Raw genomic sequence first — 144,179 nt, forward strand, 5'->3', positions numbered from 1 at the left:
GAACAGAGCTCTGTTCTCTGGAGGGAAGCCAAATAGGTGGAAGCCCCTGTTCCAACATCTGAAGCTCTTATCTCTCTACATCATCTATTATAGATGAAAAAAAATGTCATCGGGGACATCTAGCTTCTCTTTCTGTATCCTGCTTACCCTTTTTGGACTGGAAGTCCAGCATGGATGGTTTGGAAGAAGAAGGCCTAGCAACAGATGGGGATGGTCAGTATCAAGACCTGGTCCCCCCAGTGGGTGTAGTCTGGGAGGTTATGTTGTCTGTGCTTACTATTCCGTATTTCAGTTTGCGATTCAGGTAGGAATAAAGTCGGCTACAGAACACAGTGACAGAATCACTGGATGTCTTAGTGCATTCAGGCCAAATACGATCCATGAATTCCCAGACAGATTCCAGACAGATTTGCTTGTAATAATCTTTGGCAATTTCTGGCAAAGGTGGGTGTTATAGCCAGACACTTTGAAGGCTGTAACTTTGAACTGCTTTATAGAAAACATGTGAATGAAACCTTTCCACACTGCTGGAGAAATCCCTTGAAGTTCAGCACCTAGAGCATATTTTTTCATGTTCTCAGAGGCCTCTCCTGACTATGAAGAAAGATTCTCCACACTGTAGTCTTCCATTGTGACTTTTTAATGGTGATTTCAATGTTCTCCACTGGCTGAGATCCATCTCATCTGAGGGTTGGGTTTTCCCCATGCAAATAAGACAATTCACATCCAGAAGGTGACTCATATGTTTAGCTGTTGTGTCAGTCTCTCTTTTGGCAGAATTTGCACAATCTTGGTCTTGGGTGTCACCATGATGAATCAGACAGATCCTCCAGGGTAAACATCTGATCTGGTGTTGTATCTATTTCTATTAAACCTTTGTGTGTGAGTTTAGTCATCTGCTGCTTGTGGTGGAGCTCTTTTTCTGCTTTGTAAATGATCTCCAGACACAACGTAAAACTTAAACCTTAAAATGAAATGTTGCTCTGTTCTGCTTGTTCTAATAACACACTAGATTTAGAATTTTTGCTTTTGTTTACATTTTTGAATAGAACAGTTTTAGAATTTAGGATGTCTACTCTATATAGGTTTGTAAATAAATATAGGCTTTAGTTTTTTTAGAGTATATAACTTTATAAGCTGTTAGGATAACATTTCTGCTATGTTTAAGATTTAAAAAAAAAAACTTTTTGTAACCCAATAACTTAAAAAAAAAAGTTTTCATTGCGATATTCATGCATCCCCTTGACAGACAGCAGCACAGCACCCCTGTGCAGCTACGCTGATGACAGGTGTGGCTATCAAGCACACAGTAAAAATTGTTTATTTATTATTTTGGGCAGCAGCCTCTTGACAGACAGGAGCACAGCACCCCTGCGCACCTACAGCGATGACAGTGACAGCCAGGTGTGGCTGACACGCACACAAAAAAATTGACAAAAAAAAGACAATATTTTTTTTTTTTTTTCAGCTCCAGAACTTGGGCCCAGAGCACAGATTGATCATGAATGGAGTGGGGGCAGCACTAGGCTGCAACTTGCGTTGCTGGCTGGATCTTGTGCAGTTAAGCCTAACACGTACACACACAGACAGGTAAAAGATAAAAAAAGACAATTGATTTTATTTTTTTTTATGCTCAAGAACTTGGGCCCAGAGCAGTGATTGATCACGAATGGAGTGGGGCAGCACTAGGCTGCAACTTGCGTTGTTGGCTGGATACACGCACATGCACAGACAGTTTAAGTTACAGATAAAAAAAAAGACAATTATTTTTATTTCTTTTATGCTCCAGAACTTGGGCCCAGAGCAGTGATTGATCACGAATGGAGTGGGGCAGCACTAGGTTGCAAGTTGCATTGCTGGCTGGATACACGCACACACACAGATAGTTAAAGATAAAAAAAAAGACCATTTATTTTTATTTTTATGCTCCAGAACTTGGGCCCAGAGCAGTGATTGATCACAACTGGAGTGGGGCAGCACTAGGTTGCAAGTTGCGTTGCTGGCTGGATACACGCACACACACAGACAGTTAAAGATAAAAAAAAGACCATTTATTTTTATTTTTATGCTCCAGAACTTGGGCCCAGAGCAGTGATTGATCACGAATGGAGTGGGGAAGCACTAGGCTGCAACTTGCGTTGTTGGCTGGATACACGCACACGCACAGACAGTTAAAGTTAAAGATTTAAAAAAAGACACTATATTTTTATTTATTCATGCTCCAGAACTTGGGCCCAGAGCAGCGATTGATTATGACTGGAGTCGGGCAGCACTAGGTTGCAAGTTGCATTGCTGGCTGGATACACGCACACACACAGACAGTTAAAGATAAAAAAAAGACCATTTATTTTTATTTTTATGCTCCAGAACTTGGGCCCAGAGCAGTGATTGATCACGACTGGAGTGGGGCAGCACTAGGTGGCAAATTGCGTTGCTGGCTGGATACACGCACATGCACAGACAGTTAAAGTTAAAGATTTAAAAAAAGACACTTTATTTTTATTTTTTCATGCTCCAGAACTTGGACCCAGAGCAGCGATTGATTATGACTGGAGTCGGGCAGCACTAGGTTGCAAGTTGCATTGCTGGCTGGATACACGCACACACACAGACAGTTAAAGATAAAAAAAGACCATTTATTTTTATTTTTATGCTCCAGAACTTATGCCCAGAGCAGTGATTGATCACGACTGGAGTGGGGCAGCACTAGGTTGCAAGTTGCGTTGCTGGCTGGATACATGCACACACACAGACAGTTAAAGTTAAAGCTAAAAAAAATAGACAATTTATTTTTATTTTTTTTATGCTGCAGAACTTGGACCCAGAGCAGCGATTGATCACGACTGGAGTCGGGCAGCACTAGGTTGCAATTTGCATTGCTGGCTTGATCTTGTGCGGTTAAGCCTAACACGCACACACACACAGAAAAATATTACACTACAATTTTTACAATATATATATTTTTTGGGGAGTCCAGAACTTGGGCCCAGATGGACGCAGCACCAGCCCAGGTGTATTCTGCACCAGCCCAGATGGGCACAGCAGACAGCAGAGCACCAGCCCAGAATGGATCAGCAGTGCACCAGCCCAGGACACTGGACACAGCACAGCACCACTCTCCCAGCCCTACACTACCCACCCTCCCTGTTCAGTCTCCACAGCCGGAGTGAAATGACGTCCACCGCATGGTCCCTATATACTACATTGATCATAGAGACGTAAGCTCGCGAATTGCGATATTTCCGACTCTATGGTTTTGCCTCGGTTTCGAGATCCGAGTCAGGCGGGAAACTCCGAGCCTGCTTGGATCTGACTCGGATCTGCAAAATTCGGGTGGGCTTGGTTCTCTGAGAACCAAACCTGCTCAACCTTAGTCGGCGCACTACTCTAGAAATAATATTGCATTATATAAATTATATATAAACAAAATGTATGTAGTGGGTGTATGTGGGAATTTAAACAGTTGGGTTTCATTATTAAAGAGTCAAAACCAAATTTCTGAAAATAATCAAAATATGTTATTTTGAAACATTTCAGCTCAAACAATATTTTTTTGAAGACTTTAGTGTCTCACAATTCAAATCACAGTGACATATTCCTTCTGATTACTCTGTAGAAAGTATTTTCTAGACCAGAATCAATACAAATTGGTCTTCAGAGATGCGTCTATTGATTGTCTGTCTTAACCAATAAGCATTAAAACCCAACTAGACTTAGAGGTGCACTCCGCTACTACAAAACACCAGCTTAAAATATGCCATGAATTGACTTCTCCACTTGATGTCACAGTATGAATAAAATATGTCCCAGCCCTGTACAGAGGACTAATTGAAAAAAATGTAGTAACCAAACCCAAAGAGATAAACCTGATATTGCCATTCTCTCTAACTCTCCTTAGAATAAGACTTAAAAGCTTTAAACGGAGAGTCTCTAGCTTATCTGTTCATTAATATTCCAGCCTGCGGACTAACCTATTCACCGAGTCTTCTTATCAAGTGTTTCTGAAGATGTGTTCAATATATAAACAAGGTGTGATTTAAAATGCGGTCTCAGTGAGGTTAATGTATGCATATATTTCCTGGCTGAGATTTAACCCCCTCCATTGACATCACGTTTTATATCACGCTTTATATATAAACTTGCTATTTTATGTAAAGATCCGAAAACACTTTCCTCATTTAGCTATATACCTGGAAACAATTAAGAGTTTTATCCTTGCAGATCTGGACTTTGTCAGTCCCACAAGGAATTGCACTTCTCCTGGGTTAACCTAAGAACTGTTTAATAATTGAACCAAGAATTATCTTTCAAATACAAAGCAGTAGAAATTGTAATGCAAGAGTCTATTCAGGATTCAATAACCTTGCAGCGGACATTTATTCACGACAGATAGCCTTATTCTACATTCTATGACAATTCTTTTGCAATGTATGATATTACACTATGAAGACAAAAGTGATTGGACTCTAACAGCAAATAGATCAATGCGATTTTAGACTAGACGAAGGCTATATAAGCATGAGACTATATAAGAGTCCTCAATTTTTGTGATTGGTAGCTTAGGGAATCTGTTGCTTCTATTTTGTGAGGTCTTTTTTCATTAGTTCACGGTTAGCCAATTAGTTTTGATAGGGCGGGTACATTTAGGTTGCCCCTTTGAAGGATGGCGAGTGTGTCCTACCTATGCGGGTTGGACAATTGGGCAATTTCTTTGCGGAAGCGTCCTGACTGTGCCAAAGTAAGGGGCGGTGATACTGGCAGAGCACAGGTTATGCACATTGAAAGGGGGGGTGTTTTAGTCATCCCCCATTTTGTGGTAAGAGTTATTTTGGCTGGTGCTGGGTTTTCGTAGCACCTTCTTTTGCCACCCTCTTTTATTAAAATAAATGTGCAATTTAATAAATACATTCATTCTAATTCGAACCAAGCAGTTGTTGTCAGTGTGGTTATTGTTAAGCTTAGCATAAGAGGTTATAATGTTTTTCACAATAAATGAATGGACACCTTATTGACGTCAGCACTTTGTAGGTCCACCACGTGCAGTGATTACTGCAGACGCCCTTTTTGGCAAACTGTCCACAAGTTCCTGAACAACAGCAGGCGGAATGTTTTGCCATTCTGCCTTAAGTACAGTGACCGACTGTCACACTGAAGAAGGTTGAGTCGACCTAGAAGCACCCGTCACTCCAATTCGTCCCAGAGGTTCTCAGTGGGGTTAAGACTTGGACTCTGAGCTGGCCAGTCCATCTGGGAAACATGGCAGGTGGCATTGTCATCCTGATAAAAACATTTGTTGTTTCCGTAGAACTGCAAGTGCATGGGCCTCCTTACAAAGTTTTTTTGTCGAAACCGCCACATTAGTGGCCATTTGGAACTCATGTGCAATGGTATGCATGGTACGCATTTCGCTTGCGTGGGGGTGTCCAATCACTGTTGTCTACATAGTGTACTTTGAATTTATATCAGTGGATTATGCAACACATACTATATGTGTATTGTTTAACTCTTGTGACCTAGCCACCTTACTGGTCTACCCATAGGCCAAACTAGCACTATTGCGAGGATATGGGGTTCGCAGATTAGATTCAGATGCACACAAATGTACTAATGTCGCACATCAAAATGTTTTATTTCTACGAACAAGACGCACATTCTGAGCCAGAAAGATGCACGACACAGTCCACTGCGCATGCTCAGACCGCTGGGGACATGGAGCCTCGCTATGTTGCCGGAGACTTTTTCTCCTGCGCATGCACAAATCACAGAGAAAATATCCGCCATGCCATTTTACGGGTGATTTCTGTCTGCAGCACCGGTTGACGTGGGACTACGGAGAGGTAAATATAATTATATATGGGAGCAGGGTGCACGGTTGGGCCCCCACACCCTGCACCCTTTATAGATACACCACTGGACACATCTGTACATACAATATATTACAATATATACACATTAGCATGACAGCAATAATTGTACACACATTGGAATTGGAGGTGGACGGAAATCTCGCCACAACTGCAATTACGTGAGCAGCGGTTCTGCCAAAATATGCTCGGGATTTGTACAGAGATGCCCACGGGCAGTGTTTCTAATCCACCATATGCTTACAAGGACTTACCATCGGTCGCACAGGGCTGTACTATCGATCCTCTGGGCAACCCTATGGTTGCTCAGGATGTCCGTCTGTAGTCAGCCGCCAGAGCCTCTGCAACTGCGTCCACGGGCGACACACCCTGAAAAGGTGGCAACATACCTACAGTACGTTTGACTCACCCCCCCCCATTGTTATTACACTGTATGACAGAAAGGGGAGTGATATGAACTAGAATAATTTAAATGTTTAAAGTAATTTGTTACTTTTATATACAGGTTTTTTTTTGTTTGTGTTTGTTTTCAGCTGGATGCTAAACTGTCCATTTGACGGTAGCTAACATTCAGTTTTAAAAACAAACTAAGTGGTCTATGTACTAAGCCTTGGAGAGAGATAAAGTAGATGGAGATAATGGGCGGGATGCATGACGCATTGCATTTTGAATACGATGTCTCCCGCCACTCATTGCATGTATAGCGGCAAAATTAACGGCGTATGCGTGAAAAAAAAAAGAACATCTCTCCCGGTAAGAGCTGTCCTTTGCAATAGAAGGATCTCTGAGTTTATGAGAATCCTTCTGCGCATGCGTTGAGTGATGCACGCGCTGCGGGGGTGCTGGGATGGATCCAATTGGATCCTTCTGAGGGGGGGAGTAGCCAGTAGAATTAAGCTTCTATAGGTCAATGCCATCAAAAGATAGCATTGTCCACTGCATCCAAGCCCCAGAACATATCACATTCTGTAGCTTGGTGCATATGCGGTGAGCGGCCACTTCCAAAAACATAATTTTCGGTGGTTTGACTGCAAACTCATTGCTGCATCCCATCCAAAGTACCAACCAATCAGCTCCTAGCTGTCATTTTTCAAACACAGCCTGTAAAGTGACAGATAGGAGTTGATTCGTTGTTTCTTTGGGGTCTATTTACTAAGTCGCCTTGGATGGAGATAAAGTAGACTGAGATAAAGTACCAGCCAACCAGCTCCTAACTCATTTTTCAAACAGTCTGTGACATGGCAAATAGGAGCTGATTGGCTGGTACTTTAACTTCATTCACTTTTTCTCTCCGATGCTTAATACTCGTACATAGGACCTGATTCAGACTCGCTCGCTGGGGTGCGTTTGCTCGTAGCTGGCCAATTTTCGCTTTCTGCGCATATGTATGCATCGGAGTGCGCATGCGCAAACCAGTGCGAGAGATCGGGAAGTGTTCACTCACTGCACATAGACTGCCCAGTAGAGTGAGTGACTGGAGAAGACGATTGTGGGTGGTGACAGGGGCTGGACATTAAAAACGGGGGAGTAGATGTGCGAACGCAGGCGTGCCTGAGCGTCTTAACGCCGTTTCAGAGGCGTGCATAATTAAGAGGAAGCGTCATTGTACACGCCACCTGGCTGGTTTTTACACTGAAGTGATCGCAGTGCTTGTGGTAGGGTATGGTCTGCCTCAAGTGCTGCATTCGCTTACGATGGTACCCGATGTACCGATGGTTGCATATACTTCCTGGACATGATGTACATTAGTGGGCATCTTAAGACAGGCTGGTGGGTGTCTGCATACACAAAGCGATCGCACGCTAAGACATAGTGGGCGTGTTTATGCCTTGCCATGCGATCAAAACAGAAAAGGAATATGCCCGCGCTCGGTTTTACCCATATCATACATTTCATGATTTGATCAAAGCATTTAATCCAGCATCAAGGGAACCCATTTTTCTGCAGGTCCCTAACACTACCATATATGCCCAGCACATCATTACATTGCAGTTCAATTTACTCACCTCCTAGATACAGAGGGATACAATACTTACATTCAACTGCAATGTAATGATGTGTTGGGCATATATGCTAGTGTTAGGGACCTGCAGAAAAATGGGGTCCCTTGAGGCTGGGCTGCAGGCTTAAATGCTTTGATCAAATCATGACAAAATCCCCTTTGTTTTATTTGCTGCACACACATAGATTTGCAGTATATTATTGTTAGTGCCGATAACAAAAGTTTTTCTGTTTTGTATACATTAAACCTCCCATCGTCTGAGGATTGACCCGTGTGTGAATCAGTGACAATAACACATACTCAATTGAAATAAAGACACGGAGACTTGTATTTGGCAGAATTTGTTAGCTATTTATTTAAAAACATATAATGAATTAGTTACTATATTAATTAAATTAATTTAAATATGGAGGCAAAGAAAGAACGGCTAACAACAGCCCAAGCCTAACACTATAAACTAGGGATGTGCAGGCTCGGATAGGTTCGAGTTTGCACGTGGAGTTCGGATTTTTCCCTCCAAAAAAACGGAACTCAGAACGAGGCAAAACGTCATCTTACATGGACGAACATCATCATTCCTGGACAAAAGACCAGGAATGATGATGTTCGTCCATGTAAGATGACGTTTTGCCTCGTTCTGAGTTCCGTTTTTTTGGAGGGAAAAATCCGAACTCCACGTGCAAACTCGAACCTATCCGAGCCTGCACATCCCTACTATAAACACTCTAACCAAAACACAATACGCTCAAGCCTTCTATCTTAACTACCCACCCGGTAAGGTGATGATGCTGCCACCGGCAGGGTGGTCCAGCAGACTTTAAGAGTCAACGAAGGTGAGCAAAACAATGAGTAAACAAATATTCACAGTGCTAATAGGTAACCTGCCGTTCTTTCCCGCCAAAAGTAAGGTTCTGCCAAAGGAACCTTGCACCGCCACCATAGAACTAACTGAACCACAACCTCAAACAGATCCTCAAGAAAAAGAACCAAACCTTCCTCCGCTAAGTGAACCCCGTCAGACCGAAAAAGGTAAGTATACCTAAATTTTATCCTAGGATGTCTGACCACCGCCCCGCCATTCTTCAACACAAATTTTGAAACCGCAAAGTTCACTTTTTTCTGGGATTCATCAATGGCTCTGATGTCAACCACACCACGCCAACACAATCTAGGGACAATGAAAGACCAGAATATTTTGCAAGCTGGCCATGCCATCATAATCTGACCCAAATCCTCCACCACCGCATGCCTTAACTCCAGAGATGTCCTCTTGCCCAAATCATTCCCGCCTAGATGAATAACCACGACTCTCGGTAAGCCACGCCGCTGAACCTGCTGCAAGAGTTTAGGCTTAAGGCTCTCCCACAACATACCTCTGACCCCTATCCATCTAACTCCACTAGCTCCCGGAAACAACGGCGCCTCCTGCGCCTGCATGAACCTAGCCGCCCAGAAAACAAATGAATGGCCAATTATCCATACAGCACAATCATCAAAAGCCATTCCTATAATGAGGGAAAAACAAAGAAAAGATTAAAGTTATTGTCAAATTTTAGCATATTTAATAATGTAGATCTAACGGGGAACATATTAGTGAGGATCTGCCAAAAACAAAAATTTTGATTTGAATCTTTAAAGATCAACGAGCTTCTGTGCCAATTTGAAGCGACATAAAGACACAAGAGGATAAGTTAAAATAAAAAAGAAGGGGGGGGGGGAGATATCGGATAACACAAATGAACTCGACCAGAGAGAAAACGTAAAACCTGCTGAGGGACATATAATTGTAATTATTAACCAAATAGCCGAATTAAATCCGTCAGATCAGGTAAAAAAAATCGTCAAAACTCTCCAGACTCCCACTGAAATCCATGGCGAGTAGCTAATCCCCTAGTAGGAAAGACAGGGGAAAACAAACAAGACCAGGACCAATGACACTTCGTAAACACATAACAAACCATATGTAACGTGCATGCACAACATTAACCTCAATGATTCGGTTGAATGTAACGCTTATAGCTGGCTGATTTCCATCGGCCCAGAGCCTGAATCTGTTACTCTGGAAATCCCGCAGCGGCGGCAGAAGTGGCAGCACCAATTCGAAACGAATGCGTGCCGAACTCCCCCGTTGAGAGGCCCACGCTGCAAAGACATCGCCGCAGCATCCAGCTAAACTGAAATTTTGTCAGTGGAAGCCCATCGCCAAGCATCAGCCATGAGCCCTCCGCTGAGGGTCTAACAGATGCATAACGAGTGGCCAAGCCGACCGCACAAATTCGACAATCCGCCGAGGGGACCAATGTTATCCAGCGACCCCTGCCTAACTGATTGGTCTTAGAACGACGCAATCTGCACAGCAAGGACCTCTCACCCACCTTCACATCCGAACGAAGCATAGTTGAATCCCTCCACTTGGAGGGAGCAACCAATTCCGACACCCGGAAAGCATCATGAAAATCCATGGAAAAAGCTAACTTAAACAAAAGCATTTCGAAACCAGAGGCTTCCACATCCGCAACCGCTCCTAGGATGGACGGTAACAGATAAATGTCTATAGGCCGTCTTTTATCGGGGTTAACCGGATCAGCGCACGCCCGACCTTTCAAGGCCTTTGTGATGACAAAACTCCTTGTAAGGTCAGGGATTCCCTTCAATTTGGAGAAAAACTAAATACCTGCCAGGTACCGTGAAACTACCGCTCTCGATTTGCCAGATACATACAGCTGCCAAATAAAAGCAAGCATCAATTGATGCTGACCCTTACCTCCAAGGCCTTGTCTACGGGAAAAAACTTCCCATTCTTCCCAAGACCGACGTTAAGCCTTGAGGGTGCTTGGTGCAATGGACAGTTCCGCTAACCCCTCCAGTCCGGCTTGATAACCTGCCAAACATAAGAGTGGCACAGCACACCATCAATCTCTGCATCAGGAGCCAATGTACGGAACCAACCCCATTGACATCTGGACAGCGCATCGGCAATCCCGTTGTCAACTCCAGGTACGTGTTGAGCTCGAAACAGCACATTATGACGCAAACAAGCAAGCACCAGCTGCGCTAGCACACGCAAAAACAGCAACGACTTTGCTCTCTGCCCGTTTATCGCATGCACCACACCCAGATTGTCACATCTGAACAAATGCTGCGATTGCAGATTGCAGATGCGCTCGCCCCAGACCTCCAAGGCCACCATTATTGGGAACAGTTCTAAGAGCAGCATATCTCTTGTCAAACCTGCACGAATCCACTCCTCCGGCCAAGTTGCGACGCACCAGGATCCCCTCAGGTAGCAACCGAACCCCGAAGATCCTGCTGCGCCGGTAAAAAGCTGCAAATCCACACTGTCCACAAGAGGGGATAACCATATCCTGATCCCATTAAAATCCTCCTAAAAGGAAACCCAAACTTCCAGGTCTCTCTTTATTTCTGACGGTAAACGGATCAAATGGTGAGGTTTGAAAACCCCCGCTGTGGCCCTCTCTAGCTTTCTGCAAAATACCCTCCCCATCGGTATAACTCTACAGGCAAAGTTCATACAACCCAACAGTGATTGGGCCTGCCTGAGAGAAATTTTGCGCGCACCCAAACACTCTGAAATGGATTTTCGCAATTTGTCAATTTTATCGCGCGGCAGACGACAGGAGCCAGCCAAAGTATCAATCTCGATACCTAAAAATGACAAACACCAGAGGGGTCCCTCTGTCTTTTCGTCTGCCACTGGTACTCCAAAATGAAAAAACAGCGCTCTCATGGAACCAAGTAACTCGTTACAATGCTCTGACCCACGCAGACCCACGCAGAGGAAGTCATCGAGATAGTGCGCTATCCCATGACCCCCACAAGAAAACTCCACGCACCAATGAAGGAAAGTGCTACATTTTTCGAAATATGCGCAGGAAATCGAACACCCCATAGGCAAGCACTTGTCTATGAAGTATTCCCCCCCAATGCGAAAACCCATGAACCTAAACGATTCAGGGTGCAAAGGGAGCAAACGAAAGGCTAACTCCACATCCATCTTAGCCATGAGGGCCCCGCATCCATATGCCCTAACGATATTGAGAGCATCATCAAAAGACTGATACCTCACTGAACAGTATTCAGGAGGTATAGCGTCATTAACCGAGGACCCCGATGGATAAGACAGATGCTGGATCAGCCGAAATTTTCCTGGAATTTTCTTAGGCACCACCCCCATCAGGGAAAGAATTAGATTCCCCACTGGAGGATGCGCAAAGGGACCCGCCATACATCCTAATTGAACCTCTTTCTCAACTTTTAACTGAAGAACTTCAGGAAAAAGCCGAGCAGATTGTACATTTCTAGGGGAACCGACTCGAACTTCCCCTATAACGGGTAAACGAAAACCCAACTTGAACCCGAAAAACAAAAACTCAGCGTCCTGTCTATTAGGGTACCACCCTAGCCACCTGGACATAGTATCCAAACGGATAGGGGTTGGTACCCTATTTAGCGCCTGCGCTACCTCCCGCTTTGGGAATAGCTCCTCCTCCCGACTTGGATCCCTGTTGGGCCGACAACCTGAAGTAATTAGAGGCAGGGTGCGATCCGTTACAAGGCAAGCAAACTTGTCGAAAACCACACCGTTGGCCCTGGGGACAGGAGGCATTATTAAAGGCAAAACATTTACCTTTAAAAGGCGTCTGCGCAGAAAGCCATCCGGGGCCCGTCTGGCGACGCCCCGGGGAGGGATCAGAACTTGGGCGCCACGCAACAGACCCCCCCTTATGAGTTTTCCCGCCTACCCGAGAATCCTCCGCTCTACCTTTTGGTGGTTGTGTGACGTCAAGCCACACTTCCACGTCCTTGCACCCAAAATCTAAGCGTTTGGATCCGTCCTGCTTGCGCCTAAACTCCTCATCATAGGTTCTCCAGGCGCTGCCCCTGGATTTACGCTGCATTCCATGAATCAGGTGGATATACCTTATTATGTTCAGGTGCTCCCCTGGGCGATCTTTCAAGTAGCATGCTGCGAATACGCAAAACCCAGCAAGCCCGTTATCATAAGAATGAAAAGCTTCCAACCCCACCCTGCCTTTAAGCTTAGCTGCTTTGAAATCTTTTTTGGCTTGCTCAGTTAAAATAAACATGTCCACATAATCGCCCTTCCTGATTTTTTTTTTGCAACAATCACGCAGACCCCACAATACTGCTGTATTGTCGCAATGCACCACACCTGGTTGATGCTGACGCTTCTTGGACTTCCGCGTGCTACTACTCTGACGCCACCGCTTAGCCCGCTTATCGCGCCTATCAGCCTCCTTGCGCGCATATTTAGCAGCCCTCTTCCAGCCTTTTTCGCGTTGCTGACAGAAGAAGCCAGAGAAGAAGAGGTCGACGACAAGTCCGAGACAGAGGAAGAAGAGGAGGCAGAGTCAGCAACATCATCATCTTCTGAGATCTCACCTGATGATCCGGACTGCTCCCTCCCGGACACGACCGATGATGAAGCCTCCTCGACGCTGAAATCCTGTTCCATAGCCTCGCCCTCAGCAGCATCTGAAAAAGACGATGAAGCCGCCCCCTGGGCCGAAACCCTGGGCACGGCCGACACAGCAGGAGAAGACACAGCAGCACTAGCCCCAGACGCCTCTGGTCTTGCCAACTGAGCTGCAGCGGAGCCCATAGCCCTGCAAGCCTGCATGAACTGATCTACCGCTGGCCCCAGAGTAGCAGAAATTGAACGCTGCCTCTGATCCACCCTTTCACTATCTGCTTGGCTAGGAGCCAATGCCGCATCCATGGGAGCAAAAGCAGATGTCAGTGACGACATCATGGCCGCAAAAGCTGCAGGGTCAAAGCACTGACTAGGAAGCCCACTATTAGACTGCATATCCACAGAGCCGGAAACTGCAACCGCAGGAATTCTTCTCCCACCCCTATGCGCTGAGCGCTGACCAGCAGCAGTGGATTCGGGCTGTACAACAGGACCTGACAGGTTGCTGCTATCAGAGTGTATAGCCTGCCAATCATCCTCCATATTGTCTCCTAGCCCCTCCCCTCCTATGCCTGTTCCTACTGCCCTGTAATGGCCGCCAGCCTCCCTGCCTGACCTGGCCCTTACACTACTGACAGGGCCAGGTCTCTCTCCTCCCTCACTACCTGAACTGCGGGGATGATCCCCGCTGCCCATCCGGGCACTAGCCCTACTCTCTACTGCCCCTCTAGCAGTGCGTGCGCGCCCCTGTTGGCCCTGCACCCGTGGGGGGCGAACGTCCGCTGACCTCCCAGCGGCAGCTCCGCTCACTCATTAAATGCTGCTCGCAGCGGCTCTGAGCCGCCGCACCTGACCTCTGTGGGCGAGCAATCGCTGGCCTCATCGCGGCGGCTCTACCCGCCCGCAGGGTCCCTTAAGCCTGCTCGAGGCGGCTAATAGCCGTCGTCCCTGACCCTTGCTTGCGGCTGTGCAGCGCAGCCGCGCCTATACTTTGTTGCCGCTGTGGTGCCGGGGACTCCCCGCTGGCCACCTCCTGATCACAATGTGAGGCAGGAGCCTCCACAAGAGTACCGGGGCTACCCTCCTGAACCCGGTAACGGGCGGGAATTTGTGCTGTGCGCCTGGGACGGGGCATGGCAACCAATGGGGGGGTAATACAGCAATAAATGGGGGTCTTACAAATGGGGGAGCACAGGAGATTCCACAGAAAAGAAAAAAAGGGGGGGGGGTAGGAAAGAAAATGGAAGAAAATAAAGAAAACAGGCAAATAGAAATTTAACTGCACACAGGGCTCAGCCAAAATTAACTTACCCACTCTAAAGACAGGAACAAAAGAGGCTGACTCTGCCTCCAACAAACTGTAATATCCCTGCTAAAACCTACAACCCTAAAAACCCATTGGCCCTACATGACACATGATTCCCCACTCCGGTCCGCCCCCAGCCTAGGAGGTTTAACCCTCTCCACTCCTATACAGTCATTTTGTTTATCTTATGGCATTAATATTGCCATTCTGTTGGTACTAGAGATGAGCGGTTCGGATTCTGTGGAATCCGAACCGCTCCGAACATTGGGGATCCGAGTCCACCCGAACCCTGTTCGGGTGTTCACCGCCTGACTCGGATCCCCGTTCGGGGCCGAACGGCGGCCGCCTGATGTCGGATTCTCACTAGAGAATCCGACATCAGGTCTCCTCGCGTGTAGGGCAGAGCGCAGTGATAGCGCTCTGCCCTACACAGACACAGACACACAGCCGCCAGCGGCAGCTGTGTGTTTGTTACAGCAGCCAATGAGAGTCACACAGACTCTCATTGGCTGCTGCACGGAGGGAGCCGGCTGGAGCTCACACATGAGCTCCGTCTTCTGGCTCCCTCCTCAGCGTGTGACAGAGCGGACGGCGCGGGAGCGGGGATACAGGTAAGTTTTTTTTTGTTTTTTTTTTACTTGTCAAAGGTCCGAGGGCGCTACTGGGGGGGGGGGGTCTGCACTACTGGGGGGGTCTGCTACTGGGGGGGGGCTATACTACTGGGGGGGCCATACTACAGAGGGGCCTGCTACTGGGGGGGCTATACTACTGGGGGGGGTCTGCACTACTGGGGGGGGGTCTGCTACTGGGGGAGGCAATACTACTGGGGGGGCCATACTACAGAGGGGCCTGCTACTGGGGGGGGCTATACTACTGGGGGGGGGTCTGCTACTGGGGGGGCCATACTACTGGGGGGGATCTGCACTATTGGGGGGCCATACTACAGAGGGGCCTGCTACTGGGGGGGGGCTATACTACTGGGGGGGTCTGCACTACTGGGGGGGGTCTGCTACTGGGCAGGGCTATACTACTGGGGGGGCCATACTACAGAGGGGCCTGCTACTGGGGGGGGCTATACTACTGGGGGGGGTCTGCTACTGGGAGGGCCATACTACTGAGGGGCCTGCTACTGGGGGGGGCCATACTACTGGGGGGGCCTACTACAGGGGGGGCCATACTACAGGGGGGGCCCATACTACAGGGGGGGCTACTACTGGAGCAGCCTACTACTGGGGGGGCCTGCTACTGGGGCAGCCTACTACTGGGGGAGCCATACTACTGGGGGGCATACTACTGGGTGGCATGCTAATGGGGGGCATACTACTGGGGGGCCTGCTAATGGGGGACATACTACTGGGGGGCCTGCTAATGGGGGGCATACTACTGGGGAGCATTCAACTGGGGGCACTGCATAGTGGACCGTACTACTAAGGGGACTGCATAGGGGGCACCACTGCTGGGGGACATTGTGTAAGGGACACCGCTACTGTGGGCATTGTGTAAAAGGGTCACTACTGTGGGCATTGTGTAAAAGGGGCACTACTGTGTGTCGTAACATAAATAAGAGACACTACTTTATGGTGTAATGTGAATCAGGCCCTATGTGCGGTGTAATGCTAATAAGATTGTGCACTGTGACTCCTAGGGCCGTAGCCCACTTTGTAAACAAGTACTGTGACTCTGCTGGCCGTACCCCACTGGGTGGGTGCACTACTTTTCATTTCTGCCACTGCTGTGTGGCAATGTGTCATAATGTGCTTTATACTGTGGTGTCTGTGTCGTTGTGCCGCTGCTTTGTCGCTTAGTAACCAGTCAGCTCACTGCAACCTTTGGCCAATAATGTTGAAAACAATATTATAAGCTGTGATATGGTCTAAATTGACTGGAAATTAATGTTATTGAGGTTAATAATACTCTAGGATGAAAAAAAAGACCAATTTATGTGATTTTAGCTTTTTTTGTCAATTTTTGTAAAAAAATCCAAATCCAAATCCAAATCCAAATCCAAAGCCAGTCACCGCAGTTTGGCAAATCCAAATCCAAATCCAAAGCCGGACGACGAATTAGAACCAAATCCAAATCCAAATGCGGCAAAAATGGTCCGGCGCACATCCCTAGTTGGTACCATGTATGATATGGGTAAAACCGAGCGCGGGCTTTTTCCTTTTCTGTTTTGTTTCAAAATTTAGCCTTGTGCTATCATGGCAGCTTTCAATTAAGGCTATAAAAGGCCTAGAGGGGTGTGGCTCACAGCCAGCCCCTGTATAGATGTGTCCCTCTGTATCTAGGAGGTGAGTACATTGAACTGCAATGTAATGATGTGCTGGGCATATATGCTAGTGTTAGGGACCTGCAGAAAAATGGGATCCCTTGATGCTGGATTAAATGCTTTGATCAAATCATGACAAAATCCCCTTTGTTTTATTTGCTGCACACACATAAATTTGCAGTGTATTATTGTTAGCGCCGATAGGAAAAGTTTTTCTGTCTTGCCTTGAATCGCCTGCCTTGCTGGGTATGTGCCAGATTTGTATACGCTGGGTGCAAGCTAAGGAATCTAGCTAGCAGGTCTGAATGGAGCCCATAGACCCCTAAGGGAGTTCTAGCATATAAAGTGTGTGCTAGTTAATACATTACATTAAAAATAAATTATATATATATTTATTTTAAAATAACATAACTCGTAAGAAACAAGTAAACATAACTGAGGGAAAAAAAATCTGAACCCCGGTAACAATAGATACTGTACTTTCAGATATTCTGCAAATAATACAATTATTGTGAAGTCTCAGCACACGGTGGCCTTCATCTTCTCTTAAAAATATATTGCGACTGAGGCTCATCTGTCTTCACAATGCTTTTCTAACCTTTAAAGAATGTAGAAAAATCACTCAAGGCTACGAAAGCACAAGACTACATAAAGCAAGGTGAAAAGGATTCTTGTGCAACACTGACAAAAGTAGGAGGGTGAGCGTGCGTGTCAAGCGCAGGGCAATGGAACAGCTCGACCTCCAATAACTGGCCACAAGAGATTTGCTATAGAACATGGAGCCAGGAAGGGACCACACGCACAGTAAATAGCTCACGCTGTACCACTTCCATTCAATTCATCTTATTTTTGCTTATGTTGACGACATGGATGAAAATAAGAGTTGCCTTCAGAATTTGTGTTTCCATTTATACAAATGCATTGTGCATGCCGGTGTCAGGTGTGCATCGTGTAGGCAGTACACTAAAAGGACGTAGCCGCGGGACTTTTTGTTCTGTAATGATGTTTTTAAGGCTAAATATATTATTGGTAAAATATCCGTGGTATGCACTGAGCTAATCATTAATTATCTCAGCCTAAACTTCAACATGGAGTTAATGCTGCCATGTATTTTCAGAGCCTCCGGTGTATGGGCTCACGCAGCAAGGGGAACTTAGGAGATCAAAAGCTGGTTTCCAGCACACTTGCCGACTTCTAGCTCCCTCCTTCCGGGAGGGAGCTGTCGGGCGTCCTCAGCAGGGGGGCATGCCACATCAAGAGGGGGCGTGGCCCAGAAAATGACTTGGCAATGGGGGCGGGGTATGGGCGTGACAGCATGATCTCGTCATCGCGGCCCAGCCCCCTCTTTGTGAATTGTGAAGCCCCCGCCCCGGGGCCACGATGACGCGTTTCACAGCAAATCGCGTCACCGCCCCCCCCGCTGCCGGGGATTGTACTGTATTCGCGGGGGGGGCAGATAGATCGCCGGGGACCGGGAGGCTTGCCTACCTTTCCGCGAGGCCGGGAGCGGCACCCGCTTTTCGGGAGGCTCCCAACCAAATCGGGAGGGTAGGCAAGTATGGTTTACAGGGTATAAAACTCTGAAATGTCTTCTATTAGCCTTATATTTCACTGTAAAGGTTCAGGGGTTGCGCTTTGTGTATCTTGGGCACTGTACTGTTTAACTGAGGTTAATTTGAAAAGAATACAGGAATGAGGGAGAGGGTATGTGAGTATTGACAGTGTATAAACTAGGGGTGTGCACCGGCCACTTTTCGTGTTTTGTGTTTTGGTTTTGGATCTGGATCTTTCTTCGTGTTTTGGATCTGGATTGGTTTTGCCAAAACCACCCTTCCGTGTTTTGGGTTCTGGGTTTTGTGTTTTGGATCTGTATTTTTTTTTTAAAAAGCATAAAAACAGCTAAAATCACAGAATTTGTTGGTTTCTCTGCTCCTATGCTATTATTAACCTCAATAACCTTAATTTCCACTCATTTCCAGTCTATTCTGAACACCTCACACCTCACAATAGTGTTTTCATGTCCAAAAGGTTGCACCGAGGTAGCTGGATGACTATGCTAAGCGACACGAGTGGGCGGCACAAACACGTGACCCATCTAGGAGTGACACTGCAGTGGCAGACAGGATGGCAGTTAGAAAAACTAGGCCCCAAACTGTACATAATGCAAAGAAAAAAAAGAAGTGCAAGATGGAATTGTCCTTGGGCCCTCCCACCCACCCTTATGTTGTATAAACAGGACATGCACACTTTAACAAATCAATCATTTCAGCGCCAGGGTCTGCCACACAACTGTGGCTGAAATGATTGGTTCGTTTGGGCCCCCACAAAACAAGCTGGAAATTAATGTGTCCCTGCACAAACTGGCTCTACGGAGGCAAGATGTCATCCTCATCCTCCTCATCCACCGATTCCTCACCCTCTTCAGTGTGTACATCCTCATCCTCACAAAGTATTAACTCGTCCCCACTTGAATCCACCACCACAGGTCCCTCTGTACCTTCTGGAGGCTGGTCTCCCTGGAAGAGCTGATAATTCATTTTGATGAACATCATCTTCTCCACATTCTGTGGAAGCAACCTCCTACGCCTTTCGCTGACAAGGTTCCCGGCTGCACTAAACACTCTTTCGGAGTACACACTGGAGGGGGGGCAACTCGGGTAAAATAGAGCCAGCTTGTACAGGGGCCTCCAAATTGCCTCTTTTTCCTGCCAGTACAGGTATGGACTGTCTGACATGCCTACTTGGATGCTGTCACCGATGTAATCCTCCACCATTCTGTCAATGGTGACAGTATCATATGCAGTGACAGTAGACATGTCAGAAATTGTTGCCAGGTCCTTCAGTCCAGACCAGATGTCCAAACTTGGTCCTGCCTGCCCTGCATCACCGCCAGCGGGTTGCTTAGGATACCTAAGTTTTTTCCTGGCAGCCCAGTTGCGGGAGAAAATGAAGAAGGAGCCGTTGACGTGTCACGTTCCGCTTCAGCTGACAGTGTGTTCACCAGCAGGTCTTTGCACCTCTGCAGGCTTGTGTCGGCCGGAAAGAGAGACACCACATAGGCTTTAAACCTAGGATCAAGCACGGTGGCCAAAATGTAGTGGTCTGATTTCAACAGATTGACCACCCTGGAATCCTGGCAAAGCGAATGAAGGGCTTCATCCACAAGTCCCACATGCCGAGCGGAATCGCTCCGTCTTAGCTCCTCCTTCACTTTCTCCAGCTGCTTCTGCAAAAGCCTGATGAGGGGAATGACCTGACTCAAGCTGGCTGTGTCTGAACTGACTTCACGTGTGGCAAGTTCGAAGGGCTGGAGAACCTTGCACAACACGGAAATCATTCTCCACTGCGCTTGAGTCAGGTGCATACCCCCTCCTTTGCCTATGTCATAGGTGGATGTATAGGCTTGTATGGCCTTTTGCTGCTCCTCCATCCTCTGAAGCATATAGAGGGTTGAGTTCCACCGCGTCACAACCTCTTGCTTCAGGTGATGGCGGGGCAGGTTCAAGAGTGTTTGCTGGCGCTCCAGTCTTCGGCACGCAGTCGCTGAATGGCGAAAGTGGCCAGAAATTTTTCGGGCCACCCAAAGCGTCTCCTGCACGCCCCTGTCGCTTTTCAGAAAATTCTGCACCACCAAGTTTATTGTGTGAGCAAAACATGGGACGTGCTGGAATTTGCCCAGATGTAATGCCCGCACAATATTGGTGGCGTTGTCAGATATCACAAATCCCCAGGAGAGTCTAAGTGGGGTAAGCCACTGGGCGATGATTTCCCTCAGTTTCTCTAAGAGGTTGTCGGCGGTGTGCCTCTTACTGAAACCGGTGATACACAGCGTAGCCTGCCTTGTAACGAGCTGGTGTTTCTGAGATGCTGCTACTGGTGACGCTGCTGCTGTTGCTGCGTAAGGTGATACATCTACCCAGTGGGCTGTCACAGTCATATAGTCCTTAGTCTGCCCTGTTCCACTTGTCCACATGTCCGTGGTTAAGTGGACATTGTGTACAACGGCATTTTTCAGGACACTGAGGACACTTTTTCTGACGTTTCTGTACAGTCTCGGTATCGCCTGCCTAGTGAAGTGGAATCTAGACGGGATTTGGAACCGGGGACACACTACCTCCATCAATTGTCTAAATCCCACTGCACTAATGGCGGATACCGGACGCACGTCTAACACCAACATAGCAGTCAAGGCCTCAGTTATACGTTTTGCTTCAGGATGACTGCTGTCGTACTTCATCCTCCTCGCTAAGGACTGTTGGAGGGTCAATTGTTTAGTAAAAGTAGTGGTGTTCCTACTTCCTCTCTGGGATGATGAACGACTCCCAGCAGCAGCAACAGCAGCAGTGGCAGCAGTAGGCGTAGCAATGCAGGATCCTCCAGAGGAATCCCGGATAGGAGAGTCAGTCATGCCAGTGACATGGCCTGCAGGACTACTTCCGATCCTGACTAAGGAGGAAATTGACGAGGAGGGAGTTGATGGTGTGGTTTGCAGGCGCTTGGATACAACAGGACAACGGGATTTAGGTGTCCCTGGACTGCTTACGGTCTTAGCCAAAGTTTCTGAACTTGACAGTAACTTTTTATGAACGCGCTGCAGGTGCCGTATAAGGGAGGATGTTCCTAGGTGGTTGACGTCCCTACCCCTACTTATTTCACCTTTACATATGGTACATATGGCAAGACAGTTGTTGTCCGGATTTGGATAGAAATATTGCCAGACCAAAGAGGTGGAATGTTTGGTCTTCTGCCCAGGCATGACCGTGATGGGCTTTTTCATCCCACGGACAACAACTGTCTCCCCCGGAGCCTGATTTAAACAAACCACATCACCATCAGAATCCTCCTCGCCAACTTCCTCCTCAGCGCCAGCTACACCAGTATCCTCATCCTGTTGTACTTCAACAGTGACATCTTCAATTTGCATATCAGCAAGTGGACTGTGGGTGCTCCTTTCAGCACTTGCAGGGGGCGTGCAAATGGTGGAAAGAGCCACCTCTTCCCGTCCAGTGCTGGGAAGGTCAGGCATCGCAACCACCACCACACTTGGACTCTCCTTGGGGATTTGTGATATCTTCTTAGAAAGCACAGTTCTTCGCTGTGCTTTTGCCAGCTTAACTCTTTTGATTTTTTTAGTGGGAGGAGGGCTTCCATCGTCATGTGAAGCTGAACCACTAGTCATGAACATACTAGGGATCGACCTTAGCCGTTCCTTGCCACTCCGTGTCGTAAATGGCATATTGGCAAGTTTACGTTTCTCTTCAGCTGATTTAAATGTCTTTTTCAAGGTCATTTTCCTGAACTTTGCCATTTGGGATTGTATGTGCCCTCTACTATGACATTGGGCATCGGCCTTGGCAGACGACGTTGATGGCATGTTATCGTCTATGTCATGACTAGTGGCAGCAGCTTCAGCACTAGGAGGAAGTGGTTCTTGATCTTTCTCTATTTTATTTTTATCGGAGAAAGTTTGGTCCTCCATTTATGTTATATCGATTTGATATATACGTGCGGCTAAACACAGAAAATAATTTTTTTTTTGGTTTGGACTGGAGTGTACTTTGTGGGTTACAGCACCCTTTAACGGTCAAGCCAGCCGGCCCTTTACTTATGACACAGGCGCACTCTTGGCACTACTTTGTTGATGCACGTGCGGCTACTGCGCACACAATTCACAAACACAGAAAATAATTTTTTTTTGGTTTGGACTGGAGTGTACTTTCGGGGGTTACAGCACCCTTTAACGGTCAAGCCAGCCGGCCCTTTACTTATGACACGGGCGCACGCTTGGCACTACTTTGTTGATGCACGTGCGGCTACTGCGCACACAATTCACAAACACAGAAAATAATTTTTTTTTGGTTTGGACTGGAGTGTACTTTCGGGGGTTACAGCACCCTTTAACGGTCAAGCCAGCCGGCCCTTTACTTATGACACAGGCGCACGCTTGGCACTACTTTGTTGATGCACGTGCGGCTACTGCGCACACAATTCACAAACACAGAAAATAATTTTTTTTTGGTTTGGACTGGAGTGTACTTTCGGGGGTTACAGCACCCTTTAACGGTCAAGCCAGCCGGCCCTTTACTTATGACACAGGCGCACGCTTGGCACTACTTTGTTGATGCACGTGCGGCTACTGCGCACACAATTCACAAACACAGAAAATAATTTTTTTTTTGGTTTGGACTGGAGTGTACTTAGGGGGTTACAGCACCCTTTAACGGTCAAGCCAGCCGGCCCTTTACTTATGACACAGGCGCACGCTTGGCACTACTTTGTTGATGCACGTGCGGCTACTGCGCACACAATTCACAAACACAGAAAATAATTTTTTTTGGGTTTGGACTGGAGTGTACTTTCGGGGGTTACAGCACCCTTTAACGGTCAAGCCAGCCGGCCCTTTACTTATGACACAGGCGCACGCTTGGCACTACTTTGTTGATGCACGTGCGGCTACTGCGCACACAATTCACAAACACAGAAAATAATTTTTTTTTGGTTTGGACTGGAGTGTACTTTCGGGGGTTACAGCACCCTTTAACGGTCAAGCCAGCCGGCCCTTTACTTATGACACAGGCGCACGCTTGGCACTACTTTGTTGATGCACGTGCGGCTACTGCGCACACAATTCACAAACACAGAAAATAATTTTTTTTTTGGTTTGGACTGGAGTGTACTTTGGGGGTTACAGCACCCTTTAATGGTCAAGCCAGCCGGCCCTTTACTTATGACACAGGCGCACGCTTGGCACTACTTTGTTGATGCACGTGCGGCTACTGCGCACACAATTCACAAACACAGAAAATAATTTTTTTTGGGTTTGGACTGGAGTGTACTTTCGGGGGTTACAGCACCCTTTAACGGTCAAGCCAGCCGGCCCTTTACTTATGACACAGGCGCACGCTTGGCACTACTTTGTTGATGCACGTGCGGCTACTGCGCACACAATTCACAAACACAGAAAATAATTTTTTTTTGGTTTGGACTGGAGTGTACTTTCGGGGGTTACAGCACCCTTTAACGGTCAAGCCAGCCGGCCCTTTACTTATGACACAGGCGCACGCTTGGCACTACTTTGTTGATGCACGTGCGGCTACTGCGCACACAATTCACAAACACAGAAAATAATTTTTTTTTTGGTTTGGACTGGAGTGTACTTTGGGGGTTACAGCACCCTTTAATGGTCAAGCCAGCCGGCCCTTTACTTATGACACAGGCGCACGCTTGGCACTACTTTGTTGATGCACGTGCGGCTACTGCGCACACAATTCACAAACACAGAAAATAATTTTTTTTGGGTTTGGACTGGAGTGTACTTTCGGGGGTTACAGCACCCTTTAACGGTCAAGCCAGCCGGCCCTTTACTTATGACACAGGCGCACGCTTGGCACTACTTTGTTGATGCACGTGCGGCTACTGCGCACACAATTCACAAACACAGAAAATAATTTTTTTTTTGGTTTGGACTGGAGTGTACTTTCGGGGGTTACAGCACCCTTAACGGTCAAGCCAGCCGGCCCTTTACTTATGACACAGGTGCACGCTTGGCACTACTTTGTTGATGCACGTGCGGCTACTGCGCACACAATTCACAAACACAGAAAATATTTTTTTTTTTGGTTTGGACTGGAGTGTACTTTCGGGGGTTACAGCACCCTTAACGGTCAAGCCAGCCGGCCCTTTACTTATGACACAGGCGCACGCTTGGCACTACTTTGTTGATGCACGTGCGGCTACTGCGCACACAATTCACAAACACAGAAAATAATTTTTTTTTTGGTTTGGACTGGAGTGTACTTTCGGGGGTTACAGCACCCTTAACAGTCAAGCCAGCCGGCCCTTTACTTATGACACAGGCGCACGCTTGGCACTACTTTGTTGATGCACGTGCGGCTACTGCGCACACAATTCACAAACACAGAAAATATATTATTTTTTTAGCACTTGGGGGGAGCACCCCTGATGGACAGAGCACCCCCTGGACAACACTACAGCACTCCTTTAGGACTGGGACACTGCACAGGACTTTGGAGTGGACACAGCCCCTATGGAGAACTGACTGCACAACACAGTCCAGCCAGCCCCTATGGACTTTGAAGTAGTGGACACAGCCCCTATTAACAACAGCAGCACAACACAGCCAGCCCCTATGGACTTTGAAGTAGTGGACAACAGCAGCACTACACTACACTACACTACACAGCCCTAACTCCCACCCTCCCTCTTCACTGTCCACAGCCGAGTGAGAAAATGGCGCCGACGCGGGTACCTTATATAGGATCCAAAACCCGCGAGACTCGGAAGGCGGGATGATGACGTTTTGCCTCGATTTCAGATCCGAGTCAGGCGGGAAAAGTCGAGCCTGACTCGGATCGGACTCGGATCGGGGGGGCTCGGGGGGGTTCGGATTTCAGAAATCCGAACCCGCTCACCCCTAGTATAAACAAATTAGAAGTATAGTATCATGACTTCTCTTTGCCATGAATGAGGACTGTCATAACTCAGGCAGGGCCGGATTAACGCTTGTGGGGGCCCCGAGGCAACTAAGTTGTGGGGGCCTCATAAAAAAATTGGCAACTGCCAGGGAAAACGCAGGATTTATAGTGGGATATTTATATATATATAAGATATATAAACCATACTTGCCTACCCTCCTAATTCAGACGTCAGCCTCCCGAAAATCGTGTGCCACTCCTGGCTCCCCATAAAAGCAGACAAGCCCTCCTGAATCACGTCATTTTGGCCCCACCCTCTGCTTCACAATGCCAGCCAGCCCCCTGCTCTGCCCACAAATGCCGGATAAGATGACTGCGCCCCCTATACCGGCCACACATCCTGCTATGCCAATCTGGCCACTCCCTCCCGGAAGGGGCAGCCAGAAAGTCGGCAAGCATGATATAAATTACATAGGTGCAAGGGGTGCGGCTGCTATGGGGTCCTGGTCATCTCCGGGGCACGGCCGTCCCCCTGTACCTACACTGACAGCAGGGCCGTACCTAGGGATGAGCGGCCGGTGCAGCCGCACAGAGCGCAGGGCTCTGTGGGCGGTACCGTCAACATCCTATGGCCCCTGCTTCTGACTGCAGGGTGCCGGTAACGGCGCCCTGCAGCCAGCATCACTGCAGCAGTGCTGCCTGACACTCTGGGCATTGCTTGAGCTTCAGTTGCTGGCTGCACCGTCCCCTTGTGCGTGATGTCATGATGTCACATGCAAAAAAGGGGCGGGGCTGGCACAGGGCGCTCAGAGCGCTAGCTACGGCTCTGTCTGCCAGGCAAGCCGTGGTTTCATCTTCCTTCAGCAGTGTTCTGCCCAATGATGATGATGATGTTTGTCCATGCAAGATGACGTTTTGCCTCTTTCTGAGTTCCGTTTTTTTGGAGGGAAAAATCCGAACTCGGCGTGCAAACTCGAACCTATCCGAGCCTGCACATCCCTAATTCTAAGTGGTGTAACTGGTTCCTACTGAATTGATATGCTGCGCCTGAGTGCTACCACTGGTTCCTAGTGAATGGATAGACTGCATTCTCAGTGATGTCACTGGTTCCTAGTGAATGCATAGGCTGCATTCTCAGTGATGTCACTGGTCCTTACTGAATGAATAGACTGCATATTCTGGTCCTTATTCAGCTTGGATCGCAGTTGGTAATATGGATGCAATCGGACAATTGTTGCTTTCTGCGCATGCGTACGTATGCGCGTGCGTAAGCCGGTCACTGTGATCGGGGCTGCAATCGCTGAGGACATGCAGACCCATCGCAGAATGATTGAGAGAAAGTGCTGTTTGTGGGTGGTGATGGTGGCGTGGTCAGCCGAACGCAGGCATGCCATTTCAGGGGCATGCGTAAATTAGCCACTGCAAAGCCATACGCAGTGTGAGGTCTCATAGCATGCATGGCTATTAGCAATTTCTGATTAAGGTCAGAGCTTGTGCGAGTGTGCGTATGGGTCCGATGGTACTCGATTGTACCAATGGTTTTGCTTTTCTGCTGAGTATTACGTATGGCTTATGGTAAAGTGGGCGTCCTTATGTGGTGCTGAGTTTGCATTGCGATCGCAGTGGTTTGGCTTGCAATCGCAGTTGAACTGCGTGTGTATGCAATATTGCGATCCGTAGTGAATCAGGCCCTCAGTGATGTCATTGGTTCATAATGAATGTACAAGCTGGACACTGTGCTGTCACTAGTTACTAGTTGAATAAAAAAAGGTTGCATTTGCAGTGATGTCAATGGTTCACAGAGAATGGATAGGCTACATTCTCAGTGATGTCACTGATTCATAGGGAATAGATAGGCTGCATTGTCAGTGATGTCACTGGTTTCTAGTGAATGGAAAGGCTGCATACCTATTGTTGTCACTGCTTCAGAGTGAATGTATTGGCTACATTCTTAGTGATGTTCCTGAGGTCTAGTGATAGATAGGCGGCATTCTCAGTGATGTCACTGTTTCCTAGTAAATGAGAGCTGCATTCTCAGTGATGTCACTGTTTCCTAGTAAATGGAGAGCTGCATTCTCAGTGATGTCACTGTTTCCTAGTAAATGGAGAGCTGCATTCTCAGTGATGTCACTGGTTCCTAGTGACTGGACAGGTTGCATTCTCAGTGATGTCACTGGTTCCTAGTGACTGGACAGGTTGCATTCTCAGTGATGTCACTGGTTCCTAGTAAATGAGAGCTGCATTCTCAGTGATGTCACTGGTTCCTAGTGACTGGACAGGTTGCATTCTCAGTGATGTCACTGGTTCCTAGTAAATGAGAGCTGCATTCTCAGTGATGTCACTGGTTCCTAGTGACTGGATAGGCTGCATTCTCAGTGATGTCACTGGTTCCTAGTAAATGGAGAGCTGCATTCTCAGTGATGTCACTGGTTCCTAGTGAATGCATAAGCTGTATTCTCACTGATATCACTGGTCCCTAATGAATAGATAAGCAGCATTCTCACTGATGTCACTGGTCCCTAATGAATATATAGGCTGTATTCTCACTGATGTCACTGGTCCCTAATGAATATGAAAGGTTGCAATCTAATGAACAATATTTCAGTGCACAACATGTTTCCCTCAGAAGATGACAGCTGCACATTCTGGGAAATCAGTGCAAGAAATCAGTTGCAGAAACAATGCTTCTCTTATGTGCATCCTAATTTACAACTATTTATATACGTGGCTCTTTTAGCAGTCATTTTATAACAGGACATTAAAAAAAGCACAGAGAACAGTCCTTGTGACCTGGTGAATAACAATTTATTTCAAAATATGTTTAAGATGCAGCCGGCTGTTTCCAGATAGACGTGATGAATGTGACTCTATGAATATGTAGCGTATGGTAAAGGGCAGTGTAGGATGCATGACACAAGAATTTAAGCAGCCATTTGATGATTGCTGATTAATATTTCAGCCTTACGTTTTTTTTTATCACCTTTAGCTTCAGAACCATTTTCACTCATTTTACCAGAAACTATATTCCGTTTTAAATACCAATGGAAATATTAAGCTGCTAATATAATAGAGAAACTACTGCAATGGGTCTAGCCAGCGGCTCAGTCTTAACTAAGTAAAAGGTTATAGATTAGGAAATGTAATCAAGAGGTTAATTGAATACCGCTTGGGCAGAATGGTGAAAGCAATCATTCCTATGTGAAGATATTTTTGAAAGGACTGAGTCCAGGGGAGTATTAAGAGAGGAAGGGGTCCGTGTTCACTCCCCTTCCAGGGCCCTCTCCTCTCTCCCCGGCTGCCGTTAGCAAACTGAGGGCCTGATTCAGCAAGGAACACAGGCCCTCATTCAGAGGCGGTCGCAAAAAGCGATCGCTCTCTCTGAATGAGGGCGGCTGCTTCTTTTTTTTAGTGCGGCCTCCTGGCCGCTAGCTAAGCTGTTACCACCCACAGCTTAGCGAGCGACCAGGTTGATGGTCGCAATAGTCAAGACCATCGCGACCATCGGGGCTTGCGATGAGACCCTAAGATTGTGTCTCGGCAACCGCAAGCCCTGGGAGCTTCCTGCTCTGATCGAGCAGGAAGCTCCCCACTGACATCACTGCTGATGTCAATGCGGCCGCCCACAAAACGGAACGCCTCCGTTTATGAAACCACCCCCCCGCCACGCCTACAAAACGGGTCGAGCTGTCGATCACCATCGACAGCCGCCCCTTTTGTAGTGAGCTCCGGAGTGAGCAAAATTCTCTCTCGCTCCGGGGCTTGCTCAAGCACAGTGCGGACGCTGCGCATGCGCATGGCCTTAACATCGACCCAATTGCGAGTGCTCAGCGCTTGCGACCGGGTCTGAATGAGGTCCACTCAAATGGCAAATTGTTGCGTTCTGCGAATGCAAACTGGCCGCTGCCCTCAGAACTGCGATCGCAAAAGACACGCAGACCTACGGCAAAGTTATTGACAGGAAGTTCTGTTTGTGGGTGGTGACAGAGGGATGGTCGGGCGAACGCAGGCGTGCCAGTGCGTTGGAACGGCGTTGCAGGGGCGTGCATAAATTATAACTGTGATATCATACGCAGCCTGAGGCCTCATAGCGTGCGCTGAAGTAAGCAATTCCTGAGTGAGGTCTAACCTGCCTTATCTGTGTGTATGTGTCCGATGTTACTCGATGTTACCGTATGTTTTGCTATGCTGGCCAAGTATACGGATGTGAGTAAGGGGAAGTGGGTGTCCTTATGTCAGGCTGTGATCACAATGCGAATGCAGACTTTTACATATCACCGCTGATATTAGCAATTGCGTTGCGTGCGTATAAGTAGTATAGTGTTACGTAGTGTATCAGGAACAGACAGCAGCAGTAGACGTCGGGCACTAGAGTGTGCCCGGAGTCTACTGCACATGGGCAGTTCACCGGGAAAATGGCAGGGCATTCATTTTCCAGGCTTGTTTAGCAGCGCTAATCCATGGGACATCGGAGAGGTAAGCATGAACCAAATAAGTATGGGTGCAGGTAGAGATGAGCGGGTCCGGTTGTCAGAGAACCGGACTCACCCAAACTTCCAGATCCAAGGCGAGAACCGAGCTCGGCCTGGATCTCAGAGCGAGGCAAAACGTCATCCTCCCGCTGTTGGATTCTCGTGGGTTTTGGATTCTATAAAGGTCCCGGTGATCGGTGCCATTTTCACTCCGACCTGAACAGACGTATTGCTGTCAGTGTCTGTGTCAGTGTGTTGTCCATCTTGTCCAGTCAGGGTCTGGGGCTGAAAGCTGCTGCTGTGTTGTCCATAAAGGGGCTGAGGCTGCAGTACATAAAGTGGGGCTTCAGTGGGTGCAGCAGCTGCTGTGTCATTTGTCCTGTCAATCAAGGGGCTGCTGCTGTGCTATTCATAAGGGCTGCTGTTGTTGTCCTGCCCATCAAGGGGCTAGGGCTGCAGTCCATAAAGGGGTGCTGTGTTGTCCAGGGGGGGTCCTCTGTCAGTGGTGCTCTTCCCCAGTGTAAGAAAGAATAAAAGTGCTTTTTGTGTGTGTATTAGCAACTTAGCTGTGTTATTTTTGTTTAGTGACACTGCCGGCCAGACTGCAGTTTATCATCCACGTATTTGTGACTCTGCAGGTGGTCTGTGCTTTGTTGTCCATAAGGAAGTGGTGCTGTCTGTGTTGTTCATCAAGGGGTGCTGCCTCGTTCAGGGGTGCTCTTCCCCAGTGTAAAAAAAATAAAAGTGAAATTAAATTAATATTATCAATCCACCAAAAAATTAAAAAAAGATAATTTTTTTGCGTGTGTGCGTTAGCAACTTAGCTGCGCTATTATTGTTCGGTGACACTGCCGGCCAGACCGCAGTTTATTGTCCACGTATTGTAAGTCATAGCGCAGTGTGTTATTCTTAGTCATAAAAAATATTGTGACACTGTAAGTGGTAGCGCAGTGTTTTACTCATAACATTTTTTGTGACACTGTAAGTGGTAGCGTAGTGTAATATTCAACATTTCACTTCTTTCCTCGATCATGAATAAATGATTAGTCTACACGCCGACTACAAGACCACAACAAAGAGCTAAATAACATGCATTATATATAAAACATAATGACATCACTGTAAGTGGCAGCGCAGTGTGTTATTCTTTCTTATTCATAAAAAATATGGTGACACTGTAAGTGGTAGCGCAGTGTGTTATTCTTTTCTTATTCATAAAAAATCTTTTGACACTGTAAGTGGTAGCGCAGTGTATTATTCTTTTCTTATTCAGAAAAAATCTTGTGACACTGTAAGTGGTAGTGCAGTGTGTTATTCTTATTCAGAAAAAATCTTGTGACACTGTAAGTGGTAGTGCAGTGTGTTAGTCTTTTCTTAGTCATAAAAAATTTTGTGACACTGTAAGTAATTGATACCATTGTGTAATATTTAAAATTAGTACAAATTGCCATGTGTGCTGTATCCTACTTCATTTGTGCTTGCTGATATGGAGAACGATCAATTGAGAGGAGAGCAGGAACCACATACTAGTGCTGGAGCTGCTGCCAGTGCCACCAGTCATGATGATACTAGTCCATCTACATAATCTGCTAAAGCCAATGCCCATGGGAACACAGGGCTTAAATCAGGGCATCTAAAATCAAGAACCAATATTTTACAGTGGTAAAGAAAAAAACATCAAAGGGAAAGTTAGCTGCAGAAAGACATTAAATTGGCAATATTCCTTTCACCACGCGACGTGGCAAGGAAAGGCTATGACTGCTGGTTCTGCCTCTTATGATGATGTAAGCACAAGTGAACATGCGGACATAGAAATCGAGGATGCTTCGGTGGAAGTGCACCAGGATGAGCAGGATATTTGTTTAGCTGATGCTAATAAGTATGTTGTTGATGAGGAGGAAGTTTGTGTAAATCAGGCACCAATGGAAGAAACAGTTTTTGCCCATGATAAGGAAAAGCCCATTGTCATGTCTGGGCATAAGACAAAAAAATCCACTTCTATGTCATCTGCATTGTATCCATCTAATTTTTTTTTTAAAACTTCAGAAACTTTGGCTAAAGTACCAATAAGCAGTCCAGCATCAGCTAGCTCCCTTCTTTCTGCTAGATCCAAACACCTGCCATCTTCACCATCAACACCTTCATCAACAATATCAATCATGAAGTGATTGGTTTGTTTGGGCCCCCACAAAACAAGTTGCCAATTGGCAGCTGACATTGCTGGCAATGATCTCTACATGCACAACTGGCTTTACAGAGGCAAGAGGTTGTTGACATCATCATCCAATTCCTTACCCTCATCAGTGTGTACATCATCTTCACACAATATTAATTCGTCCCCGCTGGAATTCACCATTACAGGTGCCTCTGTAATTTTAGGATGTAGTTGGCATAGAATTTGTAGTTCATTTTGATGGACATCATCTTTTCCACATTTTGAGGAAATAGCCTCTTACGCTGATCACTGATAAGGTTCCTGGCTGTGCTGAAAACTCTTTCTGTGTACACACTGGAGGGTGGGCAGTTTAAGTAAAGCAAAGCCAGTTTGTGCAAGGGCCTCCAAATTGCCTTTTTTCCTGCCAGTAGTCAAACAGACTGTCTGAAATTCATTAAAATATATAAAATAGTCCTCAACTATTCTTTGAACGGTGACCGTATCAGATGGAGTCATAGCATAGGTCTCATTAATTGTAGGCAATTCTTTTCAGATGTCAAAACTTGGTTGTGTTGACTCATCTGCATCACCAGTGGGTCTTTTGGGAAAGTTTAGATTTTTCTTGGCAGATGCACTTGCTGGAGAAACTGAAGGAGGAGCCATCCCTGCATCACGTGCCACTTGAGCTGACATTTTGCTTACCTACAGCTCATTGCACCTCTTCCGATCTGTGTCCATTGGGAAGAAAAACACAACGTATGACTTAAACTTTACATCTTAAATCTTGCATTTGCTATGATCATCTTGTCCACATATCTGTGGTTAAGTGGACAGTTGTCAGAAGCCGCCGCTGCATCTTGTCTAAAAATAGTGCTCTGGATGGTTCTCTCAGGCCCTTTGCTAGGAGACAAGAACGCCAGGCTGCCGCTCCATGAGGTCTTCCTACCTGACTACTCAGTCACCTCCTCCTTGCACTGATTGGATCTTTTTCCTTTTTAACCTCTGCTGGTTCTCTGCTCTGATACCGGCTATACATTACATAGCATTCAGTATGTAGCTTTCAGTTCCTGTTAGTTCATGCTACAGTGTGTTCCAGCTCCTCATGTCCAGCATGTATCTATCATCTCTGCAATACTCCAGCGTCTGTGTGAATTTCCTGCAAGTAACACAATAGCAGTCTCTGACACACTTCAGCGTCTGTGTGCACTATCTGCAATTTACATCACAGCGGTCTCTGCTGCACTTCTGCGTCTGTGTGGACTTCCTGCAAATCAAACCATAGCAGTGTCTGCCGCAATTTAGCATCTGTGTGGACTAACTGTTTGTACTGTACATCGCAGCAGTCTCAGCTGCACTTCTGTGTCTTTGTGGCTATTCAGCAAATAACACCACAGCAGTTTCAGCTGCACTTCAGTGTCTGTGTGCACTATATGCAATTTACAACACAGCAGTCTTCACTGCACTTCTGCATCTGAGTGGACTTTCTATTTAGTACACATCAGCCTCCAAGGCTGCAACCTGCCAAGTACACATCAGCTCCCAAGGCTGCAACCTACCAAGTATTCATCAGCCATTAAGGCTGTAGCCTGACAATTATTCATCAGCCCTTAAGGCTGCAACCTGCCAAGTATTCATCAACCCTCAAAGCTGCAACCAACCAAGTATACATCAGCCCCCCAAGGCTGTGACTCTGTTTCCAGACCATAACCTTGCCAAGTATCAATTGGCTCCCAAGGCTACAATATGGCCACAGGGCCTCACCTCTGACAAGGACTACTTTGTTGTTGATCCCATCACTGCTTGTAGATCCTCAGCACTATTGCTTTTGGTCAAAGGTGAATCTCCTCAGGAATTCATAACACAAGTACACTCCAGTCCTCAAAGATTCTTTATCAATCGAATCCTCATCAATTGACTCTTCAAGCTTCTTTATTAATTGATTCCTCAAAGCTTTATCAATCAATTTACAACTTCAAATTATGAGCACTTTATTCCTGATAAACCATTCACTGTGACTTTTCCCAGTGATTCATAACAGCAGTGGGTACAACGGCATTTTGGAGGCCACTAATTAAGTTTTTTTTAATGTCCCTGTAGAGGTTGGGAATTACTTGGCTAGTGAAGTGGAATCTATATGGGATTTGGTAGTGGGGACACAGGACCTCAATTAACTGTCTAAAACCTACGGCATTATTGGTGGATACTGGATGCACATCCAATACCATCATAGAGTTATGGCATCAGTGATCTACTATGCAACTGGGTGACTGCTGTCATACTTGCTCCCCCTTGCAAATGATTGTTTAACAGTTAATTATTTTTTAAAGTACTACTAGTAGTCTTCCTGGTCCTCTTCTGAGATGAAAATCCACTCCCAGCAGCAGGCATAGCGCTCAAAGATTCTTCTGGGGCAATAACTGATGCGAATGATTTAAATATTGTTTGTAAATCCCTCATCTCCTCCCTCATAAATTTGCTTCTGAATCAAAAAATTGAATTAAATTTACTACTAATCAAATCTTCCTTTCCCTGGCTTTAACTACATACATACTCCTACTCCCACAGGCCTCTTGAATAATAAAAACATTTGTTTCCTGATGTGCAATATTGGAAGTTGAACTGCCACTGCTGCTGCAATCTTTGACATGCTGTTGCTGAATGCCAAAAAATGTCTAGAAATGTTTATGGCCACAGACAGCATCTACTGCATGTCCCTTTAATTTTAAAAAATATTATGAACCACCAAGTTGATTTTGTGGGCAAAACAAGGATATATTGTTAACCCATGCTCTCCCCTCCTCCCTCATTAGTTTGCTTCGGAATAAAAAAATGAAATTAAATATACTACCAATCAACCCTTCCTTTCCCTGCCTTTAACTATTATTATTATTTATTTATTTATCTATTAACAGTTTCTTATATAGCGCAGCATATTCTGTTGCGCTTTACAATTGTAAGCATTAATAGAACAAAACTGGGTAATAACAGACAGATTAACAGACAGATATATAGGTAGGAAGGCCTACCTACCCTGAATAATTAATTCTGTTTTAGAAATATTGTTTCAGGTGGCGAGATGACATCCAAGATGAAATGGCAGAAAGACATTCAGTGACACGGACCAATACAGATGGAGATAAATCTGGAGAGGATAGCTAGATTTGAGTATCATCCACATACAGATGGTACTGAAATCCAAAAGAGCTGATTAGTTTGCCAAGAGAGGTGGTATAGATTGAGAATAGCTGAGGACCCAAGACAGAGCCTTGCGGTACTCCAACTGATAGTGGTATCGAAGAGGAGGCAGAATCAGAAAAACAAACAGTAATGGTGCATACACACGATCAGATTTTTTCTTCAGATATGGACGATAACAATTTAAAAATCGTTCAGTCGTTCATATCTGAAGGAAAATCGTTCATATCTGACATGCCTGAACGATGGACGATCAACGATGCGCGTTCCCGTTTGTCAGATAACGATATCTGACATCTGATGGGTTTGCAGTCAGACTTGGACGATTCCATTCATTTTAATGCAGTCAAAAATCGTTCAATCGTTCAAATCGTTCAAATCGTTCAAAACTTTGGTCAAATCGTCCAAATCGTTCAAATCGTTTAATCGTTCAGTCGTTCATCTGACAAATCTGACAAGTCTGACAAATCTGACCGTGTCTACGCTCCATAAAAGAGCGATCAGATAGGTAGGAAGAAAACAAAGAAAGAGCTGGGTCCTTAAGACCTAGGGATTGCAGTGTTTGTATGAGAAGAGAGTGGTCAACAGTGTAAAAAGAAGCAGAGAGATCTAGAAGAATTAGGAGTGAGTAATGGCCTTTAGCCTTGGCAGTGACAAGATCATTTACTACCTTAGTCAGTGCTGTCTCTGTGGAGTGTTGGGAATGAAAGCCGGACTGAAGTGGGTCCAATAAGTTGTGTGAGTTAAGAAAGTGTGTGAGGCGGGTGTAGACAAGTCTCTCAAGTAGCTTGGAGGGGCATGGGAGCTGGGAAATAGGATGGTAATTTGAGAGAGTATTAGGGTCAGAATTTTGTTTTTTCAGAATGGGAGTAATCACTGCGTGCTTGAACAGTGATGGAAAGTTGCCAGTACAGAGAGAGAGATTACAGATTTTAGTTAGGGTTGGGATAAGCACAGGAGACAAAGCTTTACTGATTTATGAGGGTATAGGATCTAGAGGAGAGGTAATAGAGTAGGAGGATGAGAAGAGTGTAGATACTTCATCTTCATTTGTGAGAGGGTTCAAGTAGGGAATTGAGCAGGTCACTAGCTGAGGAAGAGCCTACCATTTCATTTCGGATCTTATCAATCTTGTCCCTAAAATAAGAAGCAAGATCTTGTGCACAGATAGTAGCAGGTGGTTTGGGTGATTGAGGGTTAAGAAGCAGTTTAAATGTATTAAAAAGTCAATGGGGTTATAAACTTGAGCAGAGATTAGATATTGGAAATATGTTTGTTTGGCAGTGTCCAGAGCAGTACGATAAGAGTTGTAGATAGTCTTATATGTGAGGAAGTCACTTGGAGTATGAGACTTTCGCTACTGACATTCAACTTTACATGAGAGCTATTGTAGATGCCTTGTTAAGCTAGAATGCCACGGTTGATGTCTAACTCTACTGGGTATGTGATGGGTAGCTGGAGCTACTTCATCGAGGGCTTTTTCTAGAATCTGGTTTAGGTGTGATGCAGCAGTCTCAGGAGAAGTGAATGTAGAAATTGGTGAAAGTTGTTGTTGTAGAGAGGTAGATAGTTGTTGAAGGTTAATGGCATTAATATTTCTACGTGTGCAGGTGATAAGGTTGTGATCTGAGAGAGGGAAAGGGGCATTAGTGAAATCAGAAACTGAGCATAGTCTGGTGAAAACAAGATCAAGACAGTGGCCCTTCTGATGAGTAGAGGAGTCAGTCCATTGGGAGAGGCCAAGAGAGAATGTTAAAGAGAGTAGTTTGGAGGCATGAGGAGATTGTGGACTGTCAATGGGGATATTGAAATCACCCATAATCATGGTAGAGATGTCTGAGGATAGAAAGTGAGGGAGCCAGGCAGAAAAGTGTTCCAGAAATTGTTGAGGTGGCCCAGGTGGGCGATAGATAAAAGCAACTCGCAGAGAAAAAGGCGTGAAAGTCCTGATAGAATGTACTTCAAATGATGTAAATGTGAGTGAAGGTACCTGTGGGAGAACTGTGTATGTGAAAGATTGGGAGAGTAATATTCCTACCCCACCTCCTTTACAATTACCAGGCCTGGAGGTATGTGAGAAGTGTAAGTTACCATGTGAAAGTGCAGCAGGGGAGACAGTGTCTGATTGTGTAAGCCATGTTTCTGTTATTGCCAGAAGGTTGAGGTTGGTTGAAATAAAGAGGTCATGGATGGATGTTAGCTTATTGCAGACAGAGCGTGCATTCCATAAGGCACATTTTAGTGACTTGGATGGTGAAGGGAGGCACGCAATGTTTATGAGGTTAGCTGGATTTATAGTTCGTTGTGGATGTGGAATGTGGGTTGGCCCTGGATTTGGTTATATGTCACCAGCTAATAGAAGCAGCAGGAGAGAGATATAAATATAATTGTTGGATTTGTCCGAAAGATTTTTATGGCGACAGGTTGTAAATGTCATTGTCAGTTTGTATAGATAAGTTAAAAGCTCAAGTGTGTTCATAAGTGCAGAGTAGATTAATGAGGTAGCAATATGTACAGAAGGGTGAGCTGCAGGAAGAGTAAAGGATGTAGTAGACTTAGAGATGATTCCATGGAGTGAGATTATATAAATAATTTTTTGATACATTGTCTTTTTTGTATTTGGAAAAAATAAAATTTTCTAAGTAATGGGTTTGTAATTACCTGGTCTTCGATGTTGTTCAATGTTTTTCAACTGTTATTTAACTGTTAACTACATACATACTCCAACTCCCACAGGCCTCTTGAATAATAAAAGCATTTGTTTCCTGATGTGCAATATTGGAAGTTGAACTGCCACTGCTGCTGCAATCTTTGACATGTTGTTGCTGAATGCCAAAAATGTCTAGACATGTTTATGGCCACAGACAGCATCTCCTGCATGCCCCTTTAATTTTAAAAAATATTCTGAACCACCAAGTTGATTTTGAGGGCAAAACAAGGATATATTGTTCACCCATGCTCTCCCCTCCTCCCTCATTAGTTTGCTTTGGAATCAAAAAACGAAATTAAATATACTACCAATCAACCCTTCCTTTCCCTGCTTTCAACTACATACATACTCCAACTCCCTCAGGCCTCTCGATTAATGAACACATACAGTATGTTTCCTTATGTGCCATGTTGGAAGTTGAACTGCCACATGTTTGTGCAGCCCACTGCTGCCGCTTAGGTTAGTCAGCCAGCTAGCTTGGTGCAAACTTTGGGCCTAAATGGAATGAAAACAATATTGTGAGCTGTGAGGTGGTCAAAATTGACTGGAAACTAGTGGAAATTAATGTTATTGAGGTTAATAATACTGTAGGAACAAAAATAGGCCCAAATAAGGTAATTTTAGCTGTTTTTATAAAAAAAATGTAAAAATATACAGATCCAAAAACAAAACATGCAAGGGGCGGTTTTGGCAAATCCAAATCCAGATCGAAAACACGTAGGAGATACAGATTCAAAACCAAAACACGGGGGTCGGCGAACATCCCTTGGTGCAGGGTGTGCGGTGCAGGCCCTCCCTGGACCCAGGGGCCCGTGTGCACTACACACCCTGCACCCATTATAAATATGCCTCTGACTGAGGACCTGATTCATTACCAATCACAACTACGATTGCGCACGCAGACGGCCGATTGTTACGTTCCGCGCATGCGCATGCAGTGCGCGAAGACTCCACTGCGATCGGGAATTGGGCTGTGAATTTTTTTTTTCTTTATTTGTCATGTGGAATTCGGCTTCAGAGGGTCTATGTACTAAGCCTTGGAGAGAGATAAAGTGGATGGGGATAAAGTACCAAACAATCTACTCCTAACTGTCACTTTACATTATGTTTAAAAATGACAGTTAGGAGCTGATTGGTTGGTACTTTATCTCCATCCATTTTATCTCTCTCCATGGCCTGGACTGTCAGAGTTTGGGGAACTATGTCATATAGGAATACCCAAACCTGCAGCTAAAGGAGAATAGGGGTTTCCCAACTTAGGGCCTGATTCAAAAGAGAAAACACCTGTGATTACACACCCAATCAGGCGATCGTTGTATTCTGCGCATGCGTATGCATTGCAGTGCATGTGCGCGAAGACTCCACTGCGATCGGGACTGTGGTCTCAGTGACTACGCAAACCCATCACAGAGTGATTGACAGGAAGCACCGTTTGTGGGTGGTGACTGGAGGGTGGTCGACGAAACGCAGGCGTGCCATTGCGTTTGAACACCACTACAGAGGAGTGCATAAATTAGCCACTGCGATGCTATACGCAGCTAGAGCTTTCACTGCGTGCGATGAAGTTAGCAATTCCTGCGTAAGGTCAGAGCTTGTGCAAGTGTGCGTGAGGCTGCGATTGTACTTAATGTTACCGATGGTTTCACAGTCTTGCTAAGTATTACAGATGTGTGTAACGTAAAGTGGGTGTCCTTATGTTAGGCTGCGTATGGCATTGTGATTGCAAACATTAGCATATCTTCGCAGTGAGACCACATTTATAATCGCTATTGTGATCGCCATAGCAATCTTTACTGAATCAGGTCCTTAACCCCTGAGGGAGGGTAATATAAGAACTAGAGTTGTGCGCCGACACCCATGTTTTGGTTTTGGATCTGTATCTCCTTCGTGTTTTGGATCTATATTTCTTTCTAAAAAATATAAAATCAGCTGAAATCACATAATTTGGGCCTGTTTTTGTTCCTACAGTATTATTAACCTCAATAACATTTATTTCTTGTAATTTCCAGTCAATTTTGGCCACCTCACAGCTCACAATATTGAATTAGAAGGGTCAGCTGTGGCTCTTGGGTCAGCTGCATGTGGAAAGATACAAAAGTGTGGCAAGTATTAAGTGTGATATGCATAACAGTTAATCAAACAGTTGAACAAACTTTAAGCAACATTTGAGACCAGATTATATCAACTAAATTTTCATTGTTTTATGTGTTTTCTGAACATGGGTTGGACTACAAGATGCCCTAACAAAACTCTTAGAGCTATGTATGCAAATGCTAGGAGCTGTGCTGATAACATTTTCAGAATTTACTGCAATAGTAACAAGGGATGATCTGGATATTGTGGCTATTACGGAGTCTTATCCTGGATACTCTCAGCGGAAGTTGGTGACCTGGCCGTGAGTATATCCTCCCCGTCTACCCCATCTGTGTCACACCTGTTTGTCTGCCCTACCCCTTTAGAATGTAAGCTCTTATGAGCAGGGCCCTCTACCCTCTTGTGCTTCTCCCTATTTTAGTTTCATCTACTTCTTACTCCCAACTAGGGTGCCTAACACTTGGTTGCTTAAGCTCTGCTGCTTATGTGGGTGTTATGGTCACTAATATGGCAATGTATATTATCCATCTCCTTGTCCTGTATTATATTGTATTGAACTGTAAGTTTTTGGTCACCTGTTTGTTTTACATACTGTACATTGTAAGGTGCTGCGGAACACTTGTGGCGCCATATAAATAAATGATAATAATAATAATAATAATAATAATAATAATAATTTCATCCAGTTTAGGCCAAAAGGTTGCATCGAGCTAGCTGGCTTACTAAGCTAAGTGACAGCAGTGGGTGGCACAATCATGTGGCAGTTCAGCTCCCAACATAGCACAAATTGGCACTGCAGTGGTAGACAGAATGGCAGTTTAATAAACTATACGACCCCTTAGGAAGTTTAAAAAAACAGAATGTTTTCATTAATCAAGAACTAGGTCAGAGGCCCGAAGGAGTTGGAGTATGTTTATGGACTGAAGACAGGGAAAGTACGGAAGGATTGCTTAGTTTGTAAATGTATTTATTTTAATGTTTTGATTCTGAAGAAAATTTATATGGGAGGATCAATGTAGGAGCAAGTTCTTAAGTTCCTGAAAGACATCGTTGATCTGGAGGAGGTTTTTTATACAGTACATCTAATAGAAATGTGGTGGCCTTGCTTGTGGAGGTGCTGCTAAATAGTACACACTGTAAACAGATGTTTACTTTGTGCTCAGGGAGGTTGTTAGGGATAATGTGGCCAAGATTTGCTGTTTACATCAGAGAAAAGCAGCCTATATCTCTCCGGCTGAACTACAACTCCAAGCAATAGTGCTGTTTGCCTGGCCTGCCTGGTTCGGGATTTGCATCCTCAGCATCCGCAACTGGGTTCGGGTTCCCTCCCCATTGGCCCCTTCAACAAGCTGGGTTACTAGAGCTTCATCTGTATTTCTGACTTCTTCTGCATCTAAGGCTTGTATCGCACGTAAAGCTTCTTGCAGGTTTAGAGCGTAATCGTGAAGAGTTTCTCCCGGTCGCTGTTTGCAAGCGCAGAATTTAAATTTTAGTGCAGATAATATCCGAGTCTCAAATGTGGTTGCTAATCTTTTCAGCACTTGACCCACGTTCTGCCTCTCATCCAATGGCCACGGTGTAACTTCTCGAAGGGCGGATCCTTTGGGTTGGCCTATTAAGATTTCAACTTGTTGTTGGTCGCTCAAGGGATACAGCCGAAACATCGAGTTCATCTTGTTTTTGAATTCACTGAAGGTATTTCCTTCTGTGCCATGAACATCTCCACTGTAAGTTGGGAGCCATGGGGCTCCAAAGTAGTATGGTAGTGTAATTGGGTTAATTTGTGCCATTGCCAGGTTTGCTGGTCCTGCTTCGCTGCTGGACAGCTCTGCTGGTGCAGGTTGTTCTGTCGACATCTTTCCATTAGATTCCCAATCTCCTTACTTTAGACTCTGAATCCTGTTTATAGTGACGCCAAATGTTGTACCCAGGTATAGTATGAATTGGTCACTGTAGCTAAACTGTTTTACCTGGTGAACTGGATTCTCATACAGATTCTTTCCACTTTTCAGAGAGGTAAGGAAGATCAGTCCAGACAAAGGGTCATTCAAACAGTCTGCTCTGCTCTGCAGAGAGCCGATTTATTAGAGATAACTGCAGTTTTGTGAATTTGAGAACTGGCTTCCAAACCCAAGCTGCTTACCAAAATATTCAGTTAACAATAATCTGGTTCATATCACAACACTCAGCAATATAATATTCAAATACAGTAACACATTCAATTCAAATATGGTAGGGCAATTAACTTCAGATATGTATTCACTTCTCTATCAATACTGTAAACATTCAATAATTAATTACTTTGCATACTGTATAGGAAACAGATACGATCATGAACAATATACTTCACAGTGTCATATAAAATCAAGTGCAAAATAACATTTCTCTATAAAAACTACGATCTCAAAAGATTGGCAATAAACTACCGTGTTTCTCATTAGTGCGCCCAGGTATAGTGTCCCTAATCTTCACTGATCAGCACGTTGGAGCTCATTATAAGAATACCTGGGTATTAAATTGTACTTGAAATGGTTACAGTCTTTGCAGAAAATCCACTTCCTATAAGATCAGTCCCAATACTTGTGCAGTCCTTCTCCTGGCATGTATTACAATGCAAAGGATACCTGTCCAGATGCCAGCACTTGACTTTCAGCATGTAGCATGTGACCTGCACAGCCTCTCTTCTGTTTGGTGCTGTAGTAAGATCAGTAAAACTGAGCACTTTCAAGCTCTCTTGTCTTCACATAGAGTGCAGTCTCCTCGTCACAGCCACTGTTACCCCAATCAGCTGCTGATCCCCACTGTCTGTGCCCTCAATCAAGGCTCAGTGCAGCACACACACACTCCTGGTAGTTGCTTCTCTCCAACAGCTCACACTACATGGCTCCTGTCATGCTCCACATGGCTGCTTCTGCTCTGCCTTCTCTAGTTTCACTTTCCATCCTGGGCTCAGCAGTGCTGCTGCTGCTCACAGTTGGCTGCTCCTGGGTCCTAGAGTCACTCCTCAGCAACACTCACTGTGGACAAGAAAGGACTGCCAGGCTAAGCAGTTTCTCTGGGGGTGCCACATCAGTGCACAGCCATTTTCAGATATCTTCAGAGATGTTCAATCGGATACAAGTCTGGGCTCTGGCTGGGCCACTCAAGGACTTTCACAGAGTTCTCCTGAACCACTCCTTTGATATCTTGGCTGTATGCTAATGGTCGTAGTCCTGCTGAAAGGTGAACCGTCACCCCAGTCTGAGGTCAAGTGCGCTCTGGAGCAGGTTTTCATCCGGATGTCTCTGTACATTTCTGCATTCATCTTTCCCTCTATCCTGACTAGTCTCCCAGTTCCTGCCGCTAAAAAACATCCTGACAGCATGATGCTGCCACCACCATGCTTCACTTTAGGGATGGTATTGGCCTGGTGATGAGCAGTGCTTGGTTTCCTCCAAACATAACGCCTGGCATTCATGCCAAAGAGTTCAATCTTTGTCTCATCAGACCAGAGAACTTTTTTCTCATGGTCTGAGAGTCCTTCAGTTGCATTTTGGCAAACTCCAGGCAGGCTGCCATTTGCTTTTTTACTAAGGAGTGGCTTCCATCAGGCCACTCTACCATACAGGCCTGATTGGTGGATTGCTGCAGAGATGATTGTCCTTCTGGAAGGTTCTCCTTTCTCCACAGAGAAATTCTGTAGCTCTGACAGAGTGACCATCGGGTTCTTGGTCACCTTCCTGACTAGGGCCCTTCTCCCCCAATCACTCAGATTAGATGGCCGGCCAACTCTAGAAAGAGTCCGGGTGGTTCCGAACTTCTTCCATTTACGGATGATGGAGGCCACTGTGCTCATTGGGACCTTCAAAGCAGCAGATATTTTTCTGTACCCTTCCCCAGATTTGTGCCTCGAGACAATCCTGTCTCGGAGGTCTACAGACAATTCCTTGTACTTCATGCTTGGTTTGTGCTCTGACATGCACTGTCAAGTGTGGGACCTTATATAGACAGGTGCATGCCTTTCAAAATCATGTCCAGTCAACTGAATTTACCACAGATGGAATATCTCAAGGATGATTAGTGGAAACAAGATGCACCCGAGCTCAATTTTGTGCTTCATGGCAAAGGCTGCAAATACTTATGTACATGTTATTTCTTAGGTTTTTTAATTTGAAAAAATCTCAAAAAAACTTTTTACACGTTGTCATTATTGGGTATTGTGTGTAGAATTTTCAGGACAAAAATTAATTTATTCCATTTTGGAGTAAGGCTGTAACATAACAAAATGTGGAAAAAGTGAAGCGCTGTGAATACTTTCTGGATGCACTGTTGTGACCAATATATACATCTAATTTTTGTATTAAACGTATTGCACTTTATTGCACACATACTAGCAGGAAGGTGCTCTGTGCTGCTGCTCATATATCTGGTCTCTCACATGACACCCACCATCAGCATTATCCAGTTATTCCACTTAGAGTCACCTACATACAAATGAGGTAGGTATTTATTGAGCTGAACTGTTAATTATAACAGCCTATCAATTCACCAGGTTCCTGGGGCAACCAGTTGGGGTTGGGGGGAGCAATGAAAATAACTGGGTGAATTTGAAAATGTACCATGTTTTGCCCACCAAATCAACTTGGTGATTCAGAATTTTTTTTAAAAATGAAAGGGGCAAACAGGGGATGCTGTCTGTGGCCATAAAAAATTCTGGACATTTTTGTCATTCAGCAAACGCATGTCCATGACATCAGCGGCTGTTGCAGTTCAACTTCCAACATGGCACATCAGGAAACAACAGTTTTTAATAATCAAGAGGCCTGAGGGAGTTGGAGTATGTATGTAGTTGAAAGCAGGGAAAGAAAGGGTTGATTCATAGTAGATTTAATTTAAGTTTTGGATTACAAAGTAAATTTATGAGAGAGAAGGGGAGGCATTTACAAAAAATATTTTAATTATTCCCATCAGTCCTTGACCCAGTTGGCCTCTTTGGTGGTTCCGCATTACTTTTAAAAAAAAGGGGCATGCAGGAGATGCTGTCTGTGGCCATAAAAGTTTCTGGGCATTTTTGGTGTTCAGCAACCGCATGTCAAAGACTTCAGCAGCTGTGGCATTTCAAATACCAACATGGCACATCTAGGAAAGAGAATGGCACTGCAGTGGCAGACAGGATGGCAGTTGAATAAATTATAACAATAATGTTTGTCATCTACACAATGCCCCAAACAGCGTATAAAGCAAAGAAAAGAGGTGCAAGATGGAATTGTTCTTGGGCCCTCCCACCATCGGGAGTAATGCCGGTGTCGCACCAACCCATTTCGATTCTTGAATGCGTGGATGAACTATTAATGTGGCAGCACACAAAACGGAAGCTCTGAACAGGAAGGGAACAGAGGGATTTAAAATTCTGGTACTAAACATCTCATTATTGTGCTTTTGAGATTATGTACAGGTATGGGAAGGCTGGGAGGGGAGGAGGGAGAACATCTCCAGATACCATCACAAAATAGCCTCTGCATCTGACCAAACATGGCTGTTATGATTAAGGAAAGCCAAGCCCACCAGGCCAGTATCTACAAATTAAGGTTGAAAAATGGCATAAAAGCATTTTGCAAGTACAGTACACCTATTTGTGATTTTAGTTGAAATAAATACAGTATGAAACAAAAGAAAGTAAGTGTCAGAGCAGCGGCACAAAAGCATAGTGCTTATATGGATACACTGGGGTACAGCCTGCAGCGTCACAGTGCTTATATGGATACACTGGGGTACAGCCTGCAGCGTCACAGTGCTTATATGGATACATTGGGGTACAGCCTGCAGCGTCACAGTGCTTATATGGATACATTGGGGTACAGCCTGCAGCGTCACAGTGCTTATATGGATACATTGGGGTACAGCCTGCAGCGTCACAGTGCTTATATGGATACACTGGGGTATAGCCTGCAGCGTCACAGTGCTTATATGGATACATTGGGGTACAGCCTGCAGCATCACAGTGCTTATATGGATACACTGGGGTACAGCCTGCAGCGTCACAGTGCTTATATGGATACATTGGGGTACAGCCTGCAGCGTCACAGTGCTTATATGGATACACTGGGGTGTGGAAACATACACTAAGGTACGGCTACAGCGTCACAGTGCTTATATGGATACACTGGGGAACGGCCTGCAGCATCACAGTGCTTATATGGATACACTGGGGTACGGCCTGCAGCGTCACAACGCTTATATGGATACACTGGGGTGTGGAAACATACACTAAGGTACGGCCTACAGCATCACAGTGCTTATATGGATACACTGCAGTTAGGATACATACACTGGGGTATGGCCTGCAGTGTTACAGTGCTTATACAGATACACTGGGATACGGAAGCATACACTGGGGCATAGTTACCGACTTTCTGGCTGCTCCTTCCGGGAGGGAGCAGCCAGATCGGCAGGGCAGCGGGAGGCGTGGCCTAAAAAGGGGGCGTGTCCAGACGGGTGCCTGACGCTTGTAGCGTCACGGGGGCGGGGTCACGCGATCGCGTCATTTTGGCCCCACCCCCGCTACACAATGCCGATAATACAGGCATTGTGGGGCAGGGGGCGGGGCCAAAATGACACGAATCGCGTCACTGGCTGCCCTCGCAGCGGGGGCTAGGACTAAATTGCGGTGGATGTTGGGGGGATCGGCGGCCGCCGGGAGGCTTGCCTGCCTTTCCGGGGGGGCGGGAGCTGCACCCAATTATCGGGAGGCTCCCTCCCAAATCGGGAGGGTAGGCAACCCTGCACTGGGGTGCGGCCAGTAGCATCACAGTGCTTATATGGATACAGTGAGGGGTGTACAGCCTGCTACGTCACAGTGCTTATATTGGGTACAGCACAAAAAAAATCTACTTTTTAACTATTTTTTTACTTATTATTTTTTAACTCGGATCCGACTCGGAATTGCCATGTTCGGGCGGGTCCGGTCCTCTGAGAACCGGACCTGCTTATATCTAATTTTGACATTCTCACTGCCAACTCAGAGCCTGTCGACATTCTGTTGTTGACAATGTGAATGTCGACTTGTCATACCACACCTGACCAGACAGCAACCTGAGTTACCAGGTCAGTATAGTACATAGCTGTGTCTGAACTTACTGTATGCTAAGCCTGTGTCTGTATATTTATTAGGAAATACACCAGCATTGTAAAGTGTATTTTTTGCAATGACTTGGAAGTAACAAGTGCATGCCGTCATTTTCTCGGTAATTATTGCATTTTGTGCAGAGTCCAGTATCATATACTTGTTTTGTGAGAATAAGATGAGATTTCCTGGGGTCACGATAACTGGCTGATGGGAGTCTCACATACCTGCACAGTAATGTACAGAATAATGGATGCCTATGTAATTACACACTTCACCTCCCACCTAGTGTATATCATCTGGGCTCTCCAGCTAGGCTGAAGGGAAAGATTGACAGGCGGCTTGGCATAATACTGCTTGTACACTCAGCATGCCAGGGCTGTAGGTCACGGTGTTTGTGCCCTAATGATTGATCAATCTCCATTCTAATCTCCATTCTAATGTATGTACATGTGCTGGTGAGATTTTCTCCTTAATAACTGAGTCAAAAACAATAACATCGTTATCACAGTGAAATATTCCAAACTAAAGTCTGATTATTGCAAGTGTGCATATTGACCTTCAGGTCTTGTGCAAACATTGTTTAAGTTTTGGCATTGACGGCCTCATTTAGGGTAAGAAAGGCAGAATGAGGTCACCAAGAGTATCTTGATGCGACCAGAATAATTGTACTAAATATATTGCTAGACATCACCAGAAACTTCATGATGTTTACTACTATTCTAAAAAAGAACAATTAAATGCATCTTAAAATAAGTAAGCAGTGTTAAAGCCTGAGCAAGTTATGGTTATTACAGGGGGACCAAAAGCGGTATCGACTGCCAACTGCCGGCCCATGCAAACAACTCAAGACTTAGAAGGGGCTAACTGCCAGCACATCGCCAACACCTCAAGACTTAGATGGGGGCTAACTGCCAGCACATGGGCAACAGCTCAAGGATTAGATGGGGGCCAACTGCCAGCATATCACCAACAACTCAAGGATTAGATAGGGAGAAATACCAGCCCATCGCCAACAACTCAAGGATTAGATGGGGGCCAACTGCCAACACATCGCCAACAACTCAAGGATTAGATGGGGGCCAACTGCCAACACATCGCCAACAACTCAAGGATTAGATGGGGGCCAACTGCCAACACATCGCCAACAACTCAAGGATTAGATTATTATTTATTTATTATTTATTTATTAACAGTTTCTTATATAGCGCAGAAAATTCCATTGCGCTTTACAATTTGAATCAACATTAACATTATACTGGGTTGTAAAAGACATACATACATGTCATACATAAGGGTAAGAGGACCCTGCTCACAAGCTTACAATCTATAGGGAAATAGGTATTGATACACAAGGAGAGGTGCTACATATTGCAAATTGGTCCAACCCGATTGCAGATGTTCTTGGTGGGCTGTATAATCCAATCACACTGGAAAGTTGGCCTAGGGTTAGGAGGATGTTAAATTGAAGAAAGAGAAGATGTGATAGGTGTTTACTGTAAGAAGAGAGTATTTATTTATTAACAGTTTCTTATATAAAAGATGGGGGCCAACTGCCATCACATCACCAACAACTCAAGGATTAGATAGGGAGAAATACCAGCTCATCGCCAACAACTCAAGGATTAGATAGGGAGAAATACCAGCTCATCGCCAACAACTCAAGGATTAGATAGGGAGAAATACCAGCTCATCGCCAACAACTCAAGGATTAGATGGGGGCCAACTGCCAACACATCGCCAACAACTCAAGGATTAGATTATTATTTATTTATTATTTATTTATTAACAGTTTCTTATATAGCGCAGAAAATTCCTCTGCGCTTTACAATTTTAATCAACATTAACATTATACTGGGTTGTAAAAGACATACATACATGTCATACATAAGGGTAAGAGGGCCCTGCTCACAAGCTTACAATCTATAGGGAAGTAGGTGTTGATACACAAGGATAGGTGCTACATATTGCAGATTGGTCCAGCCCGATTGCAGATGTTCTTGGTGGGCTGTATAATCCAATCACACTGGAAAGTTGGCCTAGGGTTAGGAGGATGTTAAATTGAAGAAAGAGAAGATGTGATAGGTGTTTACTGTAAGAAGAGAGTATTTATTTATTAACAGTTTCTTATATAAAAGATGGGGGCCAACTGCCATCACATCACCAACAACTCAAGGATTAGATAGGGAGAAATACCAGCTCATCGCCAACAGCTCAAGGATTAGATGGGGGCCAACTGCCAACACATCACCAACAATTCAAGGCTTAAGACAGGTATCCACTAGATGATATGCTCCATTAGCGATATTGTCTAGTGTTTGCCCTGCAGTGCCAGGCTCAATGTCGTTAACGACATTGAGCACTCACACTGAACGATATTGTTCACGATGTCATTCAGTAATGTCACCCTCCCTCATACCTGTACTTGCAAAACCTGACAGGTTGCCCTGCACATACAGGCGATGAAAGATGTTGTCAACAACCAGCGGGAGCGCACATCGCTGGTTGTTGAATGCATACCAACTGGACGATATTGCGGGTGATGAATGATAATGATATTGTTAATGTTCAAATCGTCCAATTTATCGTCTAGTGGATATTCGCCTTTAGAAGAGGACCAACTGCCAGCCCATCGCTAACAGCTCAAGGATTAGATGGGGGCCAACTGCCAGCCCATCGCCAACAACTAAAGACTTAGATGGGGGCCAACTGCCAGCCCATTGCCAACAACTTAAGGCTTAGATGGGGCTAACTGTCAATGCATCGCCAAAACTCAAGGATTAGATGGGGGCCAACTGCCAGTCCATCTTAAGGTTTATACACGCTAGACGATGTGCTGTATGAACGATATTGGTGGAAGATTTCCCTTGAACTTTCTCTGTAGTGCAGGACAAATGAAATTGGGTGTACACACTGAAAGATATCATTAAAGATAACTTTCAGTGAAGTCATCCTGTCACATCTCTGAACAGGCAATTCTTGATGATATCATCAGATTGGCCTGCATGTACGGTTGACAAAAGACATCGTTAACGACCCGTGCGTGCGCGCATCGTTGGTCGTTCACTGCATACACACTGAACGATATGGACGATATATATCGTTGAACGATATTGTTATCATTCATATCGTTCATAAAAATCGTCTAGTGTGTATGTTGCTTTAGAAGGGGTCCAACTGCCAGCCCATCACCAACAGCTCAAGGATTAGAAGGGGTCCAACTGCCAGCCTATTGCAATCATATCAGTCCCTTCCCCATTACAAATTACAGTCAAAATTCCCAAACATACAAGTGCACATAAACACTAGAATAATTTTTGCCAGAATCCAAATAACCTACCATTATGTTTTTGAACGTAGGAGGTGTTGGAGATTAGTGCGCTCTAGCACTGTCTCCTCTCTGTCATACAAACTGGGCACAAGGACTCTGAGTCTCTGGGAGGTACAACTTGCGACTCGGTGCATGCCAGGCCTGAAGCGCACCACCCTGTTGAGTGCCAGAGTGGTGAGCGGAGGCACAGCACTTATGTCCTCCAGGGTGAGACCCTACAACTCTAAAATAGCCACTGTAGTGATCATCCCTGTTTACCCCTGCATTACTACTGTACCACAATTATCTGCTGTTACCAATAAACCTGGAAGTCTGGTTAAGGAGATTCTGTGTGGCCTAAATACCACTTTCACAGTCCACTGGAACCAATGGAATCAGTATGAAATACCGACAGTCGTTATCCTGGTGGTCAGAATCCCGAAGCCGTCTGTATGCTAACCCTCCACCTGTCCCTACTCTAACCCTCCCTTTTTGGTGCCTAACCTTAACCTCCTCTCCTAGTGCCTGAAACTAACCTCCCCCTCCCCGCACCCTAAACCTAACCTTCCCACCTTAGTGCCTAACCTTAACTCTGCCCCTAGCGCCTAACTCCTAAACCTAACCCTGCCCCGCTACTTACCTTCGGCATCCCGTCGGTAATGTTAGCGTCGGCATCCCGACCGCCGTGATTCCAAACGCATACCCAATTGGAGGAAACAGAGAAAATGCACGCACATGCAGGGAGAACATACAAACACCACAATGATAAGCCATGACCAGGAATTGAACTCATGGACTTGGTGCTGTGAAGCAGTAGTGCTAACCACTATGCCACCCTCGCTGCCTATTCTTCATAATGTCCTTATAATTACAGTAACCATCAGGTGTCATTTTCAAAACTGCAGATTTTTCACCGCATTGGGCTGTGAAATGTATCACCTGTCTCCAGGGTAACTCAGCCTTTGGCGTTCCAGCTACAAATCCCAATTCATTATTCTTCTTCCAAGTAATCCCAGTCCCACCACAACCTCCCCAGAGCACAGAATGAATTATCGCATCCGTACACGGTGACAGCGCAAATGTTATCCCAGAGAACGGCAACAAAAAATGCAGATTACAGAACCTATGGAAAATTACACAGTAACTTTGTTACGCTCTAATTTCCTTTATTTATCCAGAAAGATCCAATGATCTTTGTCAGGTGGAAATCTGCTTGGCACATAAGGGTATACATGATTGATAACATTGGACTTTCAGTACTGAGGACTGTTACCTACTGGAGGCTGAATTTGCATTGTGAATATCAAACAAACAGATAACCTAAAGTTACTGCACTTTCTGATTACAGCAAATAAACAAAATATATTATCCTGGGTTTGATGGATTGAGAAACTGCCAGCCATGGATATACAATTGTTCTGTTCTCAAGGTTGCATACATATTTCCTGCATACCATTTCCACACCTGTCAGAAGCTGATTTTATTTATAGCAACTTATGAATTAAGAAGGTGAATTTCCTAGAAAAGGCAAAAGGCAAATAAGATCCCATTCGGCTGATTGGGAGGTGCAGGCAGTGTCGATGCTGCAAGCAAGCGGCTGATGTTTTCAGTCTGCTCATGTGACTGAGGGCCTGATTCAGAGCCGGACGCTATTTGCGCTCGCTCGTTCAGAAAAAGGGGCCGGCTATTTAAATTGAGCGCTCGCTCTTTGCGGTATGTTGACGCCTCTATGTCTGAGCGAGCGAACGAAACATGCGCTCGCTATTTTGTAAAGACGCCCCCTGGTCGCTCGCATCCTACGTCATCTCCGCTATTTATTAGATTAATCGAGAACATCGAAAGGCGTCTGAACTGCTCGCAGTGCTTGTGGTTGGATTTTCCTACCGCAATCATGCGAACAGTTCAGGCTAAGAAACAACCCAGTGACGTGGTCAATGACGCTGCTTTCTTAATTATGCACACCCTTAAAACGCCCGTTTTGACCGTTTGGCACGCCTGCGTTCGGATCTCCACTCCCCGTTTTCAAGCACCTTCCCCTTCGCTATTTTGCGAGCGCTCGATTTCCGACCGCAATGACTGGTTGGCGCATGCGCATTACGATCCATACGCATGCGCAGTTGTGCGAACATCGCTCGGAGCGAACGAGCGGCCGCTTACGAGCGGCTCTGAATCAGGCCCTGAGTCGCATGGCACAGGAGTCCCGATGATTACCGCACACGGATGTAGAACGAAATCGCACGCAGTTCCATCAATTTTGGTGGGCGTTTTGGGAGGTAACAGGGAGGTGGCTGGCCAGGCGCTGGCATGCGACCAATGGTCAGTCTTAATACGCACAGCACCAGATTAGCGCTGGAGCCGATGGGGTGCCTCAGTAGGAAGCCCATCCGCTGTGGAATTAGCATAAAGGTGCAGTCACGGCTGCGTAAAAAGTCGCAGCCACTGGTGCAGTAGCGCTCACCACTGAATCAGGTCCAATGTCTTCTAGAAACTCAATACTTAATAATAGTGTTGTGTTTACTACAGCTAGTGATGAACTGCTTAGTACATAGGGCGGGATGTACTAAGCAACACATCCCCGATGCTGTACATTCCTCCACTTATCATGTACATACCGGTGATAATATAGCTGGTATGTACCTAAGAAAAATTGCAAAGGACACCCCTCCCAATAAGAGCTGTCCTTTGCAATAGATGAACTGCACTTGTGCAGAAGGATTGGATCCCTCTCAGGGGGGATTGCAGTAAGAAGTCCATAGCTCTCTATTGGGTAATGCCATCAATAGATGGCTTTACCCACCGGGTCCAAGCTCCGGAAAGTATAGCACTCAGCAGCTTAATACATATGGAAAATGTGGCCAAAACTCAGAAAATAGTGGTTTTCAGAGTTTTTACCACATTTTCCCCTTTAGTACATCCTGCCCATAGACTAGGACCTGTCCTGGTACCTGTGGAAGTTAGAGAATTTATATGCTGGCACATGACACAAAAAACAGCAAGTACCCAACACAGCATAAAGTGACCCAGGTGATGACAAGTAGCAGACCATGAATGCTCCTGGCTCTTTGGCCTGACATGCATTTAAAAAGATGAATGTGTCTATGTATATTGCTGACTGTATGCACATAAGGATCACTGATCCCTCTTTTTTTTAATATCAGTTGAGGAGGCATCCATTATGCTGGGTGCCTTCGGGTCAGAAAAGATGAGTAGTATTGTATAAAGCACCAAGAATCCATTTAGCCAAGGTTCTGCTGAATCTAGCGCCTTGAAGTGACCTTTCTCTATATTCTGCTTGGAAATCACCATTCTCTCCTGCTCTGCCCTGCCCACTTCCTGCCACCTGTCTATACCACTCTTCGACATGGAGGAAACTAACTTATCAAGTACTGTGATTGTATAAGTTAAGTATCTGTACTGTAAATCCATCTCAGGATGCTGTTAGCAGAAGAGCATTGAAAGTAGGGGTGAGCGGGTTCGGATTTCTGAAATCCGAACCCCCCCGAGCCCCCCCGATCCGAGTCCGATCCGAATCAGGCTCGACTTTTCCCGCCTGACTCGGATCTGAAATCGAGGCAAAACATCATCATCCCGCCTTCCGAGTCTCGCGGGTTTTGGATCCTATATAAGGTACCCACGTCGGCGCCATTTTCTCACTCGGCTGTGGACAGTGAAGAGGGAGGGTGGGAGTTAGTGCTGTGTAGTGTAGTGTAGTGTAGTGCTGCTGTTGTCCACTACTTCAAAGTCCATAGGGGCTGGCTGTGTTGTGCTGTGCTGCTGTTGTTAATAGGGGCTGTGTCCACTACTTCAAAGTCCATAGGGGCTGGCTGGACTGTGTTGTGCAGTCAGTTCTCCATAGGGGCTGTGTCCACTCCAAAGTCCTGTGCAGTGTCCCAGTCCTAAAGAGGTGCTGTAGTGTTGTCCAGGGGGTGCTCTGTCCATCAGGGGTGCTCCCCCCAAGTGCTAAAAAAATAATATATTTTCTGTGTTTGTGAATTGTGTGTGCAGTAGCCGCACGGGCATCAACAAAGTAGTGCCAAGCGTGCGCCTGTGTCATAAGTAAAGGGCCGGCTGGCTTGACCATTAAGGGTGCTGTAACCCCCGAAAGTACACTCCAGTCCAAACCAAAAAAAAAATTATTTTCTGTGTTTGTGAATTGTGTGCGCAGTAGCCGCACGTGCATCAACAAAGTAGTGCCAAGCATGCGCCTGTGTCATAAGTAAAGGGCCGGCTGGCTTGACCGTTAAGGGTGCTGTAACCCCCGAAAGTACACTCCAGTCCAAACCAAAAAAAAAATTATTTTCTGTGTTTGTGAATTGTGTGCGCAGTAGCCGCACGTGCATCAACAAAGTAGTGCCAAGCGTGCGCCTGTGTCATAAGTAAAGGGCCGGCTGGCTTGACCGTTAAGGGTGCTGTAACCCCCGAAAGTACACTCCAGTCCAAACCAAAAAAAAAATTATTTTCTGTGTTTGTGAATTGTGTGCGCAGTAGCCGCACGTGCATCAACAAAGTAGTGCCAAGCGTGCGCCTGTGTCATAAGTAAAGGGCCGGCTGGCTTGACCCATAAAGGGTGCTGTAACCCCCAAAGTACACTCCAGTCCAAACCAAAAAAAAAATTATTTTCTGTGTTTGTGAATTGTGTGCGCAGTAGCCGCATGTGCATCAACAAAGTAGTGCCAAGCGTGCGCCTGTGTCATAAGTAAAGGGCCAGCTGGCTTGACCGTTAAATGGTGCTGTAACCCCCAAAGTACACTCCAGTCCAAACCAAAAAAAAAATTATTTTCTGTGTTTGTGAATTGTGTGCGCAGTAGCCGCACGTGCATCAACAAAGTAGTGCCAAGCGTGCGCCTGTGTCATAAGTAAAGGGCCGGCTGGCTTGACCGTTAAAGGGTGCTGTAACCCCCGAAAGTACACTCCAGTCCAAACCAAAAAAAAAATTATTTTCTGTGTTTGTGAATTGTGTGCGCAGTAGCCGCACGTGCATCAACAAAGTAGTGCCAAGCGTGCGCCTGTGTCATAAGTAAAGGGCCGGCTGGCTTGACCGTTAAAGGGTGCTGTAACCCCCAAAGTACACTCCAGTCCAAACCGAAAAAAAATTATTTTCTGTGTTTGTGAATTGTGTGCGCAGTAGCCGCACGTGCATCAACAAAGTAGTGCCAAGTGTGCGCCTGTGTCATAAGTAAAGGGCCGGCTGGCTTGACCGTTAAAGGGTGCTGTAACCCCCAAAAGTACACTCCAGTCCAAACCAAAAAAAAAAATATTTTCTGTGTTTGTGAATTGTGTGCGCAGTAGCCGCACGTGCATCAACAAAGTAGTGCCAAGCGTGCACCTGTGTCATAAGTAAAGGGCCGGCTGGCTTGACTGTTAAAGGGTGCTGTAACCCCCAAAGTACACTCCAGTCCAAACCGAAAAAAAATTATTTTCTGTGTTTGTGAATTGTGTGCGCAGTAGCCGCACGTGCATCAACAAAGTAGTGCCAAGTGTGCGCCTGTGTCATAAGTAAAGGGCCGGCTGGCTTGACCGTTAAAGGGTGCTGTAACCCCCGAAAGTACACTCCAGTCCAAACCAAAAAAAAAATTATTTTCTGTGTTTGTGAATTGTGTGCGCAGTAGCCGCACGTGCATCAACAAAGTAGTGCCAAGCGTGCGCCTGTGTCATAAGTAAAGGGCCGGCTGGCTTGACTGTTAAAGGGTTCTGTAACCCCCAAAGTACACTCCAAACCAAAAAAATATATATTTTCTGTGTTTGTGACTTGTGTGCACTGTGGCTGCACGTGCATCAACAAAGGAGCAGCGCCAAGCGTGCGCCTGTGTCCCATAAGTAAAGAGCCGGCTGGCTCATTTCTTAAAGGGTGGTGTAACCCACAAAGTGCACTACTCTCCAGCAAAAATAAAAAAATATTTTCTGTGTTTGTGTGCGCTTTAGCCGCACGTATATATATCAATATAACATAAATGGAGGACCAAACTTTCTCTGATAAAAATAAAATAGGGAAAGATCAAGAACCACTTCCTACTAGTGCTGTTGCTGCTGCTGGGAGTTGTTCATCATCCCAGAGAGGAAGTAGGAACATCACTACTTTTACTAAACAATTGACCCTCCAACAGTCCCTAGCGATGAGAATGAAGTACGACAGCAGTCATCCTGAAGCAAAACGTATAACTGAGGCCTTGACTGCTATGTTGGTGTTAGACGTGCGTCCGGTATCCGACATTAGTGCAGTGGGATTTAGACAATTGATGGAGGTAGTGTGTCCTCAGTTCCAAATCCTGTCTAGATTCCACCTGCATCCTCAAAGCAGCAGCGACAAGCGTGCGTCTGTCTGTTAAAGGGTGGTGACACCCTCAAAGTGTGCTACACAAACAATTAAAATATTGTTCTTTTTTTTTCTGTCTTTGTGAAATGTGTGGGCTGTAGCCGCACCTGCATCCTTAAAGCAGCAGCGACAAGCGTGCGTCTGTCTGTTAAAGGGTGGTGACACCCTCAAAGTGTGCTACACAAACAATAAAAATATTCTTCTTTTTTTTTCGGTCTTTGTGAAATGTGTGGGCTGTAGCCGCACCTGCATCCTTAAAGCAGCAGCGACAAGCGTGCGTCTATCTGTTAAAGGGTGGTGTAACTCTCAAAGTGCTCCAAAAAATAAAAAACTATTTTTTTAATGTGTTTGTGACTTGTGTGCGATGTAGCCACACTTGCATCCTCAAAGCAGCAGCGACAAGCGTGCGTCTGTCTGTTAAAGGGTGGTGACACCCTCAAAGTGTGCTCCACAAACAATAAAAATATTCTTCTTCTTTTTTCTGTCTTTGTGAATTGTGTGGGCTGTAGCCGCACCTGCATCCTTAAAGCAGCAGCGACAAGCGTGCGTCTGTCTGTTAAAGGGTGGTGTAACTCACGAAGTGCTCCAAAAAATAAAAAACTATTTTTTTAATGTGTTTGTGACTTCTGTGCGATGTAGCCGCACTTGCATCCTCAAAGCAGCAGCGACAAGCGTGCGTCTGTCTGTTAAAGGGTGGTGACACCCTCAAAGTGTGCTACACAAACAATAAAAATATTCTTCTTTTTTCTGTCTTTGTGAATTGTGTGGGCTGTAGCCGCACCTGCATCCCTAAAGCAGCAGCGACAAGCGTGCGTCTGTCTGTTAAAGGGTGGTGACACCCTCAAAGTGTGCTACACAAACAATTAAAATATTGTTCTTTTTTCTGTCTTTGTGAATTGTGTGGGCTGTAGCCGCACCTGCATCCTTAAAGCAGCTGCGACAAGCGTGCGTCTGTCTGTTAAAGGGTGGTGACACCCTCAAAGTGTGCTACACAAACAATAAAAATATTCTTCTTCTTTTATCTGTCTATGTGAATTGTGTGGGCTGTAGCCGCACCTGCATCCTTAAAGCAGCAGCGACAAGCGTGCGTCTGTCTGTTCAAGGGTGGTGACACCCTCAAAGTGTTCTACACAAACAATTAAAATATTGTTCTTTTTTTTCGGTCTTTGTGAAATGTGTGGGCTGTAGCCGCACCTGCATCCTTAAAGCAGCAGCGACAAGCGTGCGTCTGTCTGTTAAAGGGTGGTGTAACTCTCAAAGTGCTCCAAAAAATAAAAAACTATTTTTTTTATGTGTTTGTGACTTGTGTGCGATGTAGCCGCACTTGCATCCTCAAAGCAGCAGCGACAAGCGTGCGTCTGTCTGTTAAAGGGTGGTGACACCCTCAAAGTGTGCTACACAAACAATAAAAATATTCTTCTTTTTTCTGTCTTTGTGAATTGTGTGGGCTGTAGCTGCACCTGCATCCTTAAAGCAGCAGCGACAAGCGTGCGTCTGTCTGTTAAAGGGTGGTGACACCCTCAAAGTGTGCTACACAAACAATTAAAATATTGTTCTTTTTTTTTCGGTCTTTGTGAAATGTGTGGGCTGTAGCCGCACCTGCATCCTTAAAGCAGCAGCGACAAGCGTGCGTCTGTCTGTTAAAGGGTGGTGACACCCTCAAAGTGTGCTACACAAAGAATAAAAATATTCTTCTTCTTTTTTCTGTCTTTGTGAATTGTGTGGGCTGTAGCCGCACTTGCATCCTCAAAGCAGCAGCGACAAGCGTGCGTCTGTCTGTTAGAGGGTGGTGTAACCCTCAAAGTGTGCTCCACAAACAATAAAAATATTCTTTTTTTTTTTCTGTCTTTGTGAATTGTGTGGGCTGTAGCCGCACTTGAATCCTCAAAGCAGCAGCGACAAGCGTGCATCTGTCTGTTAAAGGATTACATCGGTGACAGCATCCAAGTAGGCATGTCAGACAGTCCGTACCTGTACTGGCAGGAAAAAGAAGCAATTTGGAGGTCCCTGTACAAACTGGCTCTATTTTACCTGAGTTGCCCCCCCTCCAGTGTGTACTCCGAAAGAGTGTTTAGTGCAGCCGGGAACCTTGTTAGCGAAAGGCGTAGGAGGTTGCTTCCACAAAATGTGGAGAAGATGATGTTCATAAAATGAATGATCAACTCTTCCAGGGAGACCAGCCTCCAGAACGTACAGAGGGACCTGTGGTTCCAGCAGGGACGAATTAATACTCGGTGAGGATTAGGATGTACATAACACTGAAGAGGGTGAGGAATCTGTGGATGAGGAGGATGAGGACGACTTCTTGCCTCCGTAGAGCCAGTTTGTGCAGGGACAGATTAATTGCCAGCTTGTTTTGTGGGGGCCCAAACGAACCAATCATTTCAGCCACAGTTGTGTGGCAGACCCTGGCGCTGAAATGATTGGTTTGTTAAAGTGTGCATGTCCTGTTTATACAACATAAGGGTGGGTGGGAGGGCCCAAGGACAATTCCATCTTGCACCTCTTTTTTTTCTTTGCATTATGTACAGTTTGGGGCCTAGTTTTTCAATGCCACCCTGTCTGCCACTGCAGTTTCACGCCTAGATGGGTCACGTGTTTGTGCCGCCCACTCGTGTCGCTTAGCATAGTCATCCAGCTACCTCGGTGCAACCTTTTGGACATAAAAACACTATTGTGAGGTGTGAGGTATTCAGAATAGACTGGAAATGAGTGGAAATTAAGGTTATTGAGGTTAATAATAGCATAGGAGCAGAAAAACCTACAAATTCTGTGATTTTAGCTGTTTTTATGCTTTTTTTCAAAAAAATACAGATCCAAAACACAAAACCCAGAACCCAAAACACGGAAGGGTGGTTTTGGCAAAACCAATCCAGATCCAAAACACGAAGAAAGATCCAGATCCAAAACCAAAACACAAAACACGAAAAGTGGCCGGTGCACACCCCTAATTGAAAGATTAGTTATTAATGAATTTTTTGCATGCCAATCTGTGTACAGTGTATCCAAGCAACAGTAATCCAATTATCCTATTAGACAAAATAAAACGTTCACACTTTGAGGCTGCTGAATTTATGCATATAAAGGAGATGGTTACCAGGGGCGTATATTCCTACTGGCCGGGATGGCACTCGCCAGGGGTGCCGTCAAGTGGGGCAGCCAGGAGGGCGCAGGGGGTGTGGCGTGGTAGAGGGGGTGTGGCCGGGCATACTAAACGGCAATGGAGGCAGGGGCGTGGATATGGAATCACATAATTTTGACGTGATTCAGTGCGGCTGGACGGGAGGCTTGCCTGCCTTTCCAGGGGGCTTGCCTGCCATTCCTGGGGGCTTGCCTGTCTTACCGGGGGCCAGGAGTGGCACCAGATATTCGGGAGGCTCCCGGCTGAATCGGGAGGGTAGGCAAGTATGAAGTGGGGGGACGCTGGCGCCATCCGGCAATGCCGCCCTAGGCCAGTTCTGTCTGTCAAAAATCTGTGCTGCTGCTGATCTCTCAGTCATAAGCATTAGCGCTGGTCGACGAGGGAGGGGAGGAGGGGGTGATCGATGCTCGTACATCCACCATGGTGTCTGTTTACTAACTGCCAACAGGGGGGGGCGCCAGTCCTCTACTTTGCCAGGGGAGCTCGGACCCCAGATACATCCCTGATGGTTACAGTAGCTCACCATAGGAAGCACTGGAGGTGTTTCAGACATGTACGCTGATCGTATCCCTGCTGCGTCTGTGTACGCAGCAGTGATGCGAAAGTTTGGTAATGCCGCAGGAAGTGTCTGAAGGATAAAGTCGCCTCCCACTGGTATTACACATCCAAGTGACGACCCCGAAGACAAAGCATCGGATCACCATCGTGACTGTCGGAAGAAGTAGACTCTGGCCTCTTCTTAACGTCTACAAAATAGTGGTAACACTCCCCCTTATTGTAAAACGGACCCCGTGTCCTCCCCCTCCCCGCCCCCAAATGACTGCAGCCTGTTTTGTTCAGTCTCTATTCCCTATTTTTTTCTGGATGAGACCGGATTGCGCCTGGAGGGTTGTCTTCACGGACAGTAATGAGAATGCTAAATATCTCAGCACACAAAGCAGTATATTGAAGTTAGTGGTCAGACTGTGCATAGTTAGTGGTCATACTGATTATGGCCCCACCCCTGGACTTATTCCTGGCTGATCAGCACCCAGCGCTACATAGCGGGTCTGCAAATATTATCTTCATTTTTTTTTTCTTAAGGAGTGTGTGGCCACGCCTTCTATAATTAGGCCACACACCCAAAAAGCTCTCTACAGTCCTGATTGCTACTGCTACTGGACTGTAAAAAGATGAGACTGACTGACTCTGAATAAAGGGCCTGATTCAGACCCGCTCGCAAGTGGGTAGATGGCCAGGCAGTGCGCACGCGAGCCCCGAAGCGAGCGAGAAATCACTCGCTCTGGCGCTCGCATCCAAAGGGGCGGCTGTCGGGGGAAGTGGCTGGCCAAACGGAGGCGTTCCCGAAGGAATGCCTGCCGTTTGGGGGCGGCCCCACTATTAGAGCCAGAAGCTCACTGGGGCTTGCGATGGACGAGACCCTACCACAAGGGTCTCATCGCAAGCCCGATGGTCACGACCATCGCGACCATCATCTGGCCGCTCGCTAAAGCTGTGGGTGGTCACCCACAGCTTAGCGAGCGGCCAGGAGGCCGACCAAAAAAAAACATGCGGCCGCCCTGATTCAGAGCGAACGCTCGCTTTTTGCGAGCGGCTCTGAATCAGGCCCAAAGTTCTATATTTCTGGATTTTTATTCCCCGTTATTTAAATATATATTTAAACAAGTATGCATTAGATGTTTAGTATGCTGATGCAATACGAAGTCTCTGTAAACAGACGTAACTTGTATTTACATAAGCAAAATCAGAGGCATCTGATGTAAAATTTCATGTATAATGTTTGTAAAATGGCATAAATTGTCATGAATAAAGTGTTAGGAAGATGGATTATCCCTCTCTCTTACTTCCCACACTCGTGTTTATTCATTTTGTACTATTGTACAAGTGTTTGTGTGTTTTTTTGTTACTGATCGAAGTCAATATAATACTTTCGACAAGTGAATATATGTTGACACATTAATCATGTTATACTGTAGCTACCTTCAATAAGTTATAACTTCTTCAGTGTAAATATACTTGCTTATAGATCTAAAAGATAGGCTAATGAAGCTCTCGGGCCTCCGACTATTGTGGTACTACAGTACATGCTACCAAATGCTGTTTCAGCTTTACTCTGATAGTGCATGCTGGAATTTGCAGTTCCCTAGCAGATGGTGACTCAGAGTTGCCAGTTATCTAGAACAACATAGGACCTAAATCATATATTTACAGAAATCTCTGATGTTTAATGATCTGTGCAGGAGCAGGTCTGGTCCTACGATGTCGGTCACACTGCCCGAGAACTCGCAGTATGATTGACATGCTGCTGGCGTTTGGATGCAGAGATCAGGGGAGCGTTCCAGAAAACGGGGGCATGTCGGCCCCTGGGTTTTCTGCTTCTCCAGATGCAGTATTGGATCACAGGAGCCGGCAATGGGCGTCTTTTAAGTTAAGAAGCATCCTGCAGATTTTGCATAATTTTGCACAGGCGACGCATACAAAGACGCAGCCGTTGCACTATAGCGTCCATCTGTGAATCAGGCCCATAATTAATAGTTTCTACATCCCTTTTATAGTGTTGATGATTTCCAGAACAGTGTAGTAACCACTCTGCAGAGCATCACTCCATATTATTATGTAATTGCTTTAATAACATTCCTTACAATTGTATTTTTCTGCTTAATTTAGAGGCAAACACATTTTGCCAATCAGTATGTATCTCTCTGATTCTTACATTATGGAGTATTATCCATACATTGTATAATATAATGTCCCTGGTATGCGTCTGGCTGTCCGGCCTAATCTCGAGAATTTATGTAAGGGTGAAATACATTTTAATAAAACATGCACATCAATACTATATACAAATATTCAAAATACACAATAAAATTCAGACTGTCGTATAACTCATCACAAACTATTGTGTGAAACATTAATATATGACAAAAGGGAGCCAAGCAGTGACGATTTTAGTTAAGCAAGTCAATAAAAAAACAGATGTCCGAGTACTTTCTTGGCTTACGCTAGATACGAGATACGTACAATATATAATGATGGACTTTATTTTATACCATGTAGAGATTGATACGTATTATCCGGTTTCTCCAGAAAAATTTCGGTAAGCCCTGTTTACTGATCCAAAATTTCTGTGTTTTTTTTTACCAGTCCTATTTTATTTATATGAAAAAACATTTTTTTTATTTCAAACAAGTCCAATTCCCGGTAAGAGGCTGCTTTGGGATGATAATAAATAAGAGTGGGGACTATTTTTCTCATGGACAACTTTATGTGGCCCTTTTACCTGTCACGTCAAAACTAAGGCACTGATTCAGAGGCACTCGCTATTTGTGAACGCTCGCTCTGAATCAGGGCAGGCCATTTTTTTCCCCGGCCTCCAGGCCACTCGTTAAGCTGTGGGTGACCTGATGATGGTCGCAATTATCGTGACTATCGGGATTGCGACGAGACCCTTGTGGTAGGGTCTCATCCACCGCAAGCCCCAGTGAACTCCCTGCTCTAATAGAGCAGGAAGTTCAATACTGACATCACGTGTGATGTCAGTAGGGCCGCCCACAAATGGCAGGCATTCCTTCGGGAACGCCTCCATTTGTGCAGCCACCCCCCCTGACCCGCCTACAAAATGGGGTGAGCTGTAGATCAACATCAAACAGCCGCCCCGTTTTGCTGCGAGCCCCGAGCGAGTGAAGTTCTCACTCACTCCGGGGCTCGCGCACTGCCTGGCCATCGACCCGCTTGCGAGCACTATGTGCTCGCGACCGGGTCTGAATCAGGCCCTAAATCTTTTTGTGTGGATATCAGGAGGAAAATTACTTAATCCGTCTACATGTACATCAAGGTAAGGATATAATCCAACAAAAAACCTGCCTTGCCACTTACATGGTGCACCTCGTTTAATACAGTATGTAATTTTAGATGCCATAGCGGGCTCGTTTGTTAGGGTATGATTGGGGAAGTAGAGAGCTGATTTAATTGCTCGGACTAGTAAAGTACACATTCTGAAATTGGTATAATAAGTGATACTGTATATCATTATATGAGACTGATACTATATAACAATGTAACCTATGTTGGAAGAATGTAAATTATATGTTGCTATATTGTAACCAAATGAGAGGTGCATGAGCTCATATCCGAGTGCAATCAGAAACAGGGATTTTGGGGATACTCTTATAAAGAATGTCTGTTCTCTAACTGCAAAGGGTTAGGAAGAGCTTAAATGTGACACCCGACTTGAATGGTAAAACTGAGATGTTACTGTATAAACCTCTATTGTCAGATGATGGATGTAACCATAATCTTAAACCACACTATTTCCAAAATAAAGACACAGACCAAGTTAATACCATTTGAAAATAATAGGTCAGCTTTATTTATTACAATAATGAGTATGGTGGTAGAGGAAAGAATGGCAAACCACCGGCGCCAGCTTGACTTAGGCAAAAGACAAAAGATGTCCACAACTTACCAGGGCCAACTATCCCACAATGGTAAGTGAGCTACTTGCAAGAGCCAACTCTCCCTTTTCTAAGCAAATAAGACACCCATGCCAATATAATACTTGCAAGGGCCAACTATCCCTTTCTAGCAAGTGAGACGGTATCCAACACCCATACCGATGCACGATTTTAGCCCTCCCGGATGAGAGGCGCTGCTGACCCCAGTAGGGTGAAATCAGCCTAACCCGTGCATTGAACGGGTGTGCACTGCCCTGACTGCAGCAATATGGACGCTTTACAGACTGCCGATCTTTCCCCGCCATGAAATAAAGCCGACACAAGACACAATAGGGAAGGGAGGGTGGGAGATCAGAATCAAAGAGGCTGACTAACCTGCAAACATTACCCATAAGCCCAGTAACCACTCCCCCCTTAATGACAAACAACCTATCCCTGTAATTTAGCAACTGTCAATCCTAAATTACCCCTCCTTTCACATTATTAACCCCATCCATCCCTGTCAAGAGTTTTATATGCCCTCTGTTCTATGCAAACCTCTGTTATTTTATTATCTATTCTTACCAGGCCTGAACAGGTTCCTTGTTTCTTCTTAGTTGATCAGAGAGGTAAGGAGGTTGGAGCAGACTTAGGAAGCTACAACTTTAAGTTACAGTTACTCTTTATTACAGACTAATGCAGATTCGACAATGTCATAACAATCTGTAATGTTACCAGTTTTCTTTACCAAGTGATCACATATCCAATAAAATGTATATTTTTTTTACATTGGAACACTGAATGTTCCTTGCACCTAGACAAACAGCAAACTTGGGGAGTCTGTGGATATTGATTGGTTATTTCAATAAACATGCATATTTATGAGGAACCATGGCAAACTATTCACATTAAATATAGTTTTACACATCAAATTATGAAAAACAAGAATAAAGCACAGATATATCAGAGAACCACAGTATAAATGACACTCTACATATATTTTTAACTCAATTTCCCTTTTACCTAACTATATACTGCATGTAAGTCAGTAATAAGGTCCAGCGCTTACTGTAGAGGTGGTGCACTCAGGAACATGTCTTTCTGGCTTCCAGGTTAATGTTGTATAAACGCTGATGGACATTATGCTGTAGGCCAGGGGTCTTCAACCTCACTCTGCTGCTTGATGTGGGTGTCCAGAAGCAGGTGCCTGTCCCCAAAAGTAACCACAGCTCTCTCTCCTTTCCTCAGGGAGCCGGGTCTCAGCCTACAAATCTGCTCGGGTCCACCTCCATTACAACTATAACAGGAGCTGGACCAATTATACAATTCAGTACATACTGTATGCCAAAATACTTTTGCGCTATTGGGATATCTATAGTATTAAAAAAAATATATATAAATAAGGGGTGCACTCACCAGGCTTGAAATAGGCAAAATAATATTTATTCCAACATCACAGGGCACAATTAGTTAATCAACGTTTTGATCCCCTCACGGATCTTTGTCAATATATATATATATATATATATATATATATATATATATATATATATATATTTGATTTATCTATCATCCTAACTTAATACTGTATATCATCAGAGGCTGATTGTTCCATTCCTTACAGATGTGTCCACATCTGTGCGACTTTTTACATTCAAATGCATCTTATCCGCAAAGCTATGCAAGTAGGAGGCGCAAGCTGCTTCTGCTGCCTAGTCACACCACGGCGCGGCACGGCTAGAAGGGCTGTTTAACACGCAAGGAAGTAAGATGTATGTGGATGTTTGTGGACACATCTGCACATAAATTGAAGGTAATATATTAATTGATAATGATATAAATACTAGTACTGTACATTAAACTGGTCTTTTCTCCCTTCCCTCTTTCAACATCTTTCGTCCTGCAGTACTTCCGGCCTTGCCGCTGCTCAGGGCCGGCTCCAGGGGCCTAAGCACCCTGTGCTGGCCCAGTATGCTGTGCCCTGGTATCGCGCGCTGCGTACCGGGCCTAAATTGGGGGCATGGCCTCATTACCATAGGCCATGCACCCTACGTGACGTTATTTGGAGGCTTGGCCACATGACAGGCCTCCAAATAACATCAGGCTGGGTGTAAATCCCAGCCCTCCATCACTGGCTGTTCTTCCCCCAGCCCACTCCCGCCTGTGAATGGATGCTGCGCGCATGCGCGATGCATCCATTCACACTCCGGTGGTCCAGCACCGTCGCACAGCTGCGGGGGTGGGGGTCCCCAACCTCCCAATTTCACCACCTGTGGGCCACTTCGGCCCATGGGTGGAACAGCGGGACAATACTGTCCCGCTGAAATTGGGATGTTGGGGAGGGGTGCGCCCTCTATGGGTGGCGCCCCTGTTCAACCGCACTGGTCGAACACCCCTAGAGCCGGCCCTGCCACTGCTCACCCCGTCACTCTATCCCCCACAGTGTGGGAGCCATTGCTGGGTGTATTTCTAATGGCATGGAGTGTGTGGTGCACAGAAGCCCCTGTGTCTAGTGGTGCCCACACCACACACCCTGCACCAATACATTGTACTTATCTCTCCAGAGTCCAGCGCCAGCAATACAGAAATCACAGGGAAAATGGTGCAACTGCCATCCTCCACTAGATAAATCACGGGAAACATGGCGAGGAGGCATGTGCGCTAGGCTCTGTCAAAGTACAAGAATTTACTGTACAACTGCCCCGGCAAGAGAGAGGTGGGGGAATGGCACGGAGAATGCACATGGGCCCCCTCCTCTCTTAAACCGCCCCTACGCAACCCCTGCTCCCACTGCACATGTCGATCTCAGGACAGACCATTACTGGTTACTGCATAGGTCATTCGCCCAGTCGCATAATTGCTTCATACCAAAAAACAGCTCAGTCAGTTCTGGTTATAGGCAGAATATGTATCGCTCACGTCGAACAAACATTACCCCTTCAGGAATAAGATAAGCAGATCTAAATTTTCCCCAAGAAGACGTTACGCTAATCAGTATCAATATCTCCCGGCATAAGTATAATTCACTCATTGTAATTAGGATTCAAAGAACAGAAATAAAGGAACAGAAAGTAGACAACATTTTCAAGGTTCAGCAAGATGGTAACATGCCAGGAAAAAGGTAAAGAAGAAGAGGCTCCAGAGGTGGTTTCTTATGTTTTATCTAAATAAACATGAATTAAATAGGGTGGTAACCTCCTTACCAGCTAAAGGACGAAAAGTCACCCCTGTCGCTTGAATTGATGTGTTTATTAGCATGAGCAATTCCCACGTAATATATGTTTAAAGAAGTAATACATGAAAGGATAAAAATCATTTTAAACTCACTACTGATCCCTTTAACATGACTGATTAATAAAACACATAATAAGGGGCCTGATTCAGAGCTGCTCGCTGCTGGCGAGCGCTTGCTCTGAATCAGGGCGGGGATTTTTATTTATTTTTTTTCTTCAGGACGCTTGCTAAGCTGTGCGTGACCACCCACAGCTTTTGCAAGTGGCCTGGAGATGGTCGCGATGATCGCGACCATCGGGCTTGCGAGGAGACCCTGTGGTAGGGTCTCAGCTCTCGCAAGCCCAAGTGGTCTTCCTGCTCTAATAGAGCAGGAAGTCCACTACTGACATCACTAGTGATGTCAGTAGGGCCGCCCACAAACGCCCACAAATGCCAGGCGTTCATTTGAGAACGCCTGCATTTGCTCAATCACCCCCCCCACCCGCCTACAAAACGGGGCGAGCTGTCAATCAACATCGACAGCCGCCCCGTCTTGTAGCGAGCCCAGGAGCGACTAAACTTCAGTATGCACCGGTCGCGGCGCATGCGCAGGGGGCAAACATTGACCCGCTTGTGAGCGCTGTGCGCTCGCGAGCGGGTCTGAATCAGGCCCCAAGTGTTTTCCGTATCAGAACTTGCAGAGATCATGCGCACTTTCCAATTGTGTTGTTTTACAAAATATTAACAAGAGCAGTATGAAAAAGGTCCCGTAAATGAGTGTTAAGCAGGAATTTTTTTTTTTTAACACTATAAAATCCCTTAAAGTTAATATTTTGCTATAGGGCCAGCAGATAATGGGCATAGGTTGCTGTTATGTGATCCATGGGGCTAAATTTACTAAAAGTTGATTTTGAGTCTAGTTTAAAATAAAAAAAAAATACAACCAAAATTCCCACAAAATCGCCCCATTGTTTAGAATCAAAAATAGATCATTTACTAACAGCCTATCTTTGGTTCCATTCTGATTCCGATGGTGAATTGGTTTCTATTTCAAGCTCTAAACCTGTTCCAATCACACTCAAATATAACCAGAAATGGACTCAAAATCAACTTCATTATACTAATGCATCCCTATTTGCCAAAACAGGTCACATCTATTGTATTACCCTCAAACACCTTCAATTAAGTGCTAATTTGCATATTCCCAAAAATGTACCTGTGCCTTTACATCAGTGGCGTAAGTTCATGCCAGGGACCCGGAGGCAAAATAGATGGTGGTGCCCCCCGAGTATCTCTGCAGTTAGCTCCCTTCTGTCTCTCCAGCCATCCCCCCTCAGTCTCTTCAGCCAGCCCTTGTTGTCTCACCTGCCAGCCCCCCTTTCTCTGTCTCTTAGCCAGCCCCCTCTGGCTTACCTTTCAGCTCCCCACTCTGTCTCTCCTGTCAACCCCCATTGGTTCACCTTCCAGCTCCCCTCTCTATCTCTCCAGCACCCATGGTGTCTATCCAGCTATCCCCCCTCTGTATATCCAGTCACCCCTCCATTGCCAGCCCCTTCTCTGTCTCTCCAGCCAGCCCCCACTGACAGCCCTCTCTTAGCCAGCCCCCACTCTCACCTGCCACCACCCCTCTCTGTCTCTCCTGCCGACCCCCATTGTCTCTCCAGCTAGCAACCCTAGTGTCTATCCAGCTATTCCCCTCAGTATCTTCAGTCAGCCCCTATTGCCAGCCCCCTCTCTGTCTCTCCATCCAGCCCCAATTGACAGCCCCCTCTCTGTCTCTCCAGCCAGCCCCCACTGACATCCCCCTCTCTGTCTCTAGCCCCCGTTGTGTCACCTGGCAGACCCCTCTCTCTGTCTCCAGTCAGCCCCCATTGTGTCTCCAGCTACTGTAGCCCCCACTGTCTGCGCAGCTACCCCCCGCATATCTCCGGCTCCACTTACCTTCTACAGCGTCTTCTGGCTGTGTCTTCTGGCTTATCTACATGCATCTTCTCCTCTGACTGCCATGATGCCTTTCTGGAGGCACCTCAGGCAGTTGGTTTCATAAAGTTTTTTTTGTTTATTGAGACTCGCAATATACAAAAAATGTATATCTCTATTGCACTGCCACAGCCACCGCTACCTGAAGAGGAGACATCGGCTCTATGGACACACCCCACAAATAGATCCATCTATAACAGCTGGCAGTGGTTATAGATGGATTTATCTGTGTGTTCCTGGTGCCCCCCTGACAGCGGGCACCCGGAGGCCAGTGACTCCATTGCCTCAGGACTTCCGCCACTGCTTTACATGCCATGATTTGGAACCCAGAATGCCCCACCTGCTTGTCTCTCCTGTTATAGACATCGTAATGAGGTGTTAGAAGTTTCATAGAAATGTTTCAGATGTGCCTATTCATTTTAGTAATTTTGTGTCCATTTTAACCAGACTGTTAGTAAATAAGAGATTTGTATAGAACTTTGGCCCTGATTCAGAGCCGGACGCTGTGACAGAGCGCTCGCTCTGAATCAGGGCCGGCCTTCTGGTTTTTTAGAGCGGCCTCCTGGCCACTCGCATAGCTGTGGGTGACCACCCACAGCTATAGCGAGCGGCCAGGAAGATGGTCGTGATGGTCAAGACCATCGCGACCATCGGGGCTTGTGACGAGACCCTTGTGATAGGGTCTCATGGCCGCAAGCCCCAGAGAGATTTCGGCTCTAACAGAGCCGAAATCTCTCCAACTGACATCCCTCGTGATGTCAGTGGGGCCGCCCCCAAACGGAGGCATTCACATGGGAACACCTCCGTTTGGGCAGCCACTCCCCCGGCCCGCCCACCAAAAGGGGCGAGCTGTCACTCAACATTGACAGCTTGCCCCCTTTGTTGCGAGACCCGGAGCAACGGAGTGCCCGTCGCTATCCGGGTCTCGCGCATGCGCATGATGGAGCCGGCTCCGTCGTGCGCATGCGCACTGGCCCACCATCGACCCGGTTGCAAGCGCACAGCGCTTGCGACCGGGTCTGAATCAGGCCCTTTATGTGAAAGAACCGATGTTTTGGTCGATTTAATTTCAGTTTAAAGTCTATTTTCTGGTGATTTTGAGTTGATTTTCAGTCCATTTTGCCTTTAGTAAATACCTGATTTTCAAAATGGACAGAAAATCGACTGTTAGTAAATATACCCAACCCATAGTGTCTACAATCCTAAGTAATCCAATGCTCTAAAATAATTGTTACCATACTTTATTAATGACTCACAGCATCATTTTGATCTAATAAAACATCCAGTATTAGTGACTTTTTACATGATACCCCTGTGGATAGGGGGGTTAGGTTTAGGCACCACTGGGGGGGAGTGTTCGGTTTAGGCACTAACGAGGAGGGTTAGGGTGAGAGGGGGGAGGGTTAGGATGCAGGAAGGGAGGGTTAGGATAAGGGGGTGAAGGGGGGAGGACTAGAATACTTACTGAGCCCCTGTTGGGATTCTGAGCATACGGATGTCTGTATTTTGAAAGCCGGCATCCCGATTGCTGGTCTCCCTTACCCAACCCATCCCAGTATTATGTCATCTACCATAAATACATAAGGTCCTGAAAACAAGTGTATGATTTCTGGAATAGGATCTAAAACTGCAATTTTATCCTTTCTATATTGATAAATAATTTCAGGAATATGTCACTGTATTTATCTCTGTACTAAAGCTCATCTAATAAACATATTAAGCTCTGCGTATTATGAAGAGGAGTGGACCATAGAGACACCTCATTCCAGCCTCCAAGACTTCTCCTGCACTGCTCCTCACCTACGGAACTCCCTGCCTTTACCTGACCAGATTCACCTCTGACCTACAATACTGTACAAATAACGGGGTGTAGTCGGCATCCCGGTGTACGGGATGTTGACGGTCTAAATACCAGCGCCGGAATCCGGACAGCGTCGGGATCCCGGCTCCAGTATCCCGACTGCCGACATGCCGACAGGTATGTATCAAGGTTTAGGGTTAAGCACTAGGGGGAGGGTTGGGTTAGGCACTAGGGGGGAGGTTAGGTTTAGGCACTGGGAGAGAGGGTTAGGCTTAGGGTGCGGGGAGGGGGAGGTTTGGTTTAGGCACCAGGGAGGGAGGGTTAGGCTTAGAGTGCGGGGAGGGGGAGCTTTGGTTTAGGCACCAGGGAGGGAGGATTAGGGTTAGTGGTAGTATACTTACCTACCGCTGTTGGGATTTCACTGTCGGGATTCTGACCAGCGGCATCCTGACCGGCAGGAAATCATACCCAACCCCAAATAACAGCCAGGTACATTTTGAGGCATGTGCTGCTTTTATGACTGCATGCAGAGTTTTGCTGAATAAAACTACTCTGGTAAAAGCACCTGGTTACTTTCTATAACCCCAGAGAGTACAGCGCAATATCCTCTGTACCTACATCTCCACTGATTAGCAAAGTGCATGAATTTCTATGCTGCTACCTTGTTGTGAGTAATTTCTCCCTGCTAAATGAGTCTAAAGATAGTACACTGAGTCATTGCATAAATATGCTAATTACGGCTAATTCTATGTATCTAGACCCATAATTGGTCACATCAACATGCTTTAAAAAAAATATATCGTTATACAGTAGGATGCCTGGTATTTTATAACAAGACCCTAATTGCGGTGTGCATTCTAAACAATACTTCATTAATATCGTGGACGCGATTAATTATGTTACACTAAAAACATGAGTAATTTTCAGTCATGCACAATATAAGCAAAATGGACAGAATAACCCTAGAAAGCTTTTAATACACTTTTAATAAAGTTTCAAAACAGCAAACCTGGGTCTGTGATACCTGCATGATGAAAAACCTGTAGTATCCAGAAAAATAACATTTATTGAACAATGGTGCACTACATGGCTACTACAGTATATGTTCTTAAGGGTTGTAGTTATTATGCCGGTGGACGGGATGCTGGCCACCGATATACCGACACCGGTATCCATCCCCTCGGCAAAATGCTGTTTTGAAACTGCTATCCCGAAGGGGATCAGGATACCCGCTTCGGCATCACGACCGCCAGAATACCGAACTATGGATCCGGGTAAGTATTAGCATTAGCCCGGGGATGGGGGGGGTTAGGTGTAGGGACCCCCGGGTGGAAACTAGGGTTAGACCATCCCCGGGGAGGGTTAGGCTGCGGGATGAGGGGGGTTATGGTTTGGCACCATTGGAGCGAAGTTAGGGTTAGGCACCCACCCTGGGAGGGTTAGGTTTAGGGTGAGGGAATGGGAGGTTAGGGTTAGGCACCACTAAGGGAGGGTTAGGGTTAAGGGGGGGAGATGGGAGGAATAGGGTACTTACCTGTCCTGTCGGGATTTTCACTCATTGGGCTTCCAGCGCCAGGAATTGAGCCGTCGGTATTTCATACCCATTCCGTTCTTAACAAGAAATTACAACTGAAAAAATTAACATTTTTTTTTTCATTCAAATACAATAAGAACAAATCATTGCCTGATGTTATGCGACACGTTACAGTAAATTGTTATGATGCTTTCGATCTTTTTTCAATGGACAAATTTTACATCTCTTGGATTTTGTTAGGCCTATATTGGTTCCAACTACTAGTGCATTTTTTTCCAGAATTTCCTATAACAACATCTTAACTGAACAAAGTAAATTTGCCACTTGAATGTTCTTTATTGGAAAGTTAGAAATGGTCGTGTGCATCAGATGTTGTAACCCGCCAGGTGGTATAGGGTGGTGCTCTAGTGTTCAGGTATCTTACCAGAAGGAATAGAGGGTTGGTCACTCTCTGTATTAGTTCTTCTGTGGGTTATCTTAACGGAATATAGTTATATTGCCGGCGGACAGGATGCCGGGAGTTGATATACCCATGCCTGAATCCCGCCACTCTGCAAAATACCAATGCCACAACCCCCTCAGGGAACAGGATACCTGCATCGGAATCCCAACAGCCGGCATCCCGATCATAAGACGGCAGAGCCAGGTAAGTCTTAGCCGGGGGAGGGGTTAAGTTTAGCCACCCCCGGGGGGGACTTAGGGTAGGCACGCCCCGGGGAGGGTTAGCTTTAGGGTGCGGGAGAGGGGTGTTAGGGTTAGGCACCAACATGCAGTGGGTTAGGTTTAGGAACCCCCCAGCGAGGTTAGGGTTAGGCACCACTAAGGGAGGGTTAGGAGGGAAGAGGGGTAAGTATAGAATACTTACAGTCGCCATCCGGCTTCTGACTGTTCGGGCTGCCACTGCCGGGATCTGAACCGGTGGCTACTTATTTAATGATGTATGGTTGCAGAGAAAGGATGGCCAGAAATCAGCCATTCTGCAATGCCCACACACAACCAACACCAGGCATAGCAGGCGTATACTGCACAGAGTGCACGTACATAACTATAAAACACCTATAGGCAACAAAGGGTATCCACTAGCCTTCTACCTTGACTACCCACCCATTTGGGTGATAATATTGCCCCCCGATAGGCTGGTACAGCCAACTTCCAGTCAACGAAGGGAGCGCACCTCAACTAAACAATTGCACCCTGACTGGTGACCTGCCGTTCTTGCATGCCGCAATAAAGCCAACTAAAAAAAAAAAAAAACCAGAAACAATCCAAAGGGAAGGGAGGGTGGGAAACCTGGAAACAAAGAGGCTTTTGCCCACACTGCCAGCCCTTTAAATAACTTCACCATAAAACACACCCCTGCACTGCTATAGGCTACCGAAAACACGTGATATGCACACACGCCAGCCCCCATCCTACAGGTTTAAACTAGGGGTGTGCACCGGCCACTTTTCGTGTTTTGTGTTTTGATTTTGGATCTGGATCTTTCTTCGTGTTTTGGATCTGGATTGGTTTTGCCAAAACCACCCTTCCGTGTTTTGGGTTCTGGGTTTTGTGTTTTGGATGTGTATTTTTTTTTAAAAAAGCATAAAAACAGCTAAAATCACAGAATGTGTTGGTTTTTCTGCTCCTATGCTATTATTAACCTCAATAACCTTAATTTCCGCTAATTTCCAGTCTATTCTGAACACCCCACACCTCACAATAGTGTTTTTATGTCCAAAAGGTTGCACCGAGGTAGCTGGATGACTATGCTAAGTGACACGAGTGGGCAGCACAAACACGTGACCCATCTAGGAGTGACACTGCAGTGGCAGACAGGATGGCAGTTTGAAAAACTAGGCCCCAAACTGTGCATAATGCAAAGAAAAAAAAGAGGTGCAAGATGGAATTGTCCTTGGGCCCTCCCACCCACCCTTATGTTGTATAAACAGGACATGCACACTTTAACAAAGCAATCATTTCAGCGCCAGGGTCTGCCACACGACTGTGGCTGAAATGATTGGTTCGTTTGGGCCCCCACAAAACAAGCTGGCAATTAAACTGTCCCTGCACAAACTGGCTCTACGGAGGCAAGATGTCGTCCTCATCCTCCTCATCCACCGATTCCTCACCCTCTTCAGTGTTGTGTACATCCTCATCCTCACAGAGTATTAACTCGTCCCCACTGGAATCCACCACCACAGGTCCCTCTGTACGTTCTGGAGGCTGGTCTCCCAGGAAGAGTTGATAATTCATTTTGATGAACATCATCTTCACCACATTTTGTGGAAGCAACCTACTACGCCTTTCGCTAACAAGGTTCCCGGCTGCACTAAACACTCTTTCGGAGTACACACTGGAGGGGGGGCAACTCAGGTAAAATAGAGCCAGTTTGTACAGGGGCCTCCAAATTGCCTCTTTTTCCTGCCAGTACAGGTATGGACTGTCTGACATGCCTACTTGGATGCTGTCACCGATGTAATCCTCCACCATTCTGTCAATGGTGACAGTATCATATGTAGTGACAGTAGACATGTCAGAAATTGTTGCCAGGTCCTTCAGTCCGGACCAGATGTCCAAACTTGGTCCTGCCTGCCCTGCAACACCGCCAGCGGGTTGCTTAGGATAGCTAAGTTTTTTCCTGGCAGCCCAAGTTGCGGGAGAAAATGAAGAAGGAGCTGTTGACGTGTCACGTTCCGCTTCAGCTGACAGTGTGTTCACCAGCAGGTCTTTGCACCTCTGCAGGCTTGTGTCGGCCGGAAAGAGAGACACCACATAGGCTTTAAACCTAGGATCGAGCACGGTGGCCAAAATGTAGTGGCCTGATTTCAACAGATTGACCACCCTGGAATCCTGGCAAAGCGAATGAAGGGCTTCATCCACAAGTCCCACATGCCAAGCAGAATTGCTCCGTCTTAGCTCCTCCTTCACTTTCACCAGCTGCTTCTGCAAAAGCCTGATGAGGGGAATGACCTGACTCAAGCTGGCAGTGTCTGAACTGACTTCACGTGTGGCAAGTTCGAAGGGCTGGAGAACCTTGCACAACACGGAAATCATTCTCCACTGCGCTTGAGTCAGGTGCATACCCCCTCCTTTGCCTATGTCATAGGTGGATGTATAGGCTTGAATGGCCTTTTGCTGCTCCGCCATCCTCTGAAGCATATAGAGGTTGAGTTCCACCACGTCACAACCTCTTGCTTCAGGAGATGGCGGGGCAGGTTCAAGAGTGTTTGCTGGCGCTCCAGTCTTCGGCACGCAGTCGCTGAATGGCGAAAGTGGCCAGAAATTTTTCGGCCCACCCAAAGCGTCTCCTGCACGCCCCTGTCACTTTTCTGAAAATTCTGCACCACCAAGTTTATTGTGTGAGCAAAACATGGGACATGCTGGAATTTGCCCAGATGTAATGCCCGCACAATATTGGTGGCGTTGTCAGATATCACAAATCCCCAGGAGAGTCTAAGAGGGGTAAGGCACTGGGCGATGATTTCCCTCAGTTTCTCTAAGAGGTTGTCGGTGGTGTGCCTCTTACTGAAACCGGTGATACACAGCGTAGCCTGCCTTGGAACGAGCTGGCGTTTCTGAGATGCTGCTACTGGTGACGCTGCTGCTGTTGCTGCGTAAGGTGATACATCTACCCAGTGGGCTGTCACAGTCATATAGTCCTTAGTCTGCCCTGTTCCACTTGTCCACATGTCCGTGGTTAAGTGGACATTGTGTACAACGGCATTTTTCAGGACACTGAGGACACTTTTTCTGACGTTTCTGTACAGTCTCGGTATCGCCTGCCTAGTGAAGTGGAATCTAGACGGGATTTGGAACCGGGGACACACTACCTCCATCAATTGTCTAAATCCCACTGCACTAATGGCGGATACCGGACGCACGTCTAACACCAACATAGCAGTCAAGGCCTCAGTTATACGTTTTGCTTCAGGATGACTGCTGTCGTACTTCATCCTCCTCGCTAAGGACTGTTGGAGGGTCAATTGTTTAGTAAAAGTAGTGGTGTTCCTACTTCCTCTCTGGGATGATGAATGACTCCCAGCAGCAGCAACAGCAGCAGCGGCAGCAGTAGGCGTAGCAATGCAGGATCCTCCAGAGGAATCCCGGATAGGAGAGTCAGTCTTGCCAGTGACATGGCCTGCAGGACTACTTCCGATCCTGACTAAGGAGGAAATTGACGGAGGGAGTTGACGGTGTGGTTTGCAGGCGCTTGGATACAACAGCACAACGGGATTTAGGTGTCGCTGGACTGCTTACGGCCTTAGCCAAAGTTTTTGAACTTGACAGTAACTTATTATGAACGCGCTGCAGGTGCCGTATAAAGAAGGTTGTTCCTAGGTGGTTAACGTCCCTACCTCTACTTATTCCACCTTTACATATGGTACATATGGCAAGACAGTTGTTGTCCGGATTTCAATAGAAATATTGCCAGACCAAAGAGGTGGAATGTTTGGTCTTCTGCCCAGGCATGACCGTGATGGGCTTTTTCATCCCACGGACAACAACTGTCTCCCCCGGAGCCTGATTTAAACAAACCACATCACCATCAGAATCCTCCTCGCCAACTTCCTCCTCAGCGCCAGCTACACCAGTATCCTCATCCTGTTGTACTTCAACAGTGACATCTTCAATTTGCATATCAGCAAGTGGACTGTGGGTGCTCCTTTCAGCACTTGCAGGGGGTGTGCAAATGGTGGAAAGAGCCACCTCTTCCCGTCCAGTGCTGGAAAGGTCAGGCATCGCAACCGCCACCACACTTGGACTCTCCTTGGGGATTTGTGATATCTTCTTAGAACGCACAGTTCTTCGCTGTGCTTTTGCCAGCTTAACTCATTTGATTTTTTTAGTGGGAGGAGGGCTTCCACCGTCATGTGAAGCTGAACCACTATTCATGAACATAGGGAAAGAACTTAGCCGTTCCTTGCCACTCCGTGTCATAAATGGCATATTGGCAAATTTACATTTCTCTTCAGATGGTTTAAATGTTTTTTTTAAGGTAATTTTCCTGAACTTTGTCATTTGGGATTGTATGTGGCTTCTACTATGACATTGGGCATCGGCCTTGGCAGACGACGTTGGACGCATGTTATCGTCTATGTCATGACTAGTGGCAGCAGCTTCAGCACTAGGAGGAAGTGGTTCTTGATCTTTCTCTATTTTATTATTATCTGAGAAAGTTTGGTCCTCCATTTATGTTATATCGATTATATATATACGTGCGGCTAAGGCGCACACAAACACAGAAAATATTTTTTTATTTTTGCTGGAGAGTAGTGCACTTTGTGGGTTACACCACCCTTTAAGAAATGAGCCAGCCGGCTCTTTACTTATGGGACACAGGTGCACGCTTGGCGCTGCTCCTTTGTTGATGCACGTGCGGCTACTGCGCACACAATTCACAAACACAGAATTTTTTTTTCATTTGGTTTGGAGTGTACTTTGGGGGTTACAGCACCATTTAACGGTCAAGCCAGCTGGCCCTTTACTTATGACACAGGCGCACGCTTGGCACTACTTTGTTGATGCACGTGCGGCTACTGCGCACACATTTCACAAACACAGAAAATATTTTTTTATTTGGTTTGGAGTGTACTTTGGGGGTTACAGCACCCTTTCACGGTCAAGCCAGCCGGCCCTTTACTTATGACACAGGCGCACGCTTGGCACTACTTTGTTGATACACATGCGACTACTGCGCACACAATTCACAAACACAGAAAATATTTTTTGATTTGGTTTTGAGTGTACTTTGGGGGTTACAGCACCCTTTAACGGTCAAGTCAGCCGGCCCTTTACTTATGACACAGGCGCACGCTTGGCTACTGCGCACACAATTCACAAACACAGAAAATATTTTTTTATTTGGTTTGGAGTGTACTTTGGGGGTTACAGCACCCTTTAACGGTCAAGCCAGCCGGCCCTTTACTTATGACACAGGCGCACGCTTGGCACTACTTTGTTGATGCACGTGCTGCTACTGCGCACACAATTCACAAACACAGAAAATATTTTTTTATTTGGTTTGGAGTGTACTTTGGGGGTTACAGCACCCTTTAACGGTCAAGCCAGCCGGCCCTTTACTTATGACACAGGCGCACGCTTGGCACTACTTTATTGATGCACTTGCGGCTACTGCGCACACAATTCACAAACACAGAAAATATTTTTTTATTTGGTTTGGAGTGTACTTTGGGGGTTACAGCACCCTTTAACGGTCAAGCCAGCCGGCCCTTTACTTATGACACAGGCGCACTCTTGGCACTTCTTTGTTGATGCACGTGCGGCTACTGCGCACACAATTCACAAACACAGAAAAAAAATATTTTTTTTTTAGCACTTGGGGGGAGCACCCCTGACGGACAGAGCAACCCCTGGACAACACTGCTGCACCCCTTTAGGACTGGGACACTGCACAGGACTTTGGAGTGGACACAGCCCCTATGGACAACTGACTGCACAACACAGTCCAGCCAGCCCCTATGGACTTTGAAGTAGTGGACACAGCCCCTATGGACAACAGCAGCACAGCGCAGCACAGCACAGCACAACACTACTTTGCACTACACTACACTACACTACACAGCCCAGCCAGCCCTAACTCCCACCCTCCCTCTTCACTGTCCACAGCCGAGTGAGAAAATGGCGCCGACGCGGGTACCTTATATACGATCCAAAACCCGCGAGATCCCGAAGGCGGGATGATGACGTTTTGCCTCGATTTCAGATCCAAGTCAGGCAGGAAAAGTCGAGCCTGACTCGGGTCGGCCTCGGATCGGGGGGGCTCGGGGGGGTTCGGATTTCAGAAATCCGAACCCGCTCACCCCTAGTTTAAACCACCTCTTTTCTTATTCTAATCATTCGGTTTCTCTTCTAGGACATTGCACAAATAATGATTGGATCAGGTTGAACAGTCTAAAGGGGATGTAGTTGAAATCTCGACTGCCGTGATGGCTGCGCTCAGAATGCCAGCGCCGGAATCCCAACACCAGTCAGAATCCCAGTGCCAGCATCACCATGGTAAGTATTGGGGTTAGGGTGAGGGTTAGGCACTAGGGGGAGGGTTATGGTTAGACACTAAGGAGGAGGGTTAGTGGTTAGGCACTGGGGGGGAGGATTAGGTTAGGCACTGGGGGGAGGTTAGGTTTAGGGTGCGGGGAGGAAGGGTTAGAGGTAGGTTTGGGATACTTACTGACAGATGTCGGTATCCTAACCCCGTCGGGATACTGACGTCGGGTTTCTGATCACAGAATCCCAAGCGACGGCATCCCGTACCCAACATGTTAACTCTATTAAGTGCTAGATAACCTCAGAAAATTTTTATAGGAACAGTTATACTCTATATCTCAGGTATGTTATTATATACTTTAACTTACTCACAGTTCAATAATATATTAGTCTTTTCCTAACAATGTGTCTCTGCTGGGTCTGTAGAGGTGGTGCACAAGAGAAGACTTTAAAAGCCTACGCTTTCCGATTTTGTTGGCTAGGGATAAACTGTTTTGCTTCCTTATATGTTATCCTGTACCCTGTTGCTGACTCCTTTTTAAGCCACTACTGACTAAAGATGAACGGTTTCTGAGTACAGATCTATACTTTGTTTGAAAAATGATATCCTTAAAGTGTAGATATTCCAAGGGTAGTTATTAAGGTTATTAAGTTTCTATTCTTTAGCAACAGCAGTGGCGGATCCATGGGTGGGGAGGGAAGGGCGATTGTAGGGATCGCCCCCCCCCCCCTAGCGTCCTTGCCTCTCTGGCTTTGGGACTCGGAACGGGAGTCAGCAACACTGCGTCTTCATCCAGGTGAGTGCTGCTGCTGGCTGATGGGCCCGCCTCCTGTTCCGCTCCTCCCCCTCCTGCTCCAGGGACTGGTGCTACTGCTGGCTGAATGGCCCGCTTCCCGCTCTGCTCCTCCGCCTGACTAGGTCACCATCGCAGGGTCAGAGGTATCATCCACTCCCGCAAATTGTGGGATTATGCTGTGGGGGTGGAGCCTAATAATGGAAACTACTTGGCCCCGCCCCCATCAACAACCTGCAGCAGCATGTCAGGATAGGCTCCAAAAGTAAGTGTGCCTTACAATTAAATTTATATAAGTGGGGGTGTGTAGGTATGTCACTATGTAAGTGTGGGTGTGTATGTATGTCACTATTTAAGTTTGGGTCTGTAGGTATGTCCCTATGTAGGTGTGGGTGTGTAGGTATGTCCCTATGTAAGTGTGGGTGTGTAGGTATGTCACTATGTAAGTGTGGGTGTGTATGTATGTCCCTATGTAAGTGTGGGTATGTAGGTATGCCACTATGTAAGTGTGGGTGTGTATGTATGTCCCTATGTGAGTGTGGGTATGTAGGTATGTCACTATGTAAGTGTGGGTGTGTAGGTATGTCCCTATGTAAGTGTGGGTGTGTAGGTATGTCCTTATGTAAGTGTGGGTGTGTATGTATGTCCCTATGTAAGTGTGGGTGTGTAGGTATGTCCTTATGTAAGTGTGGGTGTGTTTGTATGTCCCTATGTAATATATGCGTGTGCTATAATATATATAATGTGTTTATGTGCATGTGTCCTATGTAATATATATATATACCGTATATACTCGAGTATAAGCTGAGTTTTTCAGCACAAAAAATGTGCTGAAAAAGTACCCCTCGGCTTATACTCGAGTCAAGTGTAGCGCTGACCGGACGGAGTTCGGTCAGCGCTACACACTGCCAAACACACAGCCGCCGGAGCCGGCAGCTGCGTGTTTGGTGTAATCAGCAGCCGCTGAGAGTCTGTCAGACTCTCAGCGGCTGCTGCTGCTCCCACTGCGGGAGCCATCTTCCGGCTCCCGCAGTGGGTGATGGGAGACACGTCGTCATGACGACGTCTCTCCCATGCAAAGCGGCCGGAGGAGCGGACAGCGGCGGGACCAGGAGCGGGAGTTTAAGGTAAGTGTTTATTTTTTTTTTATTCTTTTCACGTCTCTCTCTACTAGGGGGGGGGGGACTACAGGGGGCACTACCAGGGGGCGATGACTACAGGGGGCACTACCAGGGGGCATTATCAGGGGGCACTACCAGGGGGTGATTACTACAGGGGGCACTACCAAGGGGCATTATCAGGGGGCGATTACTACAGGGGGCACTAAAAGGGGGGATTACCACTGGGAGAACTACAAGGGGGGGATTACTACAGGGGGCACTACCAGGGGGGGATTACTACAGGGGGGGATTACTACAGGGGGCACTAAAAGAGGGGATTACTACAGGGGGCACTAAAAGGGGGGATTACCACTTGGGGAACTACCAGGGGAGGATTACTACAGGGGGCACTACCAGTGGGGGATTACTACAGGGGGCACTAAAAGGGGGGATTACTACTGGGGGTACTACCAGGGGGGGATTACTACTGGAGGCACTAAAAGGGGGGATTACCTCTGGGGGCACTACCAGGAGGGATTACTACTGGGGGCACAACCAGGGGGAATTACTACTGGGGGCACTACCAGCTGCTGCCATTTCCCACACTAGGCTTATACTCGAGTCAGTAAGTTTTCCCAGTTTTTTGGGGTAAAAGTAGGTACCTCGCCTTATATTCGGGTCGACTTATACTCGAGTATATACGGTATATATATATTATATATAGTGTGTGTCTCCAGGAATACTGGGCGGCACCTTGCAGTCACCACTGTACTGTACCTTCTAGCATCGCTAACTGAGGGGGAAGCATGGAGGGCACACATTCACACATTTCTGTGTGAATTGTAAGCAGTCATCTATTGTAGTGTTGGAGTTGGAGTTAAAAGAGAATTCACACCAAGAGTTTGTATACATAGGTGCTCCAAAATAAGAAATATAGAAATTGGAATAATCCATGTGACCAGCAAGCTAAATAAATAAACAAAACAAAAAAAAAAAACAGCTTTTAAAGGGGAGGAGTTTAGGACTAGAAAGGGGTGGTGCCAGGATAGAAAAGAGGAGGAGTCAAGGTTATTATCATTAAACCGCCCCCCCTAAATGAAAAGTCTAGATCCGCCACTGAGCAACAGTTGCAGTGAAAAGGCTGTAGCTGGCTGGAATCATGCACTAATGAGTTACTGTTGTTCCCTTATGAAAGTGTGCAGCTAGGCTGTGTACGAAGTGACACTGTGCCGGGATGGTATGCCGTGCACAATGCTGGGGAAGCTACTTGTCACTGTTTGTAGCCTGACAGCTGGGACATAAGATGGCTATGCTCCGTATTATTACAGACCTCTCCAGCAGTTCAGCCCCATATCATGAAGTGGGAGTCTGCCGATGGGGAGATCACCGCCCTCCTTCCCATCAGCTCTGACACTGGGCTCCCAGCTCACTTCCCTGCCCGCCTTGGAGGAGGGAGAGTCTGCCTCACAGTCAGCGTCCAAATAGAAGGGATCAACTTTCTGCTCTCCACCACTGGCTGCAATCACTGTCGGATCACAGGCGCACACCGCCGGGAACTTCAACAGCCAGCTCTTACAGGCAGTAATACCGATTCCCAGCAGTTAAGCCACATATGATCTCATCTCCGAGTGCCGGCTCAGCACGTGATGGCAGGGACGTCATCGACCCAGCTCAGGCTGCCAGTTTGAAAAAGGTCACACCCGTGATGAACCCATGTACAAAATCCCATGGTGCGACCGGGATTGCGATTTGAAAGAAGTATCACTGACCAGTGGCGTCACAAGGAGGGTGCGGCCCGCACCCGGGTGTCACCCGCCGAGGGGTGACACCAAGGTGCAGACTCCCTCTCACAGACAGGAGCCGGGTGCTTCACTGTAGCATTAAGTGCAGCACTCGGCTCCTGTCACTGAGGGAGCCGACCGGCACTCCACACAGGGACCTCCTGCAGCCACCCTCCCCCCCCCCCAAGTAATAGGCACAGGGGATTGGGCCACGTGACCACGCCCCGTCGCGCATGGCCAAGCCCTTTCCTGCATGTTCTCACCCCCTTTTTGACATCACGGGGCGCACAGCATCACTCCCAGCACCGGGTGACACTGCGGGGAGGGACGCCACTGTCACTGACTCATCGACGCCCTGCCTAAACCCCTGGACCTAGAGACATGGAAATCGGAGCATACATCCGTGAGTTCGAATGTGCAAGGGCTTAGACGCCCACTTGCTGCGCCCATACACGCAGTAATACCGATTGGTGCATCCTTAGATGCCACTATCAGTAGCACCATCAAAACTTGCACCGGTCCTACGGCAGGGGCAGTTTCTCGGTCTGTGTATGGTCTCCTGTGTGGGCGGTTGAGCGTCAGCGCCTGCAGCTGCTGTCACCGACAAGCCCGCAGCGCTACAACAACACGCCCATAAGACAGACCCTCTCTGTGCATGCAGTAGGGCACCTCCCTATCATCGCCCAAGAATGCCCACTTCCTATCCACTACACTTCTCCCTGCATGCGTCTGAAATCGTGACTCTGTATACTAGACATGTGCAGTTCGGTTCTCCAGAAATACGAATCCACCCGAATTTCATGAATCCGGGTAAATCCGAGTCGCGGTTCTAATCTCCTGAGGAGTTCCGAGTAAATCCGGGTCGTGGTTCTGATCTTTTTGCGGTTCGGAATTCAGATTTTAAATCTGAATTTCGGGTTTTGGATTGCATAAATTCCATGATTTTAGCTGTTTTTAAACCTATTTATCTATTTTTTATTTAAAAAATCCAGATCCAAAACCAAAACACTTGAGAGTGGTTTGCAAAACCAAATCCGGATCCAAAACCTTGAGCAGATACAGATTAAAAAACAAAACACGGTGGTCGGCGCACATCCCCTACTCTGTACAGACGCAATCGTTGCGCATGCGACTTAGACATATGCACAGTAGCAAAAAAATCGCTCCACTACATCCAACATCGGCAGTGCGCACATCTCTGAATCAGCCCATGGACGATGATCTTGCGAGTGCGAGTCATCGCGGCAATAGCCGAACTTTAAGGCAGCCCGAACTCGCACAAAAGTGCTCACGGCCCCATAGAGCTCAGAGCGAAATTGTGCAAATCCGGGCTCGGAGCCGGCCGCGAGGGGAGCGAGATGAGGTGCCTTTGCCGGCGTTTTAATGCCGTGGCAACGGCAACTCGCCCCCTTCGCGTATAATTGGATTGACCCCTAATTCCGCATTTCAATCCTGTTTTGATTTGCATTGTGTCTTTTTGTTTCCATCCTTTTTATGATAGAATAGCTGTAATACTGCTCTTAAGTTTAACTTCCAGCCATAAACTTTATGTAATATTGCTGCGCGTGGACTGTTCTAGACCCATGGCACAAAGAAAAAAGCCAGTAAACTAGACCGGGTACAGAATAATGATCTCCTTTATTTGTTGTGCACTTGGCTTTCCCTATCTCGGTAATTGAGTCTCTTTTTTTTTTTTAAACCGTTTTATTAAGAAATAACCCAGAAGATTTACGATCGGTTGAATGTGAGAAATTCACAACTTTCAGCCCAGGAAATTTCCTTGGTCTTTTTATTTCATCTCCTTTGATTCAGCTGCATTTATATATTTTTTCTTATGTCCTTTTGAAGTTGTTTGTTTTTCTATCCAAAAGTCCTGAAACTCCAAAATGCTGCCTATTACACAATAAATTGTAACTCAATAGACGATAAAGTGTTTGTAGGCACACAGTAGAAAGTTTTCCTGATTAGGGAGTTACAGACTAGGACACAAAGGAGGTTGTTCCAACAGCGTACTTGTGATAAATGGATGTAAAATATTACTGTTGATCTCTCTCTCTCTCTCTCTGGACGGGATGTACTAAGGGCAGAAATGCAGTCAAACCCCAGAGCTTCGACCTGGTGAATAACGTTACCCAATAGAGGCCTACGGGCTTCTTTACGTGTCTTGCACTGAGGGGGATCAAATCAGATCCCTCCCAGTGTGCCCGGCGGCTCGCGCGTCATTCTGCACATGGGCAGAGGGATGCCAGAGGGACTTCTGAGTCATAAACCCAGAAGTCCCACTATCGCTAAGGACTGCTCTTATCGGGAGAGTTGTCCTCTGCGATTTTCTAGGTACAAACCGGCGATATTAAAATAGAGTGCATTTCATATGCAAGGAGTTAAATTAAACACCTCAGTCAGTATGTCTGATTACGGGTTATGGAGGGTTAAGGTTTTAGTTACTAGGCAGTGTTATGGGAGGGGGTGATGGGGGTCCCAGTGTTATGGGAGGAGGGATGCTAGGGGGTGGGGTTTCAGGGACTTTTCAAGGAGATTGCTGTAGCAGCCATCTTAGGTCTTCTTCCTTTTGGTTTGTTCCCCGCCCGCCCTCCCTGTTTTTTCGGTCTATTATTAGTGTCAGCTTTGGCGTTTGGTGTGAAAGAATGGCTTCAGTTGCCATCTGTCTATGGAGCTTCAGGTGCTCTCCCTCCCCTATACATGGCTTAGGCTGATTCTTCCCTACTGGAGTCAGCGGTACCGTCGCTCCAGGTGAGCTCATGTTGTGTCATTGGGGCGGAAGGTGGATACCTTGCGTGCGGTAATGGGCTGGCTGGCCGCCTCCCATTTTGGTGGATCTTGCATTGTGGGGCTGTTCTTTCGGTGCCACCATTCTTTATCTGTCCTTTCCTCTTAGTTATTTTGTATTGTTTAATATTTTTATTATCTGTTAGTTTAAATAGTCATTTATAGTTTAAATAGGAAAATAAATAAAAGCTGACCTTCCTTTCTCCTTAAGCAAGTCTTAGTGTCGTTATTTCTATATTATTATGGTTACTGGTTTTGCACTACACTGGGAGTGGAAAGACATACTGTACATCTGGTGATGGGGAGTCTATTATCGCTGGTATGTACACGATAAGTGGCGGAATGTACAACATTGCAGATGTGATGCTTAGTACATCCTGTCCTCTCTATATGTATATATGTACAGTATATATAAGGCCGGTCCTGACCAAACTGGTGCCTAAACACAATTTTAGCTGGTGCCTCCCTGTCATACCTTCAGTATAGTTTGTTATGTTACATAAATTTATATTAGCAGCCCCACCTAGTGGTCAGGACAGTAGCAGTTTAAGTCGTATCTATTTTGTCCCTCCTAACATGCCTTAGCAGTCTAGCAATGCATACTGGGCTAATGAACTGTAAGCAGACATTTCCTCCACACACATGGTCCCAGACAGTCATCACTACATATGCTCAACCTGGTATAGCATCCGATGGGGAGTTTCTAAGCTTAAACTGTGCCATCATAGATCTGCTTAGCCAGTTATGTATGTTAGCTGTACTATGTCACACTGCAGCCTATACTTTGCATACTGTATAACTTCATGCTGTTTGCATATTCCATGTTATGTATATATTTGTCTTGCATTTCCATGTACATATTGTAATTGCCTTTAATTTTTTACATTTACAGTTTTACCGCTCACACTTGTTGTTACGCACATATCTGTGTACATTCACACAAGTTCCTCTATTGAATAATAAATTCCATTCTTCAGACCACATCTGACTGGATTATTGGAAGACAGAGTTTGGTTATGCTGTCTGCTCTAAATTTGTCAGACACAAAGTGAGGGGCAGAACACCCCCTGTATATCACACTGTGCCCTCATTATGCCACACTGTCCCCACATTATGCCACACACAGTGCTCAGGTATGTCACACAGTGCACCCATTATGGCACGCAGTTACCCTGATATGCCATACAGTGCTTCCATTATGCCACACACGGTGCCCAGGAATGTCACATTCTCCCCAATATGCTACACAGTGCCCCCACTATGCTATACAGTACCCCATCATGCCACAATGTGCCCGATTATGCCACACACAGTGCTTAGGAATGTCACACAGTGTCCCCCTATTATGCCACAATGTGCCCCTATTATGCTACACATTGGCTCCCATTATGCCTCACCGTTCCCCCATTAAAAGCTGGTACTCACCTCTGAGTCTGAAGTGATCACTTTACGGCCTTGCATGCCAGCTCCCCGAGACAGTGCCACAGTGGCAGCTGCTCCCATTTGCTGCATCACACATGGATCTAATGCACACATGTCTCTGGCATCAGAGGTCCCGTGGCCATGCTGCATGGCTATACAGTTCCTCAGCACTTCTAGGATTTGCAAAGACGCCGGCGGGTGTCTCAACGCATAACCCGTCATCTGTGATCTCTGCATATGGTCGCACAGCAGCTGCATACGTGATCGCATACAACTCTAAATCGGGCCCCCTGCGCTTCCCCTGACACCTTTCTAGCACTGGTTGAGACCAGAACAGACTTTGTTATGGCATGGATCCAACAAGTTGCTGAAAACATTCCTCAGCGCTGCTGGCCCACAGTGATAGAATAGCATCACACAGTTGCTTCATATTAGTCGGGGGCACTCTCATGCTGTGAATCTCCTGATCCACCACATCCCAAAAAGGCGGATTGAGATCTGGCGGATAGGAAGCCATTGGAGTACACAGAACTCATGTTTGTGTAACCAGCTGGAGATGAGAGAAGATGGGCCCGACTATAGGGGAGATGTAGCAAACCTTGGAGAGAAATAAACTGTAACAAGGGCGTATTAAAAGAGAAAGGGGTCTGTGTGCAGTTTCTGTCCAGGGCTCCTTCCTCTGTACCCGGCGTCCGGCAAAGCACTGAGTGTAGCAGACTCTGGGCACTCGAGTTGTCTCTAGTGCTATACCAGATCAGGGCCGAAACTAGGATTTCTGTCACCCGAGGCAAAACAGTAATTTGCCCCCCCCCAATAAAAAAACAACGCCATAGAGCAGAAAAAAGGTGTGTGGTTTTGTGACACAGTGTGATACCCTGACCACTAGGATTGAATTGTGTAGTAAGGTGTGGATTTCTTACCAAACACAGTTCCTGGTTCGTCTGTTAGTCTTCCAAATTATTCAATACAAATATCAACAATATTCTGAATTTATTCGCACATAACCATTTCACAAAAGAGCAAAGTGGTGCAAGGCAAAGTTGAAATAACAATTCTCATTAAAACAATGTATACATGCATAAGACTACAGGAAAGGCACTCAGATCCCTGGGTAATTTTATTTAACAGGAACACTTTGTTCTTGTGCTGCAAGGTAGAGGGGTTAGCAATACACTATTTTATCCACACCACATATAATAATACATTACATTAATCTTTGTATAAAACAATATTTGCAACCTAGTTGCAAATATTAGTCCCTGAATATCTGGCCAGAACCTCCTGCGTTGGTGCACTTTTCCATAACCAAGGCATTAAGGCTATGTTGTTAGGATATCTGAAGTTATCTGTGAATGCTACACTGCTACTGATGGTAATACTGTCGCTGGTCCTTGAATGCTGCAAGCCCGGGCTTGGAACCTCTTTAAGATAGCCTGTAGCAGTCCCTGAAGAAGGCTGCCTTTGCCTAAAATGAGTATACTCCGGTGGTTCTATTCACGGGTGTTAGCAGAGAAAGTTTAACCCCGTATAATACAACATAAGTTAAGTTTATAATTCTAACAGACCTGCTCCTTGCAGTCCAGCTGATCAGCGCTTGCAGCTCCTGGAACATGCGTATCGGTTGTAATGCGCATGCGCGAACCAGTCAGTGCGGTTGGAAATCGTGTGTTCACAAAATAGCGAATGCCTGCTCTTTTGAGTGACAGGATGAGGCGTTTGTGGGTGGTAACAGGGGAAGGTGCTTGAAAACGGGGAGTGGAGATCCGAACGCAGGCGTGCCAAACGGTCAAAACGGGCGTTTTAAGGGTGTGCATAATTAACAAAGCAGCATCATTGACCACGTCAGTTGGTTGCCTTTTAGCCTGAACTGCTCGCATGATTGCGGTAGGAAATTCCAACCACAAGCACTGTGAGCAGTTCATACACCTTTCGATGTACTCGATTAATCAAATAAATAGCGGAGATGACGTATGATGCGAGTGGCCAGGGGGCGTTTTTTTTCTAAATAGCGAGCGCATGCTTCGTTCGCTCGCTCAGACATAGAGGCGTCAACAGACCGCAAAGAGCGAGCGCTCTATTTAAATATCCTGCCCCTTTTTCTGACCGAGCGAGCGCAAATAGCGTCCGGCTCTGAATCAGGCCCACAGTTCCTTAATAACTGTTAATTCAAGATGAGTATCTGGGTATAGGAGAAGGAATTATCCTGCTGCTATAAAGTAGATGATGAATAAATTAACTCCATCAGGCTCTACCCTCATTGAATTGCTGTATTGTAGTTAATCTCTTAGTGTTGCAGACACTACTATGAGCTCACAGGTAATTAGCCCTTCCATGTGGTGCAAAACACTGGGCATCTAACAGACCTGCTCCTTGCAGTCCAGCTGATCAGCACTTGCAGCTCCTGGAACAGCGTCCTTTCCTCCAATCCAGCCCCCGCTGTCAGTCTCCGCAGAGGGGGAAGGCTTCAGGGCAGTCCCGCCTACGCTGCTTCCTCTCCCAAGCAGCAACAGCTTCATGACAAGCTCCGGGTGACCCCGCTCTAGTCAGTCCAGCCTCTCACCCTGTAAGCGGCACCCGCGGCTCCACTGACAATCTCACAGCTGCCCAGTGAATGCGCGGACCCTGCGCTGTATCACGCTGCCTCAGGACTCACTGCCAGTCAGCTGAGCAGCTCCTCTTAAAGACTCTGTCCGGGTCCTTGGTGCCGGGTGCGCGTGCTACATTACAGTTACAACGGCCATATATCACTGTAGGATGGCGAGCTGGGGTCCCCCTCAAGTCCAGTGGGGCAGTCCAGACCCTGCGCCACCCCACTATTAACAGTCCGCGGCTGGGGACAGTTCATAATCCCGGGGTGGGGGGGGGGTAAAGGGGTATAGAGACAGTCCAGCGGGCATAATATAAGGCATACAAATGCCAGTGTCGAGTACATAAATAATACACATCACAGCCCTGGGGCAGCATGCACACCCAAATAAATATTAGACACATCTATCCCACATAAACCAGGGTTCTTATTGGTGATACTCCCAGAATTGGGGGTATCACAACAGTAATGCCCCTTACTACACATTATGCCACAGTAATGCCCTTTGCAACACATTATGCCACAGTAATGCCCCTTACTACACAATACAGTATGTCACAGTAATGCCCCTTACTACACAATATGTCACAGTAATGCCCCTTACTATACATTATGTCACAGTAATGCCCCTTACACATTATGCCACAGTAATGCCCCTTAAACATTATGTCAAAGTTTTGCCCCTTAAACATTATGTCACAGTAATGCCCCTTACACATTATATCACAGTAATGCCCCCCCCCCAGGACTGACAGATAAAACACAGTTAAAATCAGACTTTCACATTAAAATGGGATCTCCCAGTATGCCAGCTCCCTCCTTTTACCAGCTGGGGCTGCGTGGTGGGTGTGCTCAGGCGGCGCGGGACCGGACTGAGATGCCACATGCCGGGGATCAGTCAGCGCAACTGTCATTCTAATGTGGCATCGATCGCATACCGATTGGAGCTCGCGGACCGGCAGCCACCACTGATTGGCTGTCGATCCGCAAGCTCTGATTGGCTTTTGACCGGCGTCACATTAGACTAATGGCTGCGCTGTGTCTCTCAAGGCCGGGCTGCAGGCGTCTGCCTGCAGGTCCCGGCATGCGGCCCAGACAAACCCATGCAACTACCTGGGGCCGCCCCACCTTGGCAGCCTCTCCTTGTCAACCTCAAGTGCTGCGATCGCATCTGATGGTGCTCGATGTACCAATGCTTTTTCATGCACTTCAAGGAGATGACGTGCACAAGTGGGCGTCTTATGAATGGCTGGTAGGCATCTGCATACACTAAGTGATCGCACGCCAAGACAAAGTGGGCGTGCTAATGCCTTGCCATGCGATCGCCTACCATGCTGGGCGTGCGCTGAATTTGCATATGCGGGGAGCGAGCGAACGCATCTAGCGAGCGGGTCTGAATGAGCTCCTATGTGCCAAGAAAACATTCCCCACACCATAACACCTGCAGCAGCCTGAAGCGCTGACATGAGGCAAGATGGATGAATCCATGGGTTCATGTTGTTTAGGCCAAAATCTGATTCTACCATTGCAGCAGATATTGAGATCTGTCAGACCAGCCAATATTTGTCCAATATTCATCTGCCCAGTGTTGGTGAGCCTGTGCCCACTGTAGTTTCAGTATCCTGGTCTTAGCGGACAAGAGTGGATTCAGGACCTCATTCAGAGCCGCTCGCTATTTGCGGTCGTTCGTTTAAAACAAAGGGGTGGCTATTCAAATGAACCGTTCGCACTTTGTGGTCTGTTCACGCCTCTAAGTCTGAACTAGTGAGCAAAACTTGCGGTCGAAATTTTGAAAAATACGCCCCCTTGCCGCTCGCACCATACGTCATGTCCGCTATTTATTTGATTAATCGAGTACATCGAACAGCGTATGAACTGCTCGCTATTCTTGTGGTTGGTTTTTTCAACCGCTATTTTGCGAGCAGTTCTGGCTAAAAAAAAAACAAGTGACGTGGTCAATGACGCTGCTGTATTAATTATGCAGACCCATAAAACGCCCGTTTTGACCTTTAAGCACGACTGCGTTCTGAATTCCACTCCCCGTTTTCAAGCACCTTCCCCTGTTACCACCCACAAACGCCTCCTCCTGTCACTCAAAGTGGCAGGCATTCGCTATTTAGCGAACAAACGATTTTCGGCCACACTGACTGGTTCGCGCATGCGTATTACAATCCGTACGCATGCGCAGTTGTGCGAACATTGCTCAGTGCGAACGAGCGGCCGCTTACGAGCGGCTCTGAATCAGGCCCCCAGTGTGGTCTTCTGCTGGTGTAGCCCATCCACTTCAAGCTTCTACATGATGTGCATTCTATGTTCTATTGCAGAGGTTCCCAAAACTCCGCCATTACAGTTCGGGTCTTAAGGATATCCATGCTTCAGTGCAAATGGTTAAATTAAATTGATTGAGGTACTAATTAAGTCACCTGTGCTCAAGCACGGATATCCTTAAAACATGGACTGCAATGGCGGAGTTTGAGAACCTAAGCTCTGTTGCATAGCACTGTGGTTATCTGTGTTAATGTTTTCTTCCTGTCCCCTGAACCAGTCTGTCAATTCTTCTATGACATCTCTCAGTAACAAGGCGTCTTTGCCCTCAGAACAGCTGCTCACTGGATGCTTTGTTTTATTGTGCACCGTTCTCTGTGAACACTAGTGAAGTGGTTCTCAAACTCGGTCTTCAAGACCTCAAACAGTTCACATTTTCCAGGTCATCCTGCAGGTGCACAGGTGTATTCAACACTCATTGAAACATTTTAAAGGATCCACAAATGGAGCTAATTATTTCATTTGTGGTTCTGTGAGGAGACCTGGAAAACATGCACTGTTTGGGGTCCCAAGGACCGAGTTGGAGAACCTGTGCACTAGTGACTGTTATGACATCACTGGTATCCATAAGACTAGCTGAGGGCTGCATAGTCATGAAGCTATATAAGAGTCCTCAATTTTTGTGATTGGTCAGAATCAGGAAGCCTGTTGCTAGGTAGTTTTTTTCTGGTGTAGGGGTTATTATCATTTGTTGACAGTAGCCAATCAGATTTTCAATGGGGGCGTGCATAATTAGTTGACTATATATGGCTGGAATTTGAATTGGTCAAGCCTCTTTTCCAGTTGAAAGCCCTTCTCTCCCTCCCTACCCAAAACTGTGTGTTGGTTTGTGTTTTGTTTGTCTTTACTAATCAATTTTAATGCAGTGGGTCGGGAAGGCGCTTCTAACCAATGGCCACATGTGGCGTAAGTGTTTGTTGTGGGGCACTTGCCCCTTTGACGGACAACGGGTGTGTCCTACCTATGTGGCATGGACAAATGGCTTTTCTTTGTGGAAGCATCCTTACTGTGCCATAGTAAGAGGTGGTGAGTCCTTCACAGTGCAGGTTATGCATATAGAAAGGGGGGGCGTCTTAGTCAACCTCATTTTTTGGTAAGAAGTATTTGGCTAGAGCTGGTTTATGGTAGCGTCTTTGCCACCCTTTATTAAAATAAAGTAAGATCTTGCAATTAATATATAAAAAATTTGAACCAAAGCAGTTGTTGTCAGTGTCTAAGTTTAACTTACTGTAGTATAAGGTGTTTGTTATGGTTTCACAATAAATGAATGTATGCCCTATGTTCCCTTTGGGTGCATCTAGTCAATTACAAGTTGTAGATCAGAAGTAAAGTATAAGTGTTACTGTCAGTGTATGATACAGATGTGTCCTGAAAATTACACCTTTATAGCCCCCCAAAAAACATTCAATATTGCCACCATACAGAATGTGTCCTCATGCACCTGTACGCCATAGGGCGAGCAAGATGACCGGCACAACTGAGATACTGCTAGAGTAGTGACATACCATTTTTTTCATAAAATTTTGACCAATTATTGTTTTAAGATGCACAGAAAACACCACTCACAGTGCAGCAGAGAAGCGGGGCTCAGCTTTCACCACACAGGAATTAGTTTAAACTAGGGGTGTGCACCGGCCACTTTTCGTGTTTTGTGTTTTGGTTTTGGATCTGGATCTTTCTTCGTGTTTTGGATCTGGATTGGTTTTGCCAAAACCATCCTTGCGTGTTTTGGGTTCTGGGTTTTGTGTTTTGGATCTGTATTTTTTTGAAAAAAAGCATAAAAACAGCTAAAATCACAGAATTTGTAGGTTTTTCTGCTCCTATGCTATTATTAACCTCAATAACCTTAATTTCCACTCATTTCCAGTCTATTCTGAATATCTCACACCTCACAATAGTGTTTTTATGTCCAAAAGGTTGCACCGAGGTAGCTGGATGACTATGCTAAGCGACACAAGTGGGCGGCACAAACACGTGACCCATCTAGGCGTGAAACTGCAGTGGCAGACAGGATGGCATTGAAAAACTAGGCCCCAAACTGTACATAATGCAAAGAAAAAAAAGAGGTGCAAGATGGAATTGTCCTTGGGCCCTCCCACCCACCCTTATGTTGTATAAACAGGACATGCACACTTTAATAAACCAATCATTTCAGCGCCAGGGTCTGCCACACAACTGTGGCTGAAATGATTGGTTCGTTTGGGCCCCCACAAAACAAGCTGGCAATTTATCTGTACCTGCACAAACTGGCTCTACGGAGGCAAGATGTCATCCTCATCCTCCTCATCCACCGATTCCTCACCCTCTTCAGTGTGTACATCCTCATCCTCACAGAGTATTAATTCGTCCCTGCTGGAACCACAGGTCCCTCTGTACGTTCTGGAGGCTGGTCTCCCTGGAAGAGTTGATAATTCATTTTATGAACATCATCTTCTCCACATTTTGTGGAAGCAACCTCCTACACCTTTCGCTGACAAGGTTCCCGGCTGCACTAAACACTCTTTCGGAGTACACACTGGAGGGGGGGCAACTCAGGTAAAATAGAGCCAGTTTGTACAGGGACCTCCAAATTGCTTCTTTTTCCTGCCAGTACAGGTACGGACTGTCTGACATGCCTACTTGGATGCTGTCACCGATGTAATCCTTTAACAGACAGACGCACGCTTGTCGCTGCTGCTTTGAGGTTTCAAGTGCGGCTACAGCCCACACAATTCACAAAGACAGAAAAAAAAAAAGAATATTTTTATTGTTTGTGGAGCACACTTTGAGGGTTACACCACCCTTTAACAGACAGACGCACGCTTGTCGCTGCTGCTTTGAGGATGCAAGTGCGGCTACAGCCCACACAATTCACAAAGACTGAAAAAAGAAGAAGAATATTTTAATTGTTTGTGTAGAACACTTTGAGGTGTCACCACCCTTTAACAGACAGACGCACGCTTGTCGCTGCTGCTTTAAGGATGCAGGTGCGGCTACAGCCCACACATTTCACAAAGACCGAAAAAAAAAGAACAATATTTTAATTGTTTGTGTAGAACACTTTGAGGTGTCACCACCCTTTAACAGACAGACGCACGCTTGTCGCTGCTGCTTTAAGGATGCAGGTGCGGCTACAGCCCACACAATTCACATAGACAGAAAAAAAAAGAACAATATTTCAATTGTTTGTGTAGCACACTTTGAGGGTGTCACCACCCTTTAACAGACAGACGCACGCTTGTCGCTGCTGCTTTGAGGATGCAAGTGTGGCTACATCGCACACAAGTCACAAACACATAAAAAAAATAGTTTTTTATTTTTTGGAACACTTTGAGAGTTACACCACCCTTTAACAGACAGACGCACGCTTGTCGCTGCTGCTTTAAGGATGCAGGTGCGGCTACAGCCCACACATTTCACAAAGACCGAAAAAAAAAGAACAATATTTTAATTGTTTGTGTAGAACACTTTGAGGGTGTCACCACCCTTTAACAGACAGACGCACGCTTGTCGCTGCTGCTTTAAGGATGCAGGTGCGGCTACAGCCCACACAATTCACATAGACAGAAAAAAGAAGAATATTTTTATTGTTTGTGTAGCACACTTTGAGGGTGTCACCACCCTTTAACAGACAGACGCACGCTTGTCGCTGCTGCTTTAAGGATGCAGGTGCGACTACATCGCACACAAGTCACAAACACATTAAAAAAATAGTTTTTTATTTTTTGGAGCACTTTGAGAGTTACACCACCCTTTAACAGACAGACGCACGCTTGTCGCTGCTGCTTTAAGGATGCAGGTGCGGCTACAGCCCACACATTTCACAAAGACCGAAAAAAAAAGAACAATATTTTAATTGTTTGTGTAGAACACTTTGAGGGTGTCACCACCCTTTAACAGACAGACGCACGCTTGTCGCTGCTGCTTTAAGGATGCAGGTGCGGCTACAGCCCACACATTTCACAAAGACCAAAAAAAAAAGAACAATATTTTAATTGTTTGTGTAGCACACTTTGAGGGTGTCACCACCCTTTAACAGACAGACGCACGCTTGTCGCTGCTGCTTTGAGGATGCAGGTGGAATCTAGACGGGATTTGGAACCGAGGACACACTACCTCCATCAATTGTCTAAATCCCACTGCACTAATGTCGGATACCGGACGCACGTCTAACACCAACATAGCAGTCAAGGCCTCAGTTATACGTTTTGCTTCAGGATGACTGCTGTCGTACTTCATCCTCATCGCTAGGGACTGTTGGAGGGTCAATTGTTTAGTAAAAGTAGTGATGTTCCTACTTCCTCTCTGGGATGATGAACAACTCCCAGCAGCAGCAACAGCACTAGGAGGAAGTGGTTCTTGATCTTTCCCTATTTTATTTTTATCGGAGAAAGTTTGGTCCTCCATTTATGTTATATTGATATATATACGTGCGGCTAAAGCGCACACAAACACAGAAAATATTATTTTATTTTTGCTGGAGAGTAGTGCACTTTGTGGGTTACACCACCCTTTAAGAAATGAGCCAGCCGGCTCTTTACTTATGGGACACAGGCGCACGCTTGGCGCTGCTCCTTTGTTGATGCACGTGCAGCCACAGTGCACACAATTCACAAACACAGAAAATAATTTTTTTTTTGGTTTGGACTGGAGTGTACTTTCGGGGGTTACAGCACCCTTAACGGTCAAGCCAGCCGGCCCTTTACTTATGACACAGGCGCACGCTTGGCACTACTTTGTTGATGCACGTGCGGCTACTGCGCACACAATTCACAAACACAGAAAATAATTTTTTTTTTGGTTTGGACTGGAGTGTACTTTCGGGGGTTACAGCACCCTTAACGGTCAAGCCAGCCGGCCCTTTACTTATGACACAGGCGCACGCTTGGCACTACTTTGTTGATGCACGTGCGGCTACTGCGCACACAATTCACAAACACAGAAAATAATTTTTTTTTTGGTTTGGACTGGAGTGTACTTTCGGGGGTTACAGCACCCTTAACGGTCAAGCCAGCCGGCCCTTTACTTATGACACAGGCGCACGCTTGGCACTACTTTGTTGATGCACGTGCGGCAACTGCGCACACAATTCACAAACACAGAAAATAATTTTTTTTTTGGTTTGGACTGGAGTGTACTTTTGGGGGTTACAGCACCCTTAACGGTCAAGCCAGCCGGCCCTTTACTTATGACACAGGCGCACGCTTGGCACTACTTTGTTGATGCACGTGCGGCTACTGCGCACACAATTCACAAACACAGAAAATAATTTTTTTTTTGGTTTGGACTGGAGTGTACTTTCGGGGGTTACAGCACCCTTAACGGTCAAGCCAGCCGGCCCTTTACTTATGACACAGGCGCACGCTTGGCACTACTTTGTTGATGCACGTGCGGCTACCGCGCACACAATTCACAAACACAGAAAATAATTTTTTTTTGGTTTGGACTGGAGTGTACTTTCGGGGGTTACAGCACCCTTTAACGGTCAAGCCAGCCGGCCCTTTACTTATGACACAGGCGCACGCTTGGCACTACTTTGTTGATGCTCGTGCGGCTACTGCGCACACAATTCACAAACACAGAAAATATATTATTTTTTTAGCACTTGGTGGGAGCACCCCTGATGGACAGAGCACCCCCTGGACAACACTGCAGCACTCCTTTAGGACTGGGACACTGCACAGGACTTTGGAGTGGACACAGCCCCTATGGAGAACTGACTGCACAACACAGTCCAGCCAGCCCCTATGGACTTTGAAGTAGTGGACACAGCCCCTATTAACAACAGCAGCACAGCACAACACAGCCAGCCCCTATGGACTTTGAAGTAGTGGACAACAGCAGCACTACACTACACTACACTACACAGCCCTAACTCCCACCCTCCCTCTTCACTGTCCACAGCCGAGTGAGAAAATGGCGCCGATGCGGGTACCTTATATAGGATCCAAAACCCGCGAGACTCGGAAGGCGGGATGATGACGTTTTGCCTCGATTTCAGATCCGAGTCAGGCGGGAAAAGTCGAGCCTGATTCGGATCGGACTCGGATCGGGGGGGCTCGGGGGGGTTCGGATTTCAGAAATCCGAACCCGCTCACCCCTAGTTTAAACACGTACAAAGTCGCAGATGAAGCCAACGGAACTTGGTGTGAGAAAAAGCCGTGGCTGCTTCATTGCAGCACTTTGTACACAAATTCAGACCCAGTCGCACACAGAAGTACAGTGCAATCTAGCAATGTCATTTTGTCGCTTCCAGTTGTTTCTTTTTTGGAAATAATAAGCACATTTAAAGCAAGAAAGAAGCTTTGTGCAGCCAGTCACCCGGGAGCTGGTACACCGAGAATGGCTATTTGGCACGGCTGAAGCCACGGTGTATGACGGCACATCTGTATGTGCCAATAAGGAATGTTCATTTTGGGGGTTGTACTGTGATTATATTAATAGAGATGTGTCCACATACACTGAGCTTTTTTGCGGCATAGGGCGGTAGACACCTGGCGTGACTGCGACGACCAGTAGCAGATCATATTCTTCTTTAGTTTTTCATTACCGTACTTTAAATTTAGCATCTTATTCGCATCGTAAATGCAGTGTAAAGCCGCACACAGTAGACCAGAGATGCTGGGCTGCTACTTTATTGGCGCAGGAATTGGTATAACACGCATACCAAAGCGCAGGTGAAGCACAGTGGGACTCGGCATGAGAAAAAGCTGCAGCTGCTCACATCGTGGCCCTTTTTAAACACATTTTGGGCAAAAACCACACTTAGCGTAGAGCCAGACGGGACCTGGCACACCGAGAGGGACTACTTGGCTCGATATGATCCACAGTAAAAAATTACACATCTGTATCTGTATACAGATTGGCAATGATCAAAAATATAATAAAAACATAAAATAAGATCCAGACAAAAATTCTCTTTCTTTGCTACAAATCTGTTCTTATAAGAAGTTATCTCCTCCACCCCCGGGTAAATGGATGTTATCTACTGGGGGACTACTGGGGGCATTGTGTAACATTACACAATGCCCCCAGTAGTGGTGCCCCCTATGCAGTCCTCTTAGTAGTAGGGCCGCCTATGCAGTGCCCCCAGTAGTAGTATGCCCCCCAGTAGCTGTGCCCCCATTAGCAGGCCCCCAGTAGTAGTGCCCCCATTAGCATGCCCCCAGTAGTATGCCCCCCAGTAGCAGGCTCCCAGTAGTAGTGCCCCCATTAGCATGCCCCCAGTAGTATGCCCCCCAGTAGCAGGCTCCCAGTAGTAGTGCCCCCACTATCACAGTGGTCTGCCCTAAACTAGAGGAGCCCTGACGTCGGATTCTCTCATGAATATCCAACATCAGGAGGCCGCCGTTTGGCCCCGAACGGGGATCCGAGTCAGGCGGGAAACACCTGAACAGGGGGCCTGATTCAGACCCGCTCACAAGTGCATTGCGCTTGCAAGCGGGTCGATGGTGGCCCAGTGTGCAAGCGCGGCATGTGCACTGCATGGTTGTGCGAGCCCTGGAGCAGTGCACAAAGCGCTCGCCCCAGGACTCACTACAAAAAGGGCGACTGTCGACATTGATCGACAGCTTGCCCCATTTTGTAGGCGTGGTGGGGGGTGGCTTCACAAATGGAGGCGTTTCCATGTGAATGCCTTCCCATGCGAATGCCTGCCGTTTGTGGGCGGCCCCACTGACATCACCCGTGATGTCAGTGAGACAGCTTCCGGCCCTTTTTGAGCCCTAAGCTCTCTGGGGCTTACGGCCACGAGACCCTACTACAAGGGTCTCGTCGCAAGCCCGATGGTAGCGATGGTCTTGACCATCGCGAGCATCATCATGGCCGCTCGCAATAGCTGTGGGTGGTAACCCACAGCTATGCGAGCGGCCAAGAGACCGCAACTAAAAAAACCTGCGCCCGCCCTTATTCAGAGCGAGCACTTGCTTTTTGCGAGCGCGAGCACTTGCTTTTTGCGAGCGCCTCTGAATCAGGCCTAGGGTTCGGATGCACTCAGATCCCCTATGTTCGGAGCGGTTCGGATTCCACAGAATCCGAACCGCTCATCTCTAATTTTTGATCATTGTCATTTATCAATACATTTTTCAACTGCTGCTGGTTTACATCTTTGGATTATTCCTATGAGGAGAGGATTCATTTCTTTATTTGAACTCTGGAGTAAAGGAGTCCCCCTTAAAGCAAAGAAACCTTGATGGGAACGTTTATACCTGATCCCAGGTGAGTGTTTTTTCCAAAAGGGTTTCAAATGGGAAACGTGTGAAAACCAATATCTACACTGAGGTTTGATGCAAGAAAGATACCTTTATGTGAACGTATTTTGTGTTTGGAGGTGAGTCACAGACGGAGGATTTTGCAGTTTTCAAAGTGTTTCTGTACCTTGGGCATAATCTGCTGTGTATTTCTTTCTTCCATCTTTTAAGTGACATTCTCCACCTTGACAGGACCAATTATCAGAAGACCGCGCTTTTGGATCACTCTATTTTTTATTTTCTGCATTTGATTTGGAGGTGTGGTGCCCCTAATTGTGGACTAAGCATCAGTTTGTGGGGGCTGGTTTCATTTACCATTTTTTGTAAGACTCTTTAATGTTAGACTAACATGCATAAATCATTTCCGATGGGAACGGTCTCTGTAATAAACCACTATACTTGAGTCGCCCATTAAATGTACAATTTTTGCTCCTTGCAGCTAATTTCCTGTAACTACAGTACCTTGTCTGGCAGCACAACCTCTTGAATTGTACAGAATGTGACTGTAATACTAGGTCCATTCCTGCAAATAACCTGTACTTAGCTAAGACAGCTTCAGTTCCCCCAGCCAATCAAAATTAACTTTTCCACCCACACAGACGCTGCCATGTGCATTACATTCACTAATGTATTCACATTTCAGGAACAAGTGTTCCAAAATAAGCACCTGATGTCACAAATATGATATTTTGGCTTTTTAGGAACTGAACCTTATGTCCCTTACTAGTGAAATCTACTGTTTAAGAGTGACAGTTGCTCACGGCAACATACCAGCTGTAATAAATTCATTTGCCACCGAGAACCGTGGTGAGTATACAGTACTATACAGAGATGTGCAAGTTATTCCTGTCTCTTGGCAAATGCAAAAACAGAGGTTGAATTAATCAATGAAATATAACTTAAACGTCAACAACAGCTGAACCAGAAAAAGGTAAATTGTTCATTTTGTTTTGCTGTTATTTTTTATTATTTGTTTCCCTGTACATTTATTTTTATATCTTCTGTGGATCAAGGCCTTACCAAATAATGTATTTATAAGTGCATGCATATTATCCGTAATTACATGTGGCACAACGATGTCTATGAAATCCCTGTTGTGCTCCAAGATGACACATTCTGCTTGCATATTCTGCTAGAATCTTACATCTCATCGTACTCTTTGCTGCATAATTCACCTTCAGCCCCCGTGGGGTCTACAAGGTTATACTGCTGCCTTTCATTATTTTTCAAAGCATGTTATTTGCATTCGAAAGTCATTTCTTTTTCCCCTACCGCTGTAGGCATTCCTTTTTCCAGACCTCACCGATTCCAGGTGTCGCTGGATATTTTCTGCTAAGTGTCTATTTCTTGGCTTATCGGAAAACAGTTCTACTGTACTGTACAATTGCTTAATCTTGGAAGCCGGTACCCATTTGAAAGAGCTCATTTTCTCCTGATCTCAAAAGGTGCTCGTTAATTGAGACGCGCAGCATGCAAATATTCGCAGTGAAGGGTAAGGTCGCCGAGCCATGGTGGGTCACCGAGTATACAGATGCTCGTTTGATATCTACTAAAGATTATCGTCGCATCATTTAAATCATTCGTGTCTTTACCATTCTGCCTAATGATGTGTGTCCTTGCTGCCAAAATAAGGAGGAACTTGAACATTCATGCAACAACCTCCTTAGATTTCCGTATCAGCTATTTAGTAATAAGATTTCCTGCTAATGTAGGGTCACATCCAAAGGCGGATTTTCATGAAACATGATAATTCATTCTGACAGGCATAGCACCTCTTATCTGGTTCTTTGAAAACAGAAACTTCACTTTTTTAGGAAGAAAACATTTTAATTCTTCAAGTTGACAAAACAGGAAAAAGTTTAATTGGGAATGATAAATAAGTTATTTTTTTAAGCATTTACAGTTCCTAAGGGTCCCATTCATCATCACTTAATTTCTACAAATGCAGGTGTTCACCTACTTTTGAAGAAATAAAGTATCAGGGCCATTCATTATGAAGGTAATGCATAGGCAAATGTAGGGGGGGGTTTAACGGTTGCCAGGAAATCCCCCTCCCTAGCCAACACCATGATAACCATAATAGAAATACCATATGATACTAAAGTTGCATGATTTTTAAGATCCCCTCAGTGTCACAAATTAAATAATTAGCACTACAGTACCTGTTGACCTTTTAAAATGTGTCAGACAAAAATAAATAAAATTGTGCACCAACTAGGAGATCTGGAAAACATGCACTGTTAGGACTGTACTGATATAGACCATCTATAGGGTCAATTATTATTACTATATAATAATACACTATCCAGTACATGAGGAGACCAATCTGTGCATCTATGTCCAGGGTTAATGCTAGGTTCCTTTTCTGCCCCTCCACATGACTGAGAAGCTGCCTGAATCTAGGGGGAGCTGCAGCCAGGGGCGCCGAGAGGGGGGGGAGCAGGTACAGATTACCGGGGCCCGGGCTTCCTGAAGGGGTCGGGTCCGGCGCCGCTCCCCCTCCCTCACAGCAGCCCAGCAAACAGCGTGTGCTGAGCTGCAGTGGAGACTGCTCGTGGTTGCTGTGCAGCAGCCACAGCAGTCTCCTATGCCTGTGGGGGGAGCGATCACACTGATCGCGCCCCCCTGGCTTTGAGCAGGGCTGAGGGGGCTCAGAGCGCCCCCCTCCCCAGCGGAAGCTGCGCTGCAAATGTTTTTTTGGGGGGTGAAGGGGGCATGGCCATGCCTCCCACGATTAGGCCACGCCCCCTATAACCCGGGCCCACCGCGGCTCTCAGCGGGCCTGGCTGCAGCAGCAACGCATAGCTCCTCGGTTTCCATGGAGCTTTCAGGGTGACACACTAACTCACCGCCTTCAATTCTGTCCCCATAGCCGCAGGTGTGCATCTGTGTCCCGGGCGGGGGAGGGATCGGAGGAGCGTCTGTAATAAAATGATTGGCGGCTGTGTTTATTTGTGTGTGCATGATTGGGTGTGTGTGTCTGTGTGAGTCTGTCTGTGTGTCTATGTGTGTCCCCTGGAGGCTGGATAAGTGTAGTGATGATGTGGGATCTTGTAAAGGAAAGCGGGAGAGTTATAAGGACAGGATAGAGGGTGGGGGACATAATAATAAACAGGGCGTCAGAGGTGAGTTGTTGGAGGAGAGAGAGACAGGAAAGGGGATATAGAGATAAGTTACCTGAAAGAAGATAGGAGGGTAATGAGGTGGAGGTGGGTGCAATATATTTGAGTAGTGGGGAGATGGTTGGGAGATACGGGTACATTGGGATGGTAGAAAACACAGGACAGCGGTAGATGAGAATTACCAGCATCCCATTATAACCGAGTATTTGGAAACCCCCCCCATACAAAATCCTGGGTTTGCCATTGGTCCATGGGCTACAAAAGATGTCTAAAAATGTAATTGTTTCTACTTATTTTCTTTTTATTAATTTTCAATGTTACTTAAGAACTGAGCACAGGAGTCGTGTTACTAGTAACAGTGATCTATCACACTGATCTGTGTATGTTTCTGATAAACGCTGCTCAGGAGGGGATCTACTTAAAACTTCTATTTGTGGACACAGTTTCCTTAAAACATATTTCTTGTTAAAGTCCCGTATTCTATTTCTTTCTATGGAAAATACTTGTGAGCTTGGCCGATGGTGTATTTATTCCTATTTGTGTTTTCACCCATGTTCTGCTAGCATCGGGCGCGAAAATGCATCTAAGGGCCATATTCAATGAGGGAGCGAAAAGTCCGTGCTGGACTTTTCACTCCACATTGGAGCTTTTCTGGGGATAAAGTATCGGGCGCGTGCCCGCTTTATCCCCGTATTCAATTTAAAAGGAGCAAAAACGGGACCCGGCAAATTTTGATCTACGAAAAAAAACGGGAATTTTCGGGAAATGTGCCTGGGACCCCCCTAAAAATGTCCATACATGGGGATCACTATGGGTACCCCCATTTTTGGCTGCTGAAGGAAGTCGGGGTTTGTAATAGCAGGTGCATATTTGCGACTATGAAGAAGTGGTGAAGAATAGCACTTAGGAATAGTTTTTTTTTTTTTTTTTTTAAAGTCTATCTAATTTGGGGTACATGAAAATGGGGGTAAGCATATTTTTAAGTCCCTAAAGTGCATTTTGAAAATTCTTCAAATATGCGCCTACCACTACCACCCGCATTCTTTTAAACATCTGCCGCATACTTGGGAACCCCCCCTGAATTAATTTCATAATTTAAAAACGTGTCCACGATATTTAATTTTTTTTAACCCCAAAATGAAAATTATTTTTTGGGGGTGTTCCTATTTTTAAAAAAACTATTTTTTTTTACACATTTCATTTTAGGGGCTAATCCCAGGGGTGCAGGCTATTTTTTTTAAGCCTGCACCCCTAAACTCCAAATCTGCACTTTTTTCGCCATGTAAAACATGGTGAAAACTTATCCCCGTTTTTTTTCAAAGACTTTTCGCACCGGCGAAAAGTCTTTGAAATTGAATACGGGGATAATTGAAACAGGCGAAAAGGACATCATCGGCGATAATTTATCGCCAATTTTGACTTTTCGCAGCCTAATTGAATACGGCCCTAAGTCACAATGCGTTGCGAATAGAGTAGGACTCCCCTGCAGACTGTACTGATTAATTTGATATGCGACACTTGTATATCTGTGTGCGAGTGAGTCTCTGACTCTGTATACGAGGTGCTATAATGTAGCCGGAGCAGCTATTTTCATTCCAAATTGTGTTGTGCTTCATATACAGACTCAGGTGCACACAGATATACAAGTGTCACATATCACATTAATCACCACAGTCTGCTGGTGCGTCCTTGTCACATCGCATTGCCACTTAGTAGGGGTGTGCACCGGCCACTTTTCGTGTTTTGTGTTTTGGTTTTGGATCTGGATCTTTCTTCGTGTTTTGGATCTGGATTGGTTTTGCCAAAACCACCCTTCCGTGTTTTGGGTTCTGGGTTTTGTGTTTTGGATCTGTATTTTTTTTTAAAAAAGCATAAAAACAGCTAAAATCACAGAATTTGTAGGTTTTTCTGCTCCTATGCTATTATTAACCTCAATAACCTTAATTTCCACTCATTTCCAGTCTATTCTGAACACCTCACACCTCACAATAGTGTTTTTATGTCCAAAACGTTGCACCGAGGTAGCTGGATGACTATGCTAAGCGACACGAGTGGGCGGCACAAACACGTGACCCATCTAGGCGTGAAACTGCAGTGGCAGACAGGATGGCAGTTTGAAAAACTAGGCCTCAAACTGTACATAATGCAAAGAAAAAAAAGAGGTGCAAGATGGAATTGTCCTTGGGCCCTCCCACCCACCCTTATGTTGTATAAACAGGACATGCACACTTTAACAAACCAATCATTTCAGCGCCAGGGTCTGCCACACAACTGTGGCTGAAATGATTGGTTCGTTTGGGCCCCCACAAAACAAGCTGGCAATTAATGTGTCCCTGCACAAACTGGCTCTATGGAGGCAAGATGTCATCCTCATCCTCCTCATCCACCGATTCCTCACCCTCTTCAGTGTGTACATCCTCATCCTCACAAAGTATTAACTCGTCCCCACTTGAATCCACCACCACAGGTCCCTCTGTACCTTCTGGAGGCTGGTCTCCCTGGAAGAGCTGATAATTCATTTTGATGAACATCATCTTCTCCACATTCTGTGGAAGCAACCTCCTACGCCTTTCGCTGACAAGGTTCCCGGCTGCACTAAACACTCTTTCGGAGTACACACTGGAGGGGGGGCAACTCAGGTAAAATAGAGCCAGTTTGTACAGGGGCCTCCAAATTGCCTCTTTTTCCTGCCAGTACAGGTATGGACTGTCTGCCATGCCTACTTGGATGCTGTCACCGATGTAATCCTCCACCATTCTGTCAATGGTGACAGTATCATATGCAGTGACAGTAGACATGTCAGAAATTGTTGCCAGGTCCTTCAGTCCGGACCAGATGTCCAAACTTGGTCCGGCCTGCCCTGCATCACCGCCAGCGGGTTGCTTAGGATACCTAAGTTTTTTCCTGGCAGCCCCAGTTGCAGGAGAAAATGAAGAAGGAGCCGTTGACGTGTCACGTTCCGCTTCAGCTGACAGTGTGTTCACCAGCAGGTCTTTGCACCTCTGCAGGCTTGTGTCGGCCGGAAAGAGAGACACCACATAGGCTTTAAACCTAGGATCGAGCACGGTGGTCAAAACGTAGTGGTCTGATTTCAACAGATTGACCACCCTGGAATCCTGGCAAAGCGAATGAAGGGCTTCATCCACAAGTCCCACATGCCGAGCGGAATCGCTCCGTCTTAGCTCCTCCTTCACTTTCTCCAGCTGCTTCTGCAAAAGCCTGATGAGGGGAATGACCTGACTCAAGCTGGCAGTGTCTGAACTGACTTCACGTGTGGCAAGTTCGAAGGGCTGGAGAACCTTGCACAACACGGAAATCATTCTCCACTGCGCTTGAGTCAGGTGCATACCCCCTCCTTTGCCTATGTCATAGGTGGATGTATAGGCTTGTATGGCCTTTTGCTGCTCCTCCATCCTCTGAAGCATATAGAGGGTTGAGTTCCACCGCGTCACAACCTCTTGCTTCAGGTGATGGCGGGGCAGGTTCAAGAGTGTTTGCTGGCGCTCCAGTCTTCGGCACGCAGTCGCTGAATGGCGAAAGTGGCCAGAAATTTTTCGGGCCACCCAAAGCGTCTCCTGCACGCCCCTGTCGCTTTTCAGAAAATTCTGCACCACCAAGTTTATTGTGTGAGCAAAACATGGGACGTGCTGGAATTTGCCCAGATGTAATGCCCGCACAATATTGGTGGCGTTGTCAGATATCACAAATCCCCAGGAGAGTCTAAGTGGGGTAAGCCACTGGGCGATGATTTCCCTCAGTTTCTCTAAGAGGTTGTCGGCGGTGTGCCTCTTACTGAAACCAGTGATACACAGCGTAGCCTGCCTTGTAACGAGCTGGCGTTTCTGAGATGCTGCTACTGGTGACGCTGCTGCTGTTGCTGCGTAAGGTGATACATCTACCCAGTGGGCTGTCACAGTCATATAGTCCTTAGTCTGCCCTGTTCCACTTGTCCACATGTCCGTGGTTAAGTGGACATTGTGTACAACGGCATTTTTCAGGACACTGAGGACACTTTTTCTGACATTTCTGTACAGTCTCGGTATCGCCTGCCTAGTGAAGTGGAATCTAGACGGGATTTGGAACCGGGGACACACTACCTCCATCAATTGTCTAAATCCCACTGCACTAATGGCGGATACCGGATGCACGTCTAACACCAACATAGCAGTCAAGGCCTCAGTTATACGTTTTGCTTCAGGATGACTGCTGTCGTACTTCATCCTCCTCGCTAAGGACTGTTGGAGGGTCAATTGTTTAGTAAAAGTAGTGGTGTTCCTACTTCCTCTCTGGGATGATGAACGACTCCCAGCAGCAGCAACAGCAGCAGCAGCAGCAGTAGGCGTAGCAATGCAGGATCCTCCAGAGGAATCCCGGATAGGAGAGTCAGTCATGCCAGTGACATGGCCTGCAGGACTACTTCCGATCCTGACTAAGGAGGAAATTGACGAGGAGGGAGTTGACGGTGTGGTTTGCAGGCGCTTGGATACAACAGGACAACGGGATTTAGGTGTCCCTGGACTGCTTACGGTCTTAGCCAAAGTTTCTGAACTTGACAGTAACTTTTTATGAACGCGGTGCAGGTGCCGTATAAGGGAGGATGTTCCTAGGTGGTTGACGTCCCTACCCCTACTTATTTCACCTTTACATATGGTACATATGGCAAGACAGTTGTTGTCCGGATTTGGATAGAAATATTGCCAGACCAAAGAGGTGGAATGTTTGGTCTTCTGCCCAGGCATGACCGTGATGGGCTTTTTCATCCCACGGACAACAACTGTCTCCCCCGGAGCCTGATTTAAACAAACCACATCACCATCAGAATCCTCCTCGCCAACTTCCTCCTCAGCGCCAGATACACCAGTATCCTCATCCTGTTGTACTTCAACAGTGACATCTTCAATTTGCATATCAGCAAGTGGACTGTGGGTGCTCCTTTCAGCACTTGCAGGGGGCGTGCAAATGGTGGAAAGAGCCACCTCTTCCCGTCCAGTGCTGGGAAGGTCAGACATCGCAACCACCACCACACTTGGACTCTCCTTGGGGATTTGTGATATCTTCTTAGAAAGCACAGTTCTTCGCTGTGCTTTTGCCAGCTTAACTCTTTTGATTTTTTTAGTGGGAGGAGGGCTTCCATCGTCATGTGAAGCTGAACCACTAGTCATGAACATACTAGGGATCGACCTTAGCCGTTCCTTGCCACTCCGTGTCGTAAATGGCATATTGGCAAGTTTACGTTTCTCTTCAGCTGATTTAAATGTCTTTTTCAAGGTCATTTTCCTGAACTTTGCCATTTGGGATTGTATGTGCCCTCTACTATGACATTGGGCATCGGCCTTGGCAGACGACGTTGATGGCATGTTATCGTCTATGTCATGACTAGTGGCAGCAGCTTCAGCACTAGGAGGAAGTGGTTCTTGATCTTTCTCTATTTTATTTTTATCGGAGAAAGTTTGGTCCTCCATTTATGTTATATCGATTTGATATATACGTGCGGCTAAACACAGAAAATAATTTTTTTTTTGGTTTGGACTGGAGTGTACTTTCGGGGGTTACAGCACCCTTAATGGTCAAGCCAGTCGGCCCTTTACTTATGACACAGGCGCACGCTTGGCACTACTTTGTTGATGCACGTGCGGCTACTGCGCACACAATTCACAAACACAGAAAATAATTTTTTTTTTGGTTTGGACTGGAGTGTACTTTCGGGGGTTACAGCACCCTTAACGGTCAAGCCAGCCAGCCCTTTACTTATGACACAGGTGCACGCTTGGCACTACTTTGTTGATGCACGTGCGGCTACTGCGCACACAATTCACAAACACAGAAAATAATTTTTTTTTGGTTTGGACTGGAGTGTACTTTCGGGGGTTACAGCACCCTTTAACGGTCAAGCCAGCCGGCCCTTTACTTATGACACAGGCGCACGCTTGGCACTACTTTGTTGATGCACGTGCGGCTACTGCGCACACAATTCACAAACACAGAAAATAATTTTTTTTTTGGTTTGGACTGGAGTGTACTTTCGGGGGTTACAGCACCCTTTAACGGTCAAGCCAGCCGGCCCTTTACTTATGACACAGGCGCACGCTTGGCACTACTTTGTTGATGCACGTGCGGCTACTGCGCACACAATTCACAAACACAGAAAATAATTTTTTTTTGGTTTGGACTGGAGTGTACTCTCGGGGGTTACAGCACCCTTAACGGTCAAGCCAGCCGGCCCTTTACTTATGACACAGGCGCACGCTTGGAACTACTTTGTTGATGCACGTGCGGCTACTGCGCACACAATTCACAAACACAGAAAATAATTTTTTTTTTGGTTTGGACTGGAGTGTACTTTCGGGGGTTACAGCACCCTTAACGGTCAAGCCAGCTGGCCCTTTACTTATGACACAGGCGCACGCTTGGCACTACTTTGTTGATGCACGTGCGGCTACTGCGCACACAATTCACAAACACAGAAAATAATTTTTTTTTGGTTTGGACTGGAGTGTACTTTCGGGGGTTACAGCACCCTTTAACGGTCAAGCCAGCCGGCCCTTTACTTATGACACAGGCGCACGATTGGCACTACTTTGTTGATGCACGTGCGGCTACTGCGCACACAATTCACAAACACAGAAAATAATTTTTTTTTTGGTTTGGACTGGAGTGTACTCTCGGGGGTTACAGCACCCTTAACGGTCAAGCCAGCCGGCCCTTTACTTATGACACAGGCGCACGCTTGGCACTACTTTGTTGATGCACGTGCGGCTACTGCGCACACAATTCACAAACACAGAAAATAATTTTTTTTTGGTTTGGACTGGAGTGTACTTTCGGGGGTTACAGCACCCTTTAATGGTCAAGCCAGCCGGCCCTTTACTTATGACACAGGCGCACGCTTGGCACTACTTTGTTGATGCACGTGCGGCTACTGCGCACACAATTCACAAACACAGAAAATAATTTTTTTCTTGGTTTAGACTGGAGTGTACTTTCGGGGGTTACAGCACCCTTAATGGTCAAGCCAGCCGGCCCTTTACTTATGACACAGGCGCACGCTTTGCACTACTTTGTTGATGCACGTGCGGCTACTGCGCACACAATTCACAAACACAGAAAATAATTTTTTTTGGGTTTGGACTGGAGTGTACTTTCGGGGGTTACAGCACCCTTTAACGGTCAAGCCAGCCGGCCCTTTACTTATGACACAGGCGCACGCTTGGCACTACTTTGTTGATGCACGTGCGGCTACTGCGCACACAATTCACAAACACAGAAAATAATTTTTTTTTTGGTTTGGACTGGAGTGTACTCTCGGGGGTTACAGCACCCTTAACGGTCAAGCCAGCCGGCCCTTTACTTATGACACAGGCGCACGCTTGGCACTACTTTGTTGATGCACGTGCGGCTACTGCGCACACAATTCACAAACACAGAAAATAATTTTTTTTTGGTTTGGACTGGAGTGTACTTTCGGGGGTTACAGCACCCTTTAACGGTCAAGCCAGCCGGCCCTTTACTTATGACACAGGCGCACGCTTGGCACTACTTTGTTGATGCACGTGCGGCTACTGCGCACACAATTCACAAACACAGAAAATAATTTTTTTTTTGGTTTGGACTGGAGTGTACTTTCGGGGGTTACAGCACCCTTAACGGTCAAGCCAGCCGGCCCTTTACTTATGACACAGGCGCACGCTTGGCACTACTTTGTTGATGCACGTGCGGCTACTGCGCACACAATTCACAAACACAGAAAATAATTTTTTTTTTGGTTTGGACTGGAGTGTACTTTCGGGGGTTACAGCACCCTTTAACGGACAAGCCAGCCGGCCTTTTACTTATGGGACACAGGCGCACGCTTGGCACTACTTTGTTGATGCACGTGCGGATACTGCGCACACAATTCACAAACACAGAAAATAATTTTTTTTTTGGTTTGGACTGGAGTGTACTTTCGGGGGTTACAGCACCCTTAACGGTCAAGCCAGCCGGCCCTTTACTTATGACACAGGCGCACGCTTGGCACTACTTTGTTGATGCACGTGCGGCTACTGCGCACACAATTCACAAACACAGAAAATAATTTTTTTTTGGTTTGGACTGGAGTGTACTTTCGGGGGTTACAGCACCCTTTAACGGTCAAGCCAGCCGGCCCTTTACTTATGACACAGGCGCACGCTTGGCACTACTTTGTTGATGCACGTGCGGCTACTGCGCACACAATTCACAAACACAGAAAATATATTATTTTTTTAGCACTTGGGGGGAGCACCCCTGATGGACAGAGCACCCCCCTGGACAACACTACAGCACCCCTTTAGGACTGGGACACTGCACAGGACTTTGGAGTGGACACAGCCCCTATGGAGAACTGACTGCACAACACAGTCCAGCCAGCCCCTATGGACTTTGAAGTAGTGGACACAGCCCCTATTAACAACAGCAGCACAGCACAACACAGCCAGCCCCTATGGACTTTGAAGTAGTGGACAACAGCAGCACTACACTACACTACACTACACTACACAGCACTAACTCCCACCCTCCCTCTTCACTGTCCACAGCCGAGTGAGAAAATGGCGCCGACGCGGGTACCTTATATAGGATCCAAAACCCGCGAGACTCGGAAGGCGGGATGATGACGTTTTGCCTCGATGTCAGATCCGAGTCAGGCGGGAAAAGTCGAGCCTGACTCGGATCGGACTCGGATCGGGGGGGCTCGGGGGGGTTCGGATTTCAGAAATCCGAACCCGCTCACCCCTACCACTTAGATGCATTTTCACGCTCAACGCTAGCAGAGTTGCACAGGACCTGACGGCTCACTCACGCCAGGCAAGTCTTGCTGTGTTGTGTATTGAGGCTAGATGTATGAGGACCAGTGTCGGCTACTGAGGTGGGGCTGCAGCGTGGTCCAAAATTCAAATAGGGGAGTCACACCAACTGTCACAATGTGGAAGGCTGTGCTGGGATCACGAGTTTGATCCCAGCATCAGCCGACGTGCAGGGGCAGGCAGGAGGGATGTGTCCTCTGCGGGACACATTCGTTGCCGGCGCTGGGACAGTAATGTCCCTAGCGTCGGTGCAGATACCGCGGGCACCTGGTGAAGGGACCGCCTGGTCCCTTTCACCAGTGCCGGTGGTACTGTGGCGCCGGGAGAAGCTTGGCTCCGGGCGCAAGCTCAGCGGAGCTTGGCGCCCGGCAGCCAAGAGGCGGCGGGTAGCCGGCGCTGGGAGAGAGTACTTGCTCCCAGCGCCGGTCAGGCGTTGGGCGCGGCGGGCGTTTGGCTCTGGCCGCGAGCCAAATCTGGCTCGCGGGCCAGCAGCCAATCAGAGGCGGACGCGACGAGCCAATCGCGGCTCGCCGTGTCATAGCCCCGCCCACTCGCGCCGTCTTGTATTAGACGGCGCAGAGCGGGAAAAGTCTGTTCGGCGGCGGAGAGGGAGGAGAGAAGACCTCCCGAAGAGTGGAAGATCGGCGCGGCAACAGGGGCGGCGGCCGTGGAAGAGGCCAGAAGACGCCGCTGTCAAGAGAGAAGACAGGCGGCGCCGGCTGGAGGAAGAGAAGAAGAGGCGGCGCCGCTGGCGAGGACGGGCCAGCGGCAGAAGAATGCGGCTGAGGACCGGAGAGGACTGCGGGGGTGGGAAGTGAAAGAGCGTCACGAAGCTCCCCCCCGCAGCCTCTTCCAACGTAGCAGGTAGGCCCTCCGTGAGGGCCACCATATACCCCCTCCCTAGACCGCCAGGATTGTCGGGCGTTAGGCCCGTGGAGCGTTGTCAGGCACTAGGCCCGTGGATAATTAGACGGGCACAAGGCCCGGGGCACTATAGTGGGCATTAGGCCCTATAAAAGGATTGGCCCGTAATAAGGTGTGAGTGGCCTGGGTACTAGGCCCAGGCCACTAAATGATCGAGTAGGCGGGCACTAGGCCCATGGCCATAAACCAGGCGTAGGCCTGTACCCATACAGGAGGGCACTAGGCCCTATATTTGAGCCCCAATAAAAGTGGTCTGGACATTAGGCCCAGGCCACTACCAGAGCCCACCGTTAGGCAGGCCACTAGGCCTGAGCTGCAAAATAGAGCGGGACTCTGGGCAGTAGGCCCAAGTCCCTTGAGTACCCCACAGTAGGCAGGCATAAGCCCTGAGCCGCTGGTAAGACCCTGGGCGTTAGGTCCAGGGCCCTGAGCCCATTAGGTAGCCCCCGCATAGATGATTAGAGGTGTGAGCAGTGGTGGAGAGCTGTACGGCTTCCACCCATGAGGTAGTGGTTTCCCCAGTCACCGAGAAGAGGAGCTGGCCAGCTCTGGATAGGTAGCAGACATTTAAAGGGACAGCACTGTTTTGCTCTTGTGTATTTAGTCTGTGTTTGGTGTTCCGTGCAGGGCAAATGTTTAGTTTTGTTATATCTGTCGCACTACACACACTGTAGGTTGAGGGTGATGCCGTTTTGGAATGTGTAGTTGCTTGACATAGGTTTAGGCCCTGCACGGCTGTGTTGTGTATCTCCTTACAGGGACCTGTAGGCGAGTGAGCGGACGAAGAGCAAGAGTGGACACGGTGAGAAATATCTGTGTGTACTGTCTCTCCCTGTTTGTTTGTCACTACCTATCTCCTTCCTTCTGGGCGGACGGTGAACCTTGCAACCCGGTGCAAGGACGGATCTTCACCTGGTGCGTGAGTACCGATAGGTGAAAATTCGGGATCTGAGGCCAAAAGTGCCAATGATGATCTTCACTTAAAACCTGAATTTATCCCCCGGTTCAGTAGGGCGCGTCGGTCGACGTGAGGAAGGACGGTACTCACCTCGTCTCCTTCCCCCTAGGTCATCGTGTCCGTGTTCTATTCGGAGGTTCCAGGACCGTCTGCTCAACACACGGCCTGAAGGTGAGAGGGTGCGACGCAAGGTAAGTAACAGACGTACACCTGCACGGCAGCAGGCATTGCACCGCACTCGCCCCTCACAACTGCAACTGCTGCCAAACATCACTGGCCGGGACTCACTGGCAGTTGGTGTCGCTCCTCTATTTGAATTTTAGACTGTACTGCAACCCCACCCTGGAGCTGCCACTGATGAGGACACTTCTGTAGGTATCAGATGAGCACTATCAAAAGCAAAATATCTGCGTTAAGTACTGCCTTAGAGTCTATGGGGTCTATTTAAGGTGCCAGCCAATCAGCTCCCAACTGTCATCTCACAGGCTGTATTTGAAAAATGACAGTTGGGAAAGGATTGGCTGGCACCTTATCACTTACTTATCACTTTTCACTCTGTCTCCTAACACTGCTTAGTAAATAGATCCCTATATGATTTAGGTTGTTCAATGAATATACACAAGAATGTTAATCAACAGTCTGAGGTCATCAATAAATTTACAGGTAAACCACATAGGAGGACCATATGTTGCAAATAGAGCATATAATCAGTATATCCCAGGTTTAAGATACCATATTTAGGGGTCTATTTACTAAGCAGTGTTAGGAGACAGAGTGAAAAGTGATAAGGTGCCAGCCAATCAGCTCCTAACTGTCATCTCACAGGCTGTGTTTGAAAAATGACAGTTGGGAGCTGATTGGCTGGCACCTTATCACTTTTCACTCTGTCTCCTAACACTGCTTAGTAAATAGATCCCTGTGTCCTGTGAATCATAGGAAAATCATAAGGCATGTATTCAGTATATCCCAGGTCTAAGCATACCATATTATGTACATCATGCGAATCATAAACGAATCACAGGAAACCAGATGTTGCAGGTAGAGCATGTATTTCAGTATATCCCAATATATTAAACATACTAATATACTAAACCACATAGGACCAAATGTATGCAAATAAAAATTGTGTTCAGTACATCCCAGGCTTGTGCATACCATATTTCAATTGTAAATCACACACATATATTCAATATCCCTGTTATGAGCATGCCCATTTAGTTCACAAGAGATTGTCTGTAGCAGATAATGCATGTATTCAGTATTTCCCAGGTTTTGGCCTACCAGGAGAGTAGCCTATAATCAGGATTTCTTATACAGTGATGCTTAATCAGTATACATACATTTGCTAACAAACATAGGCCCGTATTCAATTTGAGCCGAGTTAACTTAACACGGCCCAGACTTAACGCCGACTTCGGCTGTTTTGTAAGCGTTAAAGTATCGCATGCGTGCACGCTTTACCCCGTATTCAATTTGAAAGTAGGCGTAAACGGCACCCGGCGATACTGTAACAAGCTGAAAGTACTTTAATTTTTGGGGAAATCAGCCTGTCACCCCCCAAATGATGCTCTGACATGGGATTTCACTATGGTACTCCCCGATTTGGCTTGCTGAAGGTATTTGGTTTTTTTAAACGGGCTCCATAGCTGCTAAATAGCGTTTTTCTATACGTGGTGCAGAATAGTAATCAGGAGTATTTTTTCCAGAAAATAACTTATCCCAGCAAATTTGGGGTACTTGAAAATGGGGGTCAGGATATTTAAAAGTTGCTAAAGTGAAGTTGAAAAATCATGAAAAAAACACCTGCTGCAAACACCTGCAATCAAAAAAACACTTGGAGCATATTTGGGGACCCCCCCAGAGTCAAGTTTGCTAGTTTTTAACTTAGTACCCCAACATTTATTTTTTTTGCCCCCTTTTTCAATGTAAATTTTTGGGGTGTCCTTAAGTTTTTAAAAAACATTTTTGACACAGGTTACCTTTGGGGGGCTGTCTGAAGGCTGCAGGGGGTTTTCCGAAATGTTGCACCCCAAAACCCCAATTCTGAACTTTTTTCCGCCTGCCATTCATAGGCGAAACTTTACCGCCTGTTACATTGCATTGACTTTCCGCCTAGACGGAAAGTCTTTCAAATTGAATACGGGGTAAAACCAAAACAGGCGATAATGACGTCATCGGCGGTAACAGCGCGGATCCGGTCTTAACGCTTCAAATTGAATACGGGCCATAGAACACTTATCACATCTAATAGTGTAATAGTGCTTTGCAGATAACATGTTTTGCCTTGAGTCAAAGTAGTGGCATACTGTAAGTAAAAGAATGGAGCACTTATAAGTTGTTGCCTCTGCTGGTCCCTGTTATGCAAAGTAGTGAACAGGGAATGAGAGAGCAGGCACAATGGCTCTCAGAAAGTAGATAGAAGCAGCATCTGCTGTCAGGGTACCTCCACATCTGTCTGCCCGGTTACTGCTGCAGCTCAGGACAGCACAAAACGGAGACCACCAATGAGAATGCTGCTAAGGGAATATCTGTGGAGCCAAGACCCAGGGAGATGATGTGAGTAGGTGTGGGGGACAGAGGGAGCTCCCAGAACACTGGATGGCTGTTTCGCCGATAGCGATCTTATAGGAAGGAACAGGGGACCAAGAACCAACACCATGTGGCATAGGTTCCCACAGTCAATGAGTGTTTTCACTTACATTTAGTGATGTTGAATGGGGCCCTATTACTTAAAGTGTTTAAGATCGTGAAAAGTACCTTCCTTACCACAAAGTTGTAGGTGCACGTAAAAGGGTGGTGTGCACTGTGTATACTAATTATGGACCTCATTCAGACCCGGTCGCAAGCGCTGAGCGCTCGCAACCGGGTCTATGTTTTAGCCCTGTGCATGCGCAGCGGCCGCACTGCGCGTGCGCAAGCCCTGGAGCGAGAGAGAAATTCTCTCGCTACGGAGCTCACTACAAAAGTGGCGGCTGTCGATGGTGATCAACAGCTCGACCCATTTTGTAGGCGTGGCGGGGGGGTTGTTTAACAAACAGGACGCCAGCCGTTTTGTGGGCGGCCGCATTAACATCAGCAGTGATGTCAGTGGGGAGCTTCCTGCTCGATCAGAGCAGGAAGCTCCCTAGGGCTTGCTGTTGCTGAGACCCAACCTTAGGGTCTCGTCGCAAGCCCTGATGGCCGCGATGGTCTTGACCATTGCGACCATCAACCTGGTTGGTCGCTAAAGCTGTGGGTGGTAACCAACAGCTTAGCTAGCGACCAGGAGGCCGCACTTGAATAGACAAGCACCCGCCCTCATTCAGAGCGAGCTCTCGCTTCTTGCGACTGCCTCTGAATGAGGGCCTATGGCCCTCATTCAGAGCCGCTCGTAAGCGGCCGTACGCTCGTAGTCATCCGATGTTGTAAAACCACGCATGCATCGGTGTAACAGTGCGCATGTGTGTACGGCTTATTGCGATCATTTTTTCAGTCGTTCATCGAATAGCGAACAGGAAGTGACATGTCAGATTTGATTGACAGAACTGTCCATTTTGGGGCGGTGACGGGGGTGGAGATGGGAAAACGCAGGCGTGTCGAGGCTTTTTTTGGCGTACATAAATTATCTGATGCGAACGGCCAATGTGAACGGAACAAGTGTTACGTCACTGTCTGATCCACTTTCCATTAAAACTGCTCGCTCAGCTTGTGGTCTGGTATACTCTACCGCAATGATGATGGTCTCTTCGTCCTTCCCGAGGCACATCGATGGTTTTCCGATTTATCAATTGTGGCCTCAAACACAATCAGTTTTGAATTGCAAAAATGCTTGTAAGGTGTTTAGCAAATAGCCTTTTTTTAGTAGCAAAAAACCATACGCAGGTGAACTACTCAGCTGCTAATTTCTGGGTTAGACAATCAATTAGCTTACAAATGTATTGTAAATTTGCGTGTTTTTTCAAAATTAGATTTTTTCTTTTTTTAGGACAACAATATTGTACGCATGTTTGTTTTTTTCTTCATTTTTTAGGGGCCAAGAAAACAATCGTCCTTTTGTTTTTTGCTAAGTGTTAATTAAAACTCATAAATTGTTTTTAACCCTTGCTTTTTTTATTCATAAATAATGTTTATTTTTCCGTTGTATTGTTTGTAATTTTGTTTGCGGGATTACCTTTTAACCAGTTTTTGAATAAATTAACAATAAAATTGTTCAGATTTTCAACAGTATTTAAATTTTGGTTGTTGTTTTTTTTTAACATTTTTTAGGAAATAATAAAAACGTAACGTAATGTAAAAACAAATAACAAATGATTTTAGAAACACACAAACAAAATAAGTGGCATTTGAAATCCACAAACAAACAAAATTATTAAAAAATTCACAAGAAAGGAGAGGGAGGTTTTGGGCATTAAGGAATATGGGGCAAACACAGAGAAGGATTGTGGGAAAATTAGCCCGTGCTGTCATCGCCTTTTGGCCCGTTTGGCCGGGGTAGGGAGGGAGCCTGAACGGGTCCGGGAAGTCCTTCTGCTGGCCTGGCCAGAGGCAGATGTTGTGTCCTCTGGACTAGGCATAGGGCTAGGCACATTTGGAGGGATGGCTGTTGTTGTGCCAGTGGTGGAGGGTCCTGATGTTCCGGCAGGAAGGGAGGCCAGCTCCAACATGTGCTGGCGAATGAGCTGCTCCAGGGCATTTGCTATTCACACGTTGGCCCCAGTATTTTCCGCCAGGGCCTTAGCAATGGTCACGTTGGCCGCAGCACTTTGCTCCAGGGCGTCCGCCACCCGTAGCAGACTGGCGTCCAGCCTCTGCAGAATCTCGGTCTGCTGATCCGTTTTAATATTGAGATCAGTGAGGAGACCCACTGCCTGCGAGGGGGAATGCCCTGGACTGTCTGCCACAGGGTACCCAGCTGGATCTACTGCTTCCTCCCCTGCAGAGCCAGCAGAAATTCTGCGGCCAAAGCTCCCCTCTGGAGTAGACTCATCCGCCTGTGTCTCTGTGAAAAAAAACAGAAAAGAGTAACATTATAATCTAGATATTGTCCCAAACACATTTCTGAGTTGTTAACATTACAACATTTACCTGGGGCAACATGAGGAGCCGCAAAGTCTGGCATGTCGGTATCCATGTTCGACACGCCAAACACCTCCTCATCCTGCACACACCCCTGGGCCATCTCCTCCAAATCTGTGAGCTCCAGTGACACAGGGGTGGGACCCCCACCTGTCCCCCCTGCATGCCTAGCCCTATCAGCCAGTTTTTGCTGAAGACAATATTTGAAGTCGCTCCATCTGTGGGGTAAAAAGTTGGCATTATTCCTGTAGTATTTGGACCTGTAAACACTTTTTACTAAAATGTAGTTTTTACATACCGGCATTTGACCTCCCGGGTTGAACGTTCAAAATCACCCACCCTATTGACACCACTGGCTATGTCATCCCACATTTTCCATTTCTGGCTTGCACCCATATTCCTTACTGCCTGTGGCAGCTTGTCATTGCACATTTGCACCAAAACCTCCATCTCCTTTCTTGTGAATTGTGGCTACCTTTTTTTTTTTTGTTTAGTTGGCCTACTAGGCCCAGCAGCCTCTTCCATGGCATACTCAACACCTTTTTTTAAATGGGATTAAAATTTATAATGTAAAATGTTCCCAAAATTATTGTTAAACATAATCCTTTAGCCCAAAAAAGAGAAATACTTACCTGGCGCCTCTTGGCCAGTGCTTTGCTGCTCTGTAGTCATTTTGGACTTTCAGGTCTCACTACAGCAGACCGATTTGGGTTTTCAGTGACGTTTTTATACATGCGTCAGTATTATTCGGCCGCATCATTGACTGTGCGCTCCTATTGTCCGTCCTTAATTTGAGCTGGAAAATAAAGACTATTTATGGCTTGGTGTGACTCGAGTCGATGTGGCATGTTGATTGTTGGAGGTTTTGCGTTGGAGTGGATTGTTGGCTTATTGAGTAGAAGGAGGACTTTTTTGGTGCGATAATTTGTTTTTTTTCTAACTTCTTTCTTTTCCGTTCGCTTTTTTTTTATTGCTTGGCTAATTTTTTTTGCATTTTTGAGTAAGTATTTTAAAAAACCACCGTAAAAAATAATAGTAAATAGTTCACAAATGTTTGTAATTTTTTTATTTTTTTGTTTTACAGTTAGTTTGGCATTGCCCCAGTGACTTTTTGAACTTTGGGATATTTGTCTGTTTTTGGTAAGTGTTTTTGGTTTCATGAATTTACAAATTCGATGTGTTGGTCTTAGCATATGTTTCGCTAAGTAATGTTGTTTATTTTCTGGGAACAATCATGTCTTACCTCTAAATGTAGCGTACTATTTTGCGAACTAATGTTTGAGTGGTTTTAATTGTAAAATTTGCGTACTATTTTGCGAACTAATGTGTCTTGATTTAACTGTAAAAGTAGCATACTATTTTGCGAACTAATGTGTCTTGATTTAACTGTAAAAGTAGCGTACTATTTTGCAAACTAATGTGTCTTGATTTAACTGTAAAAGTAGCGTACTATTTTGCGAACTAATGTGTCTTGATTTAACTGTAAAAGTAGCGTACTATTTTGCAAACTAATGTGTCTTGATTTAACTGTAAAAGTAGCGTACTATTTTGCGAAATAATGTGTCTTGATTTAACTGTAAAAGTAGCGTACTATTTTGCGAACTAATGTGTCTTAATTTAACTGTAAAAGTAGCGTACTATTTTGCGAACTAATGTGTCTTGATTTAACTGTAAAAGTAGCGTACTATTTTGCAAAATAATGTGTCTTGATATAACTGTAAAAGTAGCGTACTATTTTGTGAAATAATGTGTCTTAATTTAACTGTAAAAGTAGCGTACTATTTTGTGAAATAATGTGACTTGATTTAACTGTAAAAGTAGCGTACTATTTTGCAAAATACTGTTTTTAGAAATTTTCAGTGTAAAATCATGTCTTGTATTTTCTGAACTAATGTGTGCTCCCTTCTCTATTTTTTCACGAAAACTATTTTTTTCCAATCATAGTTTATTTAATTAATCTTAAACATATTTTCTACTTTTGAAATGTAGGTTGTTCTGCACATGACACGTCCCAGGCCTGTAAGCATCTTTGGATTTCTGAGAAAAGATAAGTATATTTTTCTTTACAGATTTGTCTAAAACAATAACTACCTGGCTTACCATTTTAGGTTGATGTTGGTTGTATTATATTGGTCAATATTATATTATATTGGCCATGGTTCCAGAACCGGACCAACCTCAACTTCGTCCCAGGCGTAGGCCTCATAGGCGTGCAAGGCCCCAGATATATAGAACACGTGTCACCGTTTTTGGAATGCCAGATGATGAGGTGTTAAGGCGATACCGTCTGCCGCCCCAACTCATCATAGACACTCTCTCATTAATAGAGAGTGATCTTGAATGGCAAATTGACAGTCCTACAGCAATACCACCACTTACTCAATTAATGTCGGTGTTACATTTTTGTGCCTCAGGATCCTTTCAAACCACTGTTGGAATAGTTGCGGGAATATCCCAATCCTCCTTTTCAAGGATCCTGAGGGCAGTGATGGAGGCCCTTTTTTAACACCTCCATCATTTTATTAAAATGCCATTGGATATGGGTACCCTTAATGTGGTGAAGGCGAATTTTTACCAAATAGCTGGCTTCCCACAAATCATAGGGGTTGTGGTTGGCACTCTCATACCACTTCAGCCTTTAGGAACCGCAAGCACTTTCATTCACTGAATGTAATGGTGATATGTGATGCCTCCCTCCATATCCTGTCCCTGAATGCCAAATTCCCCGGCAGTGCACATGATTCCTTCGTCATCCGGCAATCAGCAATTTGGCACAAATTAAACAACCTACAAGCTGGTGATGCGTGGCTTCTGGGTAAGTTGAAACCTTCTGTTGAAACCAATGCAAAGCTTGTTACACAATGGTTCTGATGGGTTTTTTTATATTTTCACAGGAGACAGTGGTTACCCTTGCATGCTCTGGCTGCTCACTCCTTATTTGGTTCCCACACCAGGGCCACAAAGTGAGTATAATTCCACACTTACAGCCACCAGGCAGGTGGTGGAGCACTTTCAAAAGGCCGATTCAGATGCCTCCACCGCTCTGGTGGCGAGCTCATGTATTTGCCGGCTATGGTTTCAAAAATTGTGGTCCTGTGTGGGATATTTCACAACATCGCCATAAGGAGTGGTGTCCCAATGCAGCCAGAGGATGCATTGCCTGAGGATGGCCACCCCGAGGTTTGTCGGAGGTCAGTATGTGAGGGGGCCATACGCGATGACATTGTGGCCAGATTTTTTAGGTAATTATTTTCCAAAATTAAGTTAATTGACATAATGTAGACATGTAAGATTTTAATGTACAATTTTAATTTTTTTTTTTTTTCTTTTATTCCATAAAATGACCATAAAAAACGATGCCTACTACCTGATCCCAAAAAATGACTTCATGTGGACACATTGGATATAACTTCAGGAACAATGATTTCTTTGCCTCATTTGTGGAATCATGTTGGCATGCTACTTCTTCAAACAGTTCCTGATTGTTGTCTTACTTTTGTTTTTTTTTATGTGTGTTTTGGAATTTTTTGTGTGTTTTCATTATGTGAATTGATTGTGACAAATCACTTTGTGTATTTTTTTGTGTGCATTAAACATTTTTTTACCGTTAAACAAACATTTCCTGGGTAAATTACAACCAAGTGTAACCTGGTCCAAAAAAGGCAAACTTGCTTAATGGCTAATCCTGTAATGTGTTAAATTGTAATCTTTTTGACCCTGCTTTGTGGCTAAAAACAAACACCAAAGGTATTATGGTGAATCAGTCTGTTTGCCAATGTAGGCCTAAGCAGGTTTGGTTTAATTTTTACGTTACCCCCAAAAAAGAACAAATTATTGTTGCCGTTAATTCTACAAACCTATTGGTATTGTTAGGTGTTTAATGTGCCAGCTTACATACTTACTTGAGCTTTCTACAATCCAATTTACATTACTTCAAACGTCATGGTACAATAGTAGACTTATGTAAGGTTCAACAATCTAAGATTTACAGACAAGGAATGAGACTTAAATAAATCAAAATATCTTTTATTTTTTTAAAACATTTTTTGGGTGCAAAAACAAAAATTAGTGGCGCAGGAGCGCCAACAGATGGTCCAAGACCACGAGCATGCCAACTACATGGACCACGAGCATGCCAACTACATGGCCCCTCAAGCTCTGCAAGCCTGCATACAGTTGTTCATTGCGCCTCTGGTCCTCTGTGGGTTTAAAAAATGTGGGGATTACTAAAATGACACCTTAATTTATATGTTACAACAAACAACTTAAAAATCAGACTAAACAAAAAAACGAGAAAAAAAACATCATCAAAACAAAAATAACGCCAAACGCAAAGATTGATGTAAAAAAAAAAACACATTTTACTACAAAATTCAACAAAAAATAGGGACAACTATGCAAAAATACTACATTTGTTGGTACCGTAAACAAGAAAGACACAAGTATGAGTGTTTGGACATGTGTCATATGTGTAAGGGGAAAACATCCTAGACATTGTTTCACAAAGATATATATCCAAAACATTCGAAATACTTTACAATTTGGAACTGCACAGGCAAAAGGACAACATCACCAAAAAAACAAAAAATGCAAAAGCAACCATAGTTTAAAAGGGAAACATACCGGGCATACTGCTGACTGGGCCAGGAGCCCCGAAATCGTCCTCCTCAGAGGTGGGCCAGTGCTGCACGGATGGAGGAGGGGTGATTTGTGAGGAAGTAGAGGGTGAGGAAAAGAGAGGGGGGGTGGAGGGGAGGTTGAGGAAAAGAGAGGGGGTGGAGGGGAGGGTGAAGTTGAAGGGATGGGAATGTGAGGAGAGGGAGGGGCCTCACGGTCTGCCAGGTCTGGGGTGGAGGAGGAATTTGTGGAAGAGTGGGGAGAGGATGTTTGGGTGGGAGTGGGGGATAGGGGACGAGCCCGACGTCGGTGACGTTGGAGACGTCATAGTCTGCGCTCAGCCCCTAAATGATGTTGAAAAATGTATATTATTACATATTTAATATTTAGAATCCAAAATTTACACACCAAAAAAAAAAAAAACAGGGCTATACGGGAAACATGCACACGCAGGTATGTCCAAAATAAAGAAACAGGGCTATACGGGAAACATGCACACACAGGTATGTCCAAAATAAAGAAACAGGGCAATACGGGAAACATGCACACGCAGGTATGTCCAAAATAAAGAAACAGGGCTATACGGGAAACATGCACACGCAGGTATGTCCAAAATAAAGAAACAGGGCTATACGGGAAACATGCACATGCAGGTATGCTTACATTTTAAATATAATAAAAAAAAAGACTTACTTTCCGCGATTTGTTGCGTCAAATTGGCCAACAGGTGTGGGGACCTAGGAGCTCACGTCTACAAAATGCTGCGGCTCTCATGATGGCAATGATTTTTTTTACATAAAACAGTTTTAATAAAGGGCCTAGAAAAATTTTGATTGGCTAATGTACTTTGTAAATTAACAAAAAGCATTCTATTGGTTATTGTATGAGTCATGTGACCTACACCCTCACAAATATAATGTGAGTTATGATAGGCTTGATGCAGTGACATGCGTAAGCTAATTTAAATATTAATTAAAAAAAAGAAAAATCGGGCTACAAAAAAAACAATAAAAGAGAGTAGCATTCAAACAAACTTTTAAATTTGAAAAACCATCCCCTTGGTCCAACCGTACGTATTCTGCGGAAGCAATGACACACACTAACAATAATAAAGTTTATTGACATTGAAAAAAAAAAAAGGATTGCAAACATGTGAATAACAATGAAGCTAATTAATATAGTGATTGCTATTAATCGATTCAAGTATGTTTGCTGAATGAAATAGCAGGCAATCGAAACTGACAGGGCCACTTCCGGATTTGACTTGTGCGAGCGTTCCCTGCAACCAAAGAGGAGACGGACGGTCGCTATTTTTCCGCTCGTACGCCGAACGAGCGAACGCCCACTTGCATCCGGGTCTGAATCAGGCCCTATGTCTATTGTGTTTCCTGCAATGCATAATTACTTCATTATCCTTCTTTTTTTCAAAATCATTGACAAAAAGCATCTTAGGAATTATTTTTTTTATTAGCCAACACATCACAAATCTGTGGGCCGTGGTCTGGTGGTGATGGTATAAAAAACAGATGGTTATGTGAATGGCCATGGAGGAGCTAAGTCACATAATTAACTAGACATTGACTTGTAATGAGAAAGAAACTCTCCTGACCCCCACCCCCTTCTATTTGGAGAGTATTTGGTAAAAACAAAAAATACTAATTACCGGCCAATGTCAGTGTTTTGTATCTCCACGGCAGAACCTATGTTCCACATCAACGCTTCTCACTTACAGAGATAACATAGAGCAGAGAGAGGTCGGATATAAAGTGAAGGGCAAAGGTCAGTGTAGCAGTGGGATTAGCATATTAGACACTAATTAGCATATTAATAATAGCATGAAACAATTCTGCTGATGGAGTTCTCTCCTTGACGAATGGAGCACAAGGCAATGGTGTTATGTCACCATAAGCTACAACTTCCTACTAGCTAGTGACATTGTCCTATTTACTAAATCATAGAACTCTGGAAGCCCAGTTGGGTTCTATAGAAGTAAAGCCCCAAGGGCCGGTGGAGGGAGAAGGGTGATTTGCTAATGCTGATCCTTTAATAATGAAAACCATGCACTATTATATTAAATGTCACCCACAACAAAATAAGGTCGGATATTTGTATTTTCATAGCACATTGTTATACTTTACTCAGCGAAGGACAATGAATACGTAATAATTTGTGTTTCATTTCTTCGCACACAGAAACATAGATTTGTACAACACATTAAGTGTTATTCAGACTCCAAAAGTGACACTGTGTTTGTTCCCTGTATGGAACCCAAAGCACATAATTAAATTTCCAATCTCAATTGTGTACAGAGCCAAACCTCTAGAGATATGATGGAATTACAAAGATGAATTTCCTGCTCCAATGATCTTTTTATGCCCTGTCACAAAGAGCAATCATAGAAGGTTCCCAACGATTCAAGTACTGATTCTCTGCAATGTTTTTTTTCGTCCTGCAAAGCCCATACTTCCACTGAGAATAATAATGATGGGTATACAGAATAGGTACAGCCAGCACTTAAATCAACAGCAGAAAAGAGGATCTGAAAGTTCAACGCGAGGAAGCCTTAGAAATATGAACTGAAGGGAGCACATTAACAGATCTGTGATTGGTGCAGTATATGGTAAACATAAGGGATTTATTTGATTACTTCTAAAGGTTTTACCAACATACATAAGGCAGAAGGTTTATTATTATTATTATTACAGGTTGAGTCTCCCATATCCATAATTCTAACAACCGAAATACTCCAAAAACTGGATTATTTCGGGGCAGCCGTGATGTCCCCCCCCCCCCCGCAGCGCATGTCAGATGCCCCGTGACATCCAGCTGCCCCCGCTGGACCCCCCCGACACCTACAGCACCTGCCGGACCACCTTGCAACACCGGCCGGACCACATTGCGACACCCGCCGGACCCCCCCGCAACAACCGCAACACCAGCCGGACCCCCTGAGACACCCGCTGGACCCCCACGCAGCACACGCCGTGCCTCCAATGACATCCGCCGGACACCACCCAAAGGATATTCCGAAAACCGAAATAATCTAAAATCCGAAATTCTCCTGGTCTCGAGCATTTCAGATGTGGGAGACTCAACCCTGTATAATTATTTTCACTTGTCAGGTGGTTAGATACATAGTGCTACTGAGTGTATCCAACATCCCTACTTCAAAGATTAAGCTATAGGAAGTTTAGGCGTTGTGTTTTATTTGTCAGTTAATGGCAGCTTGAAAGAGTAATAGTTGACATTTTTAAAGTGAGCTAGGGAGTGTTGTTATGCCAATGAGAGAAGATAATGAAGGTGTTTTGGCTTTGGAGAGGCTATATATAATCTGTTGTGGGTAGTAGTAAGCTGCCTCTACAGTATGTTCTAGAGGAAACTTTCACCCACCCACCAACTATTTTTATTTTTTCTGTTGTGTTTTGTTCTCTTTCTTTCTCAAGACTTTACATGAGGTCTTTTGGGGCTTACACCCATACAAGGAGCCTATTTAATAAGAGGGGGTGGGATCTCCCCAACTCAAAACTACCAGAGGCATATGACTGCCAATTTGTTATATAGATTCATTGAGACGAAACCATGCGTTCACTTACTGCCATGTTATTTGTTGTTTAAGAAGGTGTTTTATATTAAAGTGTAACATGCTGCACATGAAATGTAAAAGGCAGCAAACACTACTGTAGGTAATTTCCTGGAAAGTCGCCATCTTGTCAGAACCGTAGCCCGCCCACAGCTGTGTGACTCAACATTCAAAATGCCCGAAGGTATCATAACAGCAGCTTCTGCCAGGGTCGGAATGGCGTACAGAGGAAGTCTCCGGTGTGCCCCACTGTCTGAGGGCCCAACCCCCTCCTCTAGGGTATAGCAACTTGGTAGAGCAAGATCATGGATGAACCTGGGTGTCTGCATTGTTTCTGTGGAAACTACATCAAGATTAGCCCTCCTGCCAATCAAAATGGATGGTACTGAAACACCCCTATCACCTTTAGAAAGGGGCCCTGTTCTTTGCAAGTTCTCTCTAATGGATGGCCAAGTCTCTGGTGGCTGGCCACACCTCCTCTGGTAACTGGCCACACCCTTTATATTGGGCCCCTAACACTATATTCCCTGGTAAGCCCTTCATGCCCCAGTCCGACACTGACTGCTGCACTAGCGCGGCTGTGGGAGGTCTCAGCTGAAGGTTATGGAACACCTGTTACCACTTGTGCTACTCTATGGCCACCATTAACAGGGGGCATTTCACAGCTCATATTCAGCCTTATCCTCAGTCTTCTCAAAATAACACACACACACAGAAACACACATACACACATACTGTACAGTACTGTAAAATGAACTAACTTGAGTTGAAATCAGTGTATACTGTATGACTAACAAAATAAAATTACTAAACTTGCTAAGAAAGGCAATAAACAAAACAAATGAACATACTTTCTAAATACAGACTACTGTACTGTTACTATAAAGAGAACTCTAACTAAAATAAGCACAACAAACCCTACCAGTGGCGTAACTGCAGGGGGTGTAGTTGCTATGGGGCCCGCCGCTAGCGGGGGCCCCGAGTTCCAGCAAGCAAATTGCACTTTTAATATAAAGTTTATTTAATCCAGCCCTGCTGCGCCCTCTGTAGTTACGCCGGCACACTGCCTTCGAGTCTCACCGGGAGTCCTGTACTACTGTGAAGAGCTGCCCAGAGCCGCAACAGGAAGCAGCGCAGGAAGGAGACGCCGCTGGAGAGTCTGCTGACAGCCTAACGTGGTGAGTACAACCCTGTCCCCTGGGCCCCCCTCCCTCCCTCCCACAGTGCGACCCTAGTCTCCCCGCCCCAACTGATGACAGTCAGTCAGAGAAGGACACACTCTGTCCCGAGCCCCGCTGCAGCGCTGCTGATGCCCCCAGTGCTGGCCATACTGTCCCGCATAATACATTGAACTCCCCTCCCTCGGGTGATTGAGGGGAGTAAGTGAGATGCTACAGGGGGAGTGACAGGTGCTACAGGGGGAGTGAGGTATTACGGGAAGTGAGAGGTGCTAAAGGGGGAGTGAGGTGCTACAGGGGGAGTGACAGCTGCTACAGGTGGAGTGAGGTCCTACAGGGTGAGGGGTGTGAGGTGCTACAAGTTGAAGGGAGTAAGAGGTGCTATGAGGTGAGAGGAGTGAGAGATGTGCTATGAGGGGAATGAGGTGTTACAGGGTGAGGGTAGTGTTGTGCTACAGGGTGAGGGGAGTGAGGTGCTACAGGGTGAGGGAGGTGAGAGGTGTTATGAGGTGAGGGGAGTGAGTGGTGCTATGAGGTGGGGGGAGTGAGGTGTTACAGGGTGAGGGGAGTGAGATGTGCTACAGGGAAGGGGGGCTAATATATATATATTTGTGCTACAGGGTGAGGGCTGTGAGGTGCTACAAGGTGAGAGGAGTGAGATGTGCTATAAGGTGAGGGGAGTGAGGTGCTACAGGGTGAGGGGAGCTAATATATATTTGTATATACATATATATACACCTACTGTATATACATTTATATATATGTATTGTATACACTCTGGTTGAAACCTGAGTTGAGGGCCCCTTAAGAATATTGCTATGGGTCCCACAAAGTGCTAGTTACGCCCCTGAACCCTACATAGTATTTTTCATACAGCCCCTGTAGAACTCAAACTCTGTGTGACTTTTGTGAGTCAAACAAATCCATTAAGTACTCTACAACTATTAATAGTCTGTATTATTATAATTATACAGTATTGCATTTAAATGTTATTGTTAACTCAGCGCATTAATTTTAGTGTACAGTAAGTAACCTCATGTAGTTTTACATAAGCATAGACATGGCTTCTATGTCTTGTAATGTCGGCAGGTGTACTGCTTGTGCTATTTATGCACTTTTAGAACAACTGTTATAAAGCAGTGCAAGGTGTAAGCAAATTACTCATCTGTAAGTCCACGTTCTATATCTTAAAGAGCAGCTGGCTTAATGGAGGTCCAACTACAACATGAAGAGGAGGTTGATCACTGAGCAGGTACTGTTTGGGGTCATTGTAAAAAGTCGGTGAAACATGGAAGAGAAGGGCCCTAAAGTAAGTTGTGTCATGGTTAGAAGACAGGGCAGAGGGAAGAGTGTAGAGGTAGATAGAAGATATTAAATAGGCTATTATTGAGAAAATCAGTTCAGGAGAAGAATTTCAATAGCAACAAGTGGGCTGATTGATGCAGTAAAGAAGTAGTTTGGAGAAGAGTGAAGGCCAGACATGTGCTGGTGATACAATTCGTACCTCGTCTCCCCCATTCTTAAAAAAACTAACATTGATCCTAACATTCTCTCTAACTACCGACCAATCTCTCTCCTCCCTTTTGCATCCAAACTCCTTGAGCGTATTGTCTATAACTGCCTCACCACATTTCTTTCCTCCCACTCGCTCCTTGACCCTATTCAGTCTGGCTTCCGTTCTCTCCACTCCACTGAAACTGCTCTCACAAAAGTCAGCAACGACCTCCTTGCTGCCAAATCCAAGGGCCACTACTCCCTGCTCATTCTCCTTGACCTCTCTGCTGCTTTTGACACTGTGGACCACCCTCTACTGCTGCATATCCTTCACTCCCTTGGTCTACGTGACATTGCTCTCTTCTGGCTGTCCTCCTACCTCTCTGACCATTCCTTCTCTGTTTCCTCTCATGATGACTCCTCCCCCCCACAGCCTCTTACAGTAGGTGTTCCCCAAGGTCCTGTTCTTGGACCTCTCCTATTCTCTCTCTATACGTCCTCTCTAGGTAAACTCATCAGCTCTTTTAATCTCCATTATCATCTCTATGCTGATGATACTCAGATCTACCTTTCCTCACCTGATCTTTCCCCCTCTCTACTGACTTGTATCTCTAACTGTCTCTCTGCTATCTCTTCCTGGATGTCCCAGCGATTTCTCAAACTTAGACTGAGCTGATAGTCTTCCCACCCTCCCACATAACATCATGTCCCACTATTTCTTTATTAATAGATGGCATAACTATCTCATCTAGTCCCAAAGTGCGTTGTCTTGGAGTCATCCTGGACTTTTCCCTCTACTTCAAACCACACATTTAGAATCTCTCGCAGTCCTGTCATTTCCATCTCAAGAATATTTCCAAGATCAGACACTTTCTCACCCAGGATACTACCAAAACCCTTGTACATTCACTGGTCATGTCCAGATTGGACTACTGTAACCTTCTCCTAGCTGGCCTCCCCAAATCCCATCTCTCTCCTCTCCAGTCTGTGCTCAATGCTGCTGCTTGGCTCATCTTCCTCTCCAAACGCTCTACATCTGCCTCCCCTCTCCTACAAGCCCTCCACTGGCTCCCATTCCGTTTCAGAACCCAATTCAAGGTTCTCACACTCACTTACAAAGCCCTCACCCATTACTCTCCCATTTACATCTCTGATCTCATCTCCCTTCACTCTTCTGTCCGCCCTCTTCATTCACTTAATACACGCCGCCTTTCATGCCAATTGATTACTTCCTCCCACTCCCGCCTCCAAGATTTTGCCTGTGCTGCTCCCTCCCTCTACAGAGTCGGCCACCCCTTATGCTCTGTCACACCCCTTTCACATCGCAAACCTGGCTCTGACCCGGGATTTTAAACATGGGTCCAGTCCAGCTGCGACCTGGATCAGCCCCCTTTCACACTGCACCTTTGACCCGGGTTATTCCCTGGTTGGCCTAGTTCACACTGAACCCGGGTCAGCCCTGTAAAACCCTATGAATATCATTAAAAATTGACTTTTTCAGGCTTGCAAAGATAAGATGACAAAAGGGAACAAAAGAGAGGGGTGGGGACTGCTCACGGCATTGCAGGAATTATGGCAGATGGATTACCACTGTGTAGCCCTGAGTTCATGAGTGTTTGTGCTTTATGGCCGTTTGATTCAGCCAGTGAGAGCATGATGCAGCTTCTGGCAGCATAGTGTACAGTTCACTTCATCACTCCAATTAGCCATCACTGTAGTGACAGTAGTGGTAATAACCCCCTTTCAGACTGCCGGAATGCTGCCTCTTCTGTTGTCCGCAATGTTCTGCCTGTGTGTCTGGCTGCTGACATCATCAAGACCCAGGAACATGCAATCAGCTGTGTTTGCAGAGTCCAGGGTTGGATAACCCAGGTAGGGCCTGTTCACACTGCACTACGACCTGGGTCGGTCAAGTGTTCAACCTTGGTCGATTGCAGGTTTGAAATGCCGGGTTGCTCGACCCAGGAATTTTTCTGGTGGCGCGTTCACACTACACCTCGACCTGGGCCAACCTGGCAATATACCGGGTTACTTTTGCATTGTGAAAGGGGTATAGTGTAGCTGCTGGGCCGGAAGTCTTCAATTATATCCTCAGGTGTGCTGTAGGTAACTTTAGTGGTGCCCCACAAATCCTGGCATACTAGGCAGCTGCCTTAAGTTGCCTTAAGTTGCCTAATGGTGGTTCGGGGTCTGGGTACAGAACATATTGATCCTAATGACAATGTCCAGCCTGGAGGGGGATATCTGTGTAGATTATAACAAGATAGAGTGATGCAGCACTGAAAGCAAGTTGGCCATAATTGCTTCCACTTTGCTTGCACAGAACTAAATACATATTTTGCCCCATATGCATAGTAGTACACCCCTATCTCTATCTATATACCCCTATCTATATCTATATACCCCTATCCATATCTATATACCCCTATCCATATGATCGGCTACATAGCTGTCACATTTAGTCGTGCACATTTGCTCCAACCCAATTCCTGGTGCATATAGGTTTACTTACACACTACTTTGCCTAGTCTGCAATTCCACTGACAAGCCCTCACTGAATCCAACCTGCATACCGACAGCACAGATGTGTCCTCATACACTATTACCACAGTGGCGCCAAACAGCCCTTTTTGGTGCACCAGGTCCCGCACGATTCGGCTTGCACCGAGCATCTTTTTTGCTTGAATATGCGTCTTAGTCGCAACTCAATGCTACAAAACCTTTTAACGAGATTGCACTGATTCATTTGATATGTGCCACGTGTACATCTGCGTGCGGCTGCCGTGGCTTTTTTTCCATGCTAAGTTTCGTTTGTGCTTCAAATGCTACTTTGTACTTTTAAAACTAATTCCTGTGCGGTTCAAGTGGCAGCCGGGCGTGTCTAGTACAGATTGGGGGCAGGCGGTACTAAGACTGAAATGCAGTCAAAAGTCTGAAAACTGCAGTTTTTTCCCTATATGTATCAAGCTCCAGAAAGCAAAACTTTCTGGAGCTTGTACGGTATCCAATAAGCAATGTCATTTATAGATGGCATTGCCTAATAGTACCCTATGGGTTTCTTTTTGCAGCATTTCCAGTGAGGGATCCAATTGGATCCATCACAGGGTCCCAATGGCTCATGCGTTTCGATGCCGGAAGTCCTCACACCGCAAAAGAATGCTCTTATCATAAGAGATGTTTATTGCAGTTTTAATCACAATTGCACATGTATATGGTGTTAATAAATGCTGCTTTGCATGGGATGAGGTGGGATGTATCGCATTCAAAATGCGACGCATGATACATCCCACCCTGAGTGGTGTTTCGCTACATCTACAATGCAAATAAGATGCAAATTTAAAGAAAAAGTTGCTAAGCTACCCTATATGGCACGACTCAACTCACACTTACACACATACTGTACACATAAATATATATAGGGGCAGCACAGACGGTGTATTGGTTAGCATTACTGCCTCACAGCACTGAGGTCGTGGGTTCGAATCCCACCATGGCCCTAACTGTGTGGAGTTTGTATACTCTCCCTGTGCTTGCGTGGGTTCCCTTCGGGTACTCCGGTTTCCTCCCACACTCCAAAAATATACTGGTAGGTTAATTGGCTCCCATAAAATTAACCCTAGTGGGTATGTGTGTGAGCATGTGGTAGGGAATATAGATTGTAAGCTCCACTGGTGCAGGGACTGAAGTGAATAGCCAAATATCCTCTGTAAAGCGCTGCGGAATATGTGTACGCTATATAAAATAACTGGTAATATATATATATATATATAGAGAGAGAGAGAGAGATACCAGTAAAGTACAAATTGGAGTTCGTTATAGATCACTTAGCTTCATCTGAAATTCAATTATTGTTACAAATTTTAAAGGCGACAATGAAAAAATGTAATCCTCCTCATGGGTAATTTTAATTATCCAGTTATAAGTTGGAACAATAAAACCATTTATTCTGGAAGAAGAAGCAATTTTTTAGCTTTTATTTATTTTAAAGACGACTACCTTTTGCACGTGGCAGAAGAACCAACTACAAGGGGAAGCAAAGTAGGCACTTTCTAAAAGAACAGATTATTATGGGCGGTATCCAATTAGCAGCGATAACCCGTTTTTCGGCGAAAAGTTTTCACTTGTGAATACTTTTCGCCAAAAATGGTTATCGTGCTCTCCAATTAGCCATAGTCCGAAGTTTTCCATAGCAACTAGCGCAAACCAGAGGAGTAGCGTGGAACCATGGTGCCCAGAGAAAGTGCACATAGCCCCCCCCCCCCTCCCTGTACTGAACTGTGCCAGTGGGGTATGGCCAGCCGGCGTGGCAGGGGCGGAACTAGTAGCGGTGCAGCCGGTGCTTTGCATCGGGGCCAGCTGTGGTGCAGGGGCCCATAGCCCCTGCATCCAACAGCTCCGTCGCCGCTGCCTGCCGACCTTGTCCCCATTAAGTAAATGGATGGAGCCGGAGCGAGTTTGCTCCGGCCGCTCCGGCTTCACCAACATGACAAACACCCACCGCGGCCCGGTCTTTGTTTTGACATGGTGCGTGTGACGTCATGACGTCACGTTCGCAGATGGAGGGAGAGGTAAGAGACGTAGATCGAGAGGAGCAGACCCGGGGAAGAAGCAGGCTCAGACAAGGAGAAGCTGAAGGAAACAAGGTAAGTGTAAGTGGTAAAAAAAACAAGCTGGGCAGGAGGGAGGTTGCGTATGGTGTAAAGTGTGAAATAGAGACTGGGCAGCGGAGGGGGGTTTGCGGTGTACAGTGGTAAAAAAAAGTCTGGGCAGCGGGGAGGGGGTGATAAAAACAAGCTGGGCAGCCGGAGTCAGGACAGACCCTGGAATTAATGAGTGGGGGAGGTAAAAAAAAGGCTTGTTTTTCATCTGTGGGCTTGTGTCAGACGTTAGGGGGTGGGGTGCCTGGAATAGGGGGGGGCAAAGCATATTTTTGCACCTGGGCCCACCACTCTCTAGTTCTGCCACTGCTGTGGGGTATACAGAAGTGAAGACAAGAACAGCAAACAGTGGCAGTATCACGCTGGGCATTGAAGTCCCATTGGGGGTAGCTCCTTTGACACTGCTTTATTTATGTATAGCACCGAGGATCTCACAGTTATCTCCTTTGGATCATTGTTATTAGTCAATAGAGGAGATTTTATTATATATTCTGATCATTTAACTTAAATTGACAGAGTACATGTGCTAGAATGAAATACCACAGGATGCACAGCTTATTACTGCAATTACTGCCCCGAGCAGCTATCACTGGAGTGGGGACACTTATGGGAAGCTCCCTTCTCAGCGATGCTCCTACTTCACAAATATACATTGCACCTATATTATTAATGTGAGTATTACTAATCATGCTCTGTCTACCACCAGTATTATTATTATTTCAGGTTTCCTAATATTTTTTAAATAGATCCGAATACTTGAATACGTTTGAGGAAAGATAAGCACCCTATTTAGCGATGGAATATTGCTAGTTATCTAGGGGTTAAGGGAGGAGGGGGCATAGCCAGGATTGTATCCATCAAAAATAATATCCTATGGCAGTAATAAGGGGCAAGACCGCTACTATTCTTATAAATAGTCTGGAAGAGGAGCCATCTTCCTCTTTTCCAGTTTTGGAACCCCACGCACCCAACTAAGCTGTTTTGTATGCAATTCTTATTTATTTTTGTTGGACTGCGCAATTTTCATGTTTTCCTTCCAACAGATGGAGGTGCAGCCTGACGGGAAGCAGTGCTCCTGGGCGGCCTATTATAGCGTAAGAGTGCCTGGGTAGCATTTGCCTTTTGATAGCGGCAAGTTGGTCATTCTCCTTAGAGGAGGGGACCTGGCCATCATCTTAGGGAGGGGTCAAGCTGTGCCAATTAAAGAAGAATGGTTCTGCCTCAGGCCCCTGGGTGGGGATCCGCCTCTTCTTATTTAGTCAAATACATATGTTGGGCTGTGGCCTCTGAGCACGGCTTTCTTACTGCCACCATCTTTCCAACTACAATTTAATCAATACATTTCGGCTGTGTCCTCTTTTTAATGCCACATAGGTGTCCGAGTGGTTATTTCTAGCTAGTAGTTAAGCAAGTTAAATAGTATAATGTAAGATTCAAACAATGGATAACTTAAAGACCTTTCAAATAACATTTTGTGACATATCTGGGAACACCTCATTACTTTAAATAGCAAAACAGTGACTTCTTTAATCTCATACCTTATAATTTAAGTTTAGAACTTCCACCTCAGATGTGCCACTTTTAAGTCCATTGAAGCACAATGAATGAATGAATCGGTTTTACCCATATCATACATGGTACCAGCAGCATGGCAATATTAATGCCATATATGTATACAAAACAGAAAAACTTTTGCTATCGGTGCTTACAATAATATACTGCAAATTTATGTGTGTGCAGCAAATAAAACAAAGGGGATTTTGTCATGATGTGATCAAAGCATTTAAGCCTGCAGCCCAGCATCTGTTTTGAATACATATATGGCATTAATATTGCCATGCTGCTGGTACCATGTATGATATGGGTAAAACCGAGCGCGGGCTTAGTCCTTTTCTGTTTTGTTTCAAAATTTTGCCTTGTGAAATCATGGCAGCTTTCAATTAAGGCTATAAAAAGCCTAGTTGGGTGTGGCTCACAGCCAGCCCCTGTATAGATGTGTCCCTCTGTATCTAGGAGGTGAGCACATTGAACTGCAATGTAACGATGTGCTAGGCATATATGCTAGTGTTAGGGACCTGCAGAAAAATGGGGTCCCATGATGCTGGGCTGTAGGCTTAAGAGCTTTGATCAAATCATGACAAAATCCCCTTTGTTTTATTTGCTGCACACACATAAATTTGCAGTATATTATTGTTAGCGCCGATAGCAAAAGTTTTTCTGTTTTGTATACATATATGGCATTAATATTGCCATGCTGCTGGTACCATGTATGATATGGGTAAAACCGAGCGCAGGCATATTTCTATTCTGTTACATTTCTAATAATACACAGTTCATTTTTTTTCTACGGTCATCACTTTAAACTCTGTTGAAGAATCTAAAATTAAATAATAATGAATTAACATAGGTATACATTATAAGAAATGGAATATGCCATTTGCGGTGTGTTTCTATCATGTGTCCAAAGTTCTTAAAATGTAAAGTTGCAAAAGGACTTTGTAACCACCTTGTATAGATTTCAAATGAATGCTGCTGTGAGTATAAAATGTAGGGCAACATAATTTCTAAGAATGAGGGAACCAATGTGATAACTGAAGGTGGGGAAAGCTAGAGAGGCCAAAGGTCACATTAAACGCATTCGGTATGAAATCCCGGCTGCCGCATGGCCGGCAGTTCGATTCCCGGCAGCGGCAGCCCAATAAAAGAGCAGAGCCCGGCACTGGAACAGATCCCGGCAGCGCTGGAAATCCTGATCGTTGTAAGGTAAGTATAGACTAACTGTCACGTCTGAGACTGGAGTAGAAGACGTGGAGGGCCTAAGTTGTGGGAGGAGGCGGAGACGAGGGGCCTGGATATATGTTCTCCTCATCCACAGGTCTTGAGTGTTGGCGAGACCTGGGCAAAGGTGCGGAATCTAACCCACAGGATGGTGTTCGCCAGTGACCCCCCCTATTGGGATTTGGGCTTAGCTGCACCCCGTGAGCAGGTCGCGGTCCTTTGACCAGGTACCCAAGCCCTGCGGGAATAGAGACCCAACACCGTGGCCCTGAGAGGTGATGCCTGGATAGGCACTAGTAATACCCTAACCGTACAATAACTATATCTTGACACGTGGATCAAATAACAAGTGGAGACTCACGGTTACTTGAGAAATCGCCAGAGACAGAGGACACACAGGTAGGGATGGTATACACTGCTGCACGGACATTCACCAGAGACGGGAGGCACACAGGTGGAGATGGTGTACACTGCTGCACGATATTCACCAGAGACGGGAGGCACACAGGTGGAGATGGTATACACTGCTGCACAATATTCACCAGAGACGGGAGGCACACAGGTGGAGATGGTATACACTGCTGCACGATATTCACCAGAGATGGGAGGCACACAGGTGGAGATGGTATACACTGCTGCACAATATTCACCAGAGACGGGAGGCACACAGGTGGAGATGGTATACACTGCTGCACGATATTCACCAGAGACGGGAGGCACACAGGTGGAGATGATATACACTGCTGCACGATATTCACCAGAGACGGGAGGCACACAGGTGGAGATAGATTTTAGGCGCCTGTCTATTAACCCTAGCCGGGATTGAGGATTCCTAAACGTATCCCCATTAAACATGGAAGCCTACTGTACCTATTTGCATTGCTATTGGGGAAATCTGAAAATACTACTGAGGTTTGCTGGAGATCGTGAGCTTAATTCCAAAATGTTTTCAGCTATTTAAATAGCAAAAATAATAATATTCTGTCACTAAGTGATAAAGTAGCAAATATAATTGTAGAATATAAAGAAATAGTTTTTCAGTATTTTGTGATCATCAACTAAGGAAGATAAAATGACAGGAAATTATTCTAATTTCGGTCTGACCTCCCTGTGTTTTTAACGTACATGAGAGGTTAAATCCCTAGTGCAGAGGTTCTCAAATGCGGTCATCAAGACATATCCCTGGTTGAGCGCAGGTGGGTAAATCATACTTGCCTACTCTTTTTTTCTCTTCCCGGGAAAAGCCTGGGTAAGAGAAGCAGGAGGGTGGAGATGGGTGGGGGGGGCTTGACGATCCATGTCATTAAGCCCCACCCCCTCGCTGTAAATTGCAGCAATTGGCTCTAATTTAAATAGGGGCCAGGGCCAAATGATGCGATTCATGAAGTATCTAGTAACTAAGCCCCGCCCCCTAGATGGAGAGCCACGATCAACGCAGAAATGCTACCCATTCTGCCCATTTCACTAGGAAGTGGGCAGAAATGCGGGAGAAATGCCTACCCTTCCGGGGGTGCGGGGGGTTACCCGAAAAATTGGGAACCTCCCACGAATTCCGGGAAGGTAGGCATGTATGGGTTAAATCAAATTGACTGAGGTTCTTCTAATTAAGTCACCTGTGGTCAAGCATGGATATGCTGAAAACCTGGACTGTTAGGGTGCCTTGAGGACCGAGTTTGGGAAACTTTGCTTTAGTGCATGAGTTCCTGATTGTAGCACATGTGTTTATCCCTGTCTCATATGCACATGTGCTGCTCATAGTTTCAGGTTGTCCATTCTGTGTGATTCCTTGAGTACTGCTGGCTATCTACACTCTTGCTTTGTTCATCCACTCTGTGGATCATTTATTTCTGGTACCGTGTGGAATTCCCTGCTGTGTGGTTATTCATTATTGTTAAACTCCCCATCACCAGATGCACAGTATGTCTTCCCACTCCCAGTGTAGTGCAAAACCAGTAACCATAATAATATAGAAATAACAACACTGAGACTTGCTTAAGGGGAAAGGAAGGTCAGCTTTTATTTATTTTCCTATTTAAACTAGGGATGTGCAGGCTCGGATAGGTTCGAGTTTGCACGTTGAGTTCGGATTTTTCCCTCCAAAAAAACGGAACTCAGAAAGAGGCTAAACGTCATCTTACATGGACGAACATCATCATTCCTGGACAAAAGTCCAGGAATGATGATGTTCGTCCATGTAAGATGACGTTTAGCCTCTTTCTGAGTTCCGTTTTTTTGGAGGGAAAAATCCGAACTCAACGTTTAACAATAACTTAAACTATAAATGACTATTTAAACTAGCAGATAATAAAAAATGCTAAACACTACTAAATAACTAAGAAGAGGAAAGGACAGATAAAGAATGGTGGCACAGAAAGAATGGCCCCACAATGCAAAATCCACCAACTGTCACTCCATACTCCACCCATACCAAAATGGGAGGTGGCCAGCCAGCCCATTACCGCGCCCAAGGTGTCCACCTCCCACCCCAATAACACAACATGAGCTCACCTGGAGCGATGGTACGGCTGACCCCAGTAGGGAAGAAGAGCACCTGAAGCTCCATAGACAGATGGCGACTGCAACCGTTCTTTCCCACCAAACGGAGGGTGGGCGGGGAGCAAACCGAAAGGAAGAAGACTTAAAATGGCTGATACAGCAATCTCCTTGAAAAGTCCCTGAAACCCCACCCCCTAGCATCCTCCTATAGGCTGACCCCCATCACCCCCTCCCATAACACTGCCTAGTAACTAAAACCTTAACCCTCCATAGCCCGCAGTCAGACATACTGGCTCAGGTGTTTAATTTTTTTCTCCTTGCATATGAAATGCACTCTGTCTTAATTCCCTAGTCTGTGAGTACCCTGTAACACCTAAGCGCATACTCCAAAGACTTTGACGTATTTCAGTTACTATTTAGGTTTTCCTGCTGTTTGAATCTTCATCGTTGTTTTGCTATGCAACATCTATGCTGATTCAGCAAGGATCGCAAGTGCTAAGGCGCAGGCGGTCAGATGATTTTCACGATCGTGCGTGAACTAGCCACTGCGATCGGGGATGAGATCGTAGTTTGTACGCAGACCCATCGCAGAGTGACTGACAGGAAGTACCATTTGTGGGTGGTGACCGGGGGGGGTTGACCGAGCTAACGCGGGCGTGTCAGTTCATTTGAACGCTGTTACAGGGGCGTGCATAATTAAGATGCTGACCTGCCTTAATTGTGCATCATGCTCCGATGGTACTCAACAGTACCAAGGTTTTCACAGACTTGCAAGGTATTACGGATGTGAGTAAAGGAAAGTGGGCGGCTTCATGTAGTGCTGCAGCGGTATAGCGATCGCAGTCATTTGTATAATTTCTCAGCAGAACTGCGTACGTGCTTACTGCTGCCACCGTATCCTTGCTGAATCAGGCCCTCAGATTTCAGTTGGCATTTGGAAGTTCCTGGTGTGTCACTCACTACTGTAATGATCATTCTGTTATTCTGTCATATTCTCCTCTTCAAACCAAAACAATTTACACCATTGTCACTATTACCAGCTTACTTTGTACAGCAGGACTTTTATTTAGAGATGTGTGCAGACCCCGTGTTTTGGTTTTGGATCTGGATTCATCTTCGGGTTTTGATTTTGGTTTTGCAAGTCCATACTCAAGAGTTTTGGTTTTGGATTTGGATAAAAAACGATAAAAATTGATAAAAAAATTCTAAAAAATCAATGAAAAAATCAATAAATAAAAATAGCTAAAATGTCCAAATACAAAACATGAGTTTGTTTTTTTAAATCCGAGTTCCAAACCGGCAACATATTCGAACCGGTACTTGGTCTGAACCGGGTCACAAAAGTGAATCCAAACCTTGACCCGGTCCTGCTCAGAACCTACATTCAGGTGTGTTCAGATTTTAAAAATCAACATCGACAGCACGCCCCCTTTGGTGCGAGACCCAGAGTGATGGAGAGCCCGTCGCTCGCCGGGCCTCGCGCATGCGCACGACGGAGCTCCCTCCGTCGTGCGCATGCGCAGTGGGGGAACATCGACCCGCTTGCGAGCGTACTGCCGCTCACGAGCGGGTCTGAATGACCCCCTTAGTACCGCTGGGCAAAACTACCATAAAAATTCGAGCAAATCAAGCTTAATAGGAGGACAGACCATTTACAGAGGTGCAATATTCTGACGATATACTCTTCAAGTCTTCTTTTGCTTAACTCTTCCACACAATGGAAGAGTTTTGCACTATCTTCGTAATTCCCCAAGTGTACATATTGCAGATTTTGTGGTCTATATACAGAGCTTAGACTATGACAGTGTTGATTATTCTCTTCTGTTTCTCTTTATTGGAGATTTCTTACGTGGAACAGAATTAATAGTGGGAATTACATGTAGAACACTAGAGGCCAAACTCCATGATCAATATATCAGAAATTTCTCAATCAAATGCAAAATGGAGTGAATATTCTACATGATATTTTTCTTTTGCTAATCTCTCGAACTACCGTATGTTCAGAAATTAATATAGATCGTTATTTTCTTACATTTATAATAACCTTCCTCACATTACCATCGAGGCCGCCAGGCTGCAGCAGAGCAGATAGGACAGGGCACCAATTATTTCACAATGGAAACAAAATTGAAAACATGAGGTTTTAGACCAGTGACCAGTGGCGTCACTAGTGGGGTGTGGGCCACATCGGGTGATACCATCCAAGGGGGTGACACCAAAATAATGGAAGCAGCGAGCAGGCACTGCACACTAATGTCACAGTGTAGCATCTGACTCCCTGTCACTGAGCCAACAGTGTGGGGAGAGTCTCTTGGCACAACCCAGCATCTATAGGACTACAGGAAACAATCTAGCATCTCCAGGAGTACAGGAATCAACCCAGCATCTCCAGGAGTACAGGAAACAATCCAGCATCTCCAGGAGTACAAGAACAACCCAGCATCTCCAGGAGTACAGGAATCAACCCAGCATCTCCAGGAGTACAGGAAACAACCCAGCATCTCCAGGAGTACAGGAAACAACCCAGCATCTCCAAGAGTACAAGAACCCAGCATCTCCAGGAGTACAGGAAACAACCTAGTATATCCAGGAGTACAGGAAACAACCCAACATCTCCAGGAGTACAGGAAACAACCCAGCCTCACCAGGAGTACAGGAAACAACCCAGCATCTCCAGGAGTACAGGAAACAACCCTACATCACCAGGAGTACAGGAATCAACCCAGCCTCTCCAGGAGTACAGGAAACAACCCAGCATCTCCAGGAGTATAGGAAACAACCCTACATCACCAGGAGTACAGGAATCAACTCAGCCTCTCCAGGAGTACAGGAAACAACCCAGCATCTACAGGAGTACAGGAAACAACCCAGCATCTCCAGGAGTACAGGAAACAACCCAGCATCTACAGGAGTACAGGAAACAACCCTACATCACCAGGAGTACAGGAATCAACCCAGCCTCACCAGGAGTACAGGAAACAACCCTACATCACCAGGAGTACAGGAATCAACCCAGCCTCTCCAGGAGTACAGGAAACAACCTAGTATATCCAGGAGTACAGGAAACAACCCAGCATCTCCAGGAGTACAGGAAACAACCCAGCATCCCCAGGAGTACAGGAAACAACCCAGCATCTCCAGGAGTACAGGAAACAACCCTACATCACCAGGAGTACAGGAATCAACCCAGCCTCTCCAGGAGAACAGGAAACAACCCAGCATCTCCAGGAGTACAGGAAACAACCCAGCATCTCCAGGAGTAAAGGAAACAACCCAGCATCTCCAGGAGTACAGGAAACAACCCAGCATCTCCAGGAGTACAGGAAACAACCCTACATCACCAGGAGTACAGGAAACAACCCAGCCTCACCAGGAGTACAGGAAACAACCCTACATCACCAGGAGTACAGGAATCAACCCAGCCTCTCCAGGAGTACAGGAAACAACCTAGTATATCCAGGAGCACAGGAAACAACCCAGCATCTCCAGGAGTACAGGAAACAACCCAGCATCTCCAGGAGTACAGGAATCAACCCAGCATCTACAGGAGTACAGGAAACAACCCAGCATCTCCAGGAGTACAGGAAACAACCCAGCATCTCTAGGAGTACAGGAAACAACCCAGCATCTCCAGGAGTACAGGAATCAACCCAGCATCTCCAGGAGAACAGGAAACAACCCAGTATCTCCAGGAGTACAAGAAC

Source organism: Taudactylus pleione, unplaced genomic scaffold (genome assembly GCF_031769625.1).
Source record: "Taudactylus pleione unplaced genomic scaffold, aTauple2 ptg000031l, whole genome shotgun sequence".
In the NCBI taxonomy this organism is placed as follows: domain Eukaryota; kingdom Metazoa; phylum Chordata; class Amphibia; order Anura; family Myobatrachidae; genus Taudactylus; species Taudactylus pleione.